Source organism: Haliotis asinina, chromosome 10 (assembly GCF_037392515.1).
Source record: "Haliotis asinina isolate JCU_RB_2024 chromosome 10, JCU_Hal_asi_v2, whole genome shotgun sequence".
NCBI lineage: Eukaryota > Metazoa > Mollusca > Gastropoda > Lepetellida > Haliotidae > Haliotis > Haliotis asinina.
In genome coordinates this window covers 43587661-43727993 of record NC_090289.1, presented here as the reverse complement: position 1 = coordinate 43727993, position 140333 = coordinate 43587661, and the positions used below count along the sequence as shown (strand labels likewise).

Here is a 140333-nt window from a genome sequence, read left to right as displayed (position 1 = left end):
GGGCAATGCGATTGCAAATGTTGAATCAGCTTTGTTCAGTGCCTTGAAATAACAGAACTATTTTAGGAAATAACACTTTCCAGGTGCATACCAAAGTATCAAACCAAGATGACATTAGTTTGGGTTGAAAAACTGGTTTACGTATCCACCCATCCTGAGCAAATTGAAAAATAGTGTGCCCGCACTGTAGCTCACCCTACATATAGTCAACATTTAAAAATGTCAAATGTCATACACACCTGGGACAAAAGAGTAATTTTAGAATTTGACGGAGCCCAATACATTTTTGAAGAGCATTTAAGAATATAATCACAACATGAATGTCAACTAAAGTCATAATCAAAACTGGGAGCTCTTTAATTTGGCGGCTGTGGTGGCCATATTGAAAACTCAGATTTGAACCTCTTGAATATTGGCATCATAACTGATGGAAACAAGAATCTGAAGGTAATGCACCTTTCATCCACTGAAATAAAAATGTCAATACTGTGCAATCTGTTCATGAAACCACTTACACATATAGTGATGACGTCTCTAAATAATCTAGTCCAGACCAAAAATTCCAGTGAATGACATCATGGAGAGTGACAAGAGATGGGTGAGTATGGTCTTACACCACTTTTATCAATATTTCAGCAATATTATGGCAGGAGGCACCGGAAATAGGCTTCACACAGTGTACCCATGTGGGGATCGAACCCAGACCTTCAGCATGATGAGTGTACACCTTAACCACACAGCTACCCAAACGCTTTTTAAAATTTGAACAGAATTAGGGTTGACAAGTGAACGCTTCATCGACTTGGCTACCCCACAGCCCCAACATAATGGCCAGTCATATGGATGACATTTATCAAACAAGTCTGTGAGCCTCATCACCCTAACCCATAAGCTGTCTCTTATGGCAAACACAGGTTCCTGAAGTTAAATTCTAACCCGGATCTTCATGGGTAAGGCGGATCCTGAAATGACAATTCAGTAATTGACATCATAAGCAAAAATCTTCTATCACCACAAGTGACAATACCTTAACTAGGCCTACAGACCTACTAGATTCTACAAACATTAAGCATGAATCGTCTGTCTAACCAAACCAAACACCAAATTTGAGGCCACACCCACCATTACCCTGTGGTTTCCTGATTGGCTGATTCAAGGTGAACTTTGTGTTGCATTATACGTAAATAAATTATCTAAACTATTATTGTGCTGAATGATGTCACTAAATTTGTACCAAAGTCTACAGTAATTCATGTATTAAAGATGGAAAAGCAGTTGTTGTTGACATAATTATTTTTTAAAATGACTTCAGTAAGTTTATTGCATTAGTTGACCTAACACATCAAGCTAGTGTGCTCGCTTTGCTTCAATCAGCATCTACAGTTTCAACATAGGTTTCTACAACCTCACCTCCATAAACACAAAAATACAAAGAAGCAATTTTTTTATAAAGGTTTTCTCCAATCTCAAACACATACTGTGCTGACATAAACCAGCAACTAACATTTCCAGGAACATGGTAACCCAGTAAATGATCTGAAGGTCGCAGTGACATATATACTCATATTTTTAGCAGGGTACTCACAAAAACTACAAGAGTATCTGCAATCTACATTTGGGATGACCTTCTACAATGCAATAAATCAAGTGGAATATACCAGCTTGTGGCATATGTCAGATAAAATGGAATTGTCTAATGTATTTGTGGTAGAAACTCTTGCACATTTCTGAATGGTAAATACCAATTTCATACAAGCATTGCACAAAAACTAGGCACATGGAACTAGAAAAAGAGAAGAAATCCTCCAGATGGTCTGCTTTATACCGATGGTGGAATTCTGCTACGGAGACCAATACCATTGCAGCCAGCTGCACCTGGGTCTGAGGCAAGGGTATGTAAGCTCATACACACATACAAACCTGGAGAGTGTTTTATGTGGGGATCCTCTCAAAAGCTGTCTTTCTTCAATCAGATTGTACAAGATTAATGTTTGATTTATTGCTTCAGCAACAAAATAGAAATTTGTAAGAACTGCTGGTAACATGAATTGCATCCACAAGGAAAAATAGTAGTTATCTTTACAAACGGAAATGCTGTTCAGTATCTGTTCTGAATTTTATGCCCAGATATACACAGTAGATATATGAAGAGTGGAGGTAACAACGCAAACTGGCATAACCCTGAGTGTAAGTGGGATGGTTTTAAGGTCATTTTAACTGTATTCCAGGTGCATAATAGTGTGGAGGCTTAACTCTAAAAGGAAGCCAGAACTGCATGTTTAACAACTTCAATGACCCTCAAGCAGGAGACGTGCTGCTAAGCCTGGTAACACATGGGGTGAAAAAGGATTCAGACCCACAAAATATGTTTCCTGCATAGCAAAGTGATATAACTTGGCATGGAGAATTGGAATGCTTCAATGAATCATTGAGTGAATGAGTTAGTTTAGTTTTACACTGCACTCATCAATATTCCAGCAATAGGTATGGCTGCAGTCTGTAAATAACTGAGACTGGCCCAGACAATATTGATCAACAGCATGTACACTGATCTATGCCAATGGTATAAGATGACATGTGTCAACTCAGTCAGCAAGCCTGACCATCTCGTCCTGAGAAAGTCACCTCTTACCACAAGCATGGGTTACTGAAGATCAATTCTTCACTGTATGCAAAACTTTATAAATGATGGGGTTATTTATGTTCCCAAATGTCAAAATGCATGGAGATATGGTCCATGATGTGATAAGTGGTGAGGGCATTAGAGTCTGAATAATGACATTTGTTGTGACACTGTTGCAAATGACTGTCAGTGGCAGCAACTGAGTTGATCGTAAAATTTCAGCAAGTGATAACACTTATCTGCCCCTGTCTTTCTATGAACAGGTCTGATTTGATGATCAAGCAATTTATGGATATGACTTTTTCAAGAAGGCTGACTGAGTACATTCACAAAAAGAAACAAGCTTGCACCTCATGCAACAGACAAAACCAGATTGCACATGCTTATCACTATAAAATTACATAGAATGACTGAGTTTGGGTATTTGTGATTTAGAACATCATTATAACAAAATTATTCTATGTCTGATAAGATTGATTGATCATTTTTTTCACTTTTTAAGATTCAAGAATCGAGACACACCTGAAAATATTCAAGTCACTGATTAGACAAAATGTATAATGTCAATATGCAACTTGAAAGTCAAATCTGATTATTTCAACAATGTATTTAAATTCAAATCAAATTCAATATACATACTTAATCTTATTGTTATATTGCCACACACACAGCTGTCTAGAAACAACAAAAAGAGTACACAGTATTTTGAGTCCATACTCAACATACTGTGTATAGTACATGCTTGATGTTGAATGTATGGAGACAAATGTTACAGCCAAGTAGCTACAGATCTTCCAGTAGAATCACATTTTCTCTTTGAATATATTCAATTTTGATAATAACAAACAAACCCATCTAAACTGAAAAGGGAAAAGAGCAAGGACAATGTCTCCATACTCTTAGACATCCAGCTGCAGAACCTGTGGAAATCTAGACTTGATTCATTTAGGGCTTTGACACTGCAGAGAGGGTATGGCAGTATGGACAATAATGTGGTTCACAGACTGTGAGATTAAACTTCTAAATGATCATCAATACAAGACCTGCTTAGACTATCTCTTTCAACACATCTAATACTTGATAAGTTACAATGTTATAGCAAACACATTTGGAGCTGTGACGAAAAGCGTGTCTTTCTTGAGACTTTAGCCCTGGCAACAGGCCTATCTACTCTCAGAAAGAAGACATGGATGTAGGAAAAGTTATCACAAAGACCAAATCATTTTCTGCTGAAAACCACATCTTGTATGTGTGAACAACTCAGATACAGCAGGTCACTGATTAACCCTACAGAAGATGTAAAATAATCTGAATTACAAAAGCACAATCTAGTCTACAGTTGAAAGAAACATTTTCCTTGCTATATCTCCCTCCTGCTGGTTCAAACATCTGGAAGGTTACAACAATTTGAAAATCACAGACCTATCCGACATACAATGTTAACCTGTTGCCTGGCAAAACCATCTTAGAACTATGCAAGGCAATATATTTTGACAATATTTAAGAAAGAATTTACCAAAAAATCTTCAAACTGAAATACACAACTGTGTCACAGCATGGTCTGGTCTGCTAATCATGTGGAAATATAAGATGAAAGTAGGTGGAAAGGGACTGATTATTGCCATACCAAGAATGCCTGCAGTGCCACAGCAGTGGTGGAACATCCGAGGTGGTGAATGAGGTCATTTATTCCACACTTAGACCATTCCGTATTCCCCAAGCAGAAACCACCTCGCAATCTGAAGTAATTCCTCCAAGCGTTAACAGGTGATCATGCTTTATTAGCTGTGTAGTGCAACCTTCCAGAAATATGGATGATTCTGCAGAGCTTTGAAAAATGGATTCTATTGAGATTGTAAAGCATATTTCTTGTATGATTGTTGCAAAAGGTAGATATTTGTGAGATTACCAAAGCTGGTTCTGATTAGTGGTATGCACCTGATCAAGAATGGTTCACCACTGGCGCCTGTATTGAGAGATTCCATATACCATTACTGCATACTTCTGGCATCAGTATGTAGGATTTATATAACAGTATCTGATCTAACCTTGACTGTTTTGATGCTTCATACTGCTAAGCAATGAGTAACATACGCTATCAGAATGGTATGGAGGAGGCTGTGAGGGAGGGAATACCGGGAGGGAAGGTAGGGAATATGGAAAGGGGATATGGAATTTATCAGTCATTCAATTCTTCAATAACAGTATTTGTTAATAACTGCAATTCAAGAAAAGGGGTGGATTACAATGATAAAAATGTGGAAAGGGACGGCAATGATCGCATAGATCAAAAGATCTATGTTTTTAACTGATGACCAATAAAATATTCTGTTACTGACAACCCCACTTATTCCCCAGCAGAATATCAACAAGTTCTCCACTAATATCATTTGAATAGCTGTTCAGATATATCAAATAATGTCAGATTTAGATTGAAGGAAGTCAAACTAATGCAGTCCTTGGATCATTTCACTACTTTGGTAGAACTAATGTGAGTAGGTGTGTGGCATTGACATTCTTCGAAAATTCAGGTTAGACTTGATCTTCAGCAACCCATGCTGTTCACACAGCACTCTTAGAACTAAAACTGTAGTAAGTCTTTGTGAAAGGAGAACACGTTGGTCATCTACCATCAGTTAGTGGAAAAGGGTCTCATACACTATACAAGCCATGGGACAAGATATCGTAAGTGCCCCTTTTGGATTAAAGAATTTGACAAAGGTATCAGATGTGATCATATGAAGGAAAACAGCATTTTGTTCATTTCAACAGCAGCATGTTAAGCTTTTAAAACAACTCAAACATATGTAACTAAAGCAGAAATATGTCCTTAAAGCTGAATTTAGAACTTTTCTGTTACCGGAACGTGATTGCCACCCAAGTTGCCTTTTTCAGATATTAAACAAACAAAACGTGCATGGAGAAAAAGTTATGTTTCAGATCTTGTCACTTGCAGATAATTTTGTATTGACATAAATGTTGTTGTTGATGCTGCTGCTGCTGCTGCTGCTGAAGATACGGTTTTTGCTTCCTGTGAGGTACTAGGGGGTTAACAGTCAAATTACCATCAAACATATTGTCCAGACTCATACAAAGACTCCACATGTTCAAGTCATACAAACTATTATTAACCACTTGTACTGCTTGAAGTGAAACTCTACAGTATCACCACATTATCTGACACACATCTCCTGGTGTAGGTTACTGGAACAGTATGACCAACATTTGTGAAATTTCCCTTAAATCACATTCATACTTTGTCTTACATAACTTGCTGCCAAGCTGAGCGGCATGTTCTGTGACTGTTTTACAAGGCATTCAGTGTGGTGATCTCTGCCACAAGTGTTCCAAAGCTGTCAAAACTGGTAACAGGGCCGGCCTTCACTCCTCCACAATGTCCCATGACATTTCGTCATGCTGGATTTGTAGGTTTAACTCACTCCATTTGAGTATTTGCATTTGATACTTTCAATAAGAAACTGTCCCAATCCGGCACTATCTCATGAGAAAATCATTTCCTACATTCTTAATTAAAGGCACTTGATGTTGTACTGTGATGTACCCTTTTGACATCATGAATCACACGGATGCTTTGGTTCTCTTGGTACAGATCTAGCTTAGTGTTCCTCAAACAGAGATTGTCATGAGAGGTGACCAATGGTGGCATACGGTGGTTGGACTAGCATACTTGATTGATGTACATCATCAAATCTTAAATGTGCAGATCATTACACATGATATCAATCACTTGACCAGATTTGATTCTTAACATGTGCTTGTCATGTAACTGGATTATTGGTGAGTGTTATGTTACCTTAACTCAAGTCTATAGTTAGATCATTACCTTGTTTAACTTGACCCTCTCTGCCTGTGTCACCTCCCCTCCCCAATCATGACTGTTACAGCTAGGAACATTCTTGTTTGTTTGCATATAGCAACACAACACTCAATGTTCCATTATTCTGAAATGTGTAATTTCTACGCTCCGAGGACTCCCCTCTTCAAAATGTATTCAAAAAACTATTCCATGTTTTTTTTAAACCATGCATCCATTTCAGTGATCAGACACCAGTTCCTCAGATAAAGAAAACTAACCAAATAAACACTTCAATAATTTCACTAATCACAGCTCCTCTTGCTCAAACCTTCACATGCAGCATAAATCAAAATACCAATAATACACAATGCTTCTTTGAAACTAGTAAAATGTAACAAGAATTTTATTTGGGATTGCAATAGTCTTCACTGTCCCTGAATCACATCATTTCCCTTCTGTCAAGTCTTTTCTGAAATGCTTAAGCCCTAAATGAAGCAGGATTGATTTCCCCAGTTTTTCAAACGCCCATCTCACTACAACACCTTCCTAAAACAAATGGCATAATAGGTTTCCATCAAATTTATATGCATTCAGAAACTATCTATACGGCTAGGATGACTCTTTCTCATTGACGTACAGACTCTAGTACTATTTTGGTTGAGTCCCATCCAGACTTGGAACGCACATCCTCAGAGCAAGGCGCACTGTCTGAACTACTAACTCAGTTTTTAGAAAAACTGAACATCAACTACTGGCAGTCAAGATATCATACTCTGTAACAATCTGACACGTTAATTGGTATTCATCCCATTGCCAAAAACCATGACTACACAATGCCTTTTAGATATAGAAAATTGTAACAAGTGGTATATTTTTATCACACTTTCTTTACTGAGAAAACATAATAACTGTTATCTAGTTATTACTCAAAATAGGCATAAGTGCACAAAAAATAAGACACATGGTCCTGAAACCTCTGTACCCAGCAGGAGAAGAAATCTGACGCTTTATGATCCTGTTGGGTACAGAGGTTTCAGGACTATGTGTCTGATCTGTTTAGTTCACTTATCCCTATTTCAAGTTATTTTATTATTTATCGTTCTCATTTGAACCTTAACGGACTGTAGTTCATATTAAAGCATCCAGTCAAATCCCTGTTGATTCTGCTCGGTCGTCTGACAAAGGTCAAATTAACACCAATATGTCCATCTATCTAATAACTGGGTCTCTCTCTTGAGATCCCTCTTGTCGAAACCGACACATGCTAATGAGATCTATCACCAATACCCTTGATGAGTCCACAAATGAAGTTTCCATTCCTTACACTCGACCCACTTCTGGAGGTAAGTAGGCTTTGTCACTCAGGCAAAAGAACAGGATTAAAGACTCTCTACCATTCTCCTCCAGAGTCACTGATATGGAAACGTCCTGCCCTGTGTGCATGACACTGTTATAGCAGTCGAACTTGATGAGCTTAATGTCTACAGTTGGCTGGCTTTGCATTTATCACATGTTCAGGGATGTGTGTGTGTGTTGATGTTCTCATTACCTTATCTTTGTTAGGTGCATCTCAAGTCAAGCAAAAGGAGTCTCTAAAGTACAAATAGATAATTAACTTCTGAAATGAGACAAAGCTCTTATAAAGGATTACTGCAATGTAATCAGTTGCCATAATACAAACAACAAAAAAGTGAGAGACAGAGAAAGAGAGAGCAAGAGAAAGAGAGAAAAGAACAGTATGTCATGTTAGATCACGAGTGGCAGCTCAGACATTAGACTAAGGCTTGGTCTCTGACTATGTATAATTTTGACAGTAACAAACAAACCCATTTTTATTGAACAGGAACCCAAAAGGACCAGGCCCTGGGATCATGAAAGTGTCTTAACCCCATATTTTGTCCTAACTCAAAAATCAGACTTAAAACTAAATAGTGTCTTAAATCAGGGGTCACATGTCTCCATCTCTGAGAAGATCTCAAGTCTAAGTCCAAATTTGATCTTAACTCCAGAGATTCAGAACCTGAGAGGCTCTAGCACTACGGAGAAGGCTTGGCAGTAGGCAAAATAACATGGTTCAGGGGCTCAGAATTCCTATTTTTACCACTAAAATATGTCTATATATAGAAGTATCATCATGGTGAACCAAAATGTGAATTAGCAATCACACACATCAGAGTTAACAGGGGACAGGACTCTGCATAGCAAACTGGACCACCTCAATGCCTATTCCTCCTATATACCCTTCCAATATTGTTAAAGGCGACTATGCTTGTCGTAAGAAGAGACTAACAAGATCAGGTGGTCAGTCTTGCTGACTTGGTTGACACATGTCATCGATTCCCAGTTGCGCAGATTGATGCTCATGCTGTTGAACACTGGATTGTCTAGTCCAGACTCGATTATTTACAGACCGCCACCACATAGCTGGAATATTGCTGAGTGTGGTGTAAGACTAAACTCACTCACTCACTCAAATATTGTTTCAGACCATTGGGCCGCTAATAGCCTAACGCTTTCAGCAACCGCCAATGTTATTAAGTATTCTTTTAGCTTTAACAGTATGTCTGACCTCACTGTATTAGTGCAGCAGGTACACTTATGCATTCCAGGCTGGTTAAAATTCCAGATGGCAAAGGAAGACAATACATACCAATGCAATTTTTCAACACTTTTTTCACAAATACATCATTACTGGCCTCTCATATTCGACACAGTGTTTGCTGCACATGCTGCAAGTCACACATTTTTAAGAGCTTGCACCTTCTTTTTTGTACTTTTCTGGAACAAATTCAAAAATAACATTAGGTTTTGGCAAAACTGGCAAAATGTTTTAATTTAGTGATCTTGAATGACAAGTTTGTTGATTGCACCAGACAGAACATTCAACGACAAATGCTACAATCTGTTATTTTTCTAATTGCCCAGAATATCAATTTGAGCTGCTATGTCAAAATTGTCTTTTTTATAAAAGGAAATGATCATACACACTATTTTTTTGCAAAACAAGGGAGACCTTTCTGCGCAAATCTATCAGAGGCATTGAAGAAAAACAATGACCTTGTGTTTTTTAAGAATCCTTTTTCTGTTGCCTACGCTGTTGTTCCTACAGTCTTTCAGTACTGTAGCATCAGTGCCATAGTTCCTCAAATAAATCTGAGCCTCTAATGCATCCAAGAGTCTCAGATAAATGTCAAGCCATGTTAATAATCCAGCAAGTGTTTATATCCAAATCTTTTTCACCTTAATATATTTGGAATTACACACATTGATTTGAATGTCTGTTTGTTTGTTTCTATCCTGTATGTTTAGAGAAAATATGGTACAAACCACACATGAGCAAAGCAGTTGTGGCAGGTGAAGACAACTATCTACACAACTGCTTATGGGTACCGGACATCTTTTGGTAGGGTTGGTTGGTTGGTTTATTGTTAAAAGGAGACCTAAAAAATATTCCAGCTTTTGAGAGGGCAGTCTGTAAATAATTAAGTTTTTTTACCAGACAATCCAGTAATTAACAGCTACCTTTGTTGTAAGAGGCAAAAAATTGGATCAGGTGGTCATACTTGCTGACTTGGTTGACACATGTCGTCATATCCCAACTGCTTAGAATGATGGTCATACTGTTGATCACTGGATTGTGTGGTCAAGCTTCAATTATTTACAAAGCACCACCATAGCTTGAATATTGCCAAGGGCCATTACACAAAAAAATGGATGTATGTATTTTAGAATTACAGACTAATGCTCTATATATGACTTCTTCAGGATCATAAGTGAATGTAGCAATCAGTTGAATAGTGGAAGTTGCATGCAATGATTACAGCCAATCAAGCAAGGAATGCATTCCTGCAGCAAGATATTAAATTCAGTTAATATTTGTTAGCTGTGTCATATGTTCTGCTTGATTTGGGGCGAAGCCATCACATCAACATAATATTCACTTCAAAGAAACATGCTATGGTTACCCTGACTGTGTGAAGTATCACAACAGATGTTTTCTAAAATTAAAAAAAAAATATGTTTATGCAAAAGTCAATTACAACAAACTTTGATTGAGAGAATAATTTTAAAAAATGGTCACCACTATTTACAGTTTTAATTCAGTGTGACTGGGTGCTTCTCAGGAGGATCTTTTTCTAATTACTACCTTAAGACTGACTTTTTTCTTTCAGATTTTCCAAATAGAAACTAAATTTTCAAATGTTCCACGTTACACTTGAGTTTATTCTTTCTCTGAAAAGTACCGACCTGAGCTTTTTACACTGAGCTCCATAATGCATTCACACCAACAATATCTAAATTGGGCACCTTATCACCAGAACATTGGAAAAGCTTAAAGATTGTAACATCTATAATATATGAACATAGTGATGTTTCACTGTACATGTATATAGCTATACTGCCAACAAAACTGAATAATCAGAGAAGCACAGATTATCTCGAGTTGGTGAAGTGAACAATAATTTGCATTCCTGAAAGAGATTAAGAGCATGTTTACAATAACAAAGGGATGATACTGTAACAGGATTGACAGTGGACACAAGGATTAAGTATATATAAGTAGGACTGGATGGTGGACATGAAGCTATGGCGGAATGATTTCATATGAGGTGGATGAAATGACCTTGACCTCAGTTGATTAGTGGTTGTAATATATATTTACGATGTTGTTTTCTGTACATTTTGTCTGTTTTGCTATTTGTCATCTTCTAAGAAATGACTATCAAACAACTAAATTATCACTGTCAATGCTGGCTGTGACTAAATCTTAGTCTCAGTGTACTTATACTAGTCACTGTCAAAATATACTCAACAGCAAAAGATACGCAACTTTTTGTCAAACTTTAAACGGAAGACATAAACATGAATGATTGCTCTTATGAGATTTCACTTTTTTCAAAACTTGCATTTCTTCTGTTGTTCAGTATGCAGTGCCAATAGAAAACAAAGAAATATTCTCTTTAAATTAAACTTTATACCCTGTGAAGTGTTTGAATCTTCATTTTCAAGGAAATAATCCACATAAAGATCTTCAATCCTGTAATCTGCAGAACATGAGTGTTTAGAGTATATTCGTAATCCTTCAACTTCTATCAAAACTGAAATGAATTAAATTATAAAAAATATAATGCAGTTATGACAATTAGTGCTGTAGGAATGATACAAGTACATATCCTTTAAATGTGTATTCTTCCCTTCAGTAGCTTTAGTTTATCGTTACGGACAAAAAATGGACACACAATGTCACATGATATGTTCAATTACTCAGTATTTGTGCCAGTAAATGTTCAGAGTTTTTCAAACCAGACCTGTTTATGGGAATGTCAAACACTAGCCTACTAGATTACACATGTGCCACTGGAAAATTAAGCACCAGATCTGTTTGGAAGTCTTGCGAGACTTGTTCAAATCTACACTGTTTTATACCATCCCAATTTGGGAGATATTGTTCGAATGAAGTCATGTGATTGCTCCTGGCGTTGTCACCACAATGCATTTAATGACACCATTCCTATGACATCACAAGCATAGGACATCACTAATTTCTGAAACTGACACTGGCTTACCATTCTCTAACATACTTGATCCTGGTTATTGTTGTTTAGAGGTGGCATGACCTCAGCAATATCACCCTTTAAATATATACACAGGGCAATTTTGAATAAATTACAAGTCACATACCTTTGGTCTTGGTGGTCTGTGCGCTTATGCATAAAATTAGCCATGTGCCTTTGGTCTGGCGCTCTGTGAGCATGTTGTTTAGAAAAAATGTTTTTTAGTGGCCCCCCATTCGACAAATTAGCAACTAGACTTGCAGAAGTCTCTGCAGCAATAATAATTGGTTCAAATGATAATTTCTAAAATACATACACATCTCTCTAATAGACTGGCGTAAGGACAGAATTACTATACATCCATGTGCTTTGCCTTCAACACACCCTTGGAGCAAGGATTTTTGCAATCAGCATGAGCAAACAGTGTTGCATATTAGAAGTGAAGAAGTGTAATCAAAATTTATGGAATGACGTTACAAAAACAAATTGTCATAATAGACATGTATAAGAAAAAAAAAGAAAAGATGAATTGAGTTCTTAGCGTCAAATAGAGGTTTTACAGTACCTACATCACGACAACAAAAAGTGCACTATGTGCAGATTCCGTATCACATGTCGGTGTGAAGACATGTATCAAGATTTATACCATGCTCGGTCACTTGACACAGTTTTTGTTGTTTGGTGTGTGGAAGTGGGCCAGTCATCTGCTACGATTTACGTGAACACCGTGAGTTTCGGGCACCTATGTGAATGAGAGTTATGGAACAAATATATGTAGCATCTGTGAGCTGGTAATTGATGGGGACATACATGATGTGTTTTGTTACATTGGCAAACATCATCACCGTCACTTTGATGGGCCTTAAATGCTCTTGTTTCAGGGTCTTGCCATTCAATAATGCTTCCACATCCATCACATTAAGTTGATGAATATGACAAGGTCTTTCCAGACTTTCTTAAAGAAGGCTTAGCAATCCTATTTTCAAATTCAGGAATGACATTTTTGCCCTATTTGTGTGAAAGAACAGCTAATTTTCAGCTGTTGTCAGCAATATTCCAGGTTTATTATTGTGGGTCCCGTTCTTCTAAGCAATCATAGCACTATGACAGTCAAAGTCTATGTTAAAGTATGGGAACTATGATCATTCTAGTGCTATGATTGTTTTAAGGAGTGGGACCCAGGTCTACAAGGATCAAGACTGGATCAGACAAACCAGTGGTTGAACCTCAGCATGAACAAAGAACAATCTTCTGGTGACACTTGGCAGTCCTTTCGATATGAGGTGAAGTAAGCTAGGGTAAGGCGACGTAAGGTGAGGTAAAGTAAGGCTAGGCGAAGCAAAGTTACTCAATTTGTATTGTGATGTGCAGGTATTCTGTGCGTGCATGTGTGCACGCAAACATCCATCTGTACTTGTCAGGACAAATGACACTTTTGCAGCCTACTCCGCTCATAAACTACACCACAGTTCTACATGAATAGCAGACACAGTATACTGACTTAAAGCCACTATACCCTGGATGCATTTACGACAAATTTATTACCTCCCTTGGCTGGCTTTTTACCCAATCAGATGTCTACGCTGGGAAGTTGAGCAAATCAAACACAACTCACTTTCGTTTTTCAAATTATCTAACCAATTAAACGTGGCAAAACAAACCATGCAGACGCTTTCTGAAAGAGGTAGAAGGAGTTCTTGTATATAATTTTAAAAAGTTTCCAACCTATTAATTTGTCTGTATGATTTCCCCCAAATCTGATTCGCACTGCGAGCAAACCTTCCCAGTTGCAACCGCTACCTTTGTTGGCACTGGCAAGCTCGGTTATAATTGCACTCTAGTTGACTGGCTACTGTGAGAATGCGGAGCCAGCAAAGGGAAGTAATAAAATTATCGGGCCGACCCGTAGATGCGTCCAGGGTATAGTGGAGACTTATCGGAACATATACCCTGAAGATATCGAGGATGTAGTCTGCTTAAAGGTCTGAATTGTGCTAGAGTGAGTGAGTGAGTGAGTGAGTGAGTGAGTGAGTGAGTGAGTGGATTACATGCTATAACCACTAGGCTACCCCACCACTCCTCACACACCACACACCACACAATCCCAATTTCATTAAGTTGTTGTAACAAGCAATGGGGATCTACGTTGTCCCCAAATACCTACCAGGGTATTTGTGTAACAGGCAACATATGCTAATAATGACACTTCATTACCGATAATGACTGCAACATATTTATCTCAGGACACAATAATGTGTGCTAAATCAAACACATATGTAGAACCTGTAAACATGGTATTTATCTCTAAACGTATCTTTCTCATTCTGTTCTGTGGGCGACATGAAATGGAGTTGTACTTGTAAGACAACGCTGGATAGGACTAATGTTGGTTTAATAGTTCTGCACACTGAGACATCAGGACATTTTTTTTGACAGATAGTGAGTGAGTGTGTGAGTTTAGTTTTATGCTGCTCTCAGCCATATTCCAGCAATATGGTGGTAGTCTGTAAATAATCGAGTCTGGACCAAACAATCCAGTGATCAACAGCATGAGCATTGATCTGCGCAATTGGGAACAGATGACGCTTCAACCAAGTCAGTGAGTCTGACCACCCGAACTCATTAGTCACCACTTATGACAAGCACAGTCGCCTTGATCTTCACAGGTCTTTTTTTGACAGATAACCTATCTGGACACAGTATAATGAGTATGAGTGCAGCAGTCTATGGTTTATCCCAATAATAACTACGACCAGGTAAAGAAACAAAAAGTACCATCTTTCAAAGTTGATCAGTAAGATGTGGCTTGGGACTGAACCAATGACCTTTGACTCTGGCCATACACTTTTCATTCACATTCCTTATCTAAAGGATGGGGTATGCCAGGGTCAGACAATGTCATCATCTATTTAACAAGCATATTTGTATTTTCTGTTTCCATAACTACAGTTAGGTTCAAGTTGCCTTTATTTTACATTTGTGAAAACTATCACAAGCATGTTCAACAGACTAGTACTTTACCAAGCTAGCTTGCCTGTATTTCAGCTAATCATTCCTCTGTAATAATTATGTTCACAGCAAATTTAAACATTAAAAAAATATTTTACCGTCCAGTAAAATGGAGCATTTCACGATTGTTTTTTTCCTTGAAACCATTTTGCCACTTGTGCCATGGAGAAAAAGTCTGCTACAGACATTACAGTGCTCTCAAATCCATCAGCAAGGTGCCTTAATCGGATGGCCTTTTCTTTGTCCGCCTTAACTGCTTAATGTCATCAGGAAATGCATGCACTGGCGTGACATGTGTGCATGCTGGGAAGCGTGCACTTGTTGTTGAGGTGATTGGGCTCGTTTCTGTAACACTTGCTGTAATTTTCCACAAGGAGAACACCAGACCATGAAATCCTCAGACAGGTATATGGCAGTTAAGGTTGAAAAACAAGTTATCTTGCATCGAGACTTCAAGAGACAACACTGATTAAATAAAGGTAAATGAAGGCTCAAGCCGATTGTTCTTTGACTCAGTTACACACAATTGAAACACAGACATTTCCACTTTTTTTCAAAACAAAGAACATCTTGTCAAACTACTTAACATACTTCCTCGGTACTCCAGTGACAAAGAATGTATACTGCAAGTGAAGCTATTAGTCATGCAACTAATAACATGTTAGTTTTCAAAGATAGAAACTGGGAAAGTGCTATATCATAGTAGGTGGTATGGAAAAAGACTTCAACATATCTGCTGTTGTTGAAAGCATGTTTGCAGGCTATGGAAAAACCTGAAGCAGGTTTGCTGGTACTGGGATTGATTAGAAACAAGTTCTGTTGTACGAGAAACGTGTGCAGTATGTCCGTTTGTGTGGGAATAGATGACAATAGGTCTGTGGGTTTGATTTGTGGTTTGTGTTCATATTAATAAAATTTGTGCATTAAATTTTTTTCTTTCAGAAAATGTAAAATGTGATTCACATGGCCTCAGATGTTACAAAAATAAATGCTTGCTTGATGTGCTATCTTTTAGGAAAAGTATACCTTGCTGAAAACACTTTGTCCAGTTTCTACTGAAACATTTACCAAAATACTAGTACTACCCCAGAAACCCCTTAAATTTTAAATGACCAGTCCATCACAACAATGATATACATGGACAACTTCCATCCTGGGAGGGGTGGCCTTACAGTTAAAGTGGTTGCCTGTCCTGTCGAAGACCTGGGATCAGTTCCCCAAATGGCCACAATGTGTGCAGCCCATATGCCATGATATTGCTTGAATATTGCTGAATGTGGCGTGAAATAAAACTCATTCACTCAGTCACTCCTTGGAACACTTTGGGACACCCAGAATTAATGAGTGGGGGGAATAACTCTGCTGTACAACATCCATGGGCTACTTCTGATCTGGAAAGCTAGCTAGCTATTCTCAAAATTTTTACACCCCTATGAACTTCTTAAGCCCATTCTTAACACATTGACAGTTAAGGTTCTTAGGGCTACAAATGTTTTCAGAATAAGGGCCCAGGATACTGATATCTGTATCTGTAATTCGGTTGACAAACCCATAAACCATAGTCAAACTTTCTAAGAATAATTTTCAAACTCACTTTCCATCCAATTTCATGGCCCTGCTTCAGAAACCCCTGTTCCCTATCCATCCATTGCTAATGACACACACATCCATTTAGAACCTTTCATCTAACGTATCAGCCGTCATGTCATCACACCTTGGTACATTAATTGTGTCAAAGCGTAACGGAAATGAACTTCCCAAATCTTGTAACAGGAAATGTTTCCATATTACAACCTGGTCAAGGAGGAAAGGTTTTCCAAAAGGCATTTCATCACCTGTTACAAGACATTACATGGGCAAAGTTCAAAGTTAGTTTAATCTTAGGGAAAGTTTCTGTAGGAAACAGCTGAGAAATCAATTAGACAATTTTATGTACGTTTTTTCACCAAACAAAATTTATTAGAACCTAATGAAGTAAAAATAAAAGCATTTAATGATTTTGGAAAATATAACCCTTAAACTGCTCAAACAAGGCAACACGTGAAGATTTGGTGGTGGTTGGTTGTCTTGGCGGGAAAGACATTAAAAAGCGTTCTCCCTGATTACTCTAGGTATTAACGAAGCATACTTCTTTACGGGTTACCACATCCTGTTTATCTGACAGAACAAAGTTTTGATGTAGATTCTTACATCATTATAAAGCCAGAAGGATCTATTACAAGGTGATGAGAGGTACACATACATAGTATGTTGTGACAAGCAGCATATAACATCCACAACAGGTAATTGATATCAGGTGGCACATAATTAGAGAAGGCAAGCTGGAGAGAAACAACAAGCAGCACAAGGACTGAAGCCCAAAATACAGGAAGGATTAAATAGTTAATAAGCTGATATATTAATATTGTGTTCATTCATAGAGTCTATTCCTTGATATAATCATTTACTTTTGTTTTCAATAACAAGTATTACCTCACCTTCTTTTAGAAAAATTGTACCAAACAAAATTTCTATATCAGTATGAACTGATAAGTACAAATGCATTGTGTTAAATATCTATTTTTTAATAAGTGATGTTTCACAAAACTATCTTAATTGATTAGATTTTGATTCTGAATGTCTTAACTGTCTCTAGTCTGAAGTAGATGCATGCACCATGAACTATTTGTTTTACTTCACTTAGTGCATCTAATCACATTATATTCATTAGGATCATCATCCAAATCCTTTTTTCCTCTTCCCAAAGTTGTATCAGTAGAAAATATGGAAAAGAGAGTATAAACTCAGAGCTTAAAAAATCCCATCGCCCAACGCCCAGTACAAGGCAGTTTTCATTTCGGGTAATCAAATAATGGTATCTTACTTGTCTGTGGACAACTAGATAATTTCAACTTATGGTTTTAAGCTGCAAATAAACTTGGATTTCATTTCATATCTGCTCATAATGTAGACATTACATTTCGCAATAACAGTAATTTATGAAATTTATCACTCTTCGATAAATAGTCCAGTAAACATTAACATCAAACATTGTGACATAAAATCAGGGCAAGTGGAAACTTAGTCTGGACAAGTTACTCTCTTGAGGTCACTTGCCCAGTGGGAAGTCGCTTTTAAAAAAATGTTCAACCCCTGAAACGTTACCTCACCCCACCTTCTCTTTGTGGTCCTGAAAGCGTGAACATTTCAAAAGCTCTGTTTGACTAACAGCTATTTTGTTATCACCTGCAAAAAAACTGTGCTCCACGGATGTACTGTATGTCCATGGACATAATTCTGTCCTTGTGAACGATTAATCTTTCATAGGATAGTTTATTTTTAAGCTTGGAAGCTGTCTAAACCAGCACTCATAGGGAGTAGAGACATAATCCAGTTTGTAGAACTGATGATAAGAGTACAAGCCATGGACAGGGAATGAGATTTTTAGCTGCTGTTGAAAACTTGCTGGATTGGACAGCTTCCACTGAAACCTAAACATCATGATTAAAGGTATTAGCATTGCCTTACAGACTTGAGCAAGTCTAGGCTTAACATGACATACCTTAATTCCCCAGATGAGCAGCAACCTGTAATCCAAGCTCTGTAACCCTAGCTCCGCCTGGTGTACGGCACAACTCTCGGCATGCAGCTACAATGCAACAAGAGACTGCTTTACAAATCCTATGAATAATCTAAATTTGACAGATTCTTGTGTGAATTTCAATCAACCAAAATGTCAAGGCATCTTACATGGCATTTTAATTCGGTTACTCGATGTTTGATGTTGTTTTTCTTTTCTGTGGGAAAAAAGTTACATGTTCAGATTGATGCCACTCAACTGGTCCAGTAAGATGGCAGAGCTGAACATGCTGTGACAGACTGAAAGAATGAACTTTCTATAGATTTTAACTGAGGTGAACTAATTGTGGTGCATTACTCAAATGTTTACCTGTTTTTAGTGACACTAATTACCCTTAAAAACAAGGGGTATAATAATGGTTCAATGGCTCAACAAAAGTTTTCGAAAGTGTTCTAGCTAGTGCCTGGTGGTCACGAGGTTGAATCTCTGATTTACAATGAACCTATATATTTGGACTTAATGACCACAGTACTTATATCTATTGGTAGGGGTGACTTTTGAGGGGAAAGAACTATTGCAATAGTAATGGTCTATTGCAAATTCTATAGCATTATTGATAGTCTAATGCAAAAAAGAACTTCTGCAATAGTCTTTTTCTCCTTGAATTGTCTCATTTGAAGTCATTTCCCAAATAACTGTATAGTTTATATGGACATAAAAACAAGCTGAAGTAGACTGTATTTTATTAACTGGCAAGAAACTTGAAACTCGAATCAAATAAACAGTCATGAAACACTTGTTTAAGAGGTAACAGGGACAGATAACTCCAAATCAAAGGGAACAAATCTGGTACTTCCTGTATTTTGCAGTCTGCATTTATCAATAGAAGTCAAGTACTAAACTATTGACAGTCACACACACAATTGATTGATCGATTAATATTTTTTTGCTCTCAGAGAAACAACAATCGCAATCAATCAGTAGTTCAATGCATCATTACTGCCCTGTTCATTGGTCTCAGCAAATCACCAGGAAAGTGTATTGCTTCATCATTTTGCCTAGTGACTGGCTATAAATACCATTCAGTGTGGTTTTTTTTTGTTGTCTAATGATGTGCTGAGCAATATCCCAGCTACACTGCAGCAGTAAATAATTGAGTTTGGACCTGAAAATCCATTGATGAACAGCATGAAGATCGATCTATGATATCAGGATTCAGAGAGTATCACTGGGGGAACACCATAAATCGGTTTCACACAATGTGAGTGAGTTTAGTTTTACGTCGCACTCAGCAATATTCCAGCAGCCTGTAAATAATCGATTCTGGACCAGGCAATCCAGTGATCAACAGCAAGAGCATTGGTCTGTGCAATTGGGAACAGATGGCGCTGAGGTGTGTCAACCAAGTCAGCGAGCCTGACCACCGATCCCGTTAGTCTGCGACAAGCATAGTTGCCATTTATGGCAAGCCAGGTTTGCTGAAGTCCTATTCTACCCCGGACCTTCACAGGTTTCACACCATGTACCCATCTTGGAGAAACGGATTCTGTGAAATCAGCCTACACCTGAGCTCCTATGACTTGAGGAGAAAACACGGAACCTCGCGGCCATCCCGGTGCTGTCCTCCCGAGGCTGTCTTCCATGTTCCCTTACAGACAATACAGTTTATTTCACATGACAAAAAACCCAACAAACAAACAAAAACAAACCAGTGCATGACACAGATCGTCTCTAGAATATCACAATCACGATTAAAACCGTCCGTTTTATCGCTGAGCTATTTCTGTTTGACATGACACATTTGTATGCACCCTGCAGATCATCAGATCATTGTGCTTCACATACAATTGCAATTGCCATTTCCTTCAAAATTTAAACAAACATGATCTAAACGATACCTCACTCTCCATCTTGGGCTGATCCATGGATCGCAAAAGATCCAGATTTCAAAAGATCGCAACTGACTGAGAATCACAAAGCGCCCATTTGACTGACTGGCCAAATTCAGTGCGGGGCGGTCTGCACGTGCTCAATCGCAAGGGCGCTGTAGTATTTTTCTACAGAGGGAAGATATTGTTTACGAACTTTAAGACGACAAGGTGTACTTATCTAACAATACCCGTAAAGATTTCATATGGAACGCCATGGTGTGATTGTTTTATGGTACCGCATGGAATGAGTGAGAATAATTTTACGACGCTTTAGCCATATTGCGTGGGGACACCAGAAATGGGTTCCATGCATTGTACCAATGAGACATCAAACCCGAGTCTTCGGTATGGCGAGAAAACGCCGTTATCAGTTGGCTATATCACAACCCCAATCGCCATTAGAGAGGAAATGTGCTCATTCTGACACGAGGGATAAAATCTGCAGCTGTTTCACATCTAACATTGTTTCAGTAAAACATAGGCTTAGGATTATTTTCAATAAAAACAAACATGCCCATTTGAATTGAAAATAATCATACGTGCGATGCTAGGAAACTCTGTAGTTGCTTCTTTCAGATGTATTGTATAACGGTAGGGACTGGGTGGATGGGGAGGTGATCGATTTGAGGTATTACCCAGTTATATCACAGACGGCGTCGTGCTGATATTGGAGGACATCCCGATGTAAGGAGATTCTCATATGTTGACCTCTTTGGTTAAACGCACGACCGAGGGCGTTTTGGTAAGAAACCTATAGAAACATATCTGTGTCGAACCGGGATTCGAACCCTCAGTTACAGGCAACTCCATGCATTTGACGACTGGACCACCCCTGCGCCCGTTATCGCAAGAGGCGTGTGCAATCCTCACAACACATGTTCAAGTATTTTTAAACATATGCTCGCACGTGTTTTCCTCCCAAGTGATATTCAGTGTTTTCGATACCAGAATTTCTCAAAGTCATCATGACATTGTAACCTGAGAAGTTGGCACAACAAAGTTATGTTTTCATGCAGCTATTTCCGGGTGCAGGAACCGAATAATCACACTACTCCCGGTGAGACAAGGAGTGTGTAATTTACGATCAGTTTCCAGTGTTGTCTACATGTTGTCCATAGCGTTCTTTGAGTAGCTAGGGGTTAAAGCGTTCGTATTCCCTGCAAATGGGAATGAGTAAAGTCCTACTGCGACGTCCCCACCCTTATATTGCTAGAATATTGCTAACAATGTAGATCTTTAGGTAAGCACTCAGAGTGAGTGAGTGAGTTAGGGGTTTTACTCTACTTTTAGCAGTATTCCAGTAACATCATGGACACCAGGAATGGATTTCACACTGTATCCATGCGGGGAATGGAACCCCAGTCTTCTTTGTGACAAGCGAACACTTTAGCCACTAGGCTACCCAACCACCACGTAGGTATCACGTAGGTAGTTCTCTCTTTCTCTCTCTTTGTGTCTCTGCCCCACCTCCTCTCTCTCTCTCCAAGGTGTTCTCGTTTAACCAAGAATTACTAATTCTTGCTACGAAACAGAGGCACGAAGAGCTGATATGATTTGCATCTTTTAAGCTATATGTATCAACTTTATGATTCAATGTGATGGACATTTTCTATATCCAGCTAAATATTTATTTTGGCGGCCATTTCTAAGATGACCGCCATTTGTTTTTCACCTTTTCTTTGGATTTCAGGAATGAAAGATTTTATATATTTCAGACAACTTCATTTCGCTGAAAAACTGCTCATCAGTATCCACACATTGTTATGTATTTGGCATTTCAATAGCATGTAATTGTTATGATAATGTTTAAATTATAAGAAAAATAGCCATTTTACTCAGTAACGTTCTAGCTATATGACGGCGGTGTGTAAATACGTGGGTGTGGACCACACAATCCCGTGATCAACAGCATGGGCTTCGATCAACCAAGTCGGCAAGCCTGACCACCCGATCCCGTTAGCAGCATCTAACGACAAGCATGAGTTATCGAAGACGAATTCTAATCCGGGTCTTGTCGAGTGGCTTTGGTGTAGTGGATAGAGTGTCTTCCCAGTCAGCGAAAGGTCGGTGGTTTGATTCCCTTGTCGAGTCATACCAAATGCCTTAAAAGGTGTTAATTGTTGTTTCCCTGTCTCGCATTTCGGGGATAACGCGTTGGCAGTAATCAAATATAGACAGAGACATAACTAATCCATTATTGCAAATGTTAATACCACAAATACACTTCGTTGCCGATGTGTCGCGCCTGTCATCAGTGCCTCGACAGTATCTGGGGCGGTTGGATAGCGTAGTGGTTAAAACGTTCGCTCATCAAGTCGAAGTCTCGGATTCGGTTCCCCATGTGGTCACAATGTATAAAGCCCATTTCTGAAGTTCCTTCTGATGATGCTTGAATATTGCTAAAAGCGGCATAAAACCACACTCATTCACTCGACAAGACCTTGGGGATTGGCTCAGTCGTACATGTCACCGTGTCACGAGCGTTCATGGTGTGATGCTCCAATTTGCCCGGAAGCCTACTAGCGCCATCTAATTACTTTTGCTTTCGAAAATTGAAGCTGCTGATTTGAAATTTCAAGAAACTAATTTATAATTGTAAGAGATTCTATGGAAAATACGTGCTATCGAGTTAAAGTTGTAAGACATTACATTACCTTGAATTCTAAACAAAGGGAGTTTGAATTATTCAAGGTAAAAATGTAAGAGGGATCTGAAGGACTTCCCTTACGCTGATTTTTCATGCTCAAACTTAATTATTTAACAGTAGCTGTTGTATGGCTGTAGTATTCCCACCGACGATATTTCAACGTATAGCCGTGAGATATGGAGGATATAGTATTGCAGAATGCTGAGATATCATCACTAATTTTCGAATCCCTAGTCCGATCAGTAACTTCATGTTAGAACAGCGGTAAAGGAATATTTGTGTCAACGCTGTCACCTTTATATGTGTCTGCTTGTCTGTTGTTTAACGTCACTGTCAGACAAACTACAGATGTGAGATTCCCACATGGGACCCAGTGTGTGAAGTCCATTTCTGGCGTTGTGATATTGTTGGGATATCGAACAGAGAACGAGTGGCTGATGTTATGAGCAATGCTATCGGGAAACCATGATACACACTTAACCAGGTCACAAGGTTTGACTATCCGATCAACTATGTTGCTTATTGCGAAAAACATACTTTTTAGGATCGTGGCGGCCTGTCACTGTGAATGTTTAGTGGAGTTCTTCAAATATTCAACTACTGAAGATGGTGAGTGAGTAATGTCTTACACCATGATTATTTCCTGCTAACATCTCGGCGGGGGACGCAGAGAGGGGCTTCATATATTGTGCACCCATGTTGAGCATTTAACCCGGACTCGGTCTGATAGGCGAACGACTTAACCACAACCCGACACCTATGTTGTCAAACGCACTCGGCAATATTCTGCCCGTATGGCGGTCTGTAAATATCGGAGTTTGGATCAGAAAATCCAGTGATCAATATCATATACACCTGTAATACGATGACATGTGTCAACCAAACCAGTCAGCCTGATCACTCTATCTTTTTTGCGCTTCTTACGATAAGCATCCCGCCCGGACCTTCACGGGGCACTAGCTTGGCTACCCCACCGCCCCCCATTTGCAGATGGCATATGTAGCTTCATTTATGACTGCGAGTGGGTATATATTTTTCAGTCCACTTGCAAAACGCACCAGATAATTGAGACATGTATTTCCAACGCTCGCTCTGAAACAGTTAGACTCCATTGGTTTTACTAAGCAGGGAATCAGACAGCATATATCTTTCACGTCAGGCTAAATAACAACGACATATGGGCTTGTCTCTTCACACAGAAACCTCAGCGTTCCTGTTGTAACAGACACCCTCTCCCAACCACCAGTCAACTTTCAAGGTTAACTGTACCCGGGTAACATATGGTCCGTCTGGGACAATGGCGCACGTGTAAAGTATCCGAGCCGTGTGTCCGCCCAAGCAAGGTCGGGCTCAGTGTATCGGAATGTAGTTCCGATAGCGTGGCGATCGTGATCACAAGAATAGCAGGCTACAAATTATCGTTAATCCCATTAAAAGCCAATAAACAAGTAATTACCGTGTGAGGAAGCATGCTTAGGCATCTGTTGGGTTTGTTTTCCAATGCGGTCTTGACATGGTGTGTCGGTCACTCAAACAAATTAACACATTTTTTTAGTGAGTGTGTGACCAATGTGACTGGTTCTGTCATTGCTGAACAGATGATATTTACGAGAGCTGGACTTAAGGGTCACACACGTTGTGTAGTTTTGTATGGAGGGTTCGTTACACACCGGTGGGTAGGAAAACCAGTCAAATTTATGGTTTAGCAACGTGTCTATTCCGGGCTTCTTCGACAGGTGCGCTTCCGACTGACGCCAAAGCAATGAAGACAACTTAATGGATAATTAGTCTATCCGTTGATTTAGGTTTCAGGCTAAATTACATGTACACACGCGGTTGAGGAAACTAGAGGATCCGGAACAATTCTGCTCTGAATTCCTTTCCTTTCAGAATGACCAGGTTCTTTCTGTTTGACTGCAAAACATGTTTCCTGACGACCCGTCGTTCTACCGAAAAAGACAACCTCTTGAAGACTGAAGAGTGAATGAATGATGTTTTATGTCTCACCAAGGCAGTCTGTACGTAATCGTTAAAGAGTCAGGACCTTTTGGAACAAAACCGTCGAACTGCAAGGCCGCTGTGCAGGATCCAGTCGTCGTTATGTTAGCGCTAACCTCGTTTTGTGGGCAATGTGTGATGCAGCTTCAAAATTTTGCTATCCAGGGAATTAGTCCGAAAGTTGACACGCGTTTCATCATTAGGTTGCAAATATAATAACCATTTTTATCAGGTCATAATCTTGCAAGATTTAAAGGAGTGTTATAACTTGATAAGTCGGGAGAGAGAGAGTGATATATTTACAAAATGACCCCATGAAAATTCACAAGTCAGTTGGACCAGTGTTGTGGAGATTTACTGGCCCGACTGGATTTTTACCAGCCACGGTCTAGCGGGCCAGTGGCTATTTGGCGCTGTTTGTGGAAGGCGTCCCTGAGAAACCAGTGTGCAACAACGTGAACAACACGTCACGCCTTCAGGATAGGATGACTCACGGTTTATCGTTCCGTTTCTTCAAGCCAACGGAATCAGGTGGTCAGGCTCGCTGACTTGGTTGACACGTGAACGGTCCCAGTTGCGTAGATCGATGCTTATGCTGTTGATCACTGGATTATCTGGTCCAGACTCGATTGTTTAAAGACCGCCACCATACAGCTGGAATAATGCTGAATGCAGCGTTAAACTAAACTCACTCACTCACTCACTCACTCATCCTTCACTCGATTGCCTCTTCATCTTCTGTACGTGTTGGTGTAGCCACGTGGTTAAAGCGTTCGCTCGTCACGCCAAAGACCCCGGGTTCGATTGCCCACATGGGTACAATATGTGGAGCACATTTCTGTAGTCATCGTGATATTGCTGGAGTATTGCTGAAAGCGGCGTAAAACTGAACTCACTCACTCACTCATTCGCTTCCAGACGCATCATTGTGGTTTGACTGAATGATGTTTTAATGCCACGAACACACGCACCTTTTCTTTAAAAAGTTCAAATACATCCGTGAATGATGTTTTAAGTGAAGTGTACACCGTGTTGGGACACATTAGAACTCGAGACGGTGTACTTGGTACATCCTCCACCCAGCGAAGGTCGAGTCGGTGGTTCAAGTCTGGGCAGCGTTATACTAAAAGCGCTTAACAGGTGATACTTCTTGTTGTATTAATTTGTATATGTATAATTTTCACTGTACATAGCGATTAAACCCATTTAAATTGGAAGTGAAAACAGAGATTCAGGACCTTGAGAAATGCTGACTTACTTCATTTAGGAGGAGAAGGCAAGGCTGTAAGGAAACTAATATGGTTCAGGGACTGTGAAACAGTCTAGTTGTTACTCTGCCTGCACTCGGCATTAGGGTAATAAAACAGAGACTTGCTCGAATAAGGCAAGCGTTGCGTAAGTGTCCATGCTAAAATGTAGCATGGTTTGTTGGGTGGGTAGTAACAAACATTTCCCCGGACTACTGCAAGCAGCCAAAAGTTACATAATGAAATTGAACGCGGCGTAAAACCCCATTTCCTCCCCCTTTCCATGGCAGACATTTTACATCGCATCAACAATGCTGACAGAAAAAAAAATCCCCAGCATCTAGTGACTCAAAAGTAGCCCGGGGTGGTTTAATTGTATTAATTTAATTTCTTGGGAGCATATGCATGCCAGGGTGTTGAGGAATGCTCGTGTTGTCAACCATTGGTTTGTTGTTTACATTGACACAAGACAACATTTGATCAGTCAACTCGTATTCTACGTGCGTTTTGTGGCGTATGTGCTCGTTTGCGCGTGTTGGATTATCGCCTATATGAGGTGAGGTTTAATGGGATTTAAGGTCGTACTTAATACTTCGCTCTGATGACAACGTTCATGCGTGTGTATGTGTGGCTGCTTGTACTAGTAGAGACTTTAGCTGGTTTTCTGGTGCTAGATCACCGAGATACCATGCCGCAGTTAAGCATGAATACCCCTCTCAGACACATTATACTGACTCCGAGCCGACTAGGCTTGTTAACCATTATGCCAATTACAATATGTTAACATATTTTTGGTATGATGCGGGGATCGAACCTGCGACCTTCAGCTGTCCGAGCGGACGCCCTAACTACTACCCCACAGAGGCGGTCTGTGGCCTGTATGAACAGTATTGTAGATGTATCATGTTTTAAGTCAGTCTGGTGTCGGGGGTGAAGCTGGTGTTGACTTTTACCACTGGCGAAATATACCAGATCAGACTAGAAGTCAAGATTCGCGTCCAAGGTCATAGGTTTCTGGAACTGCAAGGGACGCCACTCAGTGCATGGAGTGTGTCCCACATGTACTTCACGTGTCATCCAGACCAGATCGTTATGCTACGGGTGTTATGAGAATGTTCTGCTTTGTAAAGAATGCTCAATGATGAATGTCGATCTCCGTCGACCCTTCTTCCGCTTAGCTCCATCACAGCGAGTACCGCCATCGGTATCGTCCACAAGGGGCAACAGGAAGCGAGATATCGCTGCGAGGAGTTTCAGGATTCGAAGTCGAGACTGTGCTCGGTATTCCTGTTTTGAAATCGGTAGCATTGCGGACGTCGCTGAGGCCAGCCCTTGTCCGGTTCAGTAGATCGGGATCCCGCGGTCGCGCAGTTCAACAACGGAACCACGTCTACAACACCTGGTGGCATGCTGTCGGTCACGCTGCCCTTTACTGTCAAATGCAGTTAGTTAGCTTATCCGTCGGTTCATCTCTGTTGTCATTATGAGGATGGTATCAAAGAGTAGCCAGATTCGGTTAGTTTAGTCTCGGCAAATTCTGCTTTAAGTCCCATCTCCAGAACCTTTGCCATTTGCTACCAACTCAACGCCTGGACATTTTCCTTAAGATTACTATTACACGGGCGAGATGACTTCAAACGGAGATTTTCCTGCAATGAGCATTTTCATTAAGTCGTTTTGTAAACTTTGACCGGGTTCATGGAGCAACTGCGCGAACTTAACGCCCCGACGACGGCACACGTGCATGCATCAATCGAAGCCAAGAAAAAGTGCACCCATCCCACTTCAGAGAACGTTCACTGTTCGTCAGTGTTGCAATATTGATGATTTTGAGTGAAGTGTGATAACATGTGTTATAGTTTATCCATATGATAACAGATAAGGGAACATTTTCAGAAGCCTAAAGTTCGGTGATGAAATATTGTATCTTCTTCACAAAATGTGATATGTATCTACAAAATAAAATCCAAATGGAGCCAAATGGGGTTCCAGTGCTTATTTCAAGTAACGTAGCTAGTTTTGAGCAGAGGTGATGCAGACTTGCAAAATCTTAACTGAATTTTTCTGTTATTTTACTGATATAGTTTGTGGGGTCCATGAGAGCTACAGTTTCTATTCAACAGGTCGTCAAAGTATTTCAGTTAAATCACATGTTTTATACTGTTTGTGTTGTTTAACGTCGCATTGTAGAATATTCTAGCCAAATGGTGTTGGTCTTTAAATAATCGAGTCTGACAATCAAGGGATCAACAGCACGAGCATCGATCTACGCAAATGGAAATCGATGACATGTGCCAAACAAGTCAGCGAGCCTACCACCATTAGTCGCCTCGGACGACAAGCATGTTCCATACTGACACTGGTCGTTCCCCAGCGTATGTCAAGATGGTAACAGAGGGACGCATCTAAGATTCGGATTCGAACCAGTGATTTGCTGATTCTGATTGAAGGGCCAGCACTTATCAATGCTTTAATTACTTTGACCAGCAGGAATCCCTTGTATCACAATGCGTGAAGTGGATAACTTTTTTACAGAGGCACTATCAAAATGGGGTAAACCAAATATATGCTTCACGTATAAGCGGCATATGAAAGGTTCAGACCCGGGTCTTCAGCCTGACAAGCAAACGCTAAATGCATAAGGCTACCCCCTCCCACTTTCTCAAAAAAGAACGAATTTTAAAATTGTCAATTTTAATATATTCCATGTATTATGTTCACAAAATGCTGACATGACAGGTTGTAACAAGTTCTTTGCCCACAAATTCCAGGGAGGAAACTGAAGGGCCTGGAGTGGGTGAGTTTAGTTTTATGCCGTTTTTAGCAATATTCCAGCATTCCGGAGACACCAGATATTGTTTTCATACATTGCACAAATGTGGGATATCGAACCCTGGTCTTCGGCGTTACGAGCGAACGCTTGTACCACATGGCTACCCCACCACTTATGGGAACAAGGAAGAATTTGCGCATCTTCTTCCGAATCTGTGAAACAGACGTTGATGCACGAATCCAATAACGACGAGGTAAGGGCAGTGTGTTATTCATTCGGATCTTTTGTTTGTTTTCAGTCACATTCTCAAGTGTGTTCTCGAGAGCTTTCGGAATGCAAACACAAGAATCACGGAACAAAAACATACCTCCTTCGGTGGAGGAGGGGCAGCCAAAGGAAACACAACTTAAAAATTTCATTTTGTTTCCAAACTACTAAACATCGAAGGAATGGGGAAAGGGGTAACGAGTCTAATTGTTCTGTGGCGGGAATGGTTGTGTTTTCGCAGCTGCTGCCAGAGCAAGCGTGGACTGAGTCCAGAACATTTATAACGTGATGATTTTCCTGTTATTCAGGAATTGTCTCGAAGAATTCGTGCGAGTAATAGCTGCGGCATAATGTTTGGACAATTACAGCTGTACTCACATAAGATGGAACTGCTATACTTAGTTGCATAAGGGTACAGTTAAGAAAAACGTTTGGAGAAATAGGCCACATTTGCCAGAAATAGACCCCACGTGTCTGGCATATGTCATAACGTGGTGATGTTCTGATATATAAATGGAACGACCTTGTGGCCAACGTCCATAGAAGGTCATCTTCTTTCAGTAAAATGAAGGTTAACGCCACGCCGAACTCCAGATTCGCGTGGCAGAGTGGTGAAAGGGGCACTGTTAGTTACTAAGAGTTGCTTCCCTTTGGTGCGCCAGAAACCAATGACTACGGTTTCAAATCCCAGTTCAACAGGATTCCATGTCGCTGTTCACGGGATTCACGAACGATGTAATAGTTTGAGACATGTATCACTTTGGGATTTCCTCCTTTGTTAAACATTCTGGAACCGAAACACAGTATAAATAGAGTCATCTTTGTTGGGGGAAGTGAATATATATATTTTATACTGCTTTTAGCAATATTCCAGCAATATCACGGCGGAGGACACCAGAAATGGACTCATGTAGGGAGTCGAACCCGGGTGTTCGACGTGACGAGTCAACCCTTTAACCGCTAGGCTACCCAGCCGCCACAGTGTGGGGGAGAAGCCAAATAACACGGTGTAGACAAAATTAATACTTTAAATGACAATTTCTAAAATGATAGATATCCCTCTAACAGACTGGTATCTGTCCGCTTATCCAGACGCTTTTAAGAATAGAAATACAGTACATCCAGAGGTTTTGCCTTCAGTACAGCATTGGAGCAAGACTTTAACTTTGTGTGTAAAAGATACCCAGCTATTATTTATCGGTAAGATATAGTGCGTCATGCCAAAAATGCTGAAGCATGTCTTGTGCTCTGGGATAAAATCACTGACGGGTGAGTGGATTTTAATGTTACAAGGAGTGAGCACTACAAAACCATACACAAGAGCACAATAAGTAGTCACGTCGATTATAAGTGAAATCTTCTGTCGCAGAAAAAGCCATTCATCTCATGACGTCGAGATTTTTCTTGGGGGGCATTTATCAGTTCGCGTGGTCGGGCTGGAGTGAGCGAGTTAAATTTTACGCCGCCTTTAGCAATATTCGAGCAGTAGCACGCCGGGGGACAACAGAAATGATCAGCACACATTGTACGTAAACGGCAAATCGAACCCGGGCCTTAAGTGTGAGGAGCGATCACTTTAACCACTAGGCTACCAACCACCCCTCGTCGGGCTGAAGGATGTGATGACTATTCGACTTGACCGGTGTCGATGACATCCCAGAGGTGTTCTGTGAGGAACATGTCCTAGGAGCGTTGTTGACTACAAGGACATGAATGATAAAGGATACCACCCTACAGCTGTTGTAGAAATAGTAGGACAATCAAACAAAGACTGGCATCCATGCCACGTGGAAATACAGTAAACATGCTGTCTACCATCAGTTCAGGAGAGACGGAACCGATTTTCATTCGTAAAGACGACCTTCTGCCAGTCACGTTGCTACCAACGACATACTGTTTCTTCCATCAGGCAGAAATGTTTGAGATGGACTTGCATCACTTTCTGCATGACGCATTGCTTAGACTGTGTGTTTTGCATTAATTTAGTTTGGACCAGTGTTTATAAATGTTTGCAGTTACGTTTTAAAGTAGTAACATTTCTTTGGACAGTCATTTTAGTCTTCTGGACAAATCCGTTTAATACATATATACATGTCGTGGCGTTCAAAGAGAGAGTTTAGTTTTACACACTGAGCATTATTCCAGCTTAAGGCCGCGATCTGTAAATAATCAAGTCTGAATCATACAAGTGTGGATCAACAGCATGAGCACTGATTTGCGCAATTGGGAATCGATGACGTGATAAACAAGTCAGCGAGCCTGATCACCCGATTCCGTTTGTCGTCTTTTACAACAAGCATAGTAGCCTGTTCTGGCAAGCACAGGTTGATGAAGGCCTGCTCTACCCCGGATCTTTGGGGGTCCGTTGAATCACTATCTTAAGCAACAAATGGCTCTTTTCCATTTTGATATAATAATGTACGCTGAGAAATCAAGGATGAACTCACTAATGCACAACATGCGTTTTAAGTCATCCTTGACCACTTTGGGTTACTGTCACAAATAAAACGGGGCGAAGGGATAAAGTGTTTGCTTGTCATGCCGAAGATCCATGGTGGATTCCCCACTATGGGTACAATGTGTGAAGCCCGTTTGCCGTGTCCTCCACCGTGATATTGCTGGACTATTGCTAAAAGCGGCGTGAAACTAGGCTCGCTCACTCTACAAATAAAAAGACATTCCTTGTCGGGCAAGACAACGCACATTGTATAATAACACCGTTTTTATTGTTTCTTTCGTGACAGGTTCTGTCATCAAAATCGTCAGTAGCGGAAGCACTCACCACAGTGGAATGTCTCATGACACTGCAAAGTACAGTCTGCATGTTTTATTTAGTAAAAAAGTGATGGCGTTAGTGTTGAACGTGCCACTTTTTAGGAAGAACGTTGAGTGACATGTTTCGTTTTCTTACAGTTCTGGAAAGAAAAGTCTGACTTTTGACAGAAACATGGCAACAAAGTTGACACCTCGACCCTTTGATCTTCACGAACGCTCATGCAAGTTTAAGAAACGCAAAAGCAATTTTACTTTTATTTCAACACAAAGGAAGAAGTACGCTCAGTGTTGCGCCGCAATGCCTGTTTAAGAATTAGTTAACATAATATGCAAATTGAACAGCGATGAAGCAAAAGTAAAGCGACAAGGCTTGCTGAAACGAAATCAGATTCAATACTTCTGTCACATTCGGAAAGCTTGAAGTTAGATTTATCACAATAACCTATCTGGCCTCACCATTTCTACCGAGGCTTCCGTTAAAGTTGTTTCTCATCCAAGTCGATGTATTTAATGTTTACTTTAGACGGATTCATCTCTTTAGGACCGTCTTTAAACTCCCTGGGTACAGTCAAGCGCCACGTGCAATATAATCTATGTCGCTGGGGAGCACGTAACGCACGTGCCACGTGCATCTGATAGTGTCTCCTTTAGTCATGGCGAGACTGGAGCCCACAAAACAGTCAGGGGTACCGTATCATTGCCCAGATAAAATCTTGTCATTTTGTGAAAACGTAATCAACATGTAACAAGTCCGAATTCCTTTGTCTTCTCAATAACATGAGAGATCTCAGATAGGATAGCTTCACCATCACAGGCAAAAATAAATCAGTGCGCGTTACGAGGTCTCGCCTGCGTGTTACAAATCAAAGTGTTTCTTCATTTGTGTGGTGTTCTTGAAACTCGGGAAGAGGGTTCTAGCATTTTTCTTTTCTTCTTTCTTTATCTCGGGTAGACGCTTGTGTGTTGTAATTTTACTTGTTCAGCACCTTGGAGGGTGCACGACCCGGGGTATAGGAGTTAAAGTCAAGACTTTTTAGTTTAGATTTAGTACCATTACGATAAAAATACTGTGTTGTTGTTGATGTTGTTGCCCTGGATTTGTAGAAAGGGTGTCAATGTCAGTGCCATGGGTAATGTCAATGTAGTGCTCAATGCGGTGTCTTTTTCTTCCATGACAAGTGCAGTGTTTATGTCAAATTGAATGCATAAATGTTTGCTAATGAAAGGTTTATTACATATGATGATTTGGACGTTCGTTTAGGTTTAAGGCATTCGCTCGTTACGTCAAAGACCTGGGTTCGATTCCCCTAATGGGTACATTGAGTGAGGCCCATTTCTGGCGCCCCTTGTCATTATATTGCTGGAATAGTGCTAAAAGCAGCGTAAAACTGAACTCACAACAATACACATGCGGTTTGCAGTGTCATTGTTGGTTATGGCACGACACGTGTTCTTCACTATGTCATTGGTTTGTTTTGGGTTCAACTCCTCATTCAGCCATATGACGTTATCGTGCATCAGTCAAATCAGCGTGCTTGACCACATGATCCCGTTGATCGCCTCCTACGACAAGCAAGGGTCGCTAAAAGCCTTTTCGAACCCAGCGTAACGCAGTGAAGGCAATGACAGCGAACATATATTACTGCTCTGAAAATGTAAGTGAACATTTTATGCTTTGGATGCAAACAATTATTGGACAAATTCTAACTCGGGTCTACTCAGTTTGTCAGCCATGGCAGGTGTGGTTTATTGCCAGATTTACGGTATATACGCTTTCATTTGCATGCGTGACACACTTGCTATGCCTGAGGTTAGTATTACTATCAAATCAGAAGACATCAAATGTAAATATTATGCTGGCCTGTTTTTCAAATGATGCACACGATGCCCCGTGACACAAAAAGATCCGGGGTTACCTTTCAATACAATGGCCATGATTTCTGCAGCAAACTTTAAAAACATAGCTTGACATAGTTTCTTTCGAATAATGATTATTTTTAATTCGGTCAAATATTTGAAATGGGTGGACATTAAGTCATATTTGTTATAATTGATTCAAGAAATGAGACGACCCGCCTGTTCAAAAGTCCAGACGTGTTTGAAAGAGTCGGGTGTGACAGGGTTTCGTCTTACGTCCCTATTTGTTAGTAGTAATAGGGCGACGTTTTAATCCGACGTAACGCCAGCAGAACTGTATATAGACAATTTGATAGGAACACACCTGGATAAAAACAACTGGGTTTCTGTTCGGATCGTTACTTGATAATAGACATTGTTATTTGAGTGTGGATCGTGTTCTTAAAGATGCTGACGTTTGTTTTTTGTGCTGTAATGGTTTTGTCCTGAGTGTTCGTACATGTCACGCTAAGGGAGTATCCTGCTCTTAAAACTATTTAATGTGCCCTTTGGCCTGTTTGGCGTTAGAAATTTCAACAATGCAGCGGGCGAGTGACAATAATTTTACGCCGTCTTTAGTCAGTAAATATACGGGAATAGCATGTAAAATTGACTTTAAGATTCAATACACCCCAACCCCAACCGATTTTCTTCCGCGCTGGTGGGTAGCAACGGGGTACGATTATTGCACTTATTGGGTGTTGTACGTGTTCATGCATGCGTACGTGAATGGGAGAGTGCGTGCATGTGTGTGTGTGTGTGTGTGTGTAGCTTCAGTGATGGTCTGGATCGGTTTGATAGTTCTAGTCCAGCGAGATACCAGGACGCAGTTTCACATGTATTAGTGCCCAAACACAGTGTAACAACTCCGAATTGATTAGGCCTGTTTGATCCCTTTACCATTCTGTGACCATCACAAACAGTACAACAACAATTGCCATCTTCTTACGTCATTTTATAAGGCGATTCCAAGGATCGAACCTTGAGACCAATGATTCTGTCTGGGCTCATGACGATCATAACGTCATAACTGTCGTAAGTCTGTGTTAAAGTGTGGGAGTTACGACTGTCGTAAGTCTATGTTAAAGTATGGGAGTTACGACTGTCGTAAGTCTATGTTAAAGTATGGGAGTTACGACAGTCGTAAGTCTATGTTAAAGTATGGGAGTCACGACTGTCGTAAGTCTATGTTAAAGTATGGGAGTCACGACTGTCGTAAGTCTATGTTACAGTATGGGAGTTACGACAGTCGTAAGTCTATGTTAAAGTATGGGAGTTACGACAGTCAGTCGTAAGTCTATGTTAAAGTATGGGAGCTGCGGTCCTCTTAGTGTAGACTAAGTCGTAAGTCTATGTTAAAGTATGGGAGCTGCGGTCCTCTTAGTGTAGACTAATGCTTAGTCTCTGGTTATACGTAATTTTGATAGTGAGAAACTAACCCATATAAATTGAATAGGAGCCCCAGGGAGACGAGAGATGCAGGACCTGAGGAAAAATAGACTTGCTTCAGTTAAGACTTGGCAGTAGGGGAAATAATGTAGTTCAGGGACTGTGAGACGGACAAATCTTAGTGCCGTTCCTTGAGGAATGGGGCCCTGGCTTGTTAACACATAAATGATGACTTAGCTATTGTTGTCCGTACCGCAGGAACGATCATTAGATTCACCTGAGTCATCATGAGTAATTAATTAATTTCAAGAATGCTTATCGAAATTTACGAAAGCTTTAAGTCATCAGTAATGCATCTCCGCACACCTGTACAAGGTGCTAACAAAACACCACTTCACATATAAGTTCACGTACTACTTAATGCACTAGATTAAGCAGGTCTGCACCCACCTGTGCATAGACAATACTGCACTGGTTTTATTACACAATGCTAATTGTTTTTTATGTAATTCATAGGAGTAAAGTATGCACGCGTTCAACAGTAACGACCCGTGAAGGTCCGGGGTAGAACTGGCCATCAGCAACCCATGTTTGCCATAAAAGGCGACTGTGCTTGTCGTAGGAGGTGACTAACGGGATCGGGTGGTCAGGCTCGCTGACTTGGTTGACACATGTCATCGGTTCCCAATTGCGCAGATAGATGCTCATGTTGTTGACCACTGGACTGTCTGGTCCAGACGTGATCATCATATAGCTGGAATATTGCGGAATAAAACTAAACTCACACACTCACTCACTCTACAGTAACACGTGTTGATCCTCACTGAAGTTTGGTTTCGATATGTATTGATTGTGTGCTGTGAGTCAAAACTTATCCGCCCTTTCAAAATTGGTTTGGTAGCTGTAAACATCAGCCGCTTTACCGCAGTACGGGGGTTTACAGCATGTGTCGGCATTTATACACAGAGCATAAATGAGATCTCGAGAGGACGGTAACAGATTCGGATTGCTTCTTTTACGAAATTGGATCGGAAGTGACAGGTGTCAAAAACTGAATGTAACATTTCACGATCAGAAGGCTGGGTGGTTTGTACCTCATTTTAAAAATTCAACATTTCGCATATGTGTAATGTTTCCAACGATCTGGAACTAGATTGTGCGTGTGCATGTGTCTGTGTAACGTTGGACTCTGCTAAACAAACGGGGTCCTTAAACAATCCACTCTGCATCACTCCGGGCTTTCCTGACATGTTAAGTAGACTTAGACTTACAGGGCAGCTTCGAACCCAACTCACTCACTCACTGATAAGAAATAATAGGAGCAGGAGTACAATACCAAACCATGTTAAAGAGCTAAACCACTCGATCCCCTGAAACAGAGAAATTAATCACATTCAATACCACATCCCATTTAAGTAGCTTTCTTTACAAGAATCACGACTGTCTCGTTGACAAAACATGGATTTGTTCAGAAAAATAATCAAATACTATAAATGATCTTTAGTGTATATTTCAGGAGTGAGTACTGTTCTTTAATGTATTTTTAGAGTCGAAATCGCACATTTTTAGCATTGGACAAGTGCGCGTATTGTTTGTCAGCTCTAAAGAGGAAACAGTGTTCTCATCGGTATTGTTTGTCACGCGTTAAGCTGGGCTATCCCTCCTGTCATTAAGATTAATGAATAAAGGTGTTTAGTCGCTTCTACACGAAACCAGAGAGTTGGAACATGCACTGGCAATATGTGACTGACAGATACATTCAAAACATGTTTCAGAGTGACTTAACAGTGTATTTTATTGTGGAAACATCAATATTTGCCGCACTTCGAGACAAGTAGAGTAATGATATAAGACCATCCTAGATTACCGGGTGTATTAAATTGCCATTCTATTGTCATAAGTGACATATTCGTTGCCATTGTTTCATGCAATTCTCGATCCGTACTCGATACACAAGTCGGTTTAGTTGGCTAAAAATAGTCACCCAATCAACTTACGCTCACGAGCGAGAGACATTCCGTGCGAAGTTGGAGATGAGGGTTAATTTCGTGCAGATACAGTACACGGCGGTTTGGCTGGCTTGTTGTTTACGGCCCCACTCGGTTTCCATCTATTTGACGGTTATCTGCAAAATAATCGAATCAGGACCAGACAATCTAGTGATCAACATCATGAGCATCGATCTACGCAACGGTGATACGATGACATGAGTCAACCGAGTCAGCAAAGCCTGACCACCTAATCCCGTTGGTTGCCTCTCACTACAGAACCCGGAAAAGGCTAGGATGGTATGAGATGAGAGTGTGAGAAAGGGTTTTTTGGGTCTTTGTTAGCTAAACGAACGCAGGAGTGTGTCGGATGTGAAGTGGCCTTTAACAATAGTCAGGACCAGACAGCCAAGTGATTGACATCATGAAGTCCAGTAGGTGTGGGATATCTAATCTCCAGGTCTGACCATTACGTCGCCCAGTATTGGTAGCTTAGGTCTTACTCCAACCCATGGTGAGTCATACAGGTTTGTCCGCCTTGTTAATTCCAGTTAAGTCAGAGCTTGATGGATGCAGGCCCCTGAATGTTGACTAGTGAGATCAACGTGCATGAGAATGATGCTGGCAAACCTAGAATCTACATCAGACAAACGGGTATTCGAACCCGTGACCACAGGTTTCTGGCATACTAAACAATAGTTACACAACAATAGTTTTCGTCTGCCAAGCCCTTTCTGTAGTGCTAAAGCACACAATGAAGCCATTCTAGATTTCCTCAGGTTCAGAATCTCTGGTCTCCCAGGGGTTCCTTTTCAATGTAAAATGGATTTGTTTGTTACTGTCAAAGTTATATATAACCGGACACTAAACTTTAGGTAAGACGTAGCTATGCACAGTGATATGCGATGCTTTAGACGACTGGGACACCCGTGCCCACTGCAGGGCCCCGCCCATTGTGGCACATTTTGCAAAGGGATGAGAGACAATCACTTGCTACAAAATTCATGGTCCATTCTCATTACATAAACAGTTCGTTAAAAGGGGACAAATCTCCCAAGCCTTTTCAACTGCATCGAGTTTAAGTCTACACACCCTGATTAGTGTCGTGTGTGAGATTTCGACGCAGTCTCTGAACAATGTCCAAAACCCACCAGCTATTGGATTGATTAACATAATAACGTTACAATTGGTAGACTAAAATGTGTTTTGAATGAACTGCACGGATGCAACCTGGTTTGTCGCTCGCATCTCCTTAAATCGACTTCGTGATGTGACGTATAGCTGTAGCCATTAGCGGTTGGAAGCGACACAGCATCTACAGACAGACCTCTTGAGACGACTTGAAACCAGACATTGTAATTACAATTTGAGGACATGCAGTGTCTCTCATACAACACACTGTTACATCAATCTGGACATAGCACCATGACATAACATCAATTACGGACAAATCCCTCCTTTGTGGGTAAATTTGTTAACACTTCAACGTTAGACTACGCGTTCTTCCGTCAAGTCGACAGCGAGGCTACAGATGGTAGAGCCACCTGGCGGCCAACGCTTGGGTTACCTCCCTGTGATTGATCTGGCTGGGAACTGGAGGAGAAGGTATCGTGTTCGTGTAAGATTCTAGGAAACAGAAAAGTTTGTTTTCATAAGGTTTGGTCACAGAACTGTCCTGACGTTGTACAAGAACATGAACAAAGCTTCCTATCCATTACGCTTCGAACGTAAACACGGTTACAGTAGTTAATTACCTCGGAGTATATCTGAGTTAAGCGATGTCTAAAAGAGTTGTGTTTTCAATAGTTAAACTGAAAGGGGATTTGTTGACCAAGCTTAATTGGGTAATGTTAGAAAATTACACAACAATAACACATTGACAGTAAGATATCATACAGTATGACAGTAATGGTCTGTGTTTTTTTCCCGCGGAATAAAAGGCAAGTCGGTGCGATGCGCATGTCTCCGAAACATGCAGCTCCAATAAACACTGGAAATACAACCACTTCCATGGTCTTGTCAACCTTGAAGATCTGGGTTAGAATCGATCTTCAGTAACCCATGAGGTTACGCAAGAGGTGACTAACGGGATCGGGTAGGTGACTAACGGGATCGGCTAGGTGACTAACGGAATCGGGTAGGTGACTAACGGGATCCGGTGGTCAAGCTCACTGACCTGGTTAACATATGTCATCGTATTCCTACTGAGTAGAACGATGCTCATGAGGTTGATCACTGGATTGTTTGGTCTTAACTCGATTATTTACAGACCGCCGCAATATGGCTTTAATACTGATAAAGGTGGCGTTAAACAACAAACCAACCAACAAACGAGCACAAACACCCATCCACACGAAATGCGTGTCGCTATATAACTTAATATTCTCTCAAGCGACGTACACCTCTTTTCACATCATCTCACGATAGAAAGTCACGCATACAGGGGCAACGGTTGTCCCCCACATGGTTATAGTTACATCAACAGAGATGACGAAGAACCTCAGCCATCCCCCATTCTTGAAACGCCAAGTATATTTTCTTTCTCAGATGCTACCATTTCGACCCACTGACTCAGTATAAAGAGTAAAGTTAGTCGACCGATACAAGTATATTTCATTTCGATGTCACTCACCCGAAACCCAATCCTGGGGCCACCAGGCTTGAATTCAACAGCGTTACGCCGCAGCAACAACGCCAAGTTTGAAATATTTTCCTCAACGGGTTGCGATATACAGCACGCCATATAACTCCGACTCGGCGTTCGAAGTAATTACACAGGTATTGCGTGTCTACTAAAGCAGTAATTGTACCCCTTATGACGTGATTCTAAGCGATGAGTTGACACTTTCCTTGACACACCTGTCGTATTGCACCTGTTTCACACCTGAAACCCCGATTGGATCATCACCTTTGATGTTGCCGACATGCAGGTTACTTTTGACAGATTGTCGTAAATGGCTGACTTGCATGCTGGCTACACATTTGTGGCTTAACAGATTATCGGATACTCTGATTAGAAGATTACTTATTTTGTTTGAGATAAGCCATCGTTACAGTGTGCTGGTTTCCCGAAAGTATGCCGTTAAGGAACCATATCTTCTGGTTGATCTGGGTTACACAAGAGATGGATGATAATCTCAGGAATGTCACTAGTCAGCGAAAAAACATATTTTAAGGGGCGATGGGGGTAGTCTAATGGTTAAACCACTCGTCAAGCTGAAGACCGTCTTCGATAAACCACGACAAACGGGGTCGGGTGGTTCGCCTTGCAGTGGCGTGCGGCCCTGTGCACAAAGCTCAGGTCACAATTCGGTGATAAAGATTACATATACTCGAGCTCGGAGAGTCCTTGGATGGGTGACCGAGTTTGGCAGCTTGACTTCAGTCCCGCTCAGCTACGAAGCACATGTGATACATGTGGTCTCAGCTTCGGTAGGTCAGGTGTTCAAAATTGCCTCTGTTCACTTTCCAACAGGAAAATGGGTACCCGGTGGAAAATTTCATGTGGCTAGAACCTTCAAGCTTCTAACAGGCACACTGGGCAATAATGTGCTGTGCTGTTGATGGTTAGCACTATGGGCATACGTACTATAGTTTGACACTACATTAGTAGTAGACACACAATAGTATCCTGTGAGTAGAAACTTGTCACCAAAAATCTGGTATCGGAAGTAAGTTGGGCCCAGTCTCAAAGGCAGACCGGAAGTAGCCCCACGAAAGACTTACATGCCTTCTATACTGGCTCGTGGATTCCCACAAATTCTAAGTTTGTTAGCAGCACAGTTGTGGTACCTCGTTGGGTTTAATTGTTCGAGACCTGCATTGATTCGGCCCCCCCTCCCGCTTTAAGCTGCACACCCTGATTTCATTTAACCTCATTCACTCAGTAATACGTAGTGGCTGGTTAACAGCTCTTGATTACTTATCGTCCAGATCCGTGAAGGTCTACAACCCAGGCTTGCCGTAAGGCTTGTGCTTGTCGTAAGAGGCGACTAACGGGATCGGGTGGTCAGGCTCGCTGACTTGGTTGACACATGTCATCGTTTCCAATTGCGCAGATCGATGCTTATGTTGTTGATCACTGGACCGTCTGGTTTATACTCGATTATTTACACAACACCGCCATATAGCTGGAATATTGCTTTGTGCGGCGTAAGACTAAACTCACTCACTCACTTATGGTCCATTGATGTTTCTGTTCAGGACGACTGGATGAATATTAAATGACTTTCAGTGGTGACTGGGAGTTGCTTAATGTATAGTAAATCTATTCTTTACAGAGACAAGTCTAGATGAGCGGACAGTAGGTCTCCAGTTTATATTTATATTTGCTCTAGAAGTTTTCATTTACACTATGTGTATATATACCATTACCTTAGCCACATGGGCAAGTTTACCAAGAACTGTACCTTGTGATAATTATCCTCACCTGGAAAACCCGGGCTCGTTTTCCCAAAGGTTTTCTTAAGTCTATTTCTTGTGTCCCCCATGGGTGCGATATTGATAATTCATATCATGAAACCTTAATCACTCTTAACACCAATGATTGCGCGTCTCGTGGGCAACTGAGTAACGTGTACTGGTTTAAACTTAATAAAACCTTCGCTGAAGAGCAGCAAATTGAATGGCACATCGTAAATCTACGTTTGATTTCAATTCACGTTTAAAAGGCGTCGTTTGAGATGAAAGTCTCTTCTTGGCTTTCTTTTCATGAAAGTCTTCTGCGCTGATGTCAAAGTCAGCCGACAAACCAAACCGCCAGTGCATGGTCAAGCTTTAAATGAGGCCAGCTTGAAGCCTGTCTACGGCATTATTACGGCTAATATTCAGAGACGTCTTTGTTTAAAATATATATATAGCACTTTCACCAGATCACCGAGATATATCGTTTATGGATAGCTGACAGCCTATTGCCAGATCAGTTTAGTTGTGTCAGTTGGTGTAGTGAGAGGGTAGCCGGCTGATTATTGACAGACCAGGTTGGTTGTGCAAACTGATACAAGAAGGGTGAATGAGTGTGGTTTTGTACCGCTTTAAGTAATATTCAAATAATATAACAGCGGGGTAAACCAGACGTGGTCTTAACAAACAGTATCCATCAGGAATCGAACCCGGATCTTTGATCACGACTCGACCTCATCGCCCCTGATACGAGGAGAGGGTAGCCGACAGCCTATTAACAGATCTGATTGGTTGTACCAGTTGGTACAGGGAGAGGGTAGCCGACTGATTAATATTCCACCAATGTCACTTTGGGGGACACCAGAAATGGGCTTCACACGGTGGATCTATCTGGGGAACGAACCCTGGTCTTCTGGTTAACGAGCCAACGCTTTGAGCACTACGCTACTCCACCGCCCCTGATATAGCAAGAGGGTACCCAACAGCCTGTTGATAGATCAGGCTGTTGTATCCATTGATGAGGGTATCCCATTGCCTGCTGTTATCGGATGGTGCTTAACATAATCGGTACAGTTGGCTTTATCTTTATATTTTGTCCTCAAACACAGATGTGGTCATATCCTAATTGAAGACAGGATACCTAACATAAAGTTGAAAGTTGTCAGCGAAATGGCTGGCCATTTAATCTGAAATACAGTTTGTATTTTACCTAAAACAAACAACAAACAGAACCAGCAACATACAACTCAGATGGAGAGACCGTAAAGCTCAACGCCTCGCATCATTCGTTGGACCAGCACATGATGGCAGGGACAGACTGTTTTGTTATGTAATTTATTCCAATCTTCGCACCATCAAATGTTTGTTTGAAAGATTAAAAACCAGTAAAGAGTTTCAGTCGCCATCGGAGCTGCCCCGGGATTCAAGTGAAGCCGAAACTCTTCAATCTCAAGGAGCCAGACGATGAAGCCGACGACCCGTCAGCCATACTGGAATTAACCCGCGAACGGATAACAAATAAACGTAAAGCAATTGTGTATTCGGTCTGCGGTTTCGATATCAAAGAGGTGAAATATAAACTGTGTGTACACTTAAATGAACGGCTCAGACTTACGGATAGTCCTGAGTTGGCCGCATATAAAGATGGCTGTGGGAAAGAATGGAAGTCGAATTACAACGTTGATCTGTGTCACCACATCTTGGCGTTGTGTTTTTACGTGTAGTTTTTCACGTAGGCAGCATTATACGTGTTGGAATAGTTTAGATGGCGAACTCTACTGAGTACATGCCTCTCTTCTCTCTCCCGCTCTCGTGACTCTACGTTTGAGTGTCTGTTTGCGTGTTTGTGTGAGTTTGCTGTTTATCGTTCCTGTAACCTGTCAGTAATATAGCTATATGACGGCAGCATGTTGATGTGCGAGATGATTGCCAACTCCAGATATTCAGTCCAGTGACTAACAGGCGGATCCAGAGGGGCGTTCGGGGGTTTCGAACCCCAATATTTGAAAATCACTTATGACCACATTGAAGATCTTCTTTGCGTTAGCAGAGCTAAGCCGGGTTCAGAAGGTTCGACCCCCTTGAGCAACACCCCGCATGCTCAACAATATGACCTTCTATGGAAGCGTATTTGAGACATCTAATTATCTTCTTTGTGGGAGACATTTACATCTACGTTCATGATACTTTCATCTGGTAGAAGATACCTTCTTCAACGTAGACGACAAATTAATACACATATCAACCGTGCGTATAAACTGAAGCGCACATACAATCACTAAAAAAGATCCGCACGTTTTTCCACACTGCATAAATTAACATTACACAAGGACTCCAGCTAAAGTTTAGAATGATCAGGCAAGCTTGGATTGCTTCTCATTTGTGCAATGGATTTGAATTGTATTTATTGTATTTAGTTTAGATTAATCATGTTCCTAGTTGATGTATGATACCCAGTCTTTGTTGTATCGAATAATCAAAATACATCATCAAAAAACTGGGACACTTATACCCACAACACAAGTTGGGATTGAAATGTGTGTCCCTGTCTGACTAGATCTACAACGATGGCAAAGCCTCACTTCGTCTGTCCATGCATTGATTCCATACATATATATAGACACAGTAATAGAAGTTGATTTAGTCATTATATGAAAAACGTGAAGCAGATTGTAAAAATTGGATACGAAGGATTTCAACGGTCTAAGGGACATAACTCTCCATCTATACTCAGTATGAGGGAGACAGCAAGCGAGTGTATAGGTGTTTTCAAGATATTCTTTATCGTATTCATCGCAAACAAAAACGTCTTTATTTTATTATACACAAAATACCCAGCTTCAACTTATTTTGAAGCACATAGAACGAGATGCTCAGGGTGAGGTGAACATCAACATTGTTTTACTGCATAGGAATTCGAAAGAAACTTTTTCTACTGTGTATCAGACAGGCGATGTCACAAATAACGATAAACTTCAAATGTCAGTTGTTATTACTATTGACGGTAGGATTATATATGAATTAGTGACTCGTTGTACAACACGATTCAAAAAAGGGATTTTTCATCCATTACATACTATGAAAATCATGTGCAAAATATAATTTCAGCTATGTATTTACACAGAGCTTTAACATTGCATTAACATTATAGTGCGACCGTAACGTGAATAAGTGATACTTATTAGTCATATCCAAATATGCCTCCGAGATTATTTATTTGTCTCCAATAGTTTACATCGTGCGGATTATAATTAACTTTCATTATTGCAATATTTTTTCCGAGTTAAATGCAGCTGTTCAAGAAGGGTATACACTGTGGTATACGTAGTTGTTGGGCAATTCATACCTACAGGAGGGTCTATTGTTGACTAATGCTTAGTCTCTGAATATATATATATATATATATATATATATATATATATATATATATATATATATATATATATATATATATATATATATATATATATATATATACATATATATACACACACACACACACACACACATATATATATATACATACATACATACATACATACATACATACATACATACATACATACATACATACATATATATATATATATATATGATTGTAACAGACAAACTTATTTAAATTGAAAAGGGGCCTGAAAAGTCCGACCTGAGATTCGCCTAAATCAGAGGTAATTTAAACTTGCTTTATTTAGAGCCTTAGCACTGCAGGGAGGGTTAGGCTGTAGAGAAAACATTGTGGTTCTGGGACTGTGAGACAAACACTGTAGGTATTTTGCAGAACATAGTGCACGGTTAATGTGTCACGAGTTACCTCCCTTGTACTGGTTTGCTATAAGTTCGGCACAGAATAACAGTGATCTAAAAGTGATCGTTAACGCATTCAGGACACACGGGGTGATCTAAGAGTAAGAAATATTTTATAATTGTAGTTTCACACACTGGGTAAATGTAGAATCCATGTTTCTTCAAAATCCATAAAATTATCCATTCGTTACTGCTAGTTTATTCGCTGCACATTGCCCCGGCCTTGTCCTTATTTAGTGTGCGTGAACTGAAGGACAGAATCATCAGAGAAACACCAAACATGTTGTGCACACTCGTACAAAGTTGTTGTCGGCCGCTGCATCGACTATTTTCGCCGTTCCTGTCTGTGTGTTTCTCTGAGGCTGAGGAGAGATGTGCAGGTGATATTTTTGGACCATGTCTGATGTTGGCCTGACACTCTTGTCTCAGTACATATCAAAACTAGTTCTTTTCACAAAAATGACAAGGACGCTTTCACAATGCTACACGTCAGCCAGGATACAAATAAAGGGGGATCCCAAATTCACGAAGTATGTTCCGCTGGTAATGTCAGCTATTTGGAGAAGCTGATAGAATCAGGTGTAGATGTGAACTTGAGAGACAGCGATGGGCGAACGCCACTGCACAAAGCTGCACGTGCGGACCATGTAGAAGTCATTCGGTGCTTGATGGGAAACGCAGCAGATCCTAATTCTAGAACGGAGGGAACTGGAGAGCCTGTTCTCCACTATGCCATTGTCAGGAGTTCTGATGAAACTGTGGAAACGTTGGTGTCAACCGGATGTTCTCTCAATGTGAGGTCAAGGTCGGGCGAAAGTCCGTTACACGTGGCAGTAGCCGAGAACCGGGTTAATACCGTCAGACTACTGTGTGAAAAGGGGGCAGATCTGAGAATCCTTAGCCGCCATGGATTAACGTTTGTTCAGTTTGCCTTGATGTTACGGAAATGGGACGTCTTAAACTATTTAATTCAAATAAATGCCTTCCTCGAAGAATTATCATCTTCACACGAAACTTTATTGTTACAGGCCGCGCGGTTAGATTGTACAGAGGGCTTTGATGTGATTGACCAGCTGCTTAAATCCGGATATGACGTCATCAGCGATCCATGGATATGGAACCATAACGCCTCTATATTCAACGGAGAGTCGGGTAGATACTTAAGGACCTTTCTTCAGTCCAGAGCGGCGGAAGTTCCACCGCTTAGGCACCTAGTGTGTTATAAAATTAGGAAGTGCATAGGGATTTGTTTACCTCACAAAATCAATTCATTGCCAGTTCCAGGGATGATGAAAGGTTTTCTCAAACTCAGCATCATCAACGCAGAGTGAGCTACGATGGTATAAACTGCACTCACTCACTCACTTGGCGTGTTGCTCAGATATTCTCATGAGCTCGTGTCCATTAAAGATTACTTCCATTCTGATGAACTTATGAACTTTTGGCTGTTTTGAATATGTAGGACTGTTAATTTGTATATCTTGTATGAATGCACCCTCGGGTAGTAAATTCGAGCGTCTGGACTTTGCAGTATTCAAGCACATATAACTGTCTTATATGCATCGTGATTGCTGGGTGAGTGAGTGAGTGAGTGAGTGAGTGAGCATCGATCATCGATCACTGTGAAGCCTACAGATTAGCGAAAACAATCTTTAACTATATGAAAACGTGTCAAAACCTGATATTCTAGAAAATAACTAGAATATCACATGTTTAAATTTCCAAATATCAAGGAACCATAAAATCACAATTTATGTTCATCTAATGGTCTTCGAATAAAATCACCTTTATAATTGACTGCAAACATGTGCTAATTATTAACTTTAAATATTACCCTGTAGCTGTCTAATATCGATTACTTACTCGGGGCTTATTCGGGACTTACTCGGGATTTATTCTTGTGTACATTAGCCAAGTGGACTGACTCCCCATTACCCTCTCGTTAATATTTAGTGTGAGTGAGTTTAGTTTTATGCCGCTTTTAGCAATATTCCAACAATCTGAGGGCATGTACATCAGAAATGGGCTTCACACATTGTACTCCAGAGGGAAGTAACCGGGTCTTGGGGGTGACGAGCCAATGCTTTAACTACTAGGCTACCCGAGGGATCCTTTTACATCGAGATTTTAGGTATATTCAAATGTCAGACTAATATATATTTCGATAAAGTTAAGTTATTTTAGATAATAATACATTTTGAGCCCCATAGCTGATATCTAAAAATAAAAAAAAATTATCACTAAGTTGAAATCAATAATCATCTTGCATAATGATATAAAATTTGTGACAGTGCGACAATGAATACTGTACAATTTCATATTGATTTGTATGTATATATTTTTATGTTTGTCACATAGCTTGTTACAAAGAACGGAAAGATGTTGTTTTCCATTAGACATGTCTTGTATTCATTCTAAAAAGTCACTAACATTGACACAATTTTTATTAGAGTGACGATTGCTAACCAAGCAATGCTAATTTACATCAAATATATGTAAATATACACTATCCAGGTGCGGATGCAGCTGTTTGAGAAAGGAGGGGTGAACACGATTGAGAAAAGCGTGTGGGGGGAAGGTGTGCGGTGGGGTGATGGTGGTGTGTGTGTGTGTGTGTGTTGTGGGGTGGGGTGGGGGAGGGGGAAGGGGAAGGGGAAGGGGAAGGGGAAGGGGAAGGGGAGGTGTTGTTGCACACTTCAGTTTCACCCGAGTTTCAATAACCATATCTATTGTTTTCGTTTCTTGCAATTAGTTAACATTACGTAATGACCTTTGTACACGACTATGTAATGTCATGTAAGTACCATTGTGTCCCGGTCACGTGACACCGGCTCAAATAACTGTTGACACTGAGGGAGCAGTTCTAAACACAAACACTAAAGTAATCTGATCTAATTAACGCTACTATCACTCGTGACATTTCGGCTTATCCAATCAATTCCCAGAATTATAATTAAAGGACTCACTGTCTGGTTTGGCCAATGAAAAGAACTGCGATGTTGATGAGGGGTGTGTAGAGTATTCTTTCGACTATAAAAAAAGCTGTCCTCTAATTCCTGGTGCCAAACTGGAACTCACAACAAACACAGTAAGTATCTTATTGGCTGCTCACGAAATTCCTCCTTATTCTATAAGGTAAGATCACATACAGGTGCTAACAAGTACATCAAATAATATCATGAAATATTCTCTCTGGAAGTGGCAAATATTATGTTCATTGTGTACTTGTATGAACATTGTCCTGAATAACATCCCAGCTATTACTGAATATATATGAAAGACAATTACGTAGCTGTCATGATACAAATAACCATATAAATATGCAGGATATTGGATTACAAGACTGATAAGATGCAAATGAGGAAACAGAGGATAAAATGATGATAAAGAGAAATTAAGGGAAAATGTGAAAATTTATTCCATTCCTTTGGAAACGTTTAATCTGTGTGGATTATGTATTGCTTTTTCTCACATTACTGGAATTTTCTAGTGGTATACTCTCAAAACGGAACATGCCCTACTCTTTTGAATTTGTATAATATTACACTCAGGTTTGAATACGTCATACGTACTGAACATCATTATTATGCTGGTAAAGCACTAACGTTCTCAGTGACAGATGTTGTATTTATGATATCATAATGGCGAAATTTGATGTATAACTGAGATATGAATATGATACTTGTATGAATGGTCCATGAATGATTGTTATCCAGTGTTTTGCAGAATAAAATATTATATTTCAAATGATGTAATGTGCATACCAGCTGTACTATTTGTGATGCTAACATGAAGAATATATATGATATGAGTGAGCGAATATTGCTAGATGCGGCATCAGCAATGCTGCAGGCATGCAAGGCGAGAAGAATGCACACAATTATTGATTTATTTATGTATAATGCTGTGGATCCTGCAATTACTGAAACATCGCCATGTCTGATCACTGATTCAGGAATTCTCCATTTGAACACTGGAGTAGCAATTACAAGCAGCATTTAAACCTCCCTCGTCACGAAAACCGTATATTGTGGAATGGAAATACGACCAATGTTTGTCGTAAGAGGCTACTAACGGGACCGGGGGGTCAGACTAGCTGACAAAGTTGACACATGTCATTGTATCCCATAAGATGGATGCTTATGTTGTTGATCACTGGATTGTCTGGTCCAGACTCGATTATTTACAAACCGTAGTCACATAGCTGGATTATCGCTGACCGCGGCGTAAAAGTTAACTCCCTCCCTCACTTGAATTCAATCACATGTCAATGTAAGAGTTGCCCTCCTTTACTGTGCAACATGTCGTGACCTCGGTCGTGCAGTTGTGTTAGATAAACGACAGTATGCAGGTACAAGTGCAATCCGAAGTCTGTTTTTATCTACAAGGGATTTTTTTTTTGAATATGCTTATAACCACGCGCGCTTGCTGAATATTCACCATCTGTACTGTTAACTCTCCAGCGAGTGATCGTAATGACTTCGACCAAACCGCCTGCTCGCCGACTAGCTCAACTGCTGAGAGTTTTGAGATCTAGCAATGGGAAAATGGATCTACGTATAAATAGCCCGTTTATCGGGCGACACTTTTCGTCCGAAAAATTGTCCGATAAGTACAGTTCCGCTCCTGGCCCAATTGAAAGGTAAGAAAAAAATAGTCTGTTCAGGTTGACACAGCTAGGTCTCTACATACTTACTCTTCCACCTATGAAGTTCTGTTTGTTCATTAGATATGCAACACCCGATAAAAGTGAAGTCAAACTGTGACCCACTGAGGTGGTAAAAAGCTTATCTTGTATGTACACAACACTATTGCCCTACAACGAAGTCTTTTCTGCCGAGGGCACGATCGACGGATTGCCAATGTTGCTGAGCGGAGTTGTGTCCCTTGATCGCATCAGGATACGTCCGAATCACAAGCTCGTAGGCTCGGGGCCATGCAGATGCCTTGAATGTAACTACCAGCGTTCGCTCTCATCAAGAGCACACATTATTCAATAACCGAAATATTACTGAAATCAGAATAAAAGCAGTCAGTATTTATCTGGACGTAGTTTTAGCTCATTATGATCGATGGGGCTTGATTCTTGTTATAGACGCTACATGGCCCACCTGAAGAATATGTACCGCCTGACAGCTGCCGGGAAGGACGCCGTGATCCACACGCCAGGGTTGTCATTTGAATCCATCGACAGAAATGGTAATGGTATATTTTGAAAAATAATTGTGAAGGGGCGTGAATTCATGTTATTGAAACAAACTCCATTTTACTGTCGGGATAACACGTTCAATGTGCACAGAGCATTTTCGTCTCACAGTGGATAGGTCTGGACTTGGTCATTCTCAACTCCCGTGGGAGCATACACTGGAAATTGTCCATGAGTCGCCATAATGTTCACATTTACACGACCGTATTGTTATACACTGCTCCGTAAACAGAAGCATTTTTGAACAACGCACAATTAGTGTAGCAAAAAACAAGCTTGAATGACCCAGGATAGAACAGCGAAAACATCACCTCTACTTTTCAAGTTCCTCGTGGGGCTGTAGGATAGCCTAATGGTTGAAAACTCTGCTCTTCACACTGAAGATCCGGGTTCGATTCCCCGCATGGGTTCTCCGATCTTTTCTGACAAAAGCTGAAGTTGGAAGGGAGAACATGAGGTCGAGTAGTCAGTACATGAGGTTGAGGGTACCACATGTTAAAAGAAAGACCTTTGCCAACAGATCCTTCAACGTCCAGGGCTCAATCTGGTGGAATGTCTTACTTGATGAAATCAGGAGAAAACAGAAATTGGACCAATTCAAGCAAGCCCTTAAGACTCACCTCTTCTCACAATTTTGAAAATCTGCCCTCGTTCTGTGTATTGTGTAAATATCCTGCTATTTAACATTCTTGTCTGTATATCTTATATTACAGCGCTATTGAAGATTTTTATCAAAATTGGCGCTATATCAAATCAATAGTTTATAGTTTATGTGTGAAGCCCATTTCTGGTGTCCCCGCAGTGATATTGCTGGGATATTGGTAAAAGCAGCGTAAATTCATACTTGGCGATGACGCTGCTCACAGCTTCCAGTCTTTTTACCCACTCTCTTACCCTTCTGAAAAATAACCAATTACATTCAGCCTCCCATGACTCCTGGCTTCCACAACTGCAGCCTCCTACAACTCATGAAAGCCAGACCCATATATATGCAATGCACGTAACAGATGTCGACAATTGACGCATGTATGACCTCACGTTATTTGCTTATTAGACGACTGCAAACAAAATTACAATTAAAATATTCTGCTGCCACTATGACCACGTTAAAGTTGAAACTGAAAGTTTGTTTTGCAGGAAACCCTCTAATGTCGAGTCTTATGAGATTTGTCACAACAGCAAGGATATTTGCCACCCACCTTCCCCTTGATGACACTGGAAGTACGATGTTTGACTACGCACAACTGACCTCGGACAGACTGACATTTGTGGCTTCGTCACAGGTTATATCCGAAAAGGCACTGTATGATACGTCTGTACCCAAGAGCCCATTAGATGTTTCATATCACCTCGGGTATGTGGGCAAGTCTTCACTTAGCACTGTAGCATCCATAATTGTTCCATCGACCGGTCAGATCATCCTCAGAAACATCAATCATATTGTGGGAGCGGATAAAACGAGCAGACGACCGAAAGCACTTCCGGATTGGTGGCGGGAGAAACATGGAAGGTCCGCCACCTTGAAGAATCCATTGATTGTACCAAGACTGCAAAGGCCAAATGACGCTGTTCAACACAATGTCACAGTATCTTGGATTCACACGGACGAATATAATCACACGAACTATACCACTTACGTCGATTATTGCATCAACACTTTGCATTATGCCATAGAGAAAGGTTGTATGGGGTCCCTTACCAAGGAAGTGGTCAAACGTGGCATCAAGTCCATGAGGAACAGTTACATCGGGGAGAGTTTAGAGAACGATGAGCTGACTATTTGGGTGTGGACGTCAGACCAAGTGGACAGAACTGTACACTTCGACGTTCAGAAATTGGGCCAGTCTGTATTTCAAAGCACATTTGTTTATCATGATGAATAATAATGTACTCTGTTTTTGTGGTAATCGTGTATGACATTGGATATAAACACGAGCAAGTGAAGCCTGCAGTCTAAGCCACCTTTCCGTTACACTCCACCACTGAGTCTAACAAAACCTAAGAGGTAGCGTCAGGTAAGCTTTGAGACTGACCAGAACACAGCTTGCCAAATCGCGAAAGTGGACATTCGCACATACCTTTTGAACTTTTACGTCGGAAAGGGTTGTATCCGAACGATTCTGAATGCTATTTTCCATACGATTTTATACGATTGGATAAATATCAGCTAGTGGTAACCATGTCGTCACAAAGCCCTAAGCATATATACATATATACTGCAGGTCAAATACCTGTGTTTTATGCGGATTTTCATTTATTGAGGGATCAGTGTGATTGACTAGTCCCTCCAAACCATACACAGTAGTCGATGTCTGATTGGTTAAATCCGATCGGCCTTCTCGCGTTTGACTGGAGGGTCGCCGAAAAATTACCTGACGCGACCACCTCCACTCAGTAGTGGAGTGTAATGAAAAGTACTGAGACTAAGTTTACTTAGACTGGTGAAGCCTGTGGTATAAACAAAACAGTGGTTGGAATTATGATGCGTTGATGATAAAACGGAGATACCGAAAACCTGTAGTATAAACAAATTGAAGAAGACTCTAACCTTAAGGAAGTTTACCGCATTGTTGACACCGAGGCTGGTTTGACAACTGTCCATCAAATGATGGATGTAGCTAAGGACAATCAAAGATAAACATTTTCTTTCCACGACGATCCATCGGTTACTGACGAGTTGCCGAAATGCGAGAGGATGACCACAACTGAGAAAGTGATAACTAATGAACAAAACCGACAACAATATTTCGTCAGTATGAACACATACAATGTGTAGCTTACTATACACACTGTAAACACCGAGTTCAAATCTGACCAACAACACTAAATTGAGACTAGAGGTCACCATGTTCATCTGCTGAAACTGTCAACACAGTGACGTCTTCTGTATAATTATTAGGTTAAAAGTTACAATTGTAACTGAAGACAATGTTCATGAAGACATTTTTCCTGAAGAGCTTTCGTCTTTAAACGAACACCCATCTTCAGTCGTAGGTCTCTTAATATCACTAGTCTTAGTCTGATAAAAATATGAAATAATATTGAGATTTTTTAACCCATCAAAATAAAATCGTTCTCATTTCAAAGATGAAGTATGGCCGACTTAGGCCCGGCCACACATACACTGCTGAATTATGAGTGTTGCATTATCATAGTTTACGGTATCATAAATAAACAGATCTGAGATATAGAATCTTTACTCAGATGTAGAACTCCAAATGCTGACGTAGACTGTTTTATAGGAATACTTATCAAATTTTGATGTCAAATTTTTAAACAACGACTGAATTAATATGTTATGGCTACGTTTAACAGCATGAGGATCCCGTGTCTGCTTGTGTTCGTTGAAATGTTCTGATGGAAAGATAATAAAACATTTTATAAACATATTTGTACGTCCGTTTATTGTAAACCAAGAGTCATCAGAAAATGACATTCCCACAGGCCCCCACATATTTGAAAGGACAAATCATCTGACAGTTACTTAATGTTCTTTCAGACTACGTTTGAATTGTTCCCATGCAATTCATGAAAAATATAAATGCCATATATTTGTAAACAGCAAAAGGCATCACTTTAAGATCTGTCTCATATATTTGCCAAGATCTGTTGAAAGATATGAAATGCTTTTCGATTTGAGCTCCGGAGACGGAGTCCATCCATCGATTTTGAGACAAAGTCCAAACTGTTTCCATGGAAACCGGGAAAAATAAAAATGCCCAAACTTTGTAAATAGCAAAAGGCACCACTTTGTAGTCTGCCTCAAATATCTGCCAAGTTTTGCTGAAAGGTACCAAATAGTACTTGAGTTGTGCTCCGGAAATGATGCCAATGCCTCTATTTTGAGATTTCGTCAGAATCGTTTCCATGGCACCACTTTGGGGTCGGCGAAAACAACAACAACAACAACAACAACATCAACAAAATAATAATAATAATAAAATGCCAAAATCTGTAAATAACAAAAGGCACAACCATAGGTTCAGATTACTGTGTCTGTCAGTTTTGGTCTAAAAATATTGAACGGTTTTTGAGTTATGATCCGGAAACAAAATGATTACGGACGGACGGACGGACGGACGGACGGACAGACAGACGAGGCGTCGACTATATCCTCCCGGCATGTAATGCGGGGGGATAAAAATGACGTTATCAGTTTAAACAAATATGTTTGATCGCTTTTGCGGTATGATTGCATAGTATCTCAGTTTAAATTCCACTATGTGAAAAGATATACTACACTAGAGGAGTAGGTACTAACGCAATTGAATTTTATCTGATATACAAATAAAAAAGTCTGGAATGCGTAAATATACAGATAATTTAAAGATGTTATTTCCAAGAGAATAGATGGAATTACCCTGCTTTACCATGTCTGCTGGCATTAATGACTAACAAAAGCCCGCTTTCTAGGCACCGTGAATGGGTACGAACATGTGACAATACGAGGGGAAAAATACGTGAGAACATGAAACAAGTGACGAAGGATATTGTAAGCAATGTAGAGTTACCTCCCTTACTGAACCATGTAAGATAGACCATCGTTCAGCGGAGTCATTTTTAAAACACAGTATTATTTACGTACAGTCAGTTTAGCCTTTCTTCCAACCAGAGGGGAGCCTTTGGTTTAAATGCATCTATAATCACACGTATTAGGTGATCACTACCTCTCTGCAACTCTTGTGTTACCGACCGGAATGTTTTCGACTCAAACGTGGTCTGTCCGCCGGCTCGCTCAACTGCTGAGGACTTGGAGATGTGGATATGGGAGACTAGATACACACTGCGCATGTGTGAGGCGACGCTTCACCACCGAAGAATCATCAGAACAAAGAAGTGTCGCTCAAGGACCAATTACAAAGTAAGTAAATTAATGAAAGAACCACATAGGCAAATCTGTTATGCCTTGGTATCTGAACAGGTCAAAGGTTGTTTTCAGGCGAAATGGGAGTTACCTCCCCTGAACTCTTTTTTCAGTGTTGCTTTTTGCCTCGGTAACGTCCATGCATTTTATCTTTTACGTTAAACTTATTGATTCGGACTTGACCCAGTTATGTACGTTTATGAATATTTTATTCTTTCAGTGAGCTTGGCATTCAAACAAATTTGACGTTTTTAAAAAAAAGTAATAATAATTGACCGACTGCTACCAGCTTAGGCTAAATGGCCGACACTAAAGAAAACCCAAACTACTGCTCTTGTCTGAGTGGTTCTTCAGGATGTTAAGATGTTATGGTTTTATTTGTAAATCCCAAATATATCGATATCCTCACTTGACATCTTTTACGCATTGATGTCGTGGTGAATTGCGTTTCTCGGTAGTGTCAAGATCCGCATGCTTTCAGATATGCTCACACATTTGCCATGGTTATTTCAGAACCACATACAAGCTTGCAGACGTAACCAAATGCCTATGTAACGACCCACTATGTCGTAAGCATTTCCTGAGATCAGGGTCGGTGGGGTAGCCTAGTGGTTAAAGTGTTCACTCATCACGCCGAAGACAGGGTTTGATACCCCACATGGGTACAAAGTGTGAAACCCATTTCTGGTGTCCCTCACCGTGATATTGCTGAAACATTGCTAAAATCCATTGCAAACTCACTCACATGAAGCTTACACGCTGTGCAATGTTTGAAGTAATACTGCGCGGGGAGTTAAACCTAACAGACCTTTCACTGTTTACCTGGATATAGTTTTTAATCCTATCTGACCTGTATCGTTCTACAGACGCTCCATGGCTCACCTGAAGAACATGTACCGCCTGACAGTTGCGGAGACGGAGAAGGACTCAGTGATCCAAACACCAGGGTTGTCTTATGAATCCATTGACAGAGATGGTAATGGTGTTATTTTTTTATCTACCACTTTAAATTCATGGTGTTAAGGTAATTATTGTTCTCCATACTCAATGTGCACAGACCCGGAGTGAGTGAGTGAGTGAGTTTAGTTTTAGCAATATTCCAGCAATATCACGGCAGGGGACACCAGAAAATGGGCTTCACACATTGTACCCATGTGGGGAATCGAACCCGGGTCTTCGGCGTGACCTTTAACCACTTGGCTTTGACATGTTTTACACATGTCATCGTATCCTAATTGCGTAGGTCCAGACTCTATTATTTGCAGACCACCGCCATGCAGTTGGAATATTGCTGAGTGCGACGTAAAACTAAACTCACTCACTCCGTCTTCCAACATGCGAACTGCAGGTTGTCGTTACGAACGTGGCAACGCCGCATGCCGAAAGCATTCAACTGTAAAACGATATCAGAACAACCTACAGTTTGTATCACTAAAATGTACACCAACACGATGACACGTTTCACCACCCGAGTTTGACTGTGATCATGTTCACGTGCTCATCCTGAAAATGACTTTTAGGAAATTAGCATATTAGTCGTTTTGGATGGAATGATCTCTCTCTGAATACATATCCAACTTGCATGTTTCCTCGTAATATCAAAATGGGACATCCCTAACTGGTTTATTAGTATTAGTAAAAGTCCTGCATGGATAGCATTACATGTGTTTTGGGTAATGTTTTATCTGAAGCTTCACTGAACTGTAAGAGCACATACTATGTTGACATTGAGTTCATTCACTGAATTCTTGATTGATTATTTGCTGTTTTTTTGTTGTTTTAGATTACATTGCAAATCACAATACATTTTAACATATTTATCAAAATGCTATTTTTGTTTTGCAGGAAACCCTCCAGTGTCCAGTCTTATGAGATTTGTTACATCAGCAAGAATATTTGCCACCCACGTTGCTCTTGATGAGACTGGAAGGACGATATTTGACTACGCACAGCTAACCTCAGACAGACTGACTTTTGTGGCTTCGTCAGAGGTCATATCCGAAAAGGCCGTGTACGATACGTCTGTACCCAAAAGCCCTTTAGATGTTTTCTATCAACTCGGGTATGTGGGCAAGTCTTCACTTAGTACTGTAGCGTCCATCGTTGTTCCCTCAACCGGAGAGACCATCCTCAGAAACATTAATCATGTTGTTGGAATGGATAAAACGAGCAGACGACCGAAAGCACTTCCGGATTGGTGGCGGGAGAAACATGGAAGGTCCGCCACCTTGAAGAATCCACTGATAGTGCCAAGATTGCAAAGGCCAGCTGACGCTTCTCACTACAGTGTCAAAGTTGCTTGGATGCATACTGACAATTACAATCACACCAACTATACCAGTTACGTCGATTACTGCATCAACACTTTGCATTATGCCATAGAGAAGGGTTGTATGGGAGCCCTTACCAAGGATGTGGTCAAATGTGGCATCAAGTCCATGAGGAACACTTATATCGGGGAGAGTTTAGAGAACGATGAGCTGATTATTTGGGTGTGGACATCGGACCAGGATCACAGAAGTGTACATTTCGATATTCAGAAATTGGGCCAGTCTATATTCCAAAGCACATTTGTTTATCATGATGGTTAAAGGTAGTATCTGACATAAGCAACGGTTTTAATCGATAGAGATAAATATACACAACAGGGGAAAAGGGAATAAAATTTTCCACGGATCAAGTATGGAAGGAAGGTAATTTCATGTTTATTACCTTCGATGTATTCTTAAGAGGTTTTATGAAAACCGAACATCTTCGGTAAAAGCTTGTATTGCTTCTGATGTCATATTCACAATGAACTGACTATTTGGGAGTGGGCATCGGACCAAGATTCACATTTGGTTTTGAATGGATTGCAATTGTTTTGTTATTATTTATGTAACTGAGCGTAAGGATTGAATGAAACATTTTTTCTTCATCAATGTTTTAGCATTTAAAACAATTTTAAAATTATGTACATGCACTGTAAAAACACTTGAAATTTGTGGAACAGTATTGTTTCCCGGAATGTATAGTTAGCCAAATAAATTTTGAAATATAAACTCACATGGAAATAGAGTGTGCATTATTGTGAAAATAGACATGTATCATATATACTGCGGCTGTCCAGATAACGAGAAATAGAATGCATCATACTTGTATTATCACAACCAATCACTCTGTACATCAACATCATCTCACCTATTTGATCACCACGACACGTGATCACTTTTCAAACTCCTAGTTTTAACGTTCGAGCGGAAAAATATATTCACGTGTCATTTCTTAAGAAGTAATTTTCTTTGTTAACAAGAGATAAAAACTAATAAATATGTTATAATTCGTTCTTTTGCGGCGGGGGACATTGCTATGTTTGGGGCACACACCTGTCTCCTTTATTCAACTCTTTCTATCACTTGCGTAATTCCGATTAATGAAGAAAAAAGTACGAGTGTTGCAGGAAAGGCTCCGCTAACGATTGTGAGTGAGTGAGTTTGGTTTTACGTTTAGCAATATTCCAGCAATATCGGCAGGGGACACCTGGAATGAGCTTCACACATACAATGTGAATCCGGATCTTCAGAATGACGACCGAACGCGTTGGACCTTGGGCTACCCACCGCCCCATAACGACTATGTCACTGAAGTCTTTGAATGTACACCTGGCGCAGGACAGACACCGACAATGATGGAATTTAACACCGAGGCACTGATGAATGGAATCACATCTGTTACATTGGTACAATATTGACTGTATGAAACTCTGGGTAGAAGAAATGTCGGGGCACTTTTAGCTCGGTCACCTTTCAGAGCAATATTTTTTAATGACCGACCGTTCAGCCTTCCCTCCAACACCGCGGAGGCTAGGACTTTGTGCTGTTAGTAATCACAGATATTTCTTGATCATAAACTCAGTTCCTGACCGAAATGTGTTCAACTGAAGCGTCGTCTGCTCGCCGGCTCGCTCAACTGGGACGGATTTTGAGATGCAAATGTCGGAAGGCAGATCTACATTGCCCGTGCACAGCACGGGAATTCAGCACGGGGAAGTCGCCAGACCAGGATAGCTCCACTCCCGGGCCACTTTCAAAGTAAGTTGATTTAACTAAAAGTTGACGAAGATGCGATCAATTATGTGTCGAGCGGTCAAGTCACCTCCCTCTGATCTATGGGAATAATAAAAAATAGATTGCAGTTTGGGAAGGTATAGTTAGTTTATAGCTAAATCCAAGCCAACTTTATAGTTCAACCTCCTATATTCAACTTCGGCATATACAACTACCAGGTTGTACATTCAAAGGTCTGTAGTTTTTGTTGTGATTCGAACTTGTATCTTGCTACTTGAGCTGACGTATCGCGGTTTTGTTCATCTTTTCTCCGTTGGTGGTGTCAGGATCCGCCTTTTGCCGACATCCCCCATCGAACCTTGGTTACGATCCTTGGTTTGACAGAATCCTACTCGCAGATTGTATTTTTAACGAATGTGTGTATTCATAGGTTTTCTCCACATCAAGATGACTCCTTGCAAAAACTGAAATACTGCTGAGAGCGGCACTGAACTAAACGCATCTGCTCACTATGTATCTCGATTCAATTTTGGAGCATTATAATCTGATTTACTTGGATCGATGTTCTAGCCGCTACATTGCTCACCTGAATAACCTGTATCGCCTGACAGCTGATGAGACGGGGAGGACCTGGGTGATCCACACACCAGGCTTGTCGTATGAAGCCATCGACAGAGATGGTAATTTTAATATATTTAATAATTTTGTAACATTCCAAAAAATGTTGGTTTAGAAACCAGATCCTCAATATCGTGAACATGTGTAGTTCTGGAGACGGAATGAATGGGATATGACTTTATATAATCAGGAATGATTTTGCTGTGATTTAAAGCCAGTTGTCACCAGCTACTGTGCGGCGGGCTTATAAGGGGCAGCATATCGTCTCAATTTTGGAAATTTTATACTATCGTCAGTAGTATTTTTGGAAATCTTCATTCGTGATTTAAAATAATTGTATATATATATGCTCATCGCAAAAATATTATGGTGAGGTCAAACGTCAATTTTAATGAAAAGTATATTTGATGAGAAACGTTTGAGTTTAACTTTTCAAATTAAAGGTAATTTAACCCCAAGTTTTTTTCTGATTCGACTATATCGTTGAAATGTCACATATACGTTTGGTTGGCACCGTATGTATGAAAAAACAACAACGTTACAATGAAACAAAAGTCGGTACTTTGTATTTAGGAATAACAAGGAGGATCAACTTCTTTGTTGTTGTACCTACATTGAGTTTTACATCCACATGCTGAAGTACACAACAAGCTCAACATCTTACAGCTGCACTTTATTGTACATTGTCATTTACTTCCACATGCTGAGGTACGCAACAAGCTCAACCTCTTACAATGATAAACACAAAAGAGTTACATATAACATGGTCATGGCTGTCTAAGCATCGATCTTCCAAGTGGGGCTCGATGGCATCCATCAAAGTTAAACGAGAACGACCACCTATCAAGTTAGTTCCCTCTAACGACAACATGGGTTGTTTAAGGTCAACTTTGATTGCTTCACGGACCCAACATAATTGTGAACCTGTGAGAATGGCTAATGTATATATGAGTTGTCAGTCTCATGGTGTGGATTGTAGGACATTCCAATTGCTGTTATAGACAATGTATGTGGCAGTATCAACTGGCCGTACCCCAGCAAGAGACCTTAAAGTTGCCAAGTTAAAACCATTAACACCCACAGAAGTTGGTATGGGTGTTGGCAGACAAGTTAGACGCTTCAGAATTAGATTACGTTGTGATATAATAATAGTGGCCACGCCTGTGTGGATACTGAAAGGTCAACTGTTGTTCACTTCCCGATTTCAGTATGTTGAATGACTAAGTTGTCCTTCAAGCTGAGAGTTGATGCTGAATTGAGAATAGTTAGGCATCATGGAATTGGCTCAAGGGAGTCAACATCTTCATCAGCTGATGAACGTCAACAATACAACGCCAGTTTAAAAATATTGACAGTAGTGGGTCACCTCGCCCAGATGGACACTAAAAGACCAACTGTCGTTCATTTCCCGATTTCAGTATAACGTCTGACTATGTTGTCACTGAAGCAGAGAGTTAATGAAATGACAATAGTTCGCGCATCATGGAACTGGCTCACACGAACGCCAACAATACAACGTCAGTTCTACAATATTGGCAGACCTCACTCAAATGAACACTACCAGGTCGGCCGTGGTCAACTGCTTTGTTTCAACCGTCATAATGAAGCCACTAGCTGTAATCAACAGAGCGTGTTTTCAATGAAGGGAATATTCTGCATGCCCATACCTATATGTATTTTTCTAAAATACGAATGGTAATATTTCTAGGGGATCTTTTTAAAAATGCGTTCCTCTCCTCGTAAGAACCACATTCGCTCTGTATCGTTGGGACCTTCGACATGCTAGTAGTCAGTCGCTTGCTCCAAACATTCCACCCATTCCTGCAATGCAATAAAAGAAGTGAACACCATATAAACATATCGTCACTTACAAACTTTCCATTATTATGTTAAACCTATATCAGCCAGCTTTAAAGGTTTTTCAGCATGTCAGTGAGTGAGTGAGTTTAGTTTTACGCAGCACTCAGCAATATTCCACCTATATGGTGGCGGTCCGTAAATAATCGAGTCTGGACCAGACAATCCAGTGATGAACATCATGAGCATCGATCTGCACAATTGTTAACCAAGATAGCGAACCTGACCACCCGATCCCGTTAGTCGCCTCTTACGACAAGCATAGTCGCCTTTTATGGCAAACCTTCACGGGTATTGTCAGTGCAGTGTAGATCGTGAAGTGACACTAATACACATGTATAAACAATATTGCCACATATGAAAATATGTCTCCTTCTAACATCAGCTGAATTCTTCTGACAGACTGACAATAAACGGACATGTTCACGATAGTCCAACAATATCTTTGACGTACGTGGAAACTTATATTTTGCTTATTTAAATACAAAGTACCAACTTTTCTTTATGTGTAATTTGTTTTCATTCATACAGTGCCAACCAAACATGTATAATCTTCAATATGATTTAGATAAATTTGAAAAGACAAAATATTAGTAACATTGCCTTTAATTCGTAAAGTTCAAATGCATTTTCTATTAAAACTGACTTTTGACCATACCAAGATATTTTTGCGAAGATGTATACAGCATATACCAGCACATAGTATTATTGTCCGTAATTTTGAATCATAATCCGAACTTTTCAAAACTGCTATTTTAATGAAAACCGGCCAATCCAAATCAGAGTTATTAACTTAAACAGGGGTGGTGGTGTAGCATCGTTTAAAACGCTTTCGCACGTCAGGCGTAAGGCCCGAGGAGGTCGATTTCCACATGGATACAATTGGCGGGTGTCTAGGACGTAATATTCGTTGAATATTTCTAAGAGCAGTGTAAAGACAGCTCATCCAACTTACAACTTTAATCTCCCCACGACTACATGCTCCCCACAACGTCAACCTCTCACAACTCCACATTCCCACAACTCCACATTCCCACAACTCCAATCTCAAGATGTCTACACGTTCCCTACAACTTCTCCGCATGACTACATGGTCCTCGCACCTTCAATGTCCCCATGACTTCATGCTCCCCACAACTCTAATGTTCCCATTACCACGTGGTCCCACAACTCCAATCTCCCCAGGACTACGTGTTCCCCACAACTCCAATCTCCCCATGACTACGTGTTCCAAACAACTCCAATCTACCCATGACTATGTGGTCCCACAACTCCAATCTCCCCATGACTACGTGTTCCTCACAATTCCAATCTCCCCAGGACTACGTGTTCCAACAACTCCAATCTCCCCATGACTACGTGTTCCTCACAACTCCAATCTCCTCATGACTACGTGTTCCAACAACTCCAATCTCCCCAGGACTATGTGGTCCCACTTCCCAGGACTACGTGTTCCAACAACTCCAATCTCCCCAGGACTACGTGTTCCAACAACTCCAATCTCCCCAGGACTACGTGTTCCAACAACTCCAATCTCCCCATGACTACGTGTTCCAACAACACCAATCTCCCCATCACTTCATGCTTCCAACATCGTCAGCCTTCAGCAACTACAACCTCTAAGAAAAACTGATACATTACACGTTCCATATATCCCATTTTCATCTGTATTTGTTTGACAAAATTTGCAATTTTAAACAATTTATGTACACAACTGGGCTAGTTTCACAGATATGCAGTTTTTTTATTCTTAACGTAAACCAGGTTTCGATGTAGGCCCTGACACTGTTATCAAACAAGTCATTACAATATCCCAAGCATGGCTTATATATTATACATGAACAAAGAGAGTACAGTTGGTCGATTGATGTTGACACAGTTAAGGTTGATAAACAAAGTGTGCAGGATGATTACAAAGCAAACTTTCCGTGCATTATTACATCGTTGTTGGTTTATGACATGTTAAAACCTCAAATTTGTTTTGCAGGAAACCCAACACAGATTAGTGTTTTGAGCTTAGTTTCAACAGCAAGAATATTTGCCACAAGCCGCCCTCTTGGTGACACTGGAAGGACGATGTTCGACTTCGAACAACTCTTCTCAGACACAATGTCATTTGTGGCTTCGTCGGAAGTCGTATCCGAAAAGGCCGCGTACGACACGTCTGTACCCAAGAGCCCTTTAGATGTTTTATATCAACTCGGGTATGTGGGCAAGTCTTCCCTCAGTACTGTAGCGTCCATCGTTGTTCCATCGACCGGAGAGACCATCCTCAGAATTATTAATCAATTAGTTGTAGTGGATAAAACAAGCAGACGACCAAAACCACTTCCGGAATGGTGGCGGAAGAAATATGGCGGAATCGCCATCTTGAAAGAACCACTGATCGTTCCAAGATTGCAAAGACCAACTGAAGCTGTGCAGTACCGCGAGAACGTAGTTTGGTTTGACACTGACGATTACAAACATACGAACTACACTGTCTATGTCCACTACTGCGTCAACGCTTTGCATTATGCCATAGAGAAAGGTTGTATGGGAGCCGTTACCAAGGATGTGGTCAAATGTGGCATCAAGTCCTCGAGGAACACTTACATCGGGGAGAGTTTAGAGAACGATGAGCTAACTGTTTGGGTGTGGGCATCGGACCAAGTGGACAGAACTGTACACTTCGACGTTCAGAAATTGGGCCAGTCTGTATTCCAAAGCACGTTTGTTTATCATGATTAATAATGTTTTTAAGGATATTTTTGATGTAAGTGATGTTTTGAATTGCTAAAGATAAATATACACAACAGGGAAAAGGAAAATTATTTTCCACGGATCAAGTATGAAAGCAAGGTAATTATATTTTTATGACCATAGATGCATTCTGAAGAGGTATTAAGTAAACCGAGCATCTTCGGTAGAAACTTGTATTGCGTCTGAAGTTAATACAGCTCACTTTGAATATTCACGTTTGGTTTTAAATGGATTGTTGTGTTATTTAATTAGGAGATAAACGTATTGTGTTGGGAAATCAGAGGTATATAATGAAATTATAATAGCTCTAAATTTGATTTAAAACCGAAGGCGTAGCGTGAGGTTTTAAATACAAAATTTAGAGCTATTATAATTTTGTTCTATACCGCTGATTTTCCAACACAATACGTTTATCTCCATTCTACCATTACCGTGTTATTCAGATTTTAAACAAATACTTAACGTGTTGGAAAATCAGAGGTATATAACGTGATTATATACCTCTGAATGACTTTGATTAACCAATCACAATCCAGTATTTACTGAAGTCATGGTAGAATATGTAATTACATGTATCAGCATAAAGATGGAATAAAACATTAATTTATATTCTTTGAACTTTATCAGCCAATGAACAGTGGGCTCCTCAGTCAAGGTAAACATACAGAACGCTTGTTATGTAGATATTTAATTTTTTTTCTTCTTAGATGTTCAGCATTTAAATACAGTTTTATAGTTATGTGTATGCTCTGTGAAAACATCAGAAAAGGGTGGAACAATATTGTTTCCCGGAATGTATAGTTAACCAAATAAATTTTGAAATATGAACCCACAATGGAAAAAGTTTGTGTATTACTATGTTCGTTTATTTGTACTTTTCTTTGTACATATGACCCGTGATTCAGATATCCGAAAATTCGCTTATCCGGATGATTTCAATAAAAACACAAGTGTTCGGATAAACGGGGCACGACTGTATTATGAAAATAGACATATATCATACTGATGCTGTCCAGTTAACATTACAGATAATTGGAATACGTCATTCTTTTATTATTGCTACCAATCACTCTGTATATCAACCTACTCTGCCTTCTGCAGCTATGTATATATTTGTCCCCCGCGGAAGGCGGAACGTGGGACTATGTATTCAGCAGCGTCCATACTTCGAACGTACGTACACTCACGTGCCAAAATAAGTTCACAAGATGGCTGCCACACCATTTCTCACCTGTATCCTGCACAGCAATTTTGAATCATTTTTGTGAAGAAATACGAACTGGCTGACCTGATTTTGTCTCAATATTTGATGATGTATCCGTTTGCTTGCATAACATGCCTCATTCTCCTCGATGGAATGTTACACAGTGACTACGTAGGCTGGTGTCAGGGAGGTCCAAATGTTAAACACAAGGTCAATTAACTCTTTCTTGGTTTTGATGAGATGTACGTCTCTCTGAAGTTTGACTTTGACTGTTCTCCAAACATTTTATGTTATTACAATCTGGGGATTTCGGTGGCCAACTCATGGCATTGATACTGTCATAGACTAAATCATTTCTACAAGTTTCCTTAAAACTTCATTTATTCAAACGATCTATTTATTTCAACATAAGTCCAGGGTGCACCGAAATTCTATCCCCTTTGTCTATGTAATGTATTCAGCAAACATTCGGTGTGTCCCCTCTTATCATAAACCCCCCTCTGGGCAGGACCCTTAATTCTCAAACGCTATCAATACATGTCAATTAACACCTCCCTAAGTCGCCTAATCTTACGCATGTACTTGTGCATGGGCCAGTGACCTTGCACAATGTGGCGTAATGGCCCTGTGTATAAAAACCTGGCTGATATGGTCAGTCGACAGACCATCCAGCGAGACCAACCGGCGAGACCATCCAGCGAGACCAACCAGCAAGACCAACCATGGAGACTAGATCATCGACAGAAGTGGACGGATTGTGCGTCTAGTCGGGGTGTCGGCCAAGGCCGTCGCCCCACCTACGACTACGTCGACGATGAAGAATCGCCGTCGGACTTCTAATATGTGTGTAAGTGACAGAGCGGGTCTCCACATCGGGATCATTGGCCATTCAGTCCTGATGTGCGTTCTGTCACATGTTTACCGCTGTATTTACCATTTTGACCATCCTTCGACCAAACAGTAATAAAACATGGCTGCTGCTGTCTTCATCTCTAACGCCGACTCATGTCCTCCCTGTCTCTTGTCCACCATCCTAAACTACCACCCGAGAGCGACCACGACGACCGCTCTTGGACAATACCATTTTCCTGCTTCCAATTGCCGTCTGTCTTGATACATGGACTGGGCAATTGTCTTGAAAAATATAACCTCTTCCGTGCGGTACTTTCGCAATAACTGGCCAAAGATTGCTGTCTAATACATCATGTATAATTTGTAGAGTTTATGTGACCATCAAATGGAACCAGTGTCCCCACACCGTCAAAACGACTGCACCTCCAAAATATCACACTAATCTGAGGGGCCTTCCTGTCACTGTAGATTCAAAGACACCTGGCTTCCATTTCTCCTGATTAGTACGCCAGACAAAAAGCTTTTGGTCCTTACCTATAACGACTTGAGTGTTATCTGAAAAATATACTTTTCTACCTGTCCTGATTCACTTCCAGTGCAGAAAAGAACGTGCAAAAGCTTGTCCTTTAAACCTGGTAACTGCAGACACTGTTGTTTTCATCTTTACAACCCTCCTAAAATATCCATTTTCATGTAAACGACGCTTGTTTTAGATTGCTGGGCAATAAAATTTTCATTAAAAAGTGCTGAAATATTACACAGAGATTTCCTTCTGTTTGTTTTCACAATCCTCATTAGTGAGCGGACATGCCTGTCTGTTGACTTTCTCTTTTTTCCTCTTCTTTCGGGATGTTCCCTATCTTCACCTTGTTTAACTTTCTTCAAATATTTACAGAGGGTGAACCTCTTTATCCCTGTTATCGGTCCTATTTTGTAGCCACGTTTTCCTTTTTTGGATAGTTTTAATATCAACTCTTTTTGATACACTGTCAAATCTTTGCCCTTGACACCCATCTTGTGTTGGACAGACGACTTCCTGTGACAGTGAGTTATTCCCCTTTGTTGACATTTCCTGACAGGCGAACACCTTGGCGTGCACCCTGTGAACATTAATCTCCCACTTTCGCCTATGAGTTAAGCAATCACATTTTGAATCAACAGATACACTTCATGGCACATAGTGGCAACCATTTTGTAAGCTCTGTTATGGCCCAATAGTGTTCGTCCCGATTCTTCTTAACGCGATATCTCATGATCTGTTGTTGAAAATGTCTACAAATTTCGTGACAGCCTACATTAGAGGACTACGCAGACACCAGTCGATTCGGATGACCTTGACCTATTTTCAAGGTCACCATGACACAATTTTAACCCCGACCTGAAGAATATATTGCTATTTGATAAAAAGCAGTCCTCTATGTTACCAAGAGATAAAAACTAACAAATATGCTATAATTCATTCTTTTTTTGTGTCGGGGGACATAGACATACCATAGTGGCAAACACTCCTTTGTTTCAACACTTTGTATCACTGGCTTGATTCCGTTGTCAGTATCTACACACCGAAATGTCGCATTCATTGCAGTAAGGAAGTTTACTATCCATAGAACTTGGTTTTCATGTCAGAGCTCTCTAACCGGAAGTAGGACTACTACGGTAAAAACAGGGTCTCTCGATTATGTATAGCCGTAATCGTCTCTTGAGAACAATCAATTTACACCGACGATTGGCACGAAATGCTCCCTAAAGTAACTAACTTACAAACAAATATCAGGAATTCATTTTCTCTGACGCCAACATGCATGATTACTGTTTACCTCACAAAATACATTTGTTGTCAGTTCAACAGATGTTGAAAGGTGTTCTCAGATTCCGCGTCACAAGAATGAAGAATAAACTACGAGTATTGCAGGAAAGGCTCCGTGAGTGAGTTTGGTTTCACAATTTTTTATTCCAACAATATCGGCAGGGGGACACCAGAAATGGGCTTCACGCATGTGAGGAAGCAAATCCGGATCTTCGGAATGACGACCGAACGCTTGAATTACTGGCCTACCCCATCGCTCCCTAAGGATTTAACTCTTTGGATATACACCTGTCGCAGGACAGACCTTGACAGTGATGGAATTTAACACCGAAGTGCTGATGAATGCAATCACATCTGTTACAGTGGCACAATATTGGCTGCATGGAACTCTGGGTAGAAGAAATGTCGGCTCACGTTTAGCTCAGTTCAGCCTTCCCTTAGTATCAAGTAGGCTAGGACTTTGTGCTGTTAGTAATCGCAGACATTCCTTGATCATACACTCAGTTCATGGCCGAGATGTGTTCAACTGATGCGTCGTCTGCTCGCCGGCTCGCTCAATTGGATCGGGTATTGAGATGCAGTTGTAGGAAGATAGATCTCCATCGCTTGTGTGCAGAGCGGGAATTCAGCACGGGAAAATCGCCAGACCAGGATAGAGCCACAACCGGGCCACTTTCAAAGTAAGTTAATTTAACTAAAAGTTGAAACAGACGCAATCAATTATGTGTCGAGCGGTCAAGTCGTGTTCAGAGTTACCTCCCTCTGGTTGATTGGCATAATAAAAAATACATTACGTTTTGCGTCATTCAGTTTGAGCAGGTATAGTTTATAGCTGAGCCAAACCCCACTTTATAGTTTAATATTCTTTAAACAAATGTTCAAACTGGCCACCGGGCTGTGCATTCAACGTTCTAGATCCATCTTGCTATTTGCTCTGATGTATCGCAGTTTTGTTCATCTTTTCTCCCTTGGTGGTGTCAGGATCCGCTTTTTGCCGACATCCCGAATGGTTACGATCCTTGGTTTGTCAGAATCCTACTCGCAGATTGTATTTATAACGAAGTATGTATTTATAGACTTTCCTCACATCAAGATCATTGCTGAAAGCGGCTCTGAAATATACACATTTGCTCTGTATGCATCTGGATTCAGTTTTGGAACGTTATAATCTGTTTTACTTGGATCAATGTTCTAGCCGCTACATTGCTCACCTGAATAACCTGTACCGCCTGACAGTTGACGAGACGGGGAGGAGCGCTGTGATTCACACACCAGGCTTTTCGTATGAAGCCATCGACAGAGATGGTAATTTTAATATATTTAATATTTTTGTAACATTCCAAAACATGTTGGTTTAGAAACAGATCCTCAGTTTGGTGAACATGTGCAGCTCTGGCGACAGAATGAATGGGATATGACTTTATACAATCAGGAATGGTTTTGCTGTGATTTAAAGCCGGTTGTTTTGAAATGCTCAGATCGTGATATAAAATAGCCATGTGGATAACAATAATATCTATATGCTCATCGCAAAAATATTTTGATAAGGTTAAAGGCCAGTTTAAACAGAAATTGCATTTGATACATTTGCGTTTAACTTTTCAAATTAAAGGTAATTTTAACAAAATTAGGTTTTCCTAATTCAACAATATCGTTGAAAGTTCATATATACGTTTGGTTGGCACCGTATGCATGAAAACACATTTACAATGAAACGAAAATTGGTAGTTTGTATTTAGGAATGACCAGTCTTTATGGAGGATCAACTTCTTTCTTGTTTCGGTATGGATGTCTATACCTACCCCCCCCCCCCCCCCCCCCCCGTAACATTTCGTATCTATATTTGCTCTTAAAGTGTCTATATTTGCTCCTCGCCTGGGTGGATACAAAAAGGTGAACTGTTTTTTAGTTTCCGATTTCAGTATGTAGTATGACTAAGTTGTCCTTCAAGCTGTGAGACGATGAATTGAGAATAGTTAGGCATCATGGAATCAGTTCAGGGGAATCACTCTCTTCATCAGCTGATGAACGCCAACAATACAATGCCTTTTTTAAAATATTGACAGCAGTGGGTCACCTCGCCCAGATGGACACTAAAAGACCAACTGTCGTTCATTTCCCGATTTCAGTATAACGTTTGACTATGTTGTCACTGAAGCAGAGAGTTAATGAAATGACATTAGTTACATGGAATTGGCTCACACAAATCACTAACCTCATCAGCCGGCGAACGCAAACAATGTAGCAGTTCTACAACATGAAGATACCACCTTCAAATGAACACTACCAAGCCAGTGGTAGTCAAATGCATTGTTTCGACCGACACAATGAAGACACCAGCTGTAATCAGCAGAGCGTGTTTTAAATGAAGGGGGTCTTGCCAATGTATCTTTTTCCAGCACGAATGCTAATATTTCTAGAAGACGTTTTCCACCTCATTCGCTCTGTATCGTTGGGACCTTAGACATGCCTATAGTCTTGTCACATGCTCTCCGCCCAAGTCTTTCTGCGATGCAATAGTCCAAAACAAAGCCAGTCTGAACTCTCACGGGTTCTGAATCTCCGAGCTCAACGGGGCTAATTAAATATAAACGGATTTCTCGATTTTTATTAAAAACGGTGTAAAAAAAAACAACCCAAACAAGTACCAATATTTAACATTGTAAATAATGTGCACATTATAATTACCTAACGACACCTACAAGCCTTTCGTTAGGATGTTATATACTCATGGAAAAAATTAAGGAAACGTACGTTTCTTAGGGCAATTCAAAATTTCTGTTTCCTAACTTCAGTGCTGTGTATTGTCGTTTTCGTAATGAGCAGTTACATACATTTAGACACTAGACGTGTATGTGCACTGTCAAACACAACGGTTAAAAACATTGTTAACATGGCGAGACAGTACTTAACTTTGGCACAGAAACGGGAGGCAATTGGCGTGGTTAATGGTGGAAGCTCATTACGACAGGTTGCAACAACTTTTCACAAGTCTGTTAGCGTGATATCCAGACTTTGGAATCTCTATAGAGAGACTGGTGACGTCAATATGAGGTGTGGTCGGGGACGGAAAAAGAAAACCACCCCACGGGATGACCGGACCCTTCGCCTTCTTGCTCTGCGAGACAGGTACAAATCCTCCTCCAAAATCAATACGGAATTCAGGCGAAGAACAAACGTCAGAATTTGTTCACGTACAGTGCACAATCGTCTTAAATCGGCTGGACTAAAAAGCCGCCGTCAACATGACTGAGCAACACAAGCGCTTGAGACTACAGTGGGCACGGAACAATGGAGGAAGAACCGTACGTCAATGGAGAAACAGGTAACAGTGAGAAACAGTGTTGAGAGCAGGTACACACTAGACCATACTGACGGTCGAATTCGAGTTTGGAGACGCGTTGGGGAACATCACAGTGCCTGCACCATCAAACAGCATGATCTTAACCCCATCGGACATCTTTGAGATGTTCTTGGCCACAATGTTAGGGACAGACATGGTTCAACCCAACAATTTGGATGAACATTTCGTGGCTTTCCAGGAAGAATGGCGTAGAATTCCGATTGGTACCATCCGTACACTCATTCGCAGCATGCCACGACGATGCCAAGCAGTTCTCCAGAGACACGGGGGACACACCCGATATTGATTTTCATCACTTGACATAAGCCTTTTCATCTGTATGAACTTTTCTCTTACTGTTTCAAAGATTAAAAGTCACAGCTATTTCATACGTTCCCTTAAAATTTTCCATGAGTATATTATTATCAATCAGCTTTAAGGGTTTCACAGCAGTGGAGTGCAGTGCAGCTGGAACGTGAAGTGACATAACCGTAGACAATAATGACATCCATCAGTATCTCCTTCTGATATCACCTGAGTTCTTCTTTCTGTCAGACTAACAATAAACGGGTGATAGTCCAGCGGTAGCACTGGCACCAGTGGTACAGTTGATGCTTTGTAAAACATAGAGCTGAGATAATCAAACTGTTTTATCTCTTGCAATGCTTTTTGATGCACACAGTGCCAACCAAACGTACATACGATCTTCGAATGATATGGATTAATTAGAAGAGCGTAATATTTAATTTAGTAAAATTATCTTAATGTTTGAAATTTAATTGAAGTGTTTCACATGAAATGCACTTTCTATAATTAAAATTGACCTTTAATTTTAGCAACATATTTTTGCGATGAGCACATAAATGTTATTCTCCACAACTCCCCAATTCAAATCAGGATCTGAGTGTTCCAAAAAAAAAAAAAAAAAAATAAATAAATAAATAAAAAATAAAAAAAAGAAAGAGAAAAAAAAACTACTTTGATGAAAATCGGTCAGTCCAAACCAGAATTAAACGATTAAGTTACCTGTTAAAATATCTCCACAGCTGAAATAATATGTGGCACCTTTAAAGGGCCATTGCAAGCTCGATAGCTTATGACAACTAGCTTCAGATCTAAGTTAAATCATATCTAATTCGGTCGCTTGAACTCCATCACATTTTCACCATTTGAGGGATCTGGTTTCTAGAGTAGTATACCATTAAAAAGAAGTAGGAGACAATGTGAGACAACGTAATATATCTATACAGATTTCCAAAGGAATGGAATAAGTGTCTCATTTTCCCTTGATTTCTCTTCGTTATCTCCACAGCTGAAATAATATGTGGCACCTTTAAAGGGCCATTGCAAGCTCGATAGCTTATGACAACTAGCTTCAGATCTAAGTTAAATCATATCTAATTCGGTCGCTTGAACTCCATCACATTTTCACCATTTGGGGGATCTGGTTTCTAGAGTAGTATACCATTAAAAAGAAGTAGGAGACAATATGAGACAACGTAATATATCTATACAGATTTCCAAAGGAATGGAATAAGTGTCTCATTTTCCCTTGATTTCTCTTCATCATCTGTTTCCTCATTGGCATATTATCAATATTGTAAATCAATATACCCAGGCCTACTTTCTTGGGATGGTATACAACCATAAATATGTTTGCTTGATCATGGTTCTATTTCACTGGCAGCTTTACAAAAGTAATCTGATACGATACGGAAAAAACAATAGGAGATCTTTGATGTCTTGAACACATTTACGGGCAAACAATTATCAAAGGCTCGTCCTACTGGTAGCTCAGGTGTAACTTTTGCCAACAGCTTCTCTGACCATTTTACACAGAAAGTTGAGACTTTGTCCAAAACCTAGGTGGGACACGTGAGCATTCATATGACCTCGATTCTGAAGTGCAAAATCCAGTCGGTCATCTAATAGATTTCGACCAACTACGGAGTTAGAAAATTTTTTGAAGGACATTTAGAAGTCATAAGAAAAGCAATAATTATGGATGTCAACTTCTTTAATATGAATAACACGACGTTTCGGGACGTAAGGTTGCTCCATCAGGTGAATGGTAGGGAGTAATAAGGAATACACACCCATTACTACTACTACTACTACTACTACTACTACTACTACTACTACTACTACTACTACTACTACTACTACCACCACCACCACCACCACTACTACTACTACAAAGTGCGTGGGTTTAGTTTTACGCCGCACACAGCAATATTTCAGCTATATGGCGGCGGTCTGTAAATAATCAAGTCTGGACCAGACAACCCAGTGATCAGCAACATGAGCATCGATCTGCGGAATTGGGAACCGATGACGTGTCAACCAAGTCAGCGAGCCTGACCACCCGATCCCGTTAGTCGCCTCTTGCGACACGCATATTCGCCTTTTATGGCAAGCATGGGTTGCTGAAGGCCTATTCTACCTCGGGACCTTCACGGGTCACTACTACAAAGAAAACGTTTAAGGACGTTGAGGAATAAATATCTAATGCAACTATGAGGCTAGCAATGTACGAAAACAACATGGTAAACTTGATAGAATTTAAGGCCACTGATACACTAAAACAACACTATGATGAGGGAAGTGATGCATTCAAACAACATGGTAATGATGGTGTAAAGAATACATTGATATCGTATAAACAGAGGAATGCAAACGAGAGGCCAGTAGGTTGTTGAGGTGGCGATGGGCATGGGTGAAAAATATAGGATGAGAACTGTGTTCATATGGCTGTTGTTTCTCATAAATCTTGGTTTTCTTATACTGGGTTAGAAACAAAGAATGCAATCTTACAAAGCCCAACACAAACTTGTTCCTTGGATCCAGTTGCCTTTAAAGGGACTCATAATAAAAAGTAAAACAATAAAATAAAACAATAAAATACAATGTGACTCTCAGCGACTCCAGCTTGAAAACTCACTTCTTCGAATGGCATACAGATGGAAACTGTGTGGCAGAGCTCCTCTCAGCGCCTCGTTTCTGAAAAGCGTTCACTCGCCAGGCCGATGACCAGGGTTCAATTCCCCACATGGGTACAATGTGTGAGGCCATTTCTCGAGTTCCCGTCGTGATAGTGGTGTAATATTGCTAAAAGACTCGTAAACACGCTAATTCATTCACTTACTGTGCTAACACAACTTTACATAAAATCAAAGACAGTTCATCGCCACACTTTCACATCTCCAACCTGTCACAACTCCAATCTCCCCATGCCTACATGTTCCCCACAACGTCAGTCTCCAGAAAACTCCAGATTATCACGAGCCAAATCTCCCCATGACTACATGTTCCCCACAACGCCAGCCTTCCAAACCTCCAGATTTCGCGAGCCCAATCTCCGCATGCCCACATGCTCCCCCTAAAGTTAGCCACCCATAATCCAGATTTCCACGAGCCAAATCTCTCCATGACTACATGTTCCCCACAACGTCAGTCTCCAGAAAACTCCAGATTTCCACGAACCAAATCTCCCCATGGCTACATGCTCCCCACAACGCCTGTCTTCTAAACCTCCAGATTTCGCGAGCCCAATCTCCGCATGACTACATGCTCCCAACAACGTCTGCCTCCAACAGGTACAACTTCTAATAAAGCATGTATTACACGTTCCAGATTGTCATTTTTAGTGTTGTTTGACAAAATTGCAATTTTATACAATGGATGTGCACAACGTGGTTAGTTTTATGGATAGACAACTTTTTACATCTTTTTTAATGGAAACCACGTTTCCATGTAGGTACTCCATTATCAAACAAGTGATGTACAATACTTCACAAAAGGCTTACATATCTACACTTGTATAGTTTGTACAGTTGGTTGATTGATGTTCACACAACTGATAAGACTGACAGACAAAATGTGAAGGATGCAAACTGTCGGCACATTATTACACCGCTGCCGGTTTATGATACATTAAAGCATGAACATTGTTTTGCAGGAAACCCCACAATGGCCAGTGTTTTGAAATTTGCTTCAACAGCAACAACATTTGCGATAAACCGCCCTCTTGACGACACTGGAAGGACGATGTTCGACTTCGACCAACTCTTCTCAGACTCAATGTCATTTGTGGTTTCGTCAGAGGTCATATCCGAAAAGGGCATGTACGACACGTCTGTACCCAAGAGCCCTTTAGATGTTTTATATCAACTCGGGTATGTGGGCAAGTCTTCCTTCAGTACTGTAGCGTCCATCGTTGTTCCCTCAACCGGAAAGACCATCCTCAGAAACATCAATCAATTTGTTGTAGTGCATAAAACAAGCAGACGACCAAAACCACTTCCGGAATGGTGGCGGGAGAAATATGGCGGAATCGCCATCTTGAAAGACCCACTGATCATTCCAAGATTGCAAAGACCAACTGAAGCTATGCAGTATCGCGTGAATGTAGTTTGGTTTGCCACTGACGATTACAAACATACGAACCACACTGTCTATGTCCACTACTGCGTCAACGCTTTGCATTATGCCATAGAGAAAGGTTGTATGGGAGCCGTTACCAAGGATGTGGTCAAATGTGGTATCAAGTCCATGAGGAACACTTACATTGGGGAGAGTTTAGAGAACGATGAACTGACTATTTGGGTGTGGGCATCAGAGCAGGATGACAGAACTGCTCATTTTGATGTTCAGAAATTGGACCAGTCTATTTTCCAGAGCACGTTTGTGTATCACGATGAATAATGATGTTTTAGCAATCGTATTTTGCATGGTTGATGGTTTGAATTGATGAAGATAAACTAGCGTCCTAAAGAATCGCTACCAAATATGTTTTTGGTTTAAAACAAAATATGGTAACATTTTATGTTTTATTGTAATTCAGTTCATTCAGCAACAGTATTTAATGGATAACAAGAAGTAAAACGATGCAGCTCGTGATCTGATATCACATGAATGACACAGGGGTGCATTATCCAGTATTCGATCACCAAAGCAGAATCGACTGAGAGCCTTTACAACATTCTGAGCAGCACATATTGTTCAGTACCGGAAGTGGCCACCACAAGCAGTGATACAGTCCCGAACCCGGCCCCGAGTAGGTGAGTCTGCTGACGTGTTGATTAAGGATCCAACGCCATTCCTTTTGCATTGCAGCTATTCCCACCGCAGGGACTCAATTGGGGACAGATCTTGAACAGCTGGAACTTGCGTTTCGTTGCTGCCAGTGTCGCACAGTCATGGCTCATTTCGGTCTGGCACGTCGGCGTTGGCACGTCGGCGTTGACACGTCAGCGTCATGTCCCTGAATGGTTGATTGGCACGAAGAATGCACGTGAATGCAGAGTCTTCTGGCCACAGTCTGTGTGTGCGGACTTAATGCCCAATGCTGTTGGCTTTTGATGACGTCACAGTGACGTATCGGTTTCTCTAGCGAAACAGCCGTAAATACTGGTCCTCATTTTTGGTAGTTACCTTCAGTATACCACTCGCTGGTCTGTCTGCGGTACTGGCAGTCTATCGTAGACTAGACTAAGGCTTAGTCTCTGAAGATATACCCATGGAAAAAATTAAGGGAACGCATGAAATAGCTGTGACTGTTATTCTTTGAAACAGTAAGAGAAAAGTTCATACAGATGAAAAGGCTTATGTCAAGTGATGAAAATCAATATCGGGTGTGTCCCCATGTCTCTGAAGAACTGCTTGGCATCGTCGTGGCATGCTGCGAATGAGTGTACGGATGGTGCCAATCGGAATTCTACGCCATTCGTCCTGGAGAGCCACGAAAAGTTCATCCAAATTGTTGGGTTGAACAGGTCTGTACCTAACATTGTGGCCAAGAACATCCCAAAGATGTTCGATGGGGTTAAGACTTTTAGACAGCCATTGCAACACCCGAACACCTGCAGCCCTCAGTCTGTCCCGACAAACATGAGCGATGTGAGGTCGGGCATTGTCATACTGGAACTCGAACATTCGACCTGCTGTACGCGCAAAGGGGATCACAATCGGGTTCAAGATCTCGTCACGATATCGTACACCTGTTATCCTGCCATCAACACGCACAAGATCTGTTTTGTGGTCAAAGGTAAAGCCGCCCCACACCATAACAGAGCCCCCTCCATAACGATCATGCTGTTTGATGGTGCGTTCACTGTGACCTTCCCCAGCCGTTAGACGAGCCGATTTAAGACGATTACGCACAGTACGTGACCAAATTCTGACGTTTGTTCTTCGTCTGAATTCGGTATTGATTTTGGAGGAGGATTTGAACCTGTCTCGCAGAGCAAGAAGGCGTAGGGTCCGGTCATCCCGTGGGGTGGTTTTCTTTTTCCGTCCCCGACCACGCCTCATTTTTGACGTCACCAGTCTCTCTATAGAGATTCCAAAGTCTGGATATCACGCTAACAGACTTGTGAAAAGTTGTTGCAACCTGTCGTAATGAGTTTCCACCATTAACCATGTCGATTGCCTCCCATTTCTGTGCCATGTTAACAATGTTTTTAACCGTTGTGTTTGACAGTGCACATACATGTAACGTGTAAATCTAAGTGCATGTAACTTTAGGAGCATGTAGTGCATGTGCATGGACAGCAGTATGGAGAGTTTGAGTGAACTGCTCTTCACGAAAACGATAATACACGGGGCTGAAGTTAGTAAACAGAAATTTTGAATTGCCTTAAGAAACATCCGTTCCCTTAAATGTTTCCATGAGTATATATATAATTTTGCTAGTAACAAACAAACCCATTTTAATTGAAGAGGAGATCCAGGGAGACCAGAGATTCAGAACCTGAGGAAATCCAGACTTGCTTCATTTAAGGCTCTAGCACTGCTAAGAAGGCTTGACATTAGACAAAATACATGTAATGTTCAGGGACTGTGAGATAGACCAGTCGTAGACGTGTGACAAGTCTTCCGACGGATTTGCAGAATCCCATGGTCCTTACCATATGTTCTAGTGCCATCTATAACATACCGATTGCTCTCACCCTCTGCTCTGGTGTGAAACGAGGCATGTTCATTCGAATAAAATGATGTAAGACAATAAACCTTTATTTGGATGATACTTCATCGTTTGCATAATAGAAAATGTCGTGGGCATTCCCAGATTATGTTACTTTTACAAACTTAGGAAGTTTATGTGGAGTGTTGCTATCAACAGCTAAGGAATGTAAACTACTTGATCGGGTATTTCACTGAATCTACACAGGAGAATAGCCGGCGAAAAATGAGTAAAGATTGTAGTAAATGTAAAATGCAACCAAGAGGAAGAAACATGGGAATATACGTTAGCATGCAGAGCTCACCTGTCTCGATATTCTAGAATCCATACAGCACGTCCACCTCATGTTATACAGCATGACATTGCTATAACCAGAACTGAGAGAAGAACTGCTGTATATAATAAGGATTGGATCTAGAAGCAAAATATCAAAAGAAGGTAAAAGCTGTGATACCTTTGCTAATGATATCTTGCACCACGCTATCCTATACTGTGAATATCTACTTTCAGAGAGAGATGTATTCATCTCAACGTTCATCGATAATCTTGATGTTGAAATGCATGGCAAAATAGACATGATGGAAGAGCATGACATGCTGGCTTTCTATCTTAGGGCCAATAACAATGATACTGGATACTATTATAGAATTCTCAAAGTATTTGTATGAACTAAAATATATCCTCAATCAATTGTTTTATTAATATAACCGATACCTGACTGTTGATAACCTGTGTATATTTGGGGAACTATTCCCATAGTCTGTTTATGTACATGTATATGTGAGTGTTTGTGTCTATGTTTATTGAGTATTCTGTTACTTAGCTACATACATGTATTTACATAACCCTAAATGTATTGAGGACATTCGGACCTATCTGGAGGAAATAAAGAGATTCATTCATTCATTCATTCAGACAGTTGTTTTATGACGTATAATCTGTATAATCTTATCTCCAGGAGGGGCGGTGGGGTAGTCTATGGTTAAAACGTTCCATTCCCTTCATGGGTACTATGAGTGAAACCCATTCTGGTGTCCCCGCTGTGATATTTACTAACAGTGGGGTGAAACTAAACTCACTCATCTCTCAGAGATCGCATCGCAGTGGTATTTCCCGACGGATCCCCCCAACAGACGTGACGTAACAGCACACATGTTGGGTCAGACAAGGTGTGTTTAGGAATGTGTTCGAAGTTGACAAAATAGCTCACTGAACACAATGATACAGACCCTACTTTGCACACGATATCTATGTCTTCATGGTGTTATCGTCACATTGGCAGTTTCTGAGACGAGACTGGCTGTGCCCAAACACTTTTGTCGAACGGAGCCGTTCCTGACCAACTCGTGTTATTCTGGGACAAGCCGAATAGCGACGGAAAGGAGCGAGCGGTGACGAATGATGCGTCTTCTTGGATGTTACGGAAAGGTGCAAGTCGTGACGAAAGGAACGGAACACTAAAACGTGAACTCGATTCTTGTCGTAAACGGACGTTCATGTACATGTAACGCCAACAAATGTTCAGGGGTTCTCTTTATGAAGCAACTTAGACTAAGTTAACCATAACTCCCATTCTTGCACTAAGGTTACCTTAGTGACTTACGATCACCTTAATATTTTGTGAAAGGAAGTCAACGGTGCCGTTTTACAAAACAACCTTAGCACCAAGTCTATGTTAATGTAAGGGAGCCACAGTCACTTCAGCACTAAGATCGCTTTCTACACCCTGGGCATCATAACCACTAAGGTGATCGTAAGTCAGTAAGGGAACCTTAGTGCCTTAGTAAAGGTTGCTTCGTGGAAGGAGACCCTGGACGATATGCGTGTTATAATGAGGTTGGCTTGAACCCATTCGTGATTACATCACTATTTGCGCGTTATATAATAAATGGTTCGCTCTAAACTGGATTACGGCTCCATCGTATTCGGTGGAGACTGCAAAAGTAATCTTGAAGAAATAGATTCTGTCCACCACCAAGGCGTTAGACTCTGTCCCGGAGTCTCTAGGACGACTTATGTTTCCTGTGAAAAGTTATTCGAACTGAAAGAAATAATTTCTAATATTTCTGAAAATATTGTGCATCTTGTTCACGAAATGCAGATTCCATGATGTTAACAAGAATGAGTGTCAGGTCCAGTAAGAAAATGCCTATGCTCTAATGAAGAATCATTTCTATGAAAGCTTTTGCTTTAAGGATAATTGGATTAATCTTATTAAAAGAGGGCTCGGTGATCACAGAACGACACCAGTGCTAATGTTGACTTCTCAATAATCCCTGTTCAACAATCAGTCAATCTGTAGAATAATTGGGTTAATTAATCAGACAATGTACACAATGCCTGGAAATTTAGACAATGTTACTAATGACTGAGTGAATCAGGTAATGTACACGTTGACTGGTTATTTTAGTCATTGTACACACTGCATGATTGAAGACATTGACTGTAACATATATCTGTCGTTATCGATTAAAACCATAAACCATGTAAATGCGATGGACACACCATCATTATTAATCATGATAAACAAACGTGCTTTGGGAAACGGACTGGTCCAATTTCTGAATGTCGAAATGGACAGTTCTGTCGTCTTGCTCCGATGCCCACACCCAAATAGTCAGTTCATCGTTCTCTAAACTCTCCCCGATATAAGTGTTCCTCGAGGACTTGATGCCACGTTTTACCACATCCTTGGTAATGGATCCCATACAACCTTTCTCTATGGCGTAATGCAAAGCGTTGATGCAGTAGTCGACATAGACAGTGTAGTTAGTATGCTTGTAATTGTCAGTGTTAATCCAAGCAACGTTGATACGGTACTGCACAGCGTCAGTTGGTCTTTGCAATCTTGGAATGATCAGTGGTTCTTTCAAGATGGCGATTCCGCCATATTTCTCCCGCCACCATTCCGGAAGTGGTTTTGGTCGTCTGCTTGTTTTATGCACTACAACAAATTGATTGATGTTTCTGAGGATGGTCTTTCCGGTTGAGGGAACAACGATGGACGCTACAGTACTGAGGGAAGACTTGCCCACATACCCGAGTTGATAGAAAACATCTAAAGGGCTCTTGGGTACAGACGTGTCGTACACGGCCTTTTCGGATATGACCTCTGTCGAAGCCACAAATGACATTGAGTCTGAGAAGAGTTGGTCAAAGTCGAACATCGTCCTTCCAGAGTCATCAAGAGGGTGGTTTGTGGCAAATATTCTTGCTGTTGTAACAAATCTCAAAACACTGGCCATTGTGGGGTTTCCTGCAAAACAAACGTAACTCCAATATATCAAAACAACAAGGATGTAATAATGCGCCAACAGTTGGCACTATAATCATCTTTCGATCACACTTTGTCCACCAACCCCATCAATCGTGTAAACATTAACCAACAGGCAGTACAATGTATATATAATCTTTGTCTGTCGTATTGTACATCACATGCTTGTTAAGGGTGTTAGCAGGGCCCATTCCCGGTTACCTACCACCAATTATTTTATTATTATTTTTTTAATAGTAGCAGTTTATTTCAGTAAAAAAAACAAACAAAAATGAAACAAACAAACAACAAAACAAAAACCAACCAACCAAACAAAAAAAAAACACACGCAAAAAACCCAAACAAACAAACAAAAATACAACAAAAAACAAACAAACAAAAAAACCCAAAACTGTTATTATTTGGGATTAGTAAAGATTAGCATGGGTTAGTGGGTGTTCACTTTTTTGCCTGTGATATCTGTTCCTGATGGGCAAGGGGGTACTAATTAGTGAACTGTTATCACGATGAACTCATGATCACAGGTGACGTGAATTCTCATCATTGAGTGTAAGTTATTTAGTTATTATTACAACAAAGTGAATCATTGTATTTTATTACACAACAAAGTGAACACTACTTGTGATTTAGTATAAAATGGTGTATCCATCCATACTCAGGTCAGTCACTATGGCTAACCAGCAAGTAAATATCAGCTTTATTCCAAATGGCAGAGGTGGTCACTACTTAGTATTACAAGGGTTTAAGTTCACAGTAAAAAGAAGACGAGGTACATCAATCCACTGGAACTGCTTCCAGAAGACATGTAGTGCCACTCTGAACACCAAAGGTGGCATTATGACATCGCATTGAGATCAACATAACCATTTGCCACAACCATTGCTGAATGACTGATATGAATGTGAATAAATGCATGGATAACAACATTTTATATAGTTACTTCTTTATACAGAGACCTGAGCAAAATTTCATAGGGGGCAAAATATCAGTGCACATGTTTGTATCAGAGATTATCTGGCTTCACTGAACCGAGACCTAAAACAATAGGTGGTGGGAAGTGGGAAGACCCCGTTAGCAGCTACACCGATACGTCGTTTACATTAAGGATAAATAATGTGCATATCCACAGAACTATCCCATACGTACGGCATTTCACGTTGCAAGTTTGGCAAACAAACGAAACACCACCATCACTACCAAAAAGAAGAAAAATGATAATGTGGAATATGTAATGTATAAGTTAGTAGTGATAATGATAATAATTCACTTATATAGCGCCTAGTATCCATCTGACTAGTTGCTCACTGGACGCTCTAATCAGGATCTGATTACCATTACACTGGATAACCCAAGCTGCCTCTTAGGTGCTGGAAGGTTATAGTCACAGTGGTTGTAGTTGCTGGAGGCTGACGGTGTGTGTGCGTGCGTGTGTGAGGGCGGTTGGAGGGGGTAGTGTGACCTGCCTTTGCTTTATTTAACGTCGTATTAGCTCACTGAGTTTAGTTTTATCCCGCAGTTAGCAATATTCCCCAAATAACAAGGCGGGGTACAGTGAGTGAGTGAGTTTAGTTTTACGCCGCACTCAGCAATATTACAGCTATATGGCGGCGGTCTGTAAATAATCGAGTCTGGACCAGACAATCCAGTGATCAACAACATGAGCATCGATCTGCGCAATTGGGAACCGATGACACGCGTCCACCAAGTCAGCGAGCCTGACCACCCGATCCCGTTAGTCGCCTCTTACGACAAGCTGAGTCGCCTTTTATGGCAAGCATGGGTTGCTGAAGGCCTATTCTACCCCGGGACCTTCACGGGTCGGCGGGGTACAGCAGAAATGCGCTTTACAAATAGTACTCATGTTGAAATCAACCTCGGTTGTTTGGCGTTGCAAGCAAGAGCTTTAACCACCCAACCACCTTGTATCCATAGGAAACGAAACTATTACCAAACGACCATATTTATGGTTGTACGAACATATTTCGCAATGTTTACAAAAAAATATTTATTAAAACATAATTACCATCTCTGTCGATGGCTTCATACGACAAGCCTGGTGTGTGGATCACAGCGCTCTTCTCCGTCTCGTCAACTGTCAGGCGGTACAGGTTATTCAGGTGAGCAATGTAGCGGCTAGAAAATGATTCAAGTAAAACGGATTATTATGGTTCACAAACCGAATCCAGACACATAGTGTGCAGGTGCGTTTAGTTCTTTGCCGCTCTCAGCAATATTTCAGTTTTTGCTCGGTGTCCAGTTACAAGGAGCGGAGACAATTCCTTCCAACATTCACTCTTCACAAATGAGGGGAACTGTACTTTCAATGTATGATTGTCAAAACTGGGAAATATATGTATGGAATCAATGCTGATACAATAACAATGGATCTTTTGAGAATGCATCACTACATGGATGTCATTCAAAGCAAAGATGTTCGTTTTGTATGACTTGAAAATTTCAGGTTTACAATTTTCAGTCAGAAGAGTGTGATTTGACCCTGAAAATCCTGATCATGCACAGATGCAAGAAAACCGTCGGAAAAAATGGTCTTCAGCGATTAATCGACCTGCCTGAAAAACGTCAAAATTCATAATGACACCCCATGCATGTGCAGGAGGCTCTCACGTTGTGCAGGTGCTTCCCATGCATTGTGTTTGCGTGTGGTGATAACGTGAAATGATGAATGTCATTGTAACGTTCCTCAATGGGTTTTCTTTCTACCATACTTCAAAGTTCAGGTTCCCCTACTTTTTTGAAGAGTATATACAACCCCTCTTCAGAGATATTTATTATAACCATTTTCTGTACAGGCAATTACAGGAAACTGAAGATTGAAGAAGATTGACATTTTAGGGGAAATATTATTGTACAAAAGGTGTTCATAAAGATGAATACTGGAATCGATTACAATAACTTATATACTGATGTAAATGTTTGGATATCATTCATTTTTATGATCTTCATGTTAGGACAGCCCATGAATACACACATTCGTTATAAATGCAGTCTGCGAGTAGGATTCTGACAAACCAAGGATCGTAACTATGGTGAATGTTGACAAAAAGCGGATCCTGTCACCACAAAGAGAAAAAAGGTGAACAAAATTACGACATGTGCATATCTGATGAAATAGCAAGATAGATCTATAAAAATTCACAAAAAACAATATAGACCATTAAATACATACCCTGGTAGTCAGTTTGGGCATTTGTTTATAGGATGTTGAACTTTAAAGCTGCGTTGGGTTTAGCTATAAACTACACTCGCTAAGACTAAAAGACTCAACACAATGAGTTTTTCATGAAAACCGCACCGTATTCTGGCTTAAATACAAACAAAAGCATCAACAAGGATATAATAAAATTATTCGTATCGATCAGAGGGAGTTAACTCTGAATATGACTAGTCCGCTCGACGCAGAAGTGAGACCGTCTGAGCCAACTCTTAGATAAATTCACTTACTTTGAAAGTGGCCCGGACGTGGGGCTATCCTGGTCTGGCGAATTTCCCGTGCTTAATTCCCGCGCTGCACACGGGCAATGTAGATCTATCATCCCACTGCATCTCAATACCCGACCCAGTTGAGCGAGCCGGCGAGCAGACGACGCTTCTGTTGAACACATCTCGGTCAGGAACTGAGTGTATGGTCAAGGAATGCCTGTGATAACTAACAGCACAAAGTCCTAGCCTCCTTGGTACTGAAAGGAAGGCCGAGCGGTGGGGCCATAAATACTGTTACACTGGGAGATGACTCATCACAATATGCCCGACCCTTCTTCTACCCAGAGTTCCATGCAGTAAACATTATACCACTACCAAAGTGTAAGTGAGTGGGTTTAGTTTTACGCCGCACTCAGCATTATTCCAGCTATATGGCGGCGGTTTGTAAATAATCGAGCCTGGACCAGACAATCCAGTGATCAACAACATGAGCACCGATCTGCGCCACTGGGAACCGATCACATGTGTCAACCAAGTCAGCGAGTCTGACCACCCGATCCCGTTAGTCGCCTCTTACGACAAGCATAGTCGCCTTTTATGGCAAGCGTGGATTGTTGAAGGTCTATTCTAACCCGGGACCTTCACGGGTTGCACATCGAAGTAATATCTGTAAATGTACTAGTTTTTGCACGGACACATTAACATGCGTAGGCTGACAACTATACTAAGAAATGTACATATTTTACAAAAAGTAAAAGTGAATTAAACTCATTAATACAATAAACACAGAGACTTTCTTCATTTTCAGAAGTTGTGGAAATGAAGAATTGCCACATTTTCTAGACTTGCGTGGGCTTTCTTGGATATATTTGCTTCAGGGTCTGCATGACGGATTATGACATTAGGTGAACGAAGAGACAGACAGTAGGATCGTCACGAACAAGTTAAATCAATTTGTCTGTCACTTGACTGTCATTCAGCTTCGACATGGCCAGGTGATAAAGTGCAAGCTTGCTCAGGTGATATTGCTGAGTAGACAACGAAACAACAAACAATACTGCAAGACATATTTGAACATGACACAAACAATAACATACTTGCCCTTCGGAGTCCCACCATTCATTCATATGTCACGTGTAGGCCAGTCGTAGACGTAGTAACACTTCCTTATAAGGAAGTAATTATTACTAGTATGCTTTGTTCTAGCCGAACTGATAATTTTTTAATGAAAGCATTATATTATTCATTATGTCAAAATATGTGCATACATTACCTTAGTTTCACAGATAACTCCTCATAACAGCCGCGCCTATCTTCCTAGACAGATGCTGAAACAAATATATAGCACAGTCTCAGTTCTAGGACAGAGAGTTCACGGGTTTCCCTGCTCCGTCCTACAAAAGAGTTAAGCTATATCTGGCCTCGTCCCAGAAACTGGCCAGGACACGCCGCGTTAGATTTCGTCACCTAATGTAGGACGGTATTCAGTGACCTACTTTGTCATGTTCCTTAACACACGTTGAACCTCAACATCTCCAGCTTAAACATATTTTATATAACGTGTCACAAGTAGCCTTAAAAAGAGCAAACTGAAACGTCATTCGATTTTTTCAAATATGTATTACAGGAGACAATTCGATGTATAAATAATGCCGTCCCAGAATACATCACTCGAATCCCACGCTATGTCCTAGAATAGAGCACGGGTTTACCCGGTCCTGTCCTAGAATTTGACCCCTAAATCAGAAGACTATACAACATGCGTATACAGTGTGTTTTGTCGTTGGTGACGTATGAAAATAATAATACGCCGAGCCTTTCATCATGTTCTATATAATGATTGCAGTCATTGTGATTCTAAAAGTTAATCTCTATGTGGAACAGACGCCGTTCATTTAAAGACAATATGCAATACATGGCAAGTATCGACTGACAATATTATGACGTTAGAGAGGTGTATTTTGAGTGTTATTGTATATCAGACATATCAAATATACTTTATATTAACATGGTATCTGAGAGTAATGTAAAATTTCAATCATATTTGTGATGATAAAACCCACGAAGATACAGGGAAGAATTGGTCTTCGGTAAGCCATGTTTGCCGTGAGAGGCGAGAGGATCTGGTGGTCAAGCCCGCTGACTTGGACTATAGTTCGTAGGACGTCGTATTCCAATCGCTTGGAGTGACGCTCGCGATGCCGAAATACCTCTGCATTGTCTGGTCCAGAATCAAGTTTGATTATTTCTAAATCGATATCACATAGCAGAAATGTTGCTAGGTGTAAACACTGCAATGAAAAATCTATGTGAAAGCTATGGTCATGTTCTGAAAGGGGGACCCTTGACGATTGGAAGCATGGGTTGCTAAAATCAGTTCTAACCCGGATCTTCTCAGCAACAGCTACTGAAAAAAGTCCTAACTGTGCATATCTGCCCCAGAAGCATATTTTCGGGATCGGGTGGCCAGGCTCGCTAACGTGGTCGACACAAGCCGTCGTATCCCATTTGTGTAATTCGATGATCATACTGGCGAAGATACGATTATTTACTGAATGCTTTCATTTTTCTGGAATACTGCCTAGTGAAGCGCAAAACAATAACAATAATAACCTAACAAACCCTATTTTCGGTGTTTTCACTCTCATTTACTACCCTTTGATTAAAATACCAAAAACAACACGTTTAACTACATATTGCCCTGTTCGTCCAACGTTTCTTGAGGCAGCATCTAATTTCATATCTGTTGACATTACTGACACTTCGTAAGTGTCAACAACCGGGTTCGCAAAAAGGATGATTTTAGTAAGCCTTGAGACACTGACATGTTTTAAACACACCCAAATATCATAAATACAGTGAAGATTATATTAAAGAATATCAACTAATATAAGCATATACATTAAATCTTGATTGTGTTGCTAATGTGCTGGCAAATCCACGTTTCAACCAATTCCTGTGACAACATGGCGTTCAAAAACTTCAAAAGCTGACATAGTATGATTATTCAAACTGTTTTGTGTTAATCTTTGTTTGGGGGCTAAAGATGAAATGAGATCAATCGCTTACCTCCACGAAGTACCACAAATGGCACACTTCAAACAGAAAAAAATAATTGTGGCCAGGAAGCGTAAATTAAGCTGTAAGAGTTACCTCCCTTCTCAAGTCGAACTAATCGAATTTTGCGTTCCGCTATTGAAATCATAGCGTGTACTGTCTATATGACTGTATTTCTGATAACCACACTGCATTTTGAACATGCTCACGATATTAATAACTGGATTGTCTGATTATTTAGACTCGATTATCCAAAAAACAAAACAAAAACAAAACACAAACAACCCCCCCCCAAAAACAAAAAAAAACAAAACAAAAACAAAAACAAAAACAAACCAAAAAAAAAAAAAAATTAAAAACAACAACCCCAAAACAAAACAAAAGAAACAAACAAACAAACAAAAAACAACAACCCAAAAACAAACTATAACTATCACTATCACTAGCGTACTGACTGACATGATCAAATTAGAAGACATTATATCCGGACAAGTTAATGGAATCCAAACAGTGGAGATCATTTTGACCAAAAACAGTAACATGAATAGTAAATCTCGTAAAACATGGCCTGTCATAACGATAATAGGCTTGAAAAAATCAGATTATTTACCTTTGTTATTAATAAAATATAACTGACATAGAAATAAATAGTATCGTCTTGCAGCCATACTCAGTTATCAAACGTATGGGAGTAGTACTTATTATGAAGGCCAGCTAGTATGTCCCTTCTCACTAGCCCTAGCTCCAGTGTTAAACCACAAGACGGAGCAAATCTGGATTTCCTCAGGTTCAGGTACAGTAGTCCGTCTGAGTATACATGAACCGCACCATTTTCCTATTCGCCCAGCCCTCCCTGCAATGAAGCCCGAAATGAAGCAGGTCCAGAATTCCTCTGATGCTGAATTTCCATTTCATCAGGTCCCTTTTCCAATCTTAATATTAGGATTGTTTGTTACTAGTATATTATATTATATTATAAGTTTATATTACTGAGACTAAGCGTTAGTCTGTATCGATGTCATATGTCATCATGATTGTCATTCTTGGTAAATATAATGTAAATAGTTATGAAATATATAATGCGACCACCTAACATCAAAATGTCTGTATTATCATCACTAGTGGAAGACATATGCACCAACATGACTGGACAAAGGGTCGCGACTCAAGACCTTGCACCGAGAGAGAAAACCAGTCAAACGTTATGCTCATTTCCTTCGTTTCGTCTGTCTTGAATACAGGGAAGTAGCTGCGCTGAAAAGTTGGCTGATTCAACAACCGTACCGCTCATCAGAAGAAGTTGTAATGTTCACCGTTCACACCGCTATCGGAGTCTGTGAACAGCATGGACTGACGACGCTTTTCAGACGTGGTGTACTGTGTTGCTCGTATCTGAGACATTTCAGTACTGACGGGTCACCAGAGCAGAGTGATGATGCTATTTCAGGACTTCTTTCCAGGTTAGTTGTTTGGTCAAGGAAAGAAAACAGGTTTTGTGGTGTGGTAGAGGTGAACAGATGTAATTGAGCGCAGATTTGCTTAGTTCAAAGGTCGAAGTCAGTGGAGGTTAGAGTTACGCCCCCTTATTACTGCATCACATAGAAGCGCCATAAAATGTTATTGCTTGCCTTTTCAGTTAAAACATACAAATATGATGGTGAATGACTTCTTTTCTGTGATAAATTCTATGTGGTATGTTTCAGTACCCATTTTGATGATATAAGATACAGTGATCCTTCTCAAATATGAAATGGGCAGTAGGGTAGCCCAGTGGTGAAGGTTTCACTGGTCAAACCGAAGATCCGGGTTCGATTCTCAATACGGATATATTGTGTGAAGCCCATTTTTGGTGTTCCCCCGTCGCAATATTGTTGGAATATTGCTAAAACTAAACTTACTGAAATATCAAAACTCATTTTTGCCGAGGCGATAGTCACTGTTCATGGCACATTATCTACACACTTTTTTTCCACTTAGGCGTTCCTATCCCTGATATAATTCGCTTTTTTTGTTAGTATTATATCCATGCTTAAGTATGTCCAGAAAATAATAGGGGCGATGGGGTAATTTAGTAGTTAAAACTTTGGCTCGTCACACCTTTGATCTGGGGTCTGTTCCCCGGGCTGGTGCAAGTGGAGTCCCCCGGCGCGATATTGCTGGAATGTTGCTAAAAGGGGCGTAAAACTAACATCAATCACTACACGAAAGTGGAGGCGCACCGTTCTCATGTAATGAGTCAGTGGCAGTAAATATTTATCACCAGTTCGGATCCCAGTTGGTACAGATTATGAACCAAGCATTCTAAGAATACACTCGTGCTCTGGGTAGCACCAAAGCAGAAGTGTCTAAATTACGTCGAACACTTTTGCAGCCACACAACGAAGATACACTGTCGGAACAGATGAGCGTCCCATATTTTAGCGTGAAACCATACTCACACAAACGAACTCAGTATGACAAATGTCATCTGTTGTATAACGTTTTTCTTGTAAAGAGAGTAGGTAAGTGGGGCGGACGTCGGGGGGTGGGGTGGGTGGGGTGGGTGGGGCTAGTGGTAAAGTCGTTCACTCTTGACGCTGAAGATCCAGGTTCGATGCCCCACAATGGCACAGAGTGTGAAGCCCGTTTCTGGTGTCCGCCGCTGTGATATTGCTTAAAGCGTCTGAAAACTAAACTCGCCCTTGTAACGGGTAAAGCCACTGCGAGGATATTATCTAAAAACGGCGTAAAACTCACTCATCTACTCACTCATGTCAACAGTGACTTGCCTGTTGGTTGTCGGTGGGTGCATGTGATTCGTATGGTCTTGTACGTTATCCTATTCCATCTTCAGTCACTGCTCATACCATCGCCGACCTGTTTGCCAGGCCCTTGCTCAGTCACCGTTGTATCGACGTTTAAAGCGTAACTACCTCGACACACTCGAACATATTACATAAAATATGAAGGTACAAAACACCTTGTAAAGCCGCGGGGCCAAAGTTTTATTGCTGGTTATGACAATGTGCCGGATTAGACAGGTGCCGATGCTAGCAGGTTTCATTGTACTGAGCATTTCTTTCGAGACAACCTTATGTTCGACACAACCGCGTTTACCCCATTGCATCGTTAAACACAACTGACTCAGTCATTCACTCGTTGCAGGCGCTTCATGGCCAGCCTGAAGAAAATGGGGTACAGTCAGACGGTGGACAAGACCGAAACGCAGTCAATCGTACATACTCCTGGCTTTTCTCTCGAATCCTTGGACAGAGATGGTAAATACAGTGTTTTATGTGGCATTGTAGTTCTTAAGATATTTCTTTCAACGAAATCACATATGAATCACAACTGAGTCGATATCCAAAATGGAAATAATTTTCAGCGTGCGTAAGCGCATGAGACAAGAATAAAGAATCACACAATCGGCATGACTGATTTCGCCAAAACTGCCAAGACCTGGATGTACTCACACAAAGTGATCTTAGCTACAACTTTCGTAAACTAACAAGAGAAATAGCGGTAATAATATCAGAACCTCTTAGCGGCTTTGAACTAAATTGCTCAAATTGTTTGATTGCCGAATGGGCCTTTGTTTCCGGTCGTATAAATGTTTTACTTTGATCACTGTTTCTATGACTACCATATTTTGACAAGAATTCTCCTGTTCAGGTAATCCCACCATGCCGAGCTTGATGCGATTTGTAACCATAGCAAGAATATTTGCTTCTCACTGTCCCTTGGATGTTACTGGAAGGACTATATTTGACTACGCAGAGCTCACATCGGACAGACTGGCGTTTGCAGCGTCATCCGAGTTCGTTACAGAAAGGGAATTGTATGATATATCCGTACCTAAGAACCCCTTAGATGTTCTGTATCAACTCGGGTACATTGGCAAGTCATCCTTCAGTTCCGTTGGTTCCATTATTGTTCCTTCAACTGGACAGACCATCCTCAGAAACATCAATCATCTCGTTGGAATGGACAAAACAAGCAGACGACCTAAACCACTCCCGGATTGGTGGCGGGAGAAACATGGCGGGTCTGCCATCTTGAAGAATCCACTGATAGTTCCGAAGTTAGAGCGGCCAGGTGGCGCTGTGCAGTACAATGTGAAGGTCGCATGGATGCACACTGACAATCACAACCATACCAACTACGCGTACTATGCATACTACTGTATCAACGCTTTGCATTACGCCATAGAGAAAGGTTGTATGGGATCCGTAACCAAAGATGTGGTCAAACGTGGCATCAAGTCCATGAGGAACACTTACATCGGGGAGAGTTTAGAGAACGATGACCTGACTATTTGGGTGTGGGCATCGGAGCAGGATGACAGAACTGTACATTTCGATATTCAGAAATTGGGCCAGTCTATATTCCAAAGCACGTTTGTTTATCACGACTGAGAGTTGAACTGATGTTTTCATTACAAAATGTAGAATATTTCAAGGGACCAGGCAATAGATTTTCGAAACTCTCCTAGCGCAAAGATAGCCGTAAGTGCCACACATTAACATTAATTTACGACTATCATGTAGCTAAGAGTGATTCGAAAATCTGGGCTCTAAGCCCATTTGTGCAAAGCGAATTTAGCAGCAATACGACGGCCGTAACACCAATACTCTAACATAGACTTGATAGCTGCAGCGCTAAGGTCGCTTTGTACAACTGGGCCTAGGTGTGATAAATGTACACGCTATATTCTAAAATATGGGGTCAACAATGATGAGCCATTGAGTTGAAGAATATGAGTTTAAGTGGTTAGTAACAAACATTTCCATTTCCGTCGGAAATCCAGACTCACCAAATCCATGGATCCCACAAAGGTAGCACATTTTGGAATCTCACCGCGTTCTGTATTTAGTGTATTACAGAAGACATTTGACACGAGCTTTGTATTTTGCCTTTGTATGTTTAGTGGCACGTATTTATTCTGTATATCGGTGGCATGTAAATGTAATGACTCAGGATTAGACAATCCAGGGATTTACATGATAACAGCGATCGACACCTAGCCCCGGATACCAAGTCCTATTCTACAGTGCAATACCTATGGATGTTTTGCCATTCGAGGAATGGCTTGAACTAATCTATCAATCAAGGAACTCCTTTTCAGGCTTTGGTGCCAGATATGTACGACGTTGAAGTGTAGATTCTAACGGAGCTTCTCTCTGTGGTCGGGCTTAATAGCCTGGAGAGTCTCTCTTGGGTTCGATCCCCGGGTCATGCCATACGTTAAGATGGTGCTTGTTAACGGGTATGTCGTTTGTCATATTGAGGGACAAATCACGGACCAATAAACTTTGAGACAGTGTGTCTATGTTAAGGTACGGTGGGTTGGCACTTTAATAAAGCTTCCGACCACGCTCACGAACTTTGTTGTTTATATTTCTGTGACAACTAAAACGACTTTAAGAATCACAAACTCTTTTATTTAAATCAGTGCAATAACAACTAATAGTCGTTACATGAGTGTTCATACAGTCTGATCTAACATTTGCCATCAGAGACAACCATATTAAATCTGTCCAAATCCCCTCTCACACCTACTCCCTGATTTTATAATATACAGTGTATCAGGAAAGCCATTTACATACATAATTAGTGCAGCATTATTGACGACACACGCATCAATAACGAGAATACCAGAACACATATCCATTACCTGAAATAAACCAATCGATAAATGTTTTATTAAATAGCATGGGTGTCATCCTTCATCTATTATAGGGCGCTAGGGCATATTGGTCAAATCATCGGTCGTCATGCCTCGACATCGACATGTGATTGCTCTTTTTTCATGTTATAAATTACCCCTTGTTCTTTTTCCAGCAAGGCGGTGCATGGCCATGTGCTGTCGGCCATTTTGTTCCGCCATGTCCTTGCACTGACATTAAGGATACCAGTGAAATAATGCCCCCTATAACTCAACAAACATTCCTACTGGTGAAATGTCAGTGTGTTTTGAAAGACGGATGTTCCATCTCTTTCTATGTCAAAATACACAGTCCTCGGCTGGTCCTCCACCTCCCAGAAGTAAACAGTCAACTGGTCCCCTTCCACACATTCACCAAAGTAAGCCATCTGCATCCTTTGTACTCCATTCTTGACCACCTCTTTGTTGATGCCTCTCAACACTCCCTCCTTGATCCCATGATGGAGGGCATTGATGGAGTACACCACATAGGACGCCCAGTTTACGTGATTGTACATGTCTGTTTCGCTCCATGAAACACGGAAGGTGTAGGTGTGGGCGTCGTCGGGCTTGGAGAGCTTTTGGACAATCAGTGGTTCCTTCCTGACAGCCTTGTCGCCGTGTTTCTCCTTCCACCACGATGGGAATGGCGTCGGTTTCCGCGTTTCCTTGTCAATGGCAACCAGCTGGATGACATTTCTCACCAGTATCTCCCCCGATGAGGGTTCAACAATATTACTGACAAAATTGGTGGAAGACTTCCCGATGTATCCGAGCTGTACATTGATCTTGAGAGGCCATTTTGACACAAGTGGGTTGTACAAAGACTTTTCAAAATCAAAGGACGAGGAAGCCATAAATGTGAGCAATTCATCGCTAAGCATCCCGTAGTCCAGAAAGAAGCGATCTGAACTGTCCAGAGGATAATTGTGAGCAAAATGAACCGCTGCAGTTATTATCTTCGCAATACTCCACACATGACAGTTCCCTGAAGTGGAATAATGTCGGATAAATTAAACTCGAAACTCTTACTTCCCCCCTTTGGTCCTCGGGGTGTATTCATCAATACTTTTATCACTGATGTGTATCGAACTGCAGATTAACAAGAAGACACAGCCGTCAATATCTCCCCGCATTACTTCCAATTTCAGTCGCAGTGAAACTTGTTGCGATAGAAACTCCAAAAATAGTTTATTCCGAATCCCAAAACTATCAAAAGGCACCAGTACACCACTAGACCAATCTATGTGTCAAGTTTGGTGCAGAAATATTGAACGGTTTTAGGGTCCTGCTCCGGAAAAGCTAAATGTGCATTTTAACACCCCCGCAAAACGCGTTGCGGGATATAAGAAACCCTAATTAGGTGGTTCCCTTGACTTTCATTTTCAAGTTTCAGTTAACTGGGTGCAAGTGGGTAAATGGTGTTAGGTAATAATGATAAAATATGAAGGCATGTTGAGGAGGACCTGTGCACATTTTGTATGTCATGTTCTCTCCTGAACATGGTGAAGAAGAAGAAGAAGAAGAAGAAGAAGAAGAAGAAGAAGAAGAAGAAGAAGAAGAAGAAGAAGAAGAAGAAGAAAAAGAAGAAAAAGAAGAAAAAGATGATCAATCGCATAACCAGACAATTCATGTATTACCGTTAACATCAAAGGCGTCGTCTGAAGGACCTGGGACGTGGACAACAGCAAGCGACTCGTTCTCCAAGAGTCTCAACCTGAAGCCCATTTTCACAAGGTGACGGAATGGGGCAAAGAACCTGCATTGTGAAAAATAATATATCACGTGTACTATGGTGACAGCATCATTTTGCGGAAGCCTATTTTACTGTCACATCTGAAGCATTAATGATGTTTTTAAAAATACTGTTTCGTTGCTTCGATAGGATGTTCTTGATTATGACACTATTCTTGTATTTCAAAAACTTAAATTTCGAGGATTTTGTGATGGTTTCGTCTATTTTCTTTAAATCCGATGCTCCATGTCTTTCAAAACTCGAAATTAGAGTCCACTTCTATTACTGAATAGTAAGTTATATTTCGAATACTGCCTGCTATCACTCTGTGAACGCTCCCAAAATAAACTTACAATTCTCAAAAAAAAAAAAAAAAAAAAAAAAATGTTCTTACCCGAGTGGCTCATTGTTCTTTTCTTCCACGCTGTTTCTTTCTTCGATGTCGGTCGAGACGACAATAGGCTTCCGTTTTCGTATCCTTTTGCTTGAAATCAAGGGACATTAAGATGAATGCATAAAACAAGCGAGACCCCCAGATATTCTCCGTGAATATTTTGAAAAGTGTTGGGATTGTGACATCACAAACATCGAGAACATGTGCGTGCAGCTAAAACACCTCAAATATCCTTTACAGTGTTAAAAGGTGAAGTAGGGTGAGGTAAGGTGAGTTGAGGTGAGCTGAGGTTAGGTGGGAAACATTCTATTTAGTGATAATAGTCATAATTTCTCACTGTACAGTAAGTCATGTTTCGGACAATGTTTCCATCACACTGTGTGCTGTCCCAAAGTAAACAGACAATTCTCCGGGAGCCTTTTTCGTTTTTACCTGGGTGCCACATTGTTCCTTTCTTCCACGCTGTTTCTTTCTTCGATGCCGGTCGAGACAATAGACTTCCGTTTCCGTATTCGTTTGCTTGAAATCAGGGGAGATTAAAATATAGAAATGTCAAACAAACCCCACCAGCAGAATAACCTTGTGAATATTTTGAAAAGTGTTTCGATTGTGACTTATATGTTACAAACACTGAGTACATATGCGTTCGGCTAAAACATCTCAAATATCCTGTAGTGTTGTGTGTGGAATGTGATGAAAATCGTGTGTGAAGGTGAGTGCCAAACATCCTATTTGTTGATAATAGTAATAATTCTTGTAGATTCAGTTATGTTTCGAGCACTACCTGTCATCACTATAAACTGTCCCAAAGTAAACAGACAATTCTGACATCCATTCTTGCTTTTACCTGGCTTCGTCGTTGTTCCTTTCTTCCACGCTGTTGCTTTCGTCCATGCTGGTCGTAAGCTGATCACTTCGTCACCCGTACTTCACACCTACAAGGACCAGTGTTTAAAAGGGGGTTTTCCTCGAACAAATTGTCCATCCTGACAAAAATCCTCCAAACACCATTGATGCCATTAACTCTGTTATTGTGAAGGTAATCAATGTGACATTAAACGAATACCAAATCCATGTAACAATGTCTCAGTTTCACTAGTCACAGCATCTAAACTGAAAACGGACAGCCCGCCATGGTGCCTCCTACCATTGTTAACCTACAACTATAAGATAGTCCAAGTCGCCAAGGCATCGTCAACCAAATGTCCTTACCGTACCGATCAGTGGGTGGAACATATTTCTACCGAAGGTAATTAGAAGATGGTATTATTTGTCAGAGAAACATACCATACCGATTTCAAAAATGGAATAATATTCCAGGAACCGCTGTATCTTCTGGTTTGTGTAGATGGCCCAGTATTCGACTTCAGAACGGGAAACATTAATGTTCCCAACAGGTGTTACAACTGTCATTGTCCAATTAAAACGTTACCAATTAACTTTCTGGATATTGCAATCGTCAATATGACACGTATCGGAACATAATGGGCGACGTTTTCATTTCAAAGTGTGTTAGGTGACCACCGCGTGAATATAATACATTATGAAGTCAATTGTGTAATGTGAGAAGGCGCTGGTTTGTGCATGGAAGGTTCACCATTTTACGATACAGTGATTTCATCCTCGACGGCCACCATCCAACTGTATGTTTGAGTGTTGTGAAAGTTCAAAGCGCGAATTACGTACATCTAATCATACAATTAGGACTAGTTTAATTAAGGGATAGTAGTTAAAGCGTTCGCTCGTCACGTCGGTGTCGTTTCCCCCAAAGGGGTACATTTTGTTATTGTCTATTTCTAGCGCTCCTGTCGTGATGTTATTATTGGAATGTTATTGGGATATTGCTGAACTCGGGGTCAAATCACACATACTCATATATTAACACGAATATTTTGTATGTGTTCCTTACTTAAAAGTGTCTTTATTCTTCATAAGAAACATTGCTTAAGGATTCATTTGAAATTACACATTCTATTTCAGATTCCACAAATTTAAACAAACAAGGAATAAACACAAAACAGTGTTCCATCGTCACGCGGAAGATCCGGATACCATTCTCCATATGGGTACATTGTGTGAGGCCCATTTCTGAAACCATACTCACTCAGTTTAAACGGACAAAATCCCCAAATGAGCACAATATTAAATCCGCGTACCAAAATGTGAACACCGCCTTTTAGTTTTATAGTTTCGTAAATACAAACATAAAATGTAGTCAATTCTTTTATAGAAATCATCGACATATCATAAATATACAAGTGTTGACACATCAGTTGACAACCTGTTCTCTGTGTGTGGAGGGTTTCGTGAGTGAATACTTATTACGTTTAGAGTTATGGTATGGTGAAGAAATTATTACGGACTGTTGGACACACACGCACTATACAACATCCTTCGTATTAATATCCGGGTGAATAATAAAAACAACGATTACTTTGCAGGCTGTTTATTTGATAAGAGACACGTACAGAAATACAGACTAAATCAGTTCTAAGTCATTCTGGGCAATAGTGCAACACATGTCCACACATGACCAAATCTTTTATCCAGCTTTGTGAAAACAAATCATTGCGGAAACGTATGGAAATACGAGTCTGTGCCAGACAAATCTGTGAATAATATTCTGAGCAACGTCCTGTGTCGTTGGAGATCACTACGTAATCTGTCATACTGCCTGATAATTCCCTGAAATAACTAAACCGACACAGGTACAAACTCCGAAAAAACCCAAAACAACGCCATGCATTGTCCCCTTCCACCCCACCCCCACCCCAACACACACACACACACACACACACACACAAGCTCATGGTGACATATGGTATATTTTCGTTGCTGTTTTAGCAATGTAACGATTAAAGCGCCGTGAAGCCTCGGTAATACTACAGTAAAATACCTTTCATTCATGAAATGTATGAAACTCTCAAGACAGATATGTATGTTCGGGGTAACAGGTGATTATCATGACGAGAAGCACTGCACCTACTTCTAACGACAGTGTTAAATTAACATATGTTATTCCTTTTTGTGGTATGTTAATGTGTTTTGAAAGACAGTTCTTCCATCTCTTTCCATGTCAAAATACACAGTCCTTGGCTGGTCCTCCACCTCCCAGAAGTAAACAGTCAACTGGTCCCCTTCCACACATTCACCAAAGTAAGCCATCTGCATCCTTTGTACTCCATTCTTGACCACCTCCTTGTTGATGCCTCTCAACACTCCCTCCTTGATCCCATGATGGAGGGCATTGATAGAGTACAACACATAGGACGTCCAGTTTACGTGATTGTACAAGTCTATTTCGCTCCAGGAAACACGGAAGGTGTAGGTGTGGGCGTCGTCGGGCTTGGAGAGCTTCTGGACAATCAGTGGTTCCTTCCTGACAGCCTTGTCGCCGTGTTTCTTCTTCCACCATGACGGAAGTGGCGTCGGTTTCCGCGTTTCCTTGTCAATGGCAACCAGCTGGTTGACATTTCTCACCAGTATCTCCCCCGATGAGGGTTCAACAATATTACTGACAAAATTAATGGAAGAGGTTCCTACGTATCCGAGGTGTACATTGATGTTGAGCGGCCATTTTGACACAAGAGGGTTGTACAAAGATTTGTCAAACTCTATGGACGAGGACGCCATAAAGGTGAACAATTCATCGAAAAGTATCGCGTAGTCCAGGAAGAAGCGTTCAGAAGAACTGTCCAGAGCAAAACAGTGTGCAAAATCGACAGCCCTCCCTATCATCTTCACAATACCCCACGCGTGGCAGTTCCCTGAAGTGGAAAGAATAATGTCATATAAATCAAACTGGAAGCGCAAACACAATAACTTCCTCACTTTGGTCATTTTGATCAATAACAGCGATATTAGTTTAACTACAAGTGCCCTGAATTGTATACTCCCCAAACAGCTGAAAAGAGATAACTGACCACATCGATCCATCGATTCAATGGGGTTATAATGTTACTTTCAACATCAATCTTGTTATGGACCCGGGAAGGTCCCGGTGTAGAAAAGGCCTTCAACGACCCATGCTTGCCATAGAATGCGACTATGCGTGTCGTAAGAGGCGACTTACTGCATCGTGTGGTCAGGTTGACTTGAAGGACACATGTCATCGGTTCCCAAATGCGGAGATTGATGCTCATGTTATTGATCACTGGATTGTCTGGTCCAGACTCGATTATTTACAGACCGCCACCATGTAGCTGGAATATTGCTGAGTGCAGCGTAAAACTCAACTCACTCACTCACTCATTTATGGCATGGATTTAAAAACATGATGATGATGATGATGATGATGATGATGATGATGATAGTGGTGGTGATAAATCGCACCACTGGACAATTACCGTAGACATCAAAGGCGTCGACAGCAAAACCAGGCACGTGAACAACAGCAACCGACTCGTTGTCCAAGAGTCTCAACCTGTAGCCCAATTTCTCTAGGTGATCGAATGGTTCAAAGAGCTTGGATCTGTAATGACTGTGTAAATATTACATTATATGTACTGTGGTGACCAGCATCATTTTACGGAAAACTCTACCTTCTATGTTTCTTCCATGTTTGATGCAAAAGTGAGTTTAGAATCAGGTTTGGTGCTTCGATGTTTCTTTTATTGTTTCGAACTTTCAAAGATGTTCTCGGTAATTTGTGAGACTTTCAAAAACGTAAAGTTTCGATGATTTTGTCATGGCTTCGACTAGTTTCCTAAAATTTCGATAATTCATGCTTTTTAAAAACTCGAAATTCTTGAAAGACTATATGTTTTAGGCCACAAAACATAAAATAAAATTGAGATTAAATCAATGACAATTTTCACTGGAAATATTATGTTTCAAACGTGACAGCAACTGGCTTCCGTTTTCCTATCCTTTTGTTTGAAATCAGGGTACATTAGATTTTAATAATGAGTAAAATAAACCACCCCAAAATTCCCCGTAAATATTTTGAAAGTGTGGGGATTGTGACTTAAAGTCACGACTATCGAGTGGATGTGCGTGCTGCTAAGACACCTCAAATATCCTTTGTGTTGTGCGTGGAAAATTGTGTGCGTCGGTGAGGTGAGGCGAGGTGAGTGCCAAACATCCTATTGAGTGGTAATATTAAAGATTTGTTACAACATAAACTGTGTCGATTGTGACATCGAATATTCGTGCTGCTGAAAACCTCAAATATCCTTTACAGTGCTGTGGCATGATATCAATTTCGGCGGAACCAGGCCGGAAGCGAGACGTTGGACCGTCGCTTACATTTGAAAAGGAGAGTTATCGCCCTTTAAAACAAAACGAAAAAGGCGCCCATTTACGTAATGCTACATCACCAGTAACCCAAATGTGTACGGAAAAGAAAACATTTATGTGACGTTATAATGGAAGCCAATGGTTTCAGGGAATCATATAAAATGCATGGGCATATTGTCTGACACTTTACCTTGACTACTGGTATAGCGGTAGTTTATTTGGGAGGAGGGTTACAAAAATTATACACACAGATACATATTAAGTTTCACGTGGCAGTACACCCATGACCAGAGTAGTAAATGGGTCTACACCGGTAAGCACAGACCTGGCATCCATATAGTTCCTCTCGTTCATGCCTATCGAGATAATAGAATTCCGTTTCCGCATCCTTTTGCTTAAAATCACAGGATATCAAAATTTAGAAAATTGTCTTAAAACAACCCCCGCCCCAGTAATTCAAAGTGAGTATTTTGAAAGTGTTTCGATGGTGACCTACAAGCCACAAACATGGAGTACTTGGAGTGCGTGCTGCTAAAACACCTCAGATAACCTGTTGAGAGTGGAATGTGATGAAAACCGTGCGTGGAGTTGAGGTGAGGTGAGGTGATGAAAAGTGACAGCAGCCATTTATTAATAATAGTCAGAATTTAGTATTGATGAGAAAGTTATTTTTCGAATAGTGCTATCCACTACTCTATAAACTGTCCCAAGTGAACAGACAATTCTCCGAGAGTCATTTTTGCTCTTACGTCGCTTTCACGTTGTTCCTTTTTTCCACGCTGTTACTTCCGTCCATGCTGGTAGTCAGCTGATCACTTCGTCACCCGTACTTCACACCTGTAACGACCAATATGTAAAAAGGGGCTTTCCGCGAACAATTTGCCCTTCCTGACAAATCTCCTCCAAACACCACTGATGCCATTAACTCTGTTATTGTGAAGGTAATCAATGTGACATTAAACGAATATCAAATACATAGTAACAATGTCTCAGTTTCACTAGTCACAGCATCTAAACTGAAAACGGACAACACACCGCGGTGCCTACATACCCCATTGTTAACTTACAACTAATAGATAGTCCTCACTATTGCCAAGGCATCGCCAGCCAATTGTCTCTAAAGTACGAATCAATGGGTCTACAGAAGGTAGAAGGTATTCTAAAATGGCATTATTTTTTCAAGTGAAATATACTATACCGATTTCAAAGATGAAAGAATATTCCAGGAACCGCTGTATCTGCTGGTTTGTGTGGATGGCCCAGTTGGCGACATCAGAACGGGAAACATTAAATTAATGAGCCCAACAGGTGTTACAAGTGCCATTGTTCAAATAAAATCTTAGCCAATGAACTATCGTCAATATGAAACGTTTAGGAACATAGAGGGCGACGTTTTCATTTAATAAAATATTAGGCGAAAACCGATTGAATGTCATTTGATGCAGTGAACCGTTACATTAGAATGCACTGGCTTGTGGGAGGGTCACCGTGTGGCGATAGTTATTTCATCCTCGACGACCACCACAACCCAGGTGTATTTGCCAGTGTTGCAAACATTCGAGAATGTCGGTTTTGATAACTGCACATTTAAGACGGTCGGGCTATCCTAGTAGTTAAAGCGTTCAGGAGCGCATCAAGTCATGTTTTTCGGGCAAACCTGAGAGAGTGCAAATGTGTATATGTAGATAGTATTGAAAGCTATGCAAACCTTTTTAAGCAACAATCATGTGTAAACCCGGAATTTTGTGTTTCATAATGGTAGCTACGCCCCTGGCGTTCGCTCATCGATTCCACACATTGCTGCATTGTGTGAAGCCCATTTCTAGTGACCCCACTGTCACGTTGTTGGAATTGTGCAAAGCACAGGTTAAAACCATGCTCACCGAATGACTAATACGTTCTGCATGTGTTCCTATTCTAAAATCTCTTACATCTTGAAATCAAACATTAATTAAATATCACTTTGAAATTTAAAAAATCACGTTTATGGGTCCATCAACGGAAAGATATTATGAAGGAACGTTTTACTTATAAATCAGCAATATGAACAATATAATACAACCCAACCCCCCACCCCACCCACACACAAACAAACAAAAAACGCTGCAAGATTTTTATACAGATACAAAAATAAAATTTAATAGACAAGACCGAGTCAATGACACGTCATTCAGTACAATAGTGCAACACAAATTCCGTTCACCCTTATCAGCCAGCTGTGACCCCATACTGTGGTTTTTGGCCCGTATTCTCGAAACATTCGTAGTCCTAAGAATTCTTAACTTTGCTCGTACCTGATGTGTTAAGAATGGGCTTAAGAAGTTCGTAAGGCTACGAACGTTTCGAGAATAGCTAGCCTTACACGCAAATAATTGTGGTTTTTGGAAGCAAAGAATCACGACAGCTTGTGAAAATTGGCGTTTGTACCACGGGGACCTTCCGAGACGTTTGAGATCATAGTCAATGAGTCACTGCGACTGACACCCCGTTTAAATAGGTAAAATCGTACTTATACAAAATAAAAACAAAAAGTATTGGTATACACTGCAAATGGTCTTTGTGACATGCGACATATTTTCGTTGCTCTTTCTGCGATGGAACGATTTAAACGCAGTGAAGCTAGAGAGCATTGACCACTGAAAGTATGAAGTTCAAGCAGATATACTCGTAACAATTCCGGATTTCAAAGGAGTAAACACTTTACAATGTCGCTGATTTATACAGCAACTGTAATAGGACATATTTACATTTTTAACAAGGGTACAATGAGTGAAGCCTATTTCTGGTATCTCCCGCCGAGATGTAGCTGGAATATTGGTAAAGCGGCGTAAAACAAAGCTCAACAAGGGACCCTTCTTCTTGGTAGGGTCGTAGCTACATAAAATAAGTTATATGATTAAACGATTAAACGACTGCCTTTCAAATTGGCTGTTGACGTGCCCTATAAAAAAAATAAAGAATGGTCAGGTCATACGAATGTTGACAAGAGAGAGGCAAATGCTTTTAGCGAGGCTGACGGAGTAATTTGAGTTCATGTTCATTCAATTTGGTATATATCTTTACCTTTTAGCGCCGCTTCGAACACTAGACAAGTTCTATTGAAGTTAATAGAGTCTGCAGTGAAAACGTACCGACGAATTTCACTTAATTAAATAAGCACACCAAATAATGTGAAAGCAAGACTGCGAAATCTCATAATTTTACCTCGCCAATGGAAAATGTAAGTCTCGGAATTTTATTTAACTTTAGATAAAAGGTGTTTAACAAACGATCACAGATCTAAATCGTTATTATTGGTTGTATTACAAGGGGGTAAGCGCGGTAGTTGGAACAGTGACCCAAAAGAACATGCGGTACGTGATGTGCGTCAACTCTGACCAGCCCTACTTGTTCTCGGTGTTTCTTTTAATGGCCATTTTGTAATACAACCAAATAAAGCGATCTGAAAATAAGATCGTTTGTTAAACAACTTGTTAAATCTTCAATTGGCAAGGCAGAATTACGAGAATTCGCAATCATAATTTTACTTTATTCGATTTACTTTTTTGGTTTAAAGTGAAAGTCATCGGTACGTTTTCATTGCAAAAAGACTCTTATAGCAAGGACATGTTAGTTTTACACAAAGCGGCAAAGCTTTAGTAAAACCATCAGAACTGGTAAGAAGCTGTCAAACTGACAAAATTAAGCCATATCTGTAGGGCGAATCTCAGAAATACTGCAGAAAAATATATTTCATTTATCAAATATATTACTCTCAACACAGATATGTATGTGCTGGATAACAGGTGATCATCATGACGAGAAACACCTACTTCTATAGACAGTGATAAATTACCAAATACTGTCCCTATTGGTAATATGTCAATGTGTTTTGAAAGACGGATGTTCCATCCCTTTCTATGGAAAAATACACAGTCCTTGGCTGGTCCCCCATCTCCCAGAAGTAAACAGTCAACTGGTCCCCTTCCACACATTCACCAAAGTAAGCCATCTGCATCTTCTGTATTCCATTCTTGACCACCTCCTTGTTCGTGCCTCTCAACACTCCCTCCTTAATCCCGTGGTGAAGAGCATCGATCGAGTACACCACATAGGACGCCCAGTTTACGTGATTGTACATGTCTGTTTCGCTCCATGAAACACGCACGGAGTACGTGTGGGCGTCGTCGGGTCTGGAGAGCTTCTGGATAATCAGTGGTTCCTTCCTGACAGCCTTGTCGCCGTGTTTCTCCTTCCACCATGACGGGAATGGCGTCGGTTTCCGAGTTTCTTTGTCAATGGCAACGATCTGGTTGACATTTCTTACCAATGTCTCTCCTGTTGATGGCACAATTAGACTGCTGACTGAGTTGGTGGAAGACTTACCGATATATCCTAGCTGTACATTGACCTTGACCGGCCATTTGGACACATGACGGTCATACATGGACTTTTCAATTTCAAACTGGGAGGACGCCATGAATGTAAACATACCATCTGTCATCTGGCCATAGTCCATGAATGAGTGTCCTGTCCTATCAAGGGGATAATGATAGGCAAAATACCTACAGGCGCCCATAAGTCTCATGATGCTCCAGATCTTACAATTCCCTGCAAAGACGAAATAGAAAGCTTGTATAGTTAATTATGCTTCCCTAATGGATGAAGTCAATGAATGAAAATTATTTACCCAACTCTTAGCTACATTTTTTATCTATCACAGCGGCCTGCAAGTTATGAATCCAGGGAGGAGGTAAGAAAAGCACGGATGTGTCGACCTTTGATGAGTGGAACATATGGTTCTCTCATAGTTAAAGTTTGGTGACAGCGCATTCCCAGTGCGGTTATGTCGGAACTTCGACAACTCCAAGTATTTGTATGGGTCCCTTCAACGTCCACTAGAAGGTGCTTGACGGTACCTTGTAAAATTACAACGACTGATACGGTCTATGTACGATGACACATGATAAAAGGTTCAGAGACTGTACCTATCCTCGTTTGTGCCGAGCAGGACTGATACAATGAATTCGTTCCATCCCAATATTTCCACATTTGACAAACACCTCTGTGTCTATGTGGTGGAGTCTACAGAGCGGAATGTCTGTGGTTCGATCCCCTGCGGCCGCGTCATGGTAAAATACGTAAATGTGGTACTTGTCACCCTAGTTGCTCTCGCCATTTAAGGTCCGTGAAGACACAGGGTAGAATCTCAGAAATGTTACCCATGCTTGTAAGAGGCGACTTGGGGGACTGGGTAGTCAGGTCGCTACATTCCAACTGAGCAGGCCGATGCTTATGATCACGCTTAAGAATTCAGCTCAGACTCGACTTTTACAGATCATAACAGGAACATTGCAGAGTGTGGCGTTAAACATCAAACAGAAAAAAAAAAATCTGTGTTGTCTTGAATTTGGTATTCTGGGTCTTAGTACGGAGTAATCAAGCGGAACTAGGGCATGGTATCTTAGTGACCTGCCACTATAAACGTGACTGGGTACGCAGCTTCTAGTAATATTGCAGCAAGGCATGTAGGGAACAGCATACACATAGGCAGATCCAGAGTTGCGAGCGTGCGTGCGTTAGCGCGCACACATTTTTTAAAAGACTATTGAAACTTGGGTGGAAATGAAGTTTCCACTCCCACCTTTGTCAATAGTGTACCCTTCTTACACCCTTCTTACACACCCTTCTTACAATGCTGTATCCGCTCCTGATAAATAGGCCTATTTGGAGACTCGGAACTGGTTGTAGATTAAATGCATTACCAAAAAGTCTTCCACACCCACAGCTTGGTACTTTGAACACGTTTGAAGAGTGACACAAAAGAAAATTTATACCATTTGTTTGGTTTCAAGGGAAGGAATAATAAATGCCATCTGTTTACTGGAGAAACAAAATATCTACACTGAGAGCAGAAAGGGGAAAAAATTAAATTTATCCAAAAGAAATATTAAGTTACTATCAGGGATTCACAGGTAACAATCAGTCCAAATTCTTTGCATATTGGTCATCTTTCAACACATAATTCTTATATTTCTGTTGAACTAATATTTAAATTGTAACTTCAGAGAGTATGTATGTAAATAATGTAAAAATTATTTATGCAATGATTGTTAGCCGATACTATAAACATTTCATATACCGGTACATTATGTACAATATTCACTACGTATCCATATTTATGTACATGTAAACATGTAAACTAAACAAAAAAACCCAAACCAAGCAACATTTAATATAATCTTTGGCATTTATATTTCAAAATGTGAACCAAGAAACTAACTGTAAATGCCATAAGTAGTAACAATCATAATTTCTTTGTCTTCACTTGGGAAAAATATCTGAAGACAAGTATTTTGTGAATTTCTTGTTTAAACATGCTTGAAGAACATAGTTTGAAAAAGATTTAAGAAAATATTGGAACGTTCTCTAAACAAGCAGTACCACCTCCTCTACCCCTTCACTCCATTCCGACTATTTCCAGTTATAGAAGATCTTCTGACATGTCAAACAAACCCAATATCTTTCAGTCTTACCATAGACATCAAATGATTCAAAGGAAGGTCCAGGGGCCTCCACCACTGCAAGAGATTCATCCTGGTTGACTGTTAAACTATATCCCATATCAATCAGATTCTGGTACTTGGACCGGAAAGGCCTGGAAATATGGTGTATTTATAAAGGTTAATACTTATTAGTCATACTATTGTGGGAAGGGTGAATGTGTTTATTTGTTCATATACATATATCAGTTCCACAGATCTCAGTCAGTAACAGCTTTAGTCAAACCCACGTGCTACTGTTACCTGCAATTAAACCCAAGGATGAAGTGTTACAATCTGGGTTTGGAACCCTGAACTGAATCCTGTGTTACTTGAATACAACGCTGCACCTTCAACACATAGGTGCTGACTTGGAACACGATCAAAACAGATGCTACTCATGGATTCGAACACACCACGGGCAGATCCTTGTAGCTAAAGAAGGCAACCCTCAGCCACAGGTAACCCTCCAAAAGTTAAAAAAACCTCTTTCCTTCTTCCTGACTCTGAAATGTGAACAGTATAGAACCTTTCCCAATTTGCTACATGTATGGCAGAAATACAAGGTATCATATCTGCTAAAAATCTCAAAAAACATTTTTGATGAAAAATTCCGCGTTGGTATTATCACATTATACTAAGAATGAAAAGTGTCATAATACTCGGACCCGATTCCAAACAAGGAAGAAACTGTCATATGTTTTGTCACTGTTGTGTGCATGTGATAACCCTGGTGGCCTATGCATTAAAAATCTACAAACACGATTCATTCATTTCAGTGTTTTGTGAAATACAATACATACAGTATACATGTACATTTACATTGAAAATGATATGTTACCATTATTCTCGTTTCAACACTATCATAACAGGGACAATGGGTCAGTTTCTCGTCGTTACAATATTTGTGATTCTTTACAAATGATACAAACATACATAGGTGCAGTTTTATCGACATTCACAGTAACCGCTACTTATAGATGGTGATTCTTGTGTTCGTTTTATGATTCATGTATTAAATCAGGTTTTTCTTGGTTTGAAAGATTACAAAATTCCCAATTATTGACCGCGTTTTGCACAAATTGCTGATCTGCAGTGCTTACAATATTCGAGTCTATGATATAACTGGCATGGTTTGGCATGTCGTTTACCGCACTCTGCAATATTCCAACTGTATTGGAGGAGGTATGTAAATAGTAGTCTGGACCAGACAATCCAGTGATAAACAACATCAACATCGTTCTATGCATTTGCGATATGATCGCACATAATGACGAAGTCGGTAAGCCTGACCACCAAATCTTACGAGAAAGGTGGGCAACAGTACAGAAGATTCTAACCGGGATCTTCACGGCACCCATCATAATAGCATGCATGGCTGATTCAAGAACTTATATATGACAATCTACTCATTTTAGAGGCATGACAGAATATTAAACAGGGCAAAACTGGTAGATTCAACTGTCTATGATAAACACTACCTGGGTTTGGCGTCACTGTTAATAGCCGGCGCTGTGGACCCTGATCCTTGATCTGTCATGATTCAATCTGTGTTTAGCAGACGACAGCTACGCGACGTTACGGAAGTGATTATCAGACGATTTGAGGGTAACTAGTTTGAAAGAGGCTACACCATACACTGGTAGAAACCTCGGGCAGTCTTTATAGCCTGATGTGAACTTGCGTCAGAGGCGACGTGGCCTACAACACAGTGACCGGTGCTTCTAATACCGCTGAATCACACCACCAGGTCAGAATATGGGACACGTGACCTGAATTTCAAGGGAGGTAATCACGATTAGAGCTGACAAACACCTTTACCCGGTCAGTAATCAGGTAGTGACGTTCGAATCACTGAATTTGTGGTATTTCAATATTTCATTGATATGATCGTTTTCCTGTATTCCCCTGTATATTTTTCAGTGTTTTATTTACAAAGAACTTTGATAACTCAGTTTGCGGTATTCACCGGTACGACATTTACATGAGAAAAGATGAAGGGTTAAAATATGGGACGCTCATTTGTTCCGACAGTGTGTCTTCGTTGTGTGGCAGCAAAAGTGTTCGACGTAATTTAGACAATTCTGCTTTGGTGCTACCCAGAGCACGAGTGTATTCTTAGAATGCTTGGTTCATAATCTGTACCAACTGGGATCCGAACTGGTGATAAATATTTACTGCCACTGACTCCGTACATCAGAACGTTGCGCCCCAGACGACTGAGCTTCACTTTCGTGTAGTGATAATTAGTTTTACGCCCCTTTTAGCCGCATTCCAGAAATTTTACGGAAGGGGACACCAGTAATGGGCTTTTCATTGTATCCATGTGGGGATTCGAACCCGGACCTTCGTCGTGAGGGGCGACCGCAGTAACAGTTAGGCTACCCACTGCTCCGATTCTTGTATAAAGATATGGAAGATTGTCATATCTTCAAACTAACATTGTTGCACCGGACCCCAGCGTAGGCCTATACCTCACAGTTTCGTTTGCTGTTAAAATATTAATAGAACCTTATCTATTGGAAAATATGCACCTTTTGTTTCATCAATGTTTAACTTTATTTAATTTTGTCTTAAATTTCAAAATGAAGTTGCACGTTAGCAGTCAGAATAATCTGACAGATTTTCCCCATAACTACAGCAGTTTTCTTTCTTTCCAAAATATATGTACATATGTCAAGCATTCTACCGTGACTTATGTAAATGCTGGATTATGATTGGTTAACTACAACCATTAAGAGGTTTATAACCACGTTACATACCTCTGATTTTCCAACTCATGTATTTTTAATTTTTTTTACGAGATTATGGAAGAATGGAGATAGACACACTGTGGTGGAAACCCAGAGGTGTATAACGAAATTAATAACATTTTCTCAATTATCTCTAATGACAACAATGCCATTTTATTGAATGTAAACGGTTTGATGATCTGAGTGAGGTTCTAGCAGAGGTTATAAGAGGTTCTCAACTGTGATAAGGCGGTGGAGTAGCTTAGTGGTTAAAGCGTTCGCTTGTCATGCCCATATCTAGTGTTCCCCGTCGTGACTGATGGAACATTGCTAAAGCGGCGTAAAAGCACACTCACTCACTCTCAAGTATATGCCCGTTTAAATGACTACCCCACCGCCCACCAAGGCTACGTGGATGTCTCCTATCACAGAACTCATAAACAGTTTTCATTTAATGCAATTTATTCACTGTATAAAGAGGTCAGTGTCACACCATGAACACAACCTACGAGCGTCACCCCTAACACTGGAGGATGTCCATTTCACCAATGTTGACAGTTGTGCTATTTTTCAGCATCTTGCCGTTGATGTCGGCGCAGAAACACACAGAACCCGTGCATTGTTTCTTCTTGTAGCTGCCTTTGTTGTCACAGATGAAGAGCTTGCCAATGAGTCCCGTCTTCAAGTAGGCAGCTTTGTCCCGAGCACAGGCTTAAAAATAGTAGTGAATAAAGCAACATAATAATTATGTCGAATCTATATTGAGTCTGCATGTTACATTCCTTGCTTATCATTTATTGTGACATGAAACTATGGTGGACTCCAAAGGCGGATCCAGGAATCTCCAAGTGTGTGTGTGCGTGCGTGTGCCTGCAGTTCGAACCCAATACAACTATGGCTTTATTACGGTTATATGTTTAAGATCAAATCTGGAACACATAAACCAACCCCGAAAACAGGTTTACTGGAAGCTATTTAAAACTCTTCTAATAGGAACATATGTTGTTCAGTACTTACTGCAGTCCATGTTGTCCGTGCCTGCGGCGTAGTTGGTGAAGTAGCCGAGGTCGTTACCGTCAGAGTCAACACAGTAGCACCTACAGCAACCAAGTATGTAAAGGGTGTGTACTGACTCAATATCTTTACTGTTTATTGTCGGAGGACAAACACAAGTCGTCGGTAAACACGAGACAGAGAAAGATGGTTGCCGGCAGCGCAAGTGTTAACGGGGGAGCAACTACCATCAACTTAACAGGTCTCGAAGTGTTGAACAAAGGATTTAAGACTCTGAAAAGTGAATTTGGCACCTTACGACAGTGACAGTCATATTGTTGAGTGCAACGCCAAAAAGGCACCCCACTCACAAGACGTTGGTTGGTAGGCCTGCTGTTTAACGCCACACAATATCCCGACTATATGGCGGCGGTGTGTAAATTATCGAGTGTAGACCAGACAATACAGTGATCAACAGCATATACATCAACCTACGCAACTGAGACACAATGCGTCAAACAAGCATGTAAGTCTGACCAACCGATCCCGTTAGTTGTCTCTTAGTTACGACAAGCATGGATTGCTTAAGACCAATTCTCACCCGGATCTTCAAGGGTACACACGACCCTGGTTTTAGTTGTCTTATGGTCTTATGGATTATGGAATCTGAACCTATAGTATTTAGTCCCAAGGGACACCACTCTACGAAGGCCATTGAAGTGCCAGAAGTCGCCGTGTCAACGCCATTGTTCCAGGATATTTAAAAGAAAATGAGTGAGTGAGTATGGTTTTACGCTGGGCACACTAAAGAAAATGGAATATATTTCCAGGGACAATGGAAGATGTGCACCTACCCAGCTCCTCTGCACTGCTTGGGCTTGAATGTCCCATCAGTCTCGCACTGTGGTTCCGAGGACCCCAATAGGTGCTTCTCCACATCAAGATAATGTTTGTGACGCACAGCACAGGGTCCTGGCGGGTATAACAATTACAAAACACGATAAAGCCACAAAGTCTGAAAAATAAATACGCTCAAAGCAATTTTGAGGCTGCGACCAAAAAGATACCCGGTCTCCATTAATCTTGAATTACTTTGAAGCAACAATGACGACGAAGACAACGACAAAGATTATGATGATGATTATGGTGGTGGTGGTGATGAAGACTATGACAAACACACAAACTTACCCTAATTCGAGAAGTAAAAACGTTACGTCAAACATCAGTAACCAAAATGTCCCATGCAGTGATTCTATCATTGTAGAATAACTCCGGCACATTCTCTGTTACAAGTGTCAGTGACTGAGTGAGTGACTGAGTTTTACGCTACACTCAACAACGCTCTATCTATATCGCGGCGGTCTGTAAATAATCGAGTTTGGACCAGCCAATCCAGTGATCAGCAGCACAAGCATCTATCGGGTGTCAACCACCCGATCCCGTTAATCGCCTCTTACGACAAGCATTGTCGCCTTTTGTTGCAAGTATGAGGTGCTGAGGGCCTATTCTCTCCGGGATCTCCACGGACACGTGAACGGGTGAGCTTAGTTTAATGCCGTGTTGAACCGTACTCTCATAATTCGGCTGAAAAACCTGAAGTAATTCAGGACACAGATGCATTCCATGTGGGTGATACCACTAGTGTGTGGTTATGATGCCATTATTATTCAGACCCGTGAAGGTCCCGAGATATATTAGACCTTCAGCAACCCATACTTGTCATAAAAAGCGAATGCGCTTGTCGTAAGAGGCGACTAACGGATCGGGTGGTCGGGTTCGCTGACTTGGTTGACACATGTCATCGGTTCCCAATTGCGCACATCGATGTTCTTGTTGTTGATCACTGGAACATTGCTGAGTGCGACTCTCTCACTCACTCACTCACACATATTATTCTAGCAATAATTGTTGGACACTAAGCACCAGAATGGGCTTCACAATTGTACCCATGAGGGGGATCGAACCTGGGTCTTCGGCGTGACGAGCGAACGCTTTTATCATTAGGCCACCGAACTGTCCCAGGTAATACCATAAGGACTGTTAGGGTCTTGTCAAACTTAGAAATATGGTCTGGATGACCCTCAGTGACAGACCCTCAAGTGGCATCCTAGACCAAAGGGCCAAGCATGCCCCTTGATAACAAAAGTAATCATTCGATGGAATGACAAAATAATCTGATGTTCAAATTTTTCGCAGCCTGCTCACCTTCAGTTATACCGTCTTGTAGGCAAACTGGATTGCCAAATTGTTCAAGGGAATCGGTAGTTTTGTGGATAACAGCGTAAATATGCTTGGATATCGTGGGATTACATGGTAAATATGCTTTGGGATAACAGACAGATTGTAGCTGAAATATTCGGCAATAAATCAAAACACGTTTCAAGATCGTTTTGGATAACGTCTTGGAGAGATTGCATCAAAACTGATTTTTGGTGATTCTCACACACCACGGTTACTAGAATCTTCACTTTTAAAAAACATATGCGCCTGATTGTTGAGACCTCTACGTTTTTCTTACATGTCAATCAAAGCCCCCCACCCCCCAAAAAAAACAACAAAAAGCAAACAAACAAACAACCCCCCAAAACAACAACAAAACAACAACAACCCTCAATAATACACGTCAAAATACACGTCAATATTTTTGTCTCTTATGGGTCAAAGTCGGAAACGCTATTCCACGTCTCCACCAGAAAACACTTTCCAAACTGTACTAAGATACTGAACCTTGCAATCCTGATTCTTCAAAAACGTTTGAAAAAGAGGTGCACATTATTTTAAAATGTTTGTTTTCCCTCTTAGAGAGAGACGATGCTCGACAATACAAGCTGAAATATTTGCTTCTGATTATATTATTACCCACGTGGTACTTCGTAAAGGTGTTTCATAACAAAGTGTTACGACACATATGTGTCGTAACACTTTCGAGTGATTTAACTGGCTAATACCTGAATTTTGACATTACTGGTACTACTTTCATCACTCATTCCATTCATGATTTTCATTCAAAAGTTGAGAGCACCTGAGAGCATGTAAAACGAAAACACTCCTATGGAACGATAAAATTTATTTCATTTAGTGTGGTTACTAGCATTATTTTCAATTCCATAATAACTCAAGTTTCTGTAATAAAAACGAAAATAAAACAATCTATAAAAATAAGTAAACAAATGCGTCTAGTAAGTCTCTCATGAGTGTAAACAGATATGGCGTCGCCCGTAAAAGTTATTGATTTCGTCAAAATTGACGGACAATTGGTTGGAAGAGTTGTGAATATTATCAAGAGATTGAATACCATCTGAGTGTATGTTGTCAGGACTGCACAGTAATTTTAACACACAACATAAAAAGATTAGCGGCGCTCTTGTATCTCTATCACTGCCACTGTCAGCCGCATCCATTCGCGTCCTCCCGCACAAACATATTGTCACTGCCATGCCTCCAGTGGTTTCTTAATATGTAGGGGTCAAAAGCACTACCCAGAATCTGAACACAACAGGCTTGAAATCGTCTTCGTTGGAGGTTGTAGGCTGTGTTTTCAGACCCAATATTCGGTGGAGTCTTCAGCATAAACATCGAATCTTGACAAATGGGAATCCCAAGCCGAGATGAGGCGTCACTGCCTGTCACTGGCATCCTTCGCAAAGCGTCGCCGAATTATTTACATTAACTCGTCCTCCGACGAAGAACGTTAAGCTCAGCTATTTGAGACATACAGTTCCCTGTAATTCACATTCATCTTTGCTGTTTAGTTTGCCGCTCCTAACTGAATGCTCCCTTTAATCTGCTTTGTGAACACTTCTCAACATGACGACCAGCCCGACAGTGATGGCCGACTGACGTTCAGGCAAGATGTAGGTCACGAAGTCAAATTCAAAATATTAACACTTCACAAGTGTTTTGATGAATTACATCATTGCTTTTGAAAACAAATCGTCAAAGAATTATATTTTGATTACGACTTGATTCTGTCTTTATTTGTTAATTTTCCTGTGACTAGGTGCCGTATAGGAAATACATTGGCTCTACGCAACGTACATGTTCCAGCAATATGATGCTCGTGAATGTAATATCCGTCTGTTCTTCTGGTGGGTGTCACTGGTAGATGTATTATCGATTTTTGTTTATCTGTGCAATAGTGTTTATTGTGTTTCTTTAAGTAATAAAATGCACTAAACGCTTAGTGTTTTTTATTTGTTTTTTGTACATAGATATATGTCATTATATACCTTACAGTAATATTAAATTTGTAATACCATTCCTTTAAAACATGGTCTAATGTGTCAGACCAATATCATGATCTTATGTTGTATTGAAGCACACACACACACACACACACACACACACACACACACACACACACACACACACACACACACACACACACACATATATAGAGAGAGAGACACACACGCAATAAAATTAAATCCACTCTCACGCTTAAATGTCTGCTGTGCTGTATGTTTTCTGCCTGGGATTGCAGCAACAAAAACACTATGCACACACATCCATGCTCCTACACACACACACACACACACACACACACTAATAATAATAATAATAATAATTAGAGAGTGAGAGAGAGGTACGTACGTACATACATATATGCACTGGTTATGTGTGTTTCTTGGTGTTGTAATAAATACAGTTTGGCTCGAAGTATGAATATCACTGAGACGTCAACAACGACAGAAGTAAGAGCTTGTTCTGGTTATCCTAGGATCATGACTCTTTAAGGTTCATGTTGATGTTTCAAGACGTTGAGGAAATTCGACAAGACATCTTAGAAATGAACAGAGAACAGGTCCTTGCCGTCAATGCTATCATCAATAGATTATTGAAAGGAAGATTACCAGTGACTCGATATGAAAGACGTCGTTTTCTAAGGAGAAATGATAGAAATAACTATCTAACAGTGTTACGACGATTAGTTCACCCCCTATGGACTACTGTGGGTGTTTGGGAGAGTCTTTTTGCCAGTCACATGCCTATCGTAGCATTTGTTTTGAAACCACAGTGTCTTAATGCGCTCAGAGATGAGGTCATTCAAAATGCCTGGCTGCTTGACAGAGCATCTGCTTAGTAATAAAACATACTGTTAACCATCTTCGTAACGAAAAATTAACAAAATTATCAGCAAATGTGTATGACGCTGATGGCATCAATGTCCTTCTAGTCTGGATTTTCAATATCAGACAAAATTGTTTACATGCAGTCCTAATGTTTACATGCAGTCCTCAGGAACATTGCTATGTGAGGCGTTGAACAAGAAACACAACAACTGAAGTATTGAGTAATTAGAAAGGAAAATAAAAACAAACAAACAAGCAAATAAACAAGAAATCTAGCCAACTCATAACACATGTAAAAAGGCGACAATGGAAACGAGGAACACATCAAGAACTAACATTTTAAATGAATAGAAAGGCAACACAGCCGACTCATTATATACTGAACAGCAAAAGAAACTAGTTTCGGAAAAATAAAATCTCATAAAAGTAAGCGTTCATGTTTATGTCTATTATTTAAAAATTTGATAAAGAAACGGTTGCGTTTCTTTTGCCATTCAGTATACATATAACAACGCGACCAATGCTAGCTATCCCAGGACCGTTGCAAATATAGTGGATTTGGGGTGGAATATCAGCGGTCAGAACTATCAAGCACGCAGTGATTTATGATAACAGTGCCCTGATATATGACATAGTATGTTTATGACACAGATTTATAAAATTCACATTACTCTCATAACACCTCAAATATCGTTCATTTTCCTGCACTGATGTTTGTCATGAAGCATGCCGTATGCAGTAACTCTCCTAACAGGACAGCGATCAGAGGAAGTACAGGGAAGTCTATCCCTTTGAGACGACCCCCAAAACATATGACACCACACCTCATTTACGTCTATCGTTATCGTAATTGATGCAACATGTTGATGATATAAGATATTTATATAGTAAACATATCCACGCACTAGTGCAAACTCAAGGCGCTGGCATTTTCCCCTCGATCACTGGATGTCAATCTGAACAGCACATCGTATTTCAATCTCAGCTCCCTGGGGAGTATATAACTCTTGCTGCCACTTGGCGCACCGAGTTTATTGAGGTTCTCTCATCCAAACGAGGTACCCATTCACAGCTGGGTGGACTGGGACACATAGTCACAGTATTTTGTCCAGTTTCACTGCACGTTGCTGTACCCGCAACTAGGTGTTTGCACGTATTCATGTGGCCAATAGATTCGTGGGTTCTTTTAAGTGCACGGAGTTGTGTACTGTACACTAGGAACTGTGGCAACACTGAAAGAGTCTGCACACAATGTTGACTCCAAGGTTTTTACACCCGGTCACAGGAGGGCCCGATCCCGACACCTCAACCTCGCTGGATCACTTGCCTGGCGCCTTAGCTAGCTCGCGCCCCAAATAATAATGTGAAGTCTTAAAATGCGCTAATCTCCATGCAAGCATGCTCAAAGCGCTAACTCACTGATCATCATTATTACCCCGGATAACCCAAGCTGCCTGTTAGGCGATAGATGGTTATAGTCACATGACTTTATCTCACCGGGTACCCATTTTCTGCTGGGTGAACAGATGCAATTTTGAACAAACTCACTTGTCTAAGGTTAGACCGGCATTTCGGTATTAATTCAAATACCGTCGTCAAGCAAGAGTAATAACAGTATAAGAATCCAAACCGAAACTTCGCATCACATACAGGAGAAGAAGTTGTTTTAATAATGTATACAGAGGTAAATACATGCTGTCTGCATTTCCCTTCGATCCAAGCAACAAGTACTGAGATGGTGAACTACTGCGGGGCTGAAGGTACAAAGCAGAACATGAAACTGGCAATCTGAGTTTGCACCGGTTTCCGTCCGATCCAGCCATCCGGGAAAAATAGATGCAGTTTGTTTGCAGTCCGCAGATATAGTTACATGTCATGTGTACAAGTGTCACTCGTGCCTGTCTGTGTAATTACATAATGTGACAGAGACAGAACTATGTTGTCTGATTTGGGCCATCGCTCTCTTGTCTTAAAGTTTGGAGGCGAGAAAGCGAGAAAGCGAGACGAGAAAGCGATATCGCGAGACGAGCAGGCGATAACACGAGACTAGAAAGCGATAGCACGAGGCGAGAAAGCGATAGCACGAGGCGAGAAAGCGATATCATTGTGCGAGAAAGAAACAGAGCAAGGAAGCGAGAAAGCGACAGGGCGAGAAAGCAAGAAAGCGAGAAAGCGATATTACCCACAATTCAGTCCTATCTGGGCATGAATAACTACAAACTGGGGCTTAATCGCCATTCGTAGTTTCTCAATAGTATAAAACGGTTTTCAGTAATGTTCTTGGCATTGTTTGACTTGACGTTTAGAGAAATTTAGCATAGATGTAGACTTCCCTTTGGCATGGTATTTGAATGTGAAATACAGGAAACATTCATTTTGTGAAGTGACTGAAGGAATTACATATTTTATGCCATCACTGAACTGGAATTGTCTTAACCAACTTAATGATATCAACCAATTATCATTAGTGGGGAGGGGGTAATGACAAATAAGGCATTGTGATAGCACTAGGGCAACCTAAAACGGTGTATTCAACCACATCCAAACATTCATCCTAAAATAAAATCACTGCAACAACCACATTAACTGAGTGAGATTTGATTTGCGTCGCTCTTAGCAATAATAAAAAATGGAACCATCTATGGTTTTCATGGTTATCAAAAATTACAGCTGCACTTTCTTTGATTTCTTCAAGATGATAAAATCTATTAACTGACGATCTTCACCTTTCTGAACCTAAATTGCTCCTACCCAAGGAACGAGGAAGCGCGCTTGACAATAGAGAACCTTAAATTGGTACCTAAATGTAGAAACAGAACCATTCCACAGTCAGTGGTCTTTCAGTCAAAGCTGAAAATATACAGTAAACACTACGCAGTTAAACGCTGGTCTAACAAACCATAGTGAACTTCGAGAGGTTTAGCAGTTTGTGTGCTGAACAGTGGGGACAGTTCCATGGATATGCAGCTTCTTTATTATAATATACTACCGACAAGAAATAAGGGAACTAATGAAATAATAGCGAATTTGAAACTGCTTTAAATATCCACTAAATCAATTTTAGGCGTCAAGTTCAATATCTGGTGTGTCCACCATGTTGGGCAACACATTCACGGCACCTTGATGGCATGCTGTTAATCAATTTCCGGATGGTTGCCCGTGGTATTGCCTCTTGGAGAGCTGCACCAAGCTGGGCCAGGTTGGCGGGTCCTGGGTCCCTGGCGTACACCCTTCGACCAAGTACGTCCCAGAGATGTTCAATTGGGGACAGGTCTGGGGAGTTAGAGGGCAAGTCCAATGTCTGGATACCTTCTTGTCGGAGATAAGCGGAGACAATTCGATGTGGTCTGGCATTATCATCTTGGAATACAAAATTTCGGCCGATAACTCTAGCCAATGGAGCCACAACAGGACGCAATATTTGGTCAACGTATCGCTGACCAGTCATGGCTCCGTTAATGATGACCAAATCTGGTCGTCTGTCATGTGTAATCCCACCCCACACCATGACACTAAAACCTCCATATCGATCATGGTCCAGAATTGCTTCTCTGGCATATCGCTCCCCGCTCCGACGCCAACAACGTTTTCTGCCATATGTGAATCGTAGGCAAAACCTTGACTCATCAGAGAACATGGTGTAACGCCAGTGGCGCATAGCCCGTCCCTGATGTTGCCTAGCCCATGCCAATCTTTAGCGCTTATGGTGAGCTGAAAGGGTGACACCCTTAAAAGGCCGTCTTGCTTTCAGACGAGCTTGATAGAGTCGGTTTTTAACGGTTGAGGTTGAAATGCGTCTTCCAGTGAGTGTGCGGAATTCTCTATTGATGGCAGGGGCCGATTTAAACCCATCGCGTAGAGCAATTAACGTAATGAGACGATCCTGTCGTGGTGTCGTTGATTTTGGTCTACCACGCCCAGGTCTCGTTGCAACCCCACTCGTTTGACGGTACTTATCCCACAGGCGTGAAAGTACACTTTTTGATTTACCCATCTGCCGGGCACCTTCACATAATGATGTCCCCCCTCTATCATCCCCACAATTCTCCATTTTGTTGCTTCACCGAGATACTGCCTCGGAGACATTTCTGTCAGTAAGTGTCAATCTCTATTGCATTAGTGATTGCGACTTCTCCAGTACATTACCGGAGTTAACTTCTGTATGCACGTGTAGCACGTGCTGGGCATGCATTATGCGAAATTCCATTGTCATTGGATGTTGCGTTTGGGAGATACGCCACGATAACGGACCCTGTCACAGTCAAAGTCATCTACATTCAATTTCTTGGTTCCCTTATTTTCTGTCGGTAGTATATAAGCAACGTTTTGGTGTGGACACTGTTATCAAGCACGTGATGTACAATACAGCGGGAAACGCTTAAGTGAGTGAGATTCGATCGATTTATGTCGCTCTTAGCAATAATCCAACAAACTGGAACCATTAGCAATGATGCATTGTAAATAACAACTCTTTGCTCTGTACCACGTTTATCTGCTATCATTCATATCATCACTTAGAGCAGTTTCAATGTTGTTTATATATCGAAAGTTTATGTGTAAAACATTCCGTTTGCCATATCTGACAGCGTCGTAACTTATAAATATACTCTGTTTTACCTATCTCTGTATACATGTATTATATGTTTATATATCAAAGGGCACAGCTGCTCGTGGTCGCGTAGCATTTGATACGCCTGATGAAAGAAATAATAATATACGCTGTAACATCTTGTTCCACAAATACAAAGCCTTGAAATTTAGATCTTTCGCTCTGTCTCTTTCTCGCTTCCTTGCTCCATCGCTTTCTCCCACAATGATATCGCTTTCTCGTCTCGTGTTATCGTTTTCTCGTCTCGCGATATCGCTTTCTCGCCTACAAAATTTAAGACGAGAAGCGATGGCCCAAATCAGCCACCATAGTTAAGTTCAAACTGCATCTGGTCAGTGATTGAAGTTGTGTACTGCATGTTGTCATTGGCATACAGGCAGGCAGACACAGGTGTCAATAACATAGACATTGAGTTCTGTGTTTCTATGTTTCCACAAACATATCTTAAAACATTTCAGTTTTTAAGATGAGAAGTTTTAGCAATGAAATTAGTAGTTCTAATGCTACACTTTCTTGAAAACTTGGTTTGTAAATCTGCATGTATGGAACCAGTGTTTATGTATTACAGCAGACCCCAGATGGTCATAATCACTGTTCTCCAACTTCAACCGTAGCGACACTCTGTGCACGCATCACTTGCCATGTTTGTACGAGTCGCCTTCCCGGATCAAGGTTCCACTACACTATATCAACATCACATGCTCCCCGAGCGAGGACCGTACGGACAGAGGCCTGTGACAGCTGTGATTGGATGAAATAGTGTAAGATGTTTATGTGTTTTAAAAGCACATCCACCCTGTTATTAAAACTGACCACAATTTTAAGCATTTAGTGCTGTCATTTTTATCACCATGGGTTATGCTTATGTGTGTACATATATTTTGAAGTAGGTGACATTTGGTACGGAGATGGGGTTGATGTGTTCCGCTTCCTGTGCTTGGAAAATACGGTGGACAAGTTGGCCACAACTTGTAGGTTAGAGGCCAGACTGTGCCCATGTGTACATGGAATGGCTGTTGATAGCCTGTATGATTTTTAAGAAAATATAAGGTTACTATAGAAGTCTATGGGAAAACATTTGGTGTCGTGTAACCTCAAACCGTGCGAACCTAATCCCTGCGCATGTGCTATGGTGGAAGCGCAGCACAGCTGGTGAAACCACCTTTCCCCCGCAACACTATGGGAAATTTAGTGAATCGTTTGAACTGCGATTTCGCGGGGTTTTTTTATTGCGTTATTTTTCAATTTTGGAAGTTCAATTTGCACTTTGGATAATTGGTTTCTGTAAGTCCATGCTGATAGGTACCAGAATCTGCAAAGTTGTGTTTTGCGTTGCATGTGAACTTAAATGAAAAAATTCGTTATCCTTAGCAAAGTGGATAGAGCGTCAGCCAAGAGATCAGGTCAGTGGTTCTAGCCCAGGTTGATTCATACCCGTCGCGGTTACTTGTTGTTTCCCTGCCTTGACGCTCGGGACCAAAGAGATAAGGGCCGATTGGTTCGGCCAGTGTACACTGTCTCAGCGGAGGCACCATGTTAACCTGCGGATTAACAATATGGCTAGGCAGTATGATACTGGCTAGCACTTCCTAGAACAAACACAGTATCCTATTTCCACTGTGTTCTGACCTTCAATGTTCTAGAAAGATCCGCTTTGCTGCTTCGCTGCTTTTGGTTACATCCCAGTAATATATCGGGGAACACCAGAAATGTACCTACTTTATTTTAGTATGTGGGGAATCGAAGTCGGGTCTTCGGCGTGACGAGCGAACGCCTTAACCACTAGGCTATCAGTCTGTCTTGGCGGTACTTACCATCACATTTTGGCTCTTCACCCTCGACTGCTGCCCAGTAGCCTGTATAATCATTTGCAGACCGAGTGCATGTGATGTTAGTGGAGCCTCTCAGTGGAATTGACATGGGGCACTTGAGCTTACAGGTCTGACCCTCCGTGAACGGCCCTTTACAAGCCACCTCCAATAATTTATCAGACAAAACGGGGTATGGGCAGTAGATTGCTATAATAGACGAAAAATAATATGATATAAACGTGTCCTTCATGACATGAAAGAATTGACATGACATTATGGAATAGTACTTGAATCACTTAAAAGAAACTTGCTTCAGAAACTTATAAATTGATTTTCGCTTGTCTAGTACACAACAATATTTCAGCTATATTGCGGAAGTCTGTAAGTATTAGAGTCTGAACCAGACAACCCCCTGATCAACATCTTGAGCATCCATTTAAGCTGTGGGATACGATGACATGTGTGAAACACCGAGACTGACCACCCGATAACATCAGTCGTCCCTTAAAATAACCACCTGCTGCTGTAGATCGAGTATAATCCGAACCCTCAACAGTCAAAGTCTTAGATACAATACTCAAACGAAGACCTGGTAAGCTCTTATTAATAATAATCATTAATCATTTTTAAATCCCTAGTCTAATCTACATATCTTGCTGGACACATTTGAAGTATTTTGTTGTACTTACGTATTTCAGGCATTCCTGCCCACTTCCGGAAAAGATACTTGACGCGTTCCTCAATACGATTGTTAAGTGCACGTTTGAATTTCTCAATTTCCTGTGCGTGTTTCGCTTGAATTTCGCCTATCCTCCTGGCATTAACTGTCATCATTTTCTCAAGAATCACTTGAGAAACTTTTCGGCGTGCAAGGCCACCGGACAGTAAGAGGGTTATCACGGCAAGACACAAAAGAGGACCACTGACGTGAAGCCCCATGGTAACAACCAGTACTGTTTCTGTCCAACAACCTATGTTTCCCAGGGCTGAAACAGAGTCGCTTATATAGGTTGATGAAAATGACCGTATCTGATCCGGATGCTCATGAGTCTAAAATGTAATGACTGTCGTCTTCGGTGACATCAGCAACATTACACTGGTAAGATAAGAGCAGATAAGTGGGGGTGAGACCCGGCTTATGATGAGGGTCACTGATGCAATCCACACATGATTATGGGGTCGGTGGGGTAGCCCAGTGGTTAAAGCGTTCTCTCGTCACGCCGAAGATCAGGGTTCGATTCCCCCACATGGGTTCAATGTATGAGGTCTATTTTTGGGGTCCCCCAGTGCGATATTGCTGGAATAATGGTAAAAGCGGCGTAAAGCCAAACTCGCTCACATAATTATATGAAGGAAGATGCCATGATATGCTCTGAGAGAACCTGGAGTGTCTTGATCACACTGGTGGACACGGTTTGCTCTTAGTGGTGTTATGAAGTAAACTGTGGCAGAAATTACTGCAATCATTCTTGGATAGTTAATATGTTCTACATAAGTTATTTATATGTTTCTTAAGACATAGTTGACCATTAGTTGTAGCTGTCTTTCAATAATGTGAAGATCTTGGTTAGAACCCATGCTTATCGTATGGGGCGACGAACGGAATCGGGTAGTCAGGCTTGCTGACTTGGTGGACACTTGTTAGTTTATCACGAATGCGAAGATCTATGTTGATGATGTTGATCACTGGATTGTCTAGTCCAGACATCATTATTTACAGAGTGCGGAGCTAAAGAACAAACAAAACAATAATGCGCATACGTGTCGCCAACTATTAACTATTATGGTGGGGTGGGGGGTGGGGACCTGAAATAAGTAGCGATAAGTAGTGATTTGAAGAATTACAGACATGTAATGTGTGTGACGTGAGGTGCGTGATGTAAGGTAGGTTGTATGTTGATGACATGGTGTGTATCGGGTGTTACAGAAGTTCCAATCGCAGTAGATGTGTAAATACCAGCTGCTGGAGCTTTTGACTTGTGTCGCCATTGTGGTCGTGCTCGTGTGAACAACCATCAATCCGCAGTGTGTACATATCAATGGTAAGTTTTGTACATATTATATACTGCAAGACAAAAGAAACTTCGTAATATTAGAAATGTCAATGGAGTATGTGAACTAATTTGTAGAATATACACCAGAAGTTAAGTTTGAATCGTGGTCGAATAGCCTGTTTAGCCCAATAAAGTATTGAGATTGAGGTTAGATTATTTTGTTTTTGTGGTACGGGAAGATACCATAGCTGTTGTTGCTCAGGAAACAAGTGAACGATTGCCATTCAAGCCGGCAATTTATGCCTGAAAGCATCCACGATTCACATGTATCTCTATTTTAAAGCTGTGTTTGGACTAATTCTTCCCTTTCCAACCTTAATCTCAAACAATACTTTATTGGGCAAAACAGACTATACGACCATGAGCCATGTTTTCCTCAAACCTCACTTCCGGTCTATATATATTTTAAAAATAAATTCATATATTCCATTGATACTTAATACTTATCGCCAGGGAAGGTTATACTGAGAAATTAAACCCATGGAAAGCTCGAAACTGTTCACCTTGAACACTGTTCAGGGAAATGATTAGCAAATTAGGGCATCTCATAGTTAAGCCCCTAAACAAACTCCAATCAGTTAAAATACCAGGTAGGTGAACATCAAAGGAAAAATAAGGTCTGCTTCAAGTGCATAGTTTGAAACCCAAAGGTCTGCTTCGTGTGCACACACCGACAGCACACCTGGCAACTAACTGCATGATGTCCGCCATTAGTTTGCCAATAATGAGCAACAATCAATCAATCAATCAAGGCAGTGGCGGTTAATTCTTTGTAGGAATGGTGTTGTTTTTACACTCGTACTTTATGACAGGGTGTATTCAGTATATGTTGTGTAAATCTACACTCATAAACACTGCCTTTTTGACAAATCCGCTGTGGAAGTATTTAATCAATCAGTGTGTTATCGGTTAATCGTTTGATCGATGTTTGTTTTTGTAACTCAGCTGATAAACCCTCTTGCATCACTTACATGCACATATTACATAACATGCAATACATTTGCCACTACAGACCTTAATTTATAATGTTGAATATTTACTCCAGACAGGAGAAATGTCAAATGGGAACCTATGTCGAGTAATTTTAGTGATGTTACCACTATTTATACCCGTTAAAAATTCATTAACTGACCACCAAGTGAATGATGACAAATAACACGTGTAGGTTTATACCATCAAACGCGAGTAGGGAAGATGTAATCGCATGCAGCCTGAAAACACTTGTGGGCCGAAACTGTTTTGAGGATACCAACGGAACTTCGTTGTTACATAAGAAATGCACATAGGTATTTGCTTGGGTAAATGGGTATAATCAGTTTTTTTACTTAAGAAAATGTCCAGATATCTCTACCAATGGTAAAGTCGTTGTTATTAGTTCAAGATAAATCAACTGTGTGATGTTTTATTATCATAGATAATAAACCAGGGTCGTAGCTACCAAAATTTACGTATGATGTTTGCTATGACAGCTGGGCCAACCCTCAAAATTATGTAAATATAAAGCTTTGCAATCTTTCGGACTTATGTGAAACAAATGGCTTGCTACGTGTATGTAGACATCACATTTTGAAATGACATAATTAAATATCGAGATAAAAACACAGATACATGATCAAATTGGATCAATCACTATACCATCCAGGCGTCAGGAAAAAAACACCTACACTGCTGGGATATTTTGTTACAGTCAGATAAGGAATACCATGGATAGTTTTAAATAACGGCATGTGATGGGCATCCGGCCAACTCACTTTTTAGGGTGAAGAAATTCTGCTAATGTGGACAGGAGCCCAGTCCCTTTGTCCGTCACGGTCGAGGGAGCGGGTGCTGACCCATTTGCTGCTTAGTTTCGTAATTAGACCGTTGGCGAGAAACATTATTCGCTCCGCATCAGTGCCCCTTTAAGCGAGTGTGTGGATGGGTGAGTGAGTGAGTGAGTAAGTTTGGCTTTAAAGAGTTAAATCATTTCGGCTAAACCCATAGGCATGGTGCCCACATATATCCCTTTAAATATCATGACGAGCCGTAAATCGAGCGCTATTTGTTTAATACCAGAGGCTTTGAGTCGGTTCACACGACAAACACTGGCTGCTGAAGATCAGTTCTGAACCCATATCTTTACGATTACATCACTCACAAAATGTATACCGAAAGCCATTAAAAACACAATATAATTTATATAACCGTTATCTATACATAATACTCCATGTAGAACCTGTCTCATCATGACGACGTCTTGGTGGGGTTGACCGAAACGGTAAACGATTGAGACTGGCTTCTTCATGTAAACGCAACTCAGTTATAAGGCAATAGGCCCAAGTGAGTGAGTTTAGTTTTATACCGCACTCAGCAATATCCCAACTACATGGCGGCGGTCTGTAAATAAACGAGTCTGGACCAGAAAATGTATAGCATGACCATCAATCTACGATGGATGCAATTGGGATACAATGTGTCAATCCAGTCAACGAGCGTGACCACAAGTTCCCGTTAGTTCCCTCTTACGACAAGCATTGGTTACCGACATCTTCACGGGTCAGTAGACCAAGAGGTAACGTACATGCAAGATACATTCACAGATTTCCGAAAAATTTTACCTCAAAGACGAGTGATCGATATCTTGAGTAGCCTTCCCACTCCGGCGTGGTCAAGAGTTGAAGTGTTTAATGATACAGAGGAAGTCTGAACCGGTACTCATTGGGACTGAATAATAATCCAGTTTAGACAATGTGCCGGATTGTAGAGCTGATGATAAATGTACAAGTCACGGATGGGACTGTGATTTCATGCCGGTGTTGACAACCTGCCGGATTGTACAGATGCCGATACTGACAGCTTCCACTGTAATTCACATTACGTGTATTGTCAATTCATAATTCACTAATTCACATTCTGTTTCTTCACATAGAATTTTGCCGAATGGTGATTGGCATTTTGAAATATACTTAAAAAACTTAATATGATCGATACAACATTAATGCGTAGTGAATGACTGAGTATGGTTTTACGTCGCTGTTAGCAATGGCAGAGTTCCAGCAATGTCATGGTGAGGGACAGCAGAAATGAGCTTCACACATAGTACGTACCCACGTGTGGAATCGAACCCGCGCTACGAGCGAAATCATTAACCAATACGCTACCCAACCGCTACCAGAATACGTCATAATTTTAGCCGCAATGTGTTTCGTCACATAAATACCTTTCACAGATTCAAGACCATTGGAACCGATAGGTGCAACTAACGGGTTGCATTATAAAGCAACCCTTTAATCAGTGAATGGGGTAATTGCTCTAATGATGCTGCGGGTGGGTGGGTGATGATGGGTATTGCCAAGCAGAGCCTACAGGCTTGTAGCTGCATGTCACGTGACTGTGTTATACAACTTGGCGGAACCATAGAGAGACCAAGAACAGTGGAAGGTCATTCAAGGTGAGAGTGGTCAGCTGATTGACTTGACCAATGGGGATATTATTGTGACTAGAGTGCTGCTTTAGATTTTAGTCTGGAGTTAATAACGTTTGAAAAAGGCCGGTGGGGTAGATATTGCAGCTCTTCGAAATCAATATCTGTCGATATTCTATATCGATATTCTTATCTGGGATCAGTTGTTCTTGACAATAATGATTTGTGTCTAGTGACCTGACCATTCCACCTGATGGAATGGATCTTCAGCCACACTTTCTTTTCAAAAGGTGTCAAACGGGATCAAGTGATAGCGTTAAACTAAAGTGTGGCGTTAAACTACAAATACTCGGTAGTCACCGTGCTTCAACAGTGGGTCTCGGTGTCCCCGGGTTGTCTAGTCCAATTTCAGTCCATCCAGACCGGTTAACGTAAACGAAATATTGCTGACGGCGTTTAACAACATTCGCTCATCAAATTGAAATGTATGCTTCCTTTCTTACAGATCGTTAACTGATAGTGACTACCTGTACCCCATCTGAGTGAGCTTTGTATCTGTCTCAGAATGAAGGTTGCCAGGTATTTACCCATTCGTGGTGTCAGCGTTACTGCTGTACATGAAACTAATCAAGAGGCGAATGCCTGATCTCCCAATCCTATAGTAAATGGGACATGACCCTTGAGAACTCCCATTTCTTTTCTTCCCCAGTCGACTCTCCTTTGAGTGAGTTTAATTTAAAGCCGTTCTTAGCAATATTCCAGCAATATCACAGCGGGGGACACCGTAAATGAGCTTCACACATTGTACCCATATGGGGAATCAAACCTGGGCCTTTGGCGTGAAGATCGAGCACTTTAACCACGAGGCTAACCAACCGGGAATTGAGAATTCCGTTGGTTGGTATTTGTTTTAGTAGGAGACGAACGTACCTCTGGAAACTCATCGAAGTTTTTGTTTTTCATCTTGTGACGTTACGCCCACGTTAATTCAATGTCGATGAAACTCGTTTTAACGATACTACCTCAGACTGACCAGATGAGGTTAATAGTTTAGATAATGGTTATGACCTGATGATGTTCTGGCTGTATTGAAGATGTCATAACGAGAAACAGAACACAGGATAATGATTCATTTTGGTTTATTCATTGTGTAGATGAAATCAATGTCACATTGGAAATACAACAATCGTAGGTCATCCCTAACACTGGAGCTTGTCCATTTCACCGATGTTGACAGTTTGGCTGTTGCCCAGCATCTTGCCGTTGACGTCGGCGCAGAAACAGACAGAACCCGTGCACTGTTTCTTGCTGTAACTGCCTTTGTTGTCACAGAAGAAGAGTTTGCCAATGAGTCCCGTCTTCAAGTAGGCGGCTTTGTCCCGAGCACAGGCTTAAAATAGTAGTGAATAAAGCAACATAATAATTATGTCGAATCTATATTGAGTCTGCATGTTACATTCCTTGCTTATCATTTATTGTGACATGAAACTATGGTGGACTCCAAAGGCGAATCCAGGAATCTTCAAGTGTGTGTGTGCGTGCGTGTGCGCGCGTGTGCGCGCGTGCCTGCAGTTCGAACCCAATACAATTATGGCTTTATTTCGGTTACATGTTTAAAATCAAATCTGGAACACATAAGCAAACCCGGAAACAGGGTTACTGGAAGCCATTTAAAACCCTTCTAATAGGAACATGTGTTGTTCAGTACTTACTGCAGTCCATGTTGTCCGTGCCTGCGGCGTAGTTGGTGAAGTAGCCGAGGTCGTTACCGTCAGAGTCAACACAGTAGCACCTGCAGCAACCAAGTATGTAAAGGTTGTGTATTGACTCAATATCCTAACTGTTTATTGTCGGAGGACAAACACACGTGCTCGGTAAACACGAGACAGAGAAAGATGGTTGCCGGCAGCGCAAGTGTTAACGGGTGAGCAGCTACCATCAACCGAACAGGTCTCGAAGTGTTGAACAAAACACTTAAGACTCTGAAAAGTGAATTTGGCACCTTACGAGAGTGACACCGTTCCCGAAATGAAGTCGGGTGCGTCTGCGTCACTGGACATTCAATATTGTCGAGTTCAACGGCAAAAAGGCAACCCACGCACAAGATGTTGGTCGGTAGGCTTGCTGTTTAACGCCACACTCTACAATATCCCGGCTATATGGCGGCGGTGTGTAAATAATCGAGTGCAGACCAGACAATCCAGTGATCAAGAGCATAAACATCAACCTACGTAACTGAGATACAATGACATGTGTGATCAGCAGCACAAGCATCTGTCGGCGCAGTTGGGAGCCGATGACACGTGTCACCCAAGTCAGTGAGCCTGACTACCCGATCCCGTTATATTACAAACCTGGATTGTTTAAGATCAATTCTCACCCGGATCTTAACAGGTACCCGCAACCACGGCTTTGGTTTTGCTTTGGTTTTCGGAATTTGAACCTATAGTCTTTAGTTTCTGGCGTACACAAGGAACACAACCCTACGAAGGCCATTGAAGTACCACAAGTCGTTGTGTTCCCGCCATTGTTCCAGGATATTTAAAAGAAAATGAGTGAGTGAGTATGGTTTTACGTTGAGTTTAACAATATTCCAGCAATATCACGACGGGGCACACTAAAGTAAATGGAATATATTTCCAGGACAATGGAAGATGAGCACCTACCCAGCTCCTCTGCACTGCTTGGGCTTGTATGTCCCATCAGTCTCGCACTGTGGTTCCGAGGACCCCAATAGGTGCTGCTCCACATCCAGATAATGTTGGTGACGTACAGCACAGGGTCCTGGCGGGTATAACAATTACAAAACACGATAAAGCCACAAAGTCTGAAAAATAAACACGCTCAAAGCAATTTGGAATGTAAATTTTGAGGCGGCGACCAAAACGATACCCGGTCTCTACAACTCTTTACATACTTTGAAGCAACAATGACGACGACGATGATGATGATTATGATGATGGTGGTGGTGACTATGACAAACACACAAACTTACCCCATTTCGAGAAGTAAAACACTCTGAAAATGCATGATCTAACAGACTGGCATCTGACTTTCCACTTTAGGTGCTAGAACATGTTTACAACATATAAGGCTTTTATGAAAACAAAATGTCCCATGCAGTGAGTGAGTGAATTTATTTTTACGCCGCACTCAGCAATATTCCAGCCATATGGCGGCGGTCTGTAAATAATCGAGTCTGGACCAGACAATCCAGTGATCAACAACATGAGCATCGATGTGAGCAATTGGGAGCCGATGGCATGTGTCAACCAAATCAGCGAGCCTGACCACCCGATCCCATTAGTTGCCTCTTACGACAAGCATAGTCTCCTTTTATGGCAAGCATGGGTTGCTGAAGGCCTATTCTACACCGGGACCTTCATGGATTTGTCCGATGCAACCCCCTGATTTGTTGCATATTTCTCCGTGATTAGTTAGGCGAACGCTTGACGGACGCCATAGTTAGTGTATATTGCGACTACATTTACCCTCTCGTACATGGGAATAAGATAACATATCAGAGATCAACTTTGTTGACAAGGTATTCCACTTAGGCTGGTAACAAAATAGCATACTTTACCAGCTTATATTTATCAGTATTTAGGAAACAGCACGATGAGCGAGTCTGATGTGGACGAAAGACGGGAACCGTTCCGGTATTATCGTTATCTCCGAGAACACGAGTATTGTGCGGAAAAAACCAAGAATCTAAATTCATAATCAAAGCGAGCTAATCTGGTATTGACTTACTTGACCAAGGGACGCAACTCTGCCCTACGAATTACCGCACCTTAGACGACCAGACCAACCGTTAGGGGCGATCCACAAACCATTCGTAGCGCCACGTGACGCCGTAACTATACTAACGAACTACACACAATTGTATTGTCTACCTGAAGCTGTCACCGCTGCAGCCAAAGCCAGGACAAGGATTGAGATCTGTGTGGTGGTCATCTTGTAGCTCGCGCCCCAAATAATAATGTGAAGTCTTAAAATGCGCTAATCTCCATGCAAGCATGCTCAAAGCGCTAACTCACTGATCATCATTATTACCCCGGATAACCCAAGCTGCCTGTTAGGCGATAGATGGTTATAGTCACATGACTTTATCTCACCGGGTACCCATTTTCTGCTGGGTGAACAGATGCAATTTTGAACAAACTCACTTGTCTAAGGTTAGACCGGCATTTCGGTATTAATTCAAATACCGTCGTCAAGCAAGAGTAATAACAGTATAAGAATCCAAACCGAAACTTCGCATCACATACAGGAGAAGAAGTTGTTTTAATAATGTATACAGAGGTAAATACATGCTGTCTGCATTTCCCTTCGATCCAAGCAACAAGTACTGAGATGGTGAACTACTGCGGGGCTGAAGGTACAAAGCAGAACATGAAACTGGCAATCTGAGTTTGCACCGGTTTCCGTCCGATCCAGCCATCCGGGAAAAATAGATGCAGTTTGTTTGCAGTCCGCAGATATAGTTACATGTCATGTGTACAAGTGTCACACGTGCCTGTCTGTGTAATTACATAATGTGACAGAGACAGAACTATGTTGTCTGATTTGGGCCATCGCTCTCTTGTCTTAAAGTTTGGAGGCGAGAAAGCGAGAAAGCGAGACGAGAAAGCGATATCGCGAGACGAGCAGGCGATAACACGAGACTAGAAAGCGATAGCACGAGGCGAGAAAGCGATATCATTGTGCGAGAAAGAAACAGAGCAAGGAAGCGAGAAAGCGACAGGGCGAGAAAGCAAGAAAGCGAGAAAGCGATATTACCCACAATTCAGTCCTATCTGGGCATGAATAACTACAAACTGGGGCTTAATCGCCATTCGTAGTTTCTCAATAGTATAAAACGGTTTTCAGTAATGTTCTTGGCATTGTTTGACTTGACGTTTAGAGAAATTTAGCATAGATGTAGACTTCCCTTTGGCATGGTATTTGAATGTGAAATACAGGAAACATTCATTTTGTGAAGTGACTGAAGGAATTACATATTTTATGCCATCACTGAACTGGAATTGTCTAACCAACTTAATGATATCAACCAATTATCATTAGTGGGGAGGGGGTAATGACAAATAAGGCATTGTGATAGCACTAGGGCAACCTAAAACGGTGTATTCAACCACATCCAAACATTCATCCTAAAATAAAATCACTGCAACAACCACATTAACTGAGTGAGATTTGATTTGCGTCGCTCTTAGCAATAATAAAAAATGGAACCATCTATGGTTTTCATGGTTATCAAAAATTACAGCTGCACTTTCTTTGATTTCTTCAAGATGATAAAATCTATTAACTGACGATCTTCACCTTTATGAACCTAAATTGCTCCTACCCAAGGAACGAGGAAGCGCGCTTGACAATAGAGAACCTTAAATTGGTACCTAAATGTAGAAACAGAACCATTCCACAGTCAGTGGTCTTTCAGTCAAAGCTGAAAATATACAGTAAACACTACGCAGTTAAACGCTGGTCTAACAAACCATAGTGAACTTCGAGAGGTTTAGCAGTTTGTGTGCTGAACAGTGGGGACAGTTCCATGGATATGCAGCTTCTTTATTATAATATACTACCGACAAGAAATAAGGGAACTAATGAAATAATAGCGAATTTGAAACTGCTTTAAATATCCACTAAATCAATTTTAGGCGTCAAGTTCAATATCTGGTGTGTCCACCATGTTGGGCAACACATTCACGGCACCTTGATGGCATGCTGTTAATCAATTTCCGGATGGTTGCCCGTGGTATTGCCTCTTGGAGAGCTGCACCAAGCTGGGCCAGGTTGGCGGGTCCTGGGTCCCTGGCGTACACCCTTCGACCAAGTACGTCCCAGAGATGTTCAATTGGGGACAGGTCTGGGGAGTTAGAGGGCAAGTCCAATGTCTGGATACCTTCTTGTCGGAGATAAGTGGAGACAATTCGATGTGGTCTGGCATTATCATCTTGGAATACAAAATTTCGGCCGATAACTCTAGCCAATGGAGCCACAACAGGACGCAATATTTGGTCAACGTATCGCTGACCAGTCATGGCTCCGTTAATGATGACCAAATCTGGTCGTCTGTCATGTGTAATCCCACCCCACACCATGACACTAAAACCTCCATATCGATCATGGTCCAGAATTGCTTCTCTGGCATATCGCTCCCCGCTCCGACGCCAACAACGTTTTCTGCCATATGTGAATCGTAGGCAAAACCTTGACTCATCAGAGAACATGGTGTAACGCCAGTGGCGCATAGCCCGTCCCTGATGTTGCCTAGCCCATGCCAATCTTTAGCGCTTATGGTGAGCTGAAAGGGTGACACCCTTAAAAGGCCGTCTTGCTTTCAGACGAGCTTGATAGAGTCGGTTTTTAACGGTTGAGGTTGAAATGCGTCTTCCAGTGAGTGTGCGGAATTCTCTATTGATGGCAGGGGCCGATTTAAACCCATCGCGTAGAGCAATTAACGTAATGAGACGATCCTGTCGTGGTGTCGTTGATTTTGGTCTACCACGCCCAGGTCTCGTTGCAACCCCACTCGTTTGACGGTACTTATCCCACAGGCGTGAAAGTACACTTTTTGATTTACCCATCTGCCGGGCACCTTCACATAATGATGTCCCCCCTCTATCATCCCCACAATTCTCCATTTTGTTGCTTCACCGAGATACTGCCTCGGAGACATTTCTGTCAGTAAGTGTCAATCTCTATTGCATTAGTGATTGCGACTTCTCCAGTACATTACCGGAGTTAACTTCTGTATGCACGTGTAGCACGTGCTGGGCATGCATTATGCGAAATTCCATTGTCATTGGATGTTGCGTTTGGGAGATACGCCACGATAACGGACCCTGTCACAGTCAAAGTCATCTACATTCAATTTCTTGGTTCCCTTATTTTCTGTCGGTAGTATATAAGCAACGTTTTGGTGTGGACACTGTTATCAAGCACGTGATGTACAATACAGCGGGAAACGCTTAAGTGAGTGAGATTCGATCGATTTATGTCGCTCTTAGCAATAATCCAACAAACTGGAACCATTAGCAATGATGCATTGTAAATAACAACTCTTTGCTCTGTACCACGTTTATCTGCTATCATTCATATCATCACTTAGAGCAGTTTCAATGTTGTTTATATATCGAAAGTTTATGTGTAAAACATTCCGTTTGCCATATCTGACAGCGTCGTAACTTATAAATATACTCTGTTTTACCTATCTCTGTATACATGTATTATATGTTTATATATCAAAGGGCACAGCTGCTCGTGGTCGCGTAGCATTTGATACGCCTGATGAAAGAAATAATAATATACGCTGTAACATCTTGTTCCACAAATACAAAGCCTTGAAATTTAGATCTTTCGCTCTGTCTCTTTCTCGCTTCCTTGCTCCATCGCTTTCTCCCACAATGATATCGCTTTCTCGTCTCGTGTTATCGTTTTCTCGTCTCGCGATATCGCTTTCTCGCCTCCAAAATTTAAGACGAGAAGCGATGGCCCAAATCAGCCACCATAGTTAAGTTCAAACTGCATCTGGTCAGTGATTGAAGTTGTGTACTGCATGTTGTCATTGGCATACAGGCAGGCAGACACAGGTGTCAATAACATAGACATTGAGTTCTGTGTTTCTATGTTTCCACAAACATATCTTAAAACATTTCAGTTTTTAAGATGAGAAATTTTAGCAATGAAATTAGTAGTTCTAATGCTACACTTTCTTGAAAACTTGGTTTGTAAATCTGCATGTATGGAACCAGTGTTTATGTATTACAGCAGACCCCAGATGGTCATAATCACTGTTCTCCAACTTCAACCGTAGCGACACTCTGTGCACGCATCACTTGCCATGTTTGTACGAGTCGCCTTCCCGGATCAAGGTTCCACTACACTATATCAACATCACATGCTCCCCGAGCGAGGACCGTACGGACAGAGGCCTGTGACAGCTGTGATTGGATGAAATAGTGTAAGATGTTTATGTGTTTTAAAAGCACATCCACCCTGTTATTAAAACTGACCACAATTTTAAGCATTTAGTGCTGTCATTTTTATCACCATGGGTTATGCTTATGTGTGTACATATATTTTGAAGTAGGTGACATTTGGTACGGAGATGGGGTTGATGTGTTCCGCTTCCTGTGCTTGGAAAATACGGTGGACAAGTTGGCCACAACTTGTAGGTTAGAGGCCAGACTGTGCCCATGTGTACATGGAATGGCTGTTGATAGCCTGTATGATTTTTAAGAAAATATAAGGTTACTATAGAAGTCTATGGGAAAACATTTGGTGTCGTGTAACCTCAAACCGTGCGAACCTAATCCCTGCGCATGTGCTATGGTGGAAGCGCAGCACAGCTGGTGAAACCACCTTTCCCCCGCAACACTATGGGAAATTTAGTGAATCGTTTGAACTGCGATTTCGCGGGGTTTTTTTATTGCGTTATTTTTCAATTTTGGAAGTTCAATTTGCACTTTGGATAATTGGTTTCTGTAAGTCCATGCTGATAGGTACCAGAATCTGCAAAGTTGTGTTTTGCGTTGCATGTGAACTTAAATGAAAAAATTCGTTATCCTTAGCAAAGTGGATAGAGCGTCAGCCAAGAGATCAGGTCAGTGGTTCTAGCCCAGGTTGATTCATACCCGTCGCGGTTACTTGTTGTTTCCCTGCCTTGACGCTCGGGACCAAAGAGATAAGGGCCGATTGGTTCGGCCAGTGTACACTGTCTCAGCGGAGGCACCATGTTAACCTGCGGATTAACAATATGGCTAGGCAGTATGATACTGGCTAGCACTTCCTAGAACAAACACACCATCCTATTTCCACTGTGTTCTGACCTTCAGTGTTCTAGAAAGATCCGCTTTGCTGCTTCACTGCTTTTGGTTACATCCCAGTAATATATCGGGGAACACCAGAAATGTACCTACTTTATTTTAGTATGTGGGGAATCGAAGTCGGGTCTTCGGCGTGACGAGCGAACGCCTTAACCACTAGGCTATCAGTCTGTCTTGGCGGTACTTACCATCACATTTTGGCTCTTCACCCTCGACTGCTGCCCAGTAGCCTGTATAATCATTTGCAGACCGAGTGCATGTGATGTTAGTGGAGCCTCTCAGTGGAATTGACATGGGGCACTTGAGCTTACAGGTCTGACCCTCCGTGAACGGCCCTTTACAAGCCACCTCCAATAATTTATCAGACAAAACGGGGTATGGGCAGTAGATTGCTATAATAGACGAAAAATAATATGATATAAACGTGTCCTTCATGACATGAAAGAATTGACATGACATTATGGAATAGTACTTGAATCACTTAAAAGAAACTTGCTTCAGAAACTTATAAATTGATTTTCGCTTGTCTAGTACACAACAATATTTCAGCTATATTGCGGAAGTCTGTAAGTATTAGAGTCTGAACCAGACAACCCCCTGATCAACATCTTGAGCATCCATTTAAGCTGTGGGATACGATGACATGTGTGAAACACCGAGACTGACCACCCGATAACATCAGTCGTCCCTTAAAATAACCACCTGCTGCTGTAGATCGAGTATAATCCGAACCCTCAACAGTCAAAGTCTTAGATACAATACTCAAACGAAGACCTGGTAAGCTCTTATTAATAATAATCATTAATCATTTTTAAATCCCTAGTCTAATCTACATATCTTGCTGGACACATTTGAAGTATTTTGTTGTACTTACGTATTTCAGGCATTCCTGCCCACTTCCGGAAAAGATACTTGACGCGTTCCTCAATACGATTGTTAAGTGCACGTTTGAATTTCTCAATTTCCTGTGCGTGTTTCGCTTGAATTTCGCCTATCCTCCTGGCATTAACTGTCATCATTTTCTCAAGAATCACTTGAGAAACTTTTCGGCGTGCAAGGCCACCGGACAGTAAGAGGGTTATCACGGCAAGACACAAAAGAGGACCACTGACGTGAAGCCCCATGGTAACAACCAGTACTGTTTCTGTCCAACAACCTATGTTTCCCAGGGCTGAAACAGAGTCGCTTATATAGGTTGATGAAAATGACCGTATCTGATCCGGATGCTCATGAGTCTAAAATGTAATGACTGTCGTCTTCGGTGACATCAGCAACATTACACTGGTAAGATAAGAGCAGATAAGTGGGGGTGAGACCCGGCTTATGATGAGGGTCACTGATGCAATCCACACATGATTATGGGGTCGGTGGGGTAGCCCAGTGGTTAAAGCGTTCTCTCGTCACGCCGAAGATCAGGGTTCGATTCCCCCACATGGGTTCAATGTATGAGGTCTATTTTTGGGGTCCCCCAGTGCGATATTGCTGGAATAATGGTAAAAGCGGCGTAAAGCCAAACTCGCTCACATAATTATATGAAGGAAGATGCCATGATATGCTCTGAGAGAACCTGGAGTGTCTTGATCACACTGGTGGACACGGTTTGCTCTTAGTGGTGTTATGAAGTAAACTGTGGCAGAAATTACTGCAATCATTCTTGGATAGTTAATATGTTCTACATAAGTTATTTATATGTTTCTTAAGACATAGTTGACCATTAGTTGTAGCTGTCTTTCAATAATGTGAAGATCTTGGTTAGAACCCATGCTTATCGTATGGGGCGACGAACGGAATCGGGTAGTCAGGCTTGCTGACTTGGTGGACACTTGTTAGTTTATCACGAATGCGAAGATCTATGTTGATGATGTTGATCACTGGATTGTCTAGTCCAGACATCATTATTTACAGAGTGCGGAGCTAAAGAACAAACAAAACAATAATGCGCATACGTGTCGCCAACTATTAACTATTATGGTGGGGTGGGGGGTGGGGACCTGAAATAAGTAGCGATAAGTAGTGATTTGAAGAATTACAGACATGTAATGTGTGTGACGTCAGGTGCGTGATGTAAGGTAGGTTGTATGTTGATGACATGGTGTGTATCGGGTGTTACAGAAGTTCCAATCGCAGTAGATGTGTAAATACCAGCTGCTGGAGCTTTTGACTTGTGTCGCCATTGTGGTCGTGCTCGTGTGAACAACCATCAATCCGCAGTGTGTACATATCAATGGTAAGTTTTGTACATATTATATACTGCAAGACAAAAGAAACTTCGTAATATTAGAAATGTCAATGGAGTATGT

At 40.9% G+C, this 140333-nt stretch overlaps 11 protein-coding genes across 12 annotated transcripts; 5 read left to right on the top strand and 6 right to left on the bottom strand.

Annotated features, from left to right (window-relative positions):
* The first annotated feature begins 46634 nt into the window (after nt 1-46634).
* On the top strand, nt 46635-54272 carry LOC137298087 (uncharacterized). The gene is made up of 4 exons (XM_067830161.1): nt 46635-46831; nt 50143-50321; nt 50775-50878; nt 52023-54272. The coding sequence occupies exons 1-4, from the start codon at nt 46769-46771 to the stop codon at nt 52766-52768; spliced, it is 1092 nt and encodes a 363-aa protein (XP_067686262.1). The 5' UTR covers nt 46635-46768; the 3' UTR covers nt 52769-54272.
* A 1116-nt stretch (nt 54273-55388) lies between these two features.
* Nucleotides 55389-58802, top strand: LOC137298088 (uncharacterized). Its single transcript, XM_067830162.1, has 3 exons — nt 55389-55746; nt 56616-56725; nt 57595-58802. Exons 1-3 carry the CDS (start codon nt 55583-55585, stop codon nt 58338-58340), a joined length of 1020 nt encoding a protein of 339 aa, XP_067686263.1. The 5' UTR covers nt 55389-55582; the 3' UTR covers nt 58341-58802.
* An 800-nt stretch (nt 58803-59602) lies between these two features.
* On the top strand, nt 59603-65105 carry LOC137298276 (uncharacterized). Its single transcript, XM_067830459.1, has 3 exons — nt 59603-59819; nt 60366-60475; nt 64258-65105. The coding sequence occupies exons 1-3, from the start codon at nt 59656-59658 to the stop codon at nt 64998-65000; spliced, it is 1017 nt and encodes a 338-aa protein (XP_067686560.1). The 5' UTR covers nt 59603-59655; the 3' UTR covers nt 65001-65105.
* A 4286-nt stretch (nt 65106-69391) lies between these two features.
* Nucleotides 69392-76928, top strand: LOC137298275 (uncharacterized). Its single transcript, XM_067830457.1, has 3 exons — nt 69392-69555; nt 70071-70180; nt 76177-76928. The coding sequence occupies exons 1-3, from the start codon at nt 69392-69394 to the stop codon at nt 76920-76922; spliced, it is 1020 nt and encodes a 339-aa protein (XP_067686558.1). The 3' UTR covers nt 76923-76928.
* A 4762-nt stretch (nt 76929-81690) lies between these two features.
* Nucleotides 81691-86079, bottom strand: LOC137298552 (uncharacterized). Its single transcript, XM_067830854.1, has 3 exons — nt 85919-86079; nt 84480-84589; nt 81691-82438 (listed from the first exon to the last, which is right to left on the bottom strand). Exons 1-3 carry the CDS (start codon nt 86077-86079, stop codon nt 81696-81698), a joined length of 1014 nt encoding a protein of 337 aa, XP_067686955.1. The 3' UTR covers nt 81691-81695.
* Nucleotides 86080-90117: 4038 nt separating this feature from the next.
* LOC137298170 (uncharacterized) lies at nt 90118-94317 on the top strand. Its single transcript, XM_067830315.1, has 3 exons — nt 90118-90414; nt 92099-92211; nt 92606-94317. Exons 1-3 carry the CDS (start codon nt 90260-90262, stop codon nt 93346-93348), a joined length of 1011 nt encoding a protein of 336 aa, XP_067686416.1. The 5' UTR covers nt 90118-90259; the 3' UTR covers nt 93349-94317.
* A 35-nt stretch (nt 94318-94352) lies between these two features.
* Nucleotides 94353-98131, bottom strand: LOC137298237 (uncharacterized). 2 transcript variants are annotated; one of them, XM_067830410.1, is made up of 6 exons: nt 98059-98131; nt 97614-97701; nt 97199-97285; nt 96767-96856; nt 96278-96396; nt 94353-95625 (listed from the first exon to the last, which is right to left on the bottom strand). In XM_067830410.1, exons 2-6 carry the CDS (start codon nt 97658-97660, stop codon nt 94883-94885), a joined length of 1086 nt encoding a protein of 361 aa, XP_067686511.1. In that variant the 5' UTR covers nt 97661-97701; nt 98059-98131; the 3' UTR covers nt 94353-94882. The 2 variants fall into 2 exon arrangements, with proteins under 2 accessions (XP_067686511.1, XP_067686510.1); XM_067830409.1 differs by having other exon boundaries at nt 98054-98129.
* A 1473-nt stretch (nt 98132-99604) lies between these two features.
* LOC137298510 (uncharacterized) lies at nt 99605-103273 on the bottom strand. Its single transcript, XM_067830803.1, has 4 exons — nt 103203-103273; nt 102754-102841; nt 101113-101246; nt 99605-100533 (listed from the first exon to the last, which is right to left on the bottom strand). Exons 2-4 carry the CDS (start codon nt 102798-102800, stop codon nt 99782-99784), a joined length of 933 nt encoding a protein of 310 aa, XP_067686904.1. The 5' UTR covers nt 102801-102841; nt 103203-103273; the 3' UTR covers nt 99605-99781.
* An 842-nt stretch (nt 103274-104115) lies between these two features.
* LOC137298156 (uncharacterized) lies at nt 104116-110297 on the bottom strand. Its single transcript, XM_067830291.1, has 3 exons — nt 110007-110297; nt 108520-108641; nt 104116-106594 (listed from the first exon to the last, which is right to left on the bottom strand). Exons 1-3 carry the CDS (start codon nt 110063-110065, stop codon nt 105852-105854), a joined length of 924 nt encoding a protein of 307 aa, XP_067686392.1. The 5' UTR covers nt 110066-110297; the 3' UTR covers nt 104116-105851.
* A 1404-nt stretch (nt 110298-111701) lies between these two features.
* LOC137297907 (uncharacterized) lies at nt 111702-124729 on the bottom strand. The gene is made up of 5 exons (XM_067829898.1): nt 124432-124729; nt 123746-123949; nt 113105-113222; nt 112275-112354; nt 111702-111968 (listed from the first exon to the last, which is right to left on the bottom strand). Exons 1-5 carry the CDS (start codon nt 124679-124681, stop codon nt 111778-111780), a joined length of 843 nt encoding a protein of 280 aa, XP_067685999.1. The 5' UTR covers nt 124682-124729; the 3' UTR covers nt 111702-111777.
* Nucleotides 124730-130321: 5592 nt separating this feature from the next.
* LOC137298307 (uncharacterized) lies at nt 130322-139187 on the bottom strand. The gene is made up of 5 exons (XM_067830506.1): nt 138908-139187; nt 138222-138425; nt 131866-131983; nt 130912-130991; nt 130322-130589 (listed from the first exon to the last, which is right to left on the bottom strand). The coding sequence occupies exons 1-5, from the start codon at nt 139155-139157 to the stop codon at nt 130399-130401; spliced, it is 843 nt and encodes a 280-aa protein (XP_067686607.1). The 5' UTR covers nt 139158-139187; the 3' UTR covers nt 130322-130398.
* Nucleotides 139188-140333: the final 1146 nt, after the last annotated feature.

Coding starts and splice junctions, on each gene's coding strand:
- LOC137298237 (XM_067830410.1), bottom strand. CDS start 97,660: ATGGACGAAAGCAACAGCGTGGAAGAAAGGAACAACGACGAAGCCAG. Junction 96,857..97,198: donor AGGAACAATGTGGCACCCAG/GTAAAAACGAAA, acceptor CTTGATTTCAAG/CAAAAGGATACGAAAACGGA. Junction 96,397..96,766: donor AAGAACAATGAGCCACTCGG/GTAAGAACATTT, acceptor TTCACAATGCAG/GTTCTTTGCCCCATTCCGTC.
- LOC137298275 (XM_067830457.1), top strand. CDS start 69,392: ATGTGTTCAACTGATGCGTCGTCTGCTCGCCGGCTCGCTCAATTGGAT. Junction 69,556..70,070: donor ACAACCGGGCCACTTTCAAA/GTAAGTTAATTT, acceptor TCAATGTTCTAG/CCGCTACATTGCTCACCTGA. Junction 70,181..76,176: donor TGAAGCCATCGACAGAGATG/GTAATTTTAATA, acceptor ATTGTTTTGCAG/GAAACCCCACAATGGCCAGT.
- LOC137298170 (XM_067830315.1), top strand. CDS start 90,260: ATGTTCACCGTTCACACCGCTATCGGAGTCTGTGAACAGCATGGACTG. Junction 90,415..92,098: donor ATTTCAGGACTTCTTTCCAG/GTTAGTTGTTTG, acceptor CACTCGTTGCAG/GCGCTTCATGGCCAGCCTGA. Junction 92,212..92,605: donor CGAATCCTTGGACAGAGATG/GTAAATACAGTG, acceptor TCTCCTGTTCAG/GTAATCCCACCATGCCGAGC.
- LOC137298307 (XM_067830506.1), bottom strand. CDS start 139,157: ATGGGGCTTCACGTCAGTGGTCCTCTTTTGTGTCTTGCCGTGATAACC. Junction 138,426..138,907: donor GGCAGGAATGCCTGAAATAC/GTAAGTACAACA, acceptor CGTCTATTATAG/CAATCTACTGCCCATACCCC. Junction 131,984..138,221: donor TGAAGAGCCAAAATGTGATG/GTAAGTACCGCC, acceptor TATACCCGCCAG/GACCCTGTGCTGTACGTCAC.
- LOC137298552 (XM_067830854.1), bottom strand. CDS start 86,079: ATGTGTTCAACAGAAGCGTCGTCTGCTCGCCGGCTCGCTCAACTGGGT. Junction 84,590..85,918: donor ACGTCCGGGCCACTTTCAAA/GTAAGTGAATTT, acceptor ATCATTTTCTAG/CCGCTACATTGCTCACCTGA. Junction 82,439..84,479: donor TGAAGCCATCGACAGAGATG/GTAATTATGTTT, acceptor TTTGTTTTGCAG/GAAACCCCACAATGGCCAGT.
- LOC137298088 (XM_067830162.1), top strand. CDS start 55,583: ATGTTTTCGACTCAAACGTGGTCTGTCCGCCGGCTCGCTCAACTGCTG. Junction 55,747..56,615: donor GCTCAAGGACCAATTACAAA/GTAAGTAAATTA, acceptor ATCGTTCTACAG/ACGCTCCATGGCTCACCTGA. Junction 56,726..57,594: donor TGAATCCATTGACAGAGATG/GTAATGGTGTTA, acceptor TTTGTTTTGCAG/GAAACCCTCCAGTGTCCAGT.
- LOC137298156 (XM_067830291.1), bottom strand. CDS start 110,065: ATGACAGATCAAGGATCAGGGTCCACAGCGCCGGCTATTAACAGTGAC. Junction 108,642..110,006: donor AACAGTGACGCCAAACCCAG/GTAGTGTTTATC, acceptor CCATATTTCCAG/GCCTTTCCGGTCCAAGTACC. Junction 106,595..108,519: donor TGAATCATTTGATGTCTATG/GTAAGACTGAAA, acceptor TCGTCTTTGCAG/GGAATTGTAAGATCTGGAGC.
- LOC137298087 (XM_067830161.1), top strand. CDS start 46,769: ATGACGTCATCAGCGATCCATGGATATGGAACCATAACGCCTCTATAT. Junction 46,832..50,142: donor TATATTCAACGGAGAGTCGG/GTAGATACTTAA, acceptor TTAACTCTCCAG/CGAGTGATCGTAATGACTTC. Junction 50,879..52,022: donor TGAATCCATCGACAGAAATG/GTAATGGTATAT, acceptor TTTGTTTTGCAG/GAAACCCTCTAATGTCGAGT.
- LOC137298510 (XM_067830803.1), bottom strand. CDS start 102,800: ATGGACGGAAGTAACAGCGTGGAAAAAAGGAACAACGTGAAAGCGAC. Junction 101,247..102,753: donor AGGAACAACGTGAAAGCGAC/GTAAGAGCAAAA, acceptor ATATTTACACAG/TCATTACAGATCCAAGCTCT. Junction 100,534..101,112: donor CGACGCCTTTGATGTCTACG/GTAATTGTCCAG, acceptor TTTCCACTTCAG/GGAACTGCCACGCGTGGGGT.
- LOC137298276 (XM_067830459.1), top strand. CDS start 59,656: ATGTGTTCAACTGAAGCGTCGTCTGCTCGCCGGCTCGCTCAACTGGGA. Junction 59,820..60,365: donor ACTCCCGGGCCACTTTCAAA/GTAAGTTGATTT, acceptor TCGATGTTCTAG/CCGCTACATTGCTCACCTGA. Junction 60,476..64,257: donor TGAAGCCATCGACAGAGATG/GTAATTTTAATA, acceptor TTTGTTTTGCAG/GAAACCCAACACAGATTAGT.
- LOC137297907 (XM_067829898.1), bottom strand. CDS start 124,681: ATGGGGCTTCACGTCAGTGGTCCTCTTTTGTGTCTTGCCGTGATAACC. Junction 113,223..123,745: donor TGAAGAGCCAAAATGTGATG/GTAAGTACCGCC, acceptor TATACCCGCCAG/GACCCTGTGCTGTGCGTCAC. Junction 111,969..112,274: donor CACGGACAACATGGACTGCA/GTAAGTACTGAA, acceptor ACTATTTTTAAG/CCTGTGCTCGGGACAAAGCT.